Source organism: Rousettus aegyptiacus, unplaced genomic scaffold (genome assembly GCF_014176215.1).
Source record: "Rousettus aegyptiacus isolate mRouAeg1 unplaced genomic scaffold, mRouAeg1.p scaffold_m13_p_13, whole genome shotgun sequence".
Lineage (NCBI taxonomy): Eukaryota > Metazoa > Chordata > Mammalia > Chiroptera > Pteropodidae > Rousettus > Rousettus aegyptiacus.
Genome location: NW_023416288.1, coordinates 33,162,551 through 33,306,729, shown reverse-complemented (window position 1 = coordinate 33,306,729; position 144,179 = coordinate 33,162,551). Strand labels below are relative to the sequence as shown.

At 40.2% G+C, this 144,179-nt stretch overlaps 2 protein-coding genes, 1 long non-coding RNA gene and 1 pseudogene across 10 annotated transcripts in view; 2 read left to right on the top strand and 2 right to left on the bottom strand.

Annotated features, from left to right (window-relative positions):
- The window catches only part of GSDME (gasdermin E), a 46,066-nt gene extending 17,199 nt beyond the window's left edge, over positions 1-28,867 (top strand). For 3 of the 5 annotated variants that reach the window (XM_016159561.2, XM_036230413.1, XM_016159560.2), the window contains 7 exons: positions 12,639-12,855; positions 14,435-14,555; positions 18,238-18,402; positions 20,390-20,517; positions 22,344-22,539; positions 24,902-24,975; positions 27,908-28,867. In XM_016159561.2, coding sequence (XP_016015047.2) covers positions 12,639-12,855; positions 14,435-14,555; positions 18,238-18,402; positions 20,390-20,517; positions 22,344-22,539; positions 24,902-24,975; positions 27,908-28,141 — 1,135 coding nt within the window. In that variant the 3' untranslated portion in view covers positions 28,142-28,867. The remainder of the gene's footprint in view (positions 1-12,638; positions 12,856-14,434; positions 14,556-18,237; positions 18,403-20,389; positions 20,518-22,343; positions 22,540-24,901; positions 24,976-27,907) is intronic. The other 2 variants (XM_036230415.1, XM_036230414.1) reach the window with 2 other exon arrangements.
- LOC118610711 lies at positions 14,550-27,913 on the bottom strand. The gene is made up of 3 exons (XR_004953934.1): positions 27,189-27,913; positions 19,086-19,310; positions 14,550-18,248 (listed from the first exon to the last, which is right to left on the bottom strand). It is a non-coding gene; the product is annotated as an uncharacterized LOC118610711 (long non-coding RNA).
- An 8,088-nt stretch (positions 28,868-36,955) lies between the features above and the next one.
- MPP6 (membrane palmitoylated protein 6) lies at positions 36,956-126,551 on the bottom strand. Of its 4 annotated transcripts, none has more exons than XM_036230411.1 (13): positions 126,380-126,551; positions 79,267-79,388; positions 72,068-72,220; positions 68,192-68,341; positions 67,205-67,432; positions 62,434-62,475; positions 60,897-61,028; positions 58,892-58,991; positions 58,494-58,562; positions 56,754-56,915; positions 45,453-45,655; positions 44,360-44,488; positions 36,956-38,495 (listed from the first exon to the last, which is right to left on the bottom strand). In XM_036230411.1, exons 2-13 carry the CDS (start codon positions 79,381-79,383, stop codon positions 38,319-38,321), a joined length of 1,662 nt encoding a protein of 553 aa, XP_036086304.1. In that variant the 5' UTR covers positions 79,384-79,388; positions 126,380-126,551; the 3' UTR covers positions 36,956-38,318. The 4 variants fall into 4 exon arrangements, with proteins under 4 accessions (XP_036086304.1, XP_036086303.1, XP_016015043.1 ...); XM_036230410.1 differs by having other exon boundaries at positions 79,267-79,385; XM_016159557.2 differs by lacking the exon at positions 126,380-126,551 and adding an exon at positions 125,701-125,923 and having other exon boundaries at positions 79,267-79,385.
- On the top strand, positions 82,754-83,512 carry LOC118610710 (annotated as a pseudogene).
- Positions 126,552-144,179: the final 17,628 nt, after the last annotated feature.

The window sequence follows — 144,179 nt, the reverse complement described above, 5'->3', positions numbered from 1 at the left end:
ATTAGAGCAGAGAATGTAAAGGCAAAGGCATGAATCTCGGTCCCCAGGGGAGGGTACCTGCAGGTGCACAGTGGACTGGGCGCTATCCTGAGCAAACCCATGTGAATGGCTCAGACTGCCAACCTGGAGGTGCCCACACACAGGGATGAGATCACCTTGGGAGGGTCTTCATAAATCCTGTTCGTCGTAGAGGTGACAAGGAAGGGGTGGCCTGGGGGAGGGGTGGGGCAGGGACGTTGATACAAGGCACAGGCTAAAGAACAGATTTACAGTCTAGAACTGGAAACGGTGTCTTATCACAGAGTCACCTCCTTCTTGTTCTATTGCTAAGAGATATCAGTGAGCTCAGGGAAGCGCGGGGAGGTACAGGGAGGGACAACTCTCTTGACCATGAGATGGAGCTGTGTAAGGCTAACATTCTTGTCACTTGGCACTGGAGTAATAAATTCTTATCTACAGCGTCTGTTTGTCTTTGGACTCCCATAATATCATTGGATTGGTAAGATGCTCTTTGATACACATGTGACTTGGGCGTGGTAATTAGTAATGCTTAAGTACTGCACATTCTCCAGGGGTTACTCGCAGTCTGTTATTTTTATTTGTCAATTTAGATAAGTCGTCATCTGTAGATAAGTTACTTTTAGCCCTCAGAATCCAGAGTATTGGCTTTATTGTCTGCAAGATTTGCGTACATCTCAAAAACGAACTTCATCTATCCTTGAAAGAAAACAAAGGCATTTTTATCTAACATTTATCTGGCATTGTTGGGCACAAGAGCATTCCACAAGAATTAACCTTCCAAGTTCGCTGTGAATGAGAACTCTGTGTTTATTTTGAAACATTCTTGATGGAAACCATGGTAAGACGGCTCGCTTCTTTTTCTCCTTCTCCTTCTTTTCCTTAACGACGCATTTATGGAGACCTTTCTTTAATGGCTCAAATTCATGTTTCATTCTTAAGATCCAGTATCGTCCTGTAATAAACTCTCCTTTTTCCTGCCTCATCTTCCATCGTCTGCAGCCATGCGTCACACTGCCTCGGGTATAACTGCCACACCCATCCCATCTCTACCACGGATTTATTGCTGTCTACTCTCCTAGGATCTGGGGAAGTTTACTCTTGGTAAATAATTGCCATGGGCTTGGTATGTCACTTCTGCCCCTGGCCTCAGATTCCTCAGCTGTAGGTGAAATGTCAGAAGTGAGTGGACTCTGGAGAGCACATGTCAGCCCCTTTCCTGTGTGTCCAGGGCCTCGGTCCCAGCCGGGTCCCAGACGGGCACCGTTTTGTGCTGTCCTGTCTGTGTAGGGGTTGAGGTGGGTGTTACCATTTGGGCAGATCCCACCCTCATTCTTTGTCGTATTGTCAAGCAAATTTTGGTGAGACAGATTACATTTTTCTATGAATACGTGATCATTAGAAGTTTGGATCTTTGTGAAGTAACATCGTGCAAGCAACAGATGGCAATGATAAACCTTCATAATTTAAAATATTTAAAACTTATACTCAAAGTCATATCTAAATACTTCCAAATTCTGTAGGTTTTACATGCAAGAAAAAATGTTAAATGCTGCTGTTTATCATGTCCCACACTTGACCTTGCTCAAGCGATTGCAGTGGCTCTCATGACTACTGTTTCAATGAGCTATCAACTCTCTTAATTTATTTGGGAGTTTTTCTGCAGGAAGGGATTTGGGGGCACGCGTCTTTCTTGAAAAAAAATGTGCAGCAAGGTCAGAACTGGTCTTTTCTACTTGATAAATCGCCCTGTGCCCAGCAGAGGGTTTGGAAATCATTCCATTTGCCTTCGTGCTCGACTCAGTGCTGGCATCATTATTTTTAATAAATAGAATTTGTGTCTAACGACTTAAAGACCTCTGGCCACATGTACTTGGAGAACAAGCTTTTTGAATCTGGTCTTTTCGTTTATTCTCTTTCTCTCTTTTTCTCTTCCAGGGACAGCTTTTAAGGGGTCAAAACAAAGAGCTGAAGGCACCCCGGGTCTGGGGTGCGAGCAGCCAGCAGCACCTTTTCATGCTCTTCTCTTGGTGTTGGTGGGTGCAGGTATTCTTAGACCAATTGCAGAGTGGTAAACTTCAGCCTCACTGTTTTTTAAATGAAAAAAAAAATCGGTTGTGGAAACATAGAAGGATAAGGAATAACATAAACACTGATACACTCCCTCCCATTCCCCCGGCTTGAAGAAAGATCTTTTTCTTTAAACCAAGACATAGGAGCCAACTTTTTCTGCCTTCGCTGCCCAGGATTTCATTAATAAAATGGGATTTCGTGTTCCCAAGGTGTTAGTGTGAGAATTAAATGAGAGACTAGAAACAAAGGAGGTAAACCGCACCTGGCACATGGCAAGTTCTCATTAATTATAGCTGTTAGTGTGAACACGTTTACTATTTTCGCTATGATTACTAGCTCCAGGTAGAGCCAGGTTACAAACACAGAGACAGGTCAGAGCTAGGGGAAGGAAAGGTGTGACTTAGCGTTCGGTGATGGGGCAGGGAGATGAGAAATGGAGTAAGGTCCGCAGAGTGTCTGACACGCAGCATTTCGTGTCTCCAGAGAGCTGCGCTGTGGAAGACAGGACCCAGTACTTTCTGGTCCCTGCATATGGCAGCAACCCGGCTTCTCCCAAAGCGAGTGAGGATCCAGATGTGTAGCTGTGCCCTGGGAAAGTCGGGAAAGTTCTCTGTGCATGTTTCGTTTGTCAAAGGAAACGCTTGTTCAGTTCTTAAAGAAAAGTTTAGGAAGCCCTTGAACAATATCAGTAAGTTATTAATGGGGCTCATCTTTCCTCACATTCTTTGTGGGAAGAGCAGCTACGAAGCTCTCAAGGCCCCATCAAATCCACTCTTCCTAAAAGATGTCTTTCCGGAGACCCAGCCCTTCAAGACATACCCATCTCTGTGCTGTTGGAAAATCCATCAATTGACAGGCATTTTTTTTCTAAATCATTCTGTTTCCCGGTGTTGGTCTTAGTTCTTGGGACTAGGAGATGCTGAAAGTTAGTTTGACCTTCTGTTGGTTTTATCCACAGTGAAATCCCAGCCAGCTGATAACCCCCCTGCACGAGAGAAGGGCGTTCTCGGGCTTCTTTCCAAGGTTTGATCCTGGGAGTAGTTTCTGTCTTTTTACAGAAATTTTCCTGTCCTCTGAGCTTTACTTTGAAAGGCTACCTTTTGGAACGAGGTAGGATTTAAGTCCTAAGGTGAGACATTCGAATACTCTTTCCTTCTAAGATCGATAGACATTTTTGGATTTCATCACATCCAAGACGTCATCCATTGTGAGATGCACCACTGTTTCATGCACCACTAAGGGAAGAACGCTGTCAGTCAAACCATGCCGCCCGTCATTTCTAAAACATCCCGATTTCGGACGTGAAGATGCGAAAAACGTGTGTGTGTTTTAGAATTGATGAGATACGGTATATCATGAGTCAGGAGTTAGAATTCAGGTGAGCAGACATTTGTTCCACCTGGGCTTCTCACACAGTGACACAAGGACTGTGCCCATACTGAACATCTCGTCTTTTCTGTAAACCTGCGTCTCTGCCCACTGCCCTCTGAGGTGCTGGCTGGTGAGGCCTCAGTGTAGTTGTCTCAGCCAGAAATCTGAGCTTCAGACATAGCTCATTCCTCATCGTCGTTTCTACCCTTGGTCTCTCACCAGTTGAATCTACCGCTTAAATATCGGTCTTACCTGTGCTCGTTGTCTCAGCCTCGCAACCATTTTCCTGTCGCAGGTCTTCACTGTCTTTTACCTGGATGCGTACAGGGTCTCCCGGCTCATCTTTCTGCACCCAGTCTCACCCCTTCCAGTGGATTCTCTGCTCAGAAGCCAGTGAGATCGTGTTACTGCCCGGCTTATGCCTTCCGTGCTCTCCACTGTCTCAGGATGACACACCCGCCTCTGGCTGACGAGGCCCTGCTTTCGCTCGTCAGGGTCCTTTCTCACCATTCTCCCCTCACACCCTCCAGGCCAGTCCCTCGAACTTAATTCAGTTCCTGGGACTAACATCCCAGGCTCTTTCTTACCTCCAAGCCTGTGTCTGAAGGCTCCTTCGCCCCTGTCCACACAGACGGACACACACAGACTGCCTCCCTCCCCGGCACCCAGCCTCACCTGGGCCCTCACTTCCTGTAGGAGCCACGTCACCCCTCAAGTCTCCTCTTGGGACATGAATCACACTGTGTGACAATGCATGTAGTAACTGCCCGATTGCACGTCTCTCATCCCCCGGACCATCTTCTTATTCACTATCGGGCCCTGCGGCATACTAAACTCTGTTTAGTTGAAAGCATAATTGGTTATTCTTCATTTTAAATCTGAGGAGCCTGAGCAGAAGTTAATTAGTTTGCATGGACTCAGGCTTTAAGCTCAGGTCCTCAAAACACGTGATTTTCCCCCAGTGCGGCCGCTGAAGCACAGAGCTTGGAAAGACAAATGTCCCAAGGGCTCCTGCCTCAGCTTTGTTTGCTTTATCCTCTTGCAGACCTGCTGCATCTCACCAACTGGTAGCAGTTAATTAATTACTCCATCCTTAAAGGTTGAAGGTCTGGAATGGCTCATTTCCTCCCTCTCTCCTTCCGTGTTGTATGTGAGTGAGATAAGCTGTTATATAAGAGCACAATGCGGAGGCAGTGGGGCGGTCACGCTGTGGGGGTGGCCTGGCGACTTCGGTAATTGTGTGGTTAACTTTGAGAGAGAGAGAAAGAGAAAGCGTTGGCAAGGCTTTTCTCTGTGAAAGTGAAAGCCCCAGGGCTCAGGAGCTCAGGTTTCTAGAGATTTCCCGCCCCTGGCTCTGGCTCCTGGTTGAGCATCTCTGGTGTGTGGAAGTTTGTTTTATGGTTGAAATGGAGACTTTGGGTCTGTGGTCAGGAGCCAGCCCGCCATGGCTGCTCCAGTTTCCCGGAGGATCTGCTGCTGGTCTCTGGGGAGCTCTCACAGGAGGGTTGAGTAGAAAGCCTCTTTGTTCGTTAACAAGCGCTTATTAAGTACCGTCTGTATGCAGGCCCCAAAGGCGGTCCAGGAAGGAGAGGGAAAATGGAAGGATACTAGGCTTCAGGGTCGGACATGCTCAGCTGTGTTTTCATCTTGACTCTTAATAGCCATGAGCCTTGGGTCACTGGTTATGAGCTCTCTCTGCTTCATGCCCCTCTGCGAAATAAGGGTGACAACAACTTCATAAGCCAGTTAGGGGGCTTTAGATGCAAAGAACGTCTGTAATTACCTCACATAAGGTAGGGATGGGTCGCCCTTAACCTTGCTGAAGGTAGATAGTGACTCCAGGAGCTCAGTGGAGCCCCCCTGTGGCAGCTTCCACGTGTCCCTTGTCTCAGCAACCTGCTCCTCTTCTTGGTCCCCAAATGGCTGCACTGCAGACAGCAAGGTCCAGAGGCAGAAAAGTGGTCTCTTTGTTGTGCCTCTTTTTAAGAGAGAAGACTCCGCCCAGAAAACCTCAGGTCTCAGTGGCCAGAATCGCCATGGATGCCCCGTCCTATGCCAACCACTGCTAAGAACAATGGGGTCCCGGGATTGGCCAAGAGACTCATCTGCGGGGCGGAGTCCACCCCCTCCAGCCCCAGCCCCAGACTCCCAAACCCGAACAAAATGTGGTGGGCAGTTAGTAGCGCACTGCACTCGGGGGGTGGGGGGTGGGGGTCAGAGCCTTCCGGGCCCGGCTGCTCGGGGCAGCACCTGGAGAAACCGGTCCAGGTCCCTCTTCCCTCCCTTTCCCTCTCAAGGAGCCTACGGACTTTTTAAAGGGGGCAAGGAGTGTCCCCTGGAGGGGTACCCAGGCAGATGGTGTAGCCTGGCCTCTGCGTTTCAGGATTTTAGTAGGTGGCTACCGAAATTAAACTCTAGTCACGGCCTGGTGGGTGTTTCGCCACGTCTGTAGATGGAACAGGTTGGCTATCACAAGAGAAGCAGACTTTGCGGCTTAATGAAATGTCAGAAGAGCAAAGCCAAGTTTACAGGCAATGTGCAAGGGCCTAATCTAAATAGCTAAATAGCGTTTCTAATTTTTTCCACTCTACAGCTGGTCCGTGGACACACGCTTACTTCCTTCACCACTGTGTCAGCCAGTAAATCAAAACCCTTTCAGGGGAGTGCCTAAGTTACAAAAGCCTTAACCATCAGTGTGTGTTCACGTTTCTGTGGGTCAGTAATTCTTGCTTAACGCTCTCCCAGTAGCAGGCCGGCCACCGTCTCTGGGTCTATTCAATGCTCCTGCCGTCTAGCAGTTTCTTGAGAGTGCATTTGTGCCCTGCACCTCTTGCTGTCCGTGTTTAGTGTTGTGGAAAGCGCAAAAGTACAAGAGTCACAAGATTGTGTGTCCCGATTTTTGCCACTAACATGCCATGTGACTCGGGTGAGTCTGACCAGCGAGGGACACCATCTCCATTTCCGAGTGCAGACGCCAGATTAGATGTGGTGAGCGGGACCACCTCCCTCCCCGCCTGTGTAGACGCTGCAAGCCATTCACAGCTTCCTGCCCCTCCTGGCGGCATTCACGCAGTCTCGGGGTCCTGAGCCGTCATGGATGGATGGATCGGGGGTGGGGGAGGTATCAAAGTGAAACTGGTTTTCCACTCAGAACTGTAATCCCCTGGCCCTTGTAGTTTTATCATTTCTTCACAGCAGACTGGACAAAAGCCAATGGCTCCCACTCTGTCACGATGCACCCTACTTTTCGGAGATCCTGATCCAAACTCCATCAGAAACTTCATTCCTCTAGTATATGTTATCATCGAGGGCTGTTGCACGGGAGGGCCGTGCCACCAGGGACTGCCTCCACCTCGCTCACTGAGGGATCCCCAGCATCTGGCCCGTGACAGTTGTTTGTGGTGCTGAATGATGAGTTTTGAGGTGGAGTCTGCATGGGAGAGCATGCTCCCCCCTCGTCTCTAGGGGAACCCCAGAACCTACATTTATGCTTTGAAAAGGAGAGCTGCTTCCCTTCTTTTGGATATTGTTAGCGTTTTAACAGTCTTCTCTGGGTTTCTTCTCCGTGGGCTTGCATTTTGGCTTTCGAAGCCTGTGGAGGAGAGAGGATGGAAATTAAATCCTCAGGCTGGGCGAGGAGGCAGCGTCACTAGGGCTGGGACTGGGGTGCTGTTAGGTGCTTCGGGAGGGGAGTCGGTCCCACTGCTGGCCACCCTGGCCACGGCCTGCTCCCCAGCAGCCTCCGGGCTCTGAGCCCCTCTTTCTGGCCACCGTCCAGCCTGCCACTCCCCAGCGGCTCCGCCTGGTCGCCTCTTCCCGCCAACTCCTGTCCTTTAGCCATGGAGCCGTTTTCTTAATTGCTTTCAGCGTCTGCTCCCTGGCCAAGGGCTCACCTCATGAGGCACCCTGAAAACTGTGGCCATGTAGCTGACCAGCCTGGAAAGGGATCTCAGTTTGGTTTCCCTGCCAATAGAGGAAGGAAAGACTTGTTTACAGATGGGCCCGATGTGGGTCACTCTATGAAAGGCTACACTAAAATCAGCCTCATAGCCAATTCTCACTTTACGGATGTGCAAACTGAGGCTCACAGACAGGAGGTGGTAACCCAGCAAGTAGAAGGCAAAGCTGGGAGCCACCAGGCTCACAGCAGGTGTTGTGTTACACGGAGCTTCCAGGTACACAGAGGAAGGATGATCCCACAGGAAAATGGAGTAGGGGATTGGCTCACCTACTGGGTGTGGAATGGGTACCCTTCTCTCCATTAGTGTGACTCCCTTTCACTTAACTCCAGATATGTTGTTCCTTTGGGTCCAGCCCTTTAAAATTAATTATACCATACATCTGTCTCTGTGTTCTCTGCTCTCATAATGCCATCTCCCAGGAAGACAGAGGCACTTTGGGTTGTCATGAAAACTATGTCCTTATAAATATGTGAGAGGAGGATGAGGACCTTCTGGCTGCGCGGTTTCTGGTGGGAGAGCTGGCCCATTTCTCCTCTCTGTGGGCATCGACCCCAGGCCGGACTGGGGAAGAGAGTATTATTCCAATTCTGCCCATTAGCATTTTCTGTGATAACTTGTTCCTTTACCTGCCCTGTGGGTGGATAGCATAGGTCTTAGGCACCAATAAAGGAGCAGGGTATTCTTTCTTCCAGGGGCTTACAGTCTATACAGAGGTTTTTTAAATTAAAAACATTTGTTTTTTGAATAATTGATAAGTTCACATGGTTTTAATGTTAAAAGGTCAAGAGAGAAAAAGTAAAGTCTCCAGCCCCTGGCCTCCCAGCCATCCAGTTCACACTCCCAAGGCAACCGCTGTTTATAGTGTTTATGTTTCTTTCTAAAGACATTCTGTATGTTTGTTCACTAGTTTAGAGGACCTAGAAGACATGGAGAGAATCAGGAAAACTGAGGAAGAATTTTCTAAGGGCACATGGCTGCAAGCAGTTAGGAGACGGGATCAGGGAGAACAGGCAGATATAGATATTCTGAAAAAACTTCCAGGAGGACTTAGATAAAACACTTCCTTCCAGCCCTCTGCCGCGGTCTAGCTAGACAAGCCAAATACTGACATGTCCAAAGGGACACAGCAGTCCAAGAGCTAACTAGAGGTGAAGGTCAAATTCCCAGTATCGCCACAGGGTGCCCTCTCCCAGAGGAGGACCGCAGGTGTGGTGGGTTGCCTGGCTGGGCGGGGCTTTGCGAAGGAGCAACCTGGGTCTCTTAACTGTGTGACTTTAGTTACTATTGTCAATCTCTCTGGGATTCCTTGTTTCTCATCTATGAAACCCATAATCTAGGCTCTTAAAATTTTTTGTTACTTGAACCCGTTTAGTTTACTTGGACCGTGGACTTCTTTAAATGCACAGAATGTAAGTGTTAATTAATTACATTGAATTATGGCTTTTTTCCCCACCTGGTAAACCCCGGGGAGTCCCATCGCACCGTGATTCCTGCTCTGAGGAGGGAAAGAGCCAGGGTCTGGCTCCCATGAGCTGTTTCCCGTCCTGTCACTGTTTGGGGTCATGTGATGGTAACCAGGAGGAGGAGCCTGGGGAAGGATCCCCTCTAGAGATTGCTTTGCAGAGGGTCAAAGGAGCTTACGTTTCCACCGATGAATAGCTTACTCTCTGTCTACACCAGGTCTCCTCTCCAGCCCTCTCCTAAGATGAGCAGGTTTGACCAGCATTCATTTTCCAAAAGGTGGTCGCACTGTCCCAGGAAACAGCCCCGGCCGCCTGGGTGAGCGCGCTGGCCGTGGACGCCGCGGGCCGGACCTTGCAGCTCAAGAGAGCATTTCTTGTCAGCTTGATGAGTTGTAGCCTTGTTACTCTCTCCTCCCCAGGCACCCAGATCTTAGCCTCAGAGATGGGCCGTGTCCCTGCTCAAGCTTCTGTCCCCCACCCCATGGTGGGGCCGCCCCTCGGGGGCCATTCTTTGGGCAGCAAAGCCCGGCAGGTGCTGGGCCGGCCCTGGGAGCATGCCAACACTGTCCCGCCGTCAGATGCAGAAGAAAGTCACGTTCCTGCCGCTGACATTTCCCCCTCTTCTTCTGGTGTTTGGGGTGGGGTGGGGTGACGTGGGGATTCTGGAGGGAAGTGGGCATCTTAAGCAATGGAGTCTCGGGTGGTCGAGGCTGAGTTTTTTTCTTTCCAAACAATTTAACTTTGGCTAAGACAGCGTGGAGTGTTTTAGTGGGTCTGTTTAAGGCACGCCTTCCGCCCTTCCTCTGCAGTTAGTTCTGGGGTTGTAGGCAGAGAGGCGCTGCCTCTCGTGTGTGCACGTGGGGACGAGCCGTAACTGAGGGGGTCGATTTGCAAGACTGTGGAAGATGAGAACCGTTAGGGGCAGACGGAGGAGCACGTGGGAGGGGATCGCGTCGATGGAGGGGGCGGGGGAGGTGGATGGAGTCAGAGGCGATTCTCGCTGGTGGGCATGCGCGTGCTCGCCTCAGCCGAGCCTCGGGCACCAAAACAGTCTCTTAGGAGGAGACTTCCATCTCCGTGTCAGTCGTTTAACCACACTGCCAGCCTTGCATTTCTTCCCGCTTCCATATGCTCTCTCTCTCCCTCACCCAGATGCATGTAGACTCACACATTTACACATTCATTAAGACACATGGAAAAGAAGGAAAAAACCTGCAAGTTTCCTTTAACCATTTAGTCCAAATATATATATCAAGTCTTTCCTGTACAGGCACTAGACACTGTCCTGAGAGAAGCAGTAGTCGAGTCGGGCATAGCCTGACTTTCGTGGAGTTTATAGTCTAGGGCAGCGGTCCCCAGGCTTTTTGGCACCAAGGTCTGGTGCTCCTATGAGAACCTGATGCCTGGTGATCTGAGGCGGAGCTGAGGCGGTGATGGTGGTGCCGGGCAGCGGCTGCAAACGCGGATGAAGCCTCTCTGGCTTGCCTGCCGCTCACCTCCTACTATGTAGCTCTGTTCCTAACAGGCCACGGCTTGGTACCAGTTCACGCCTGGGGGTTGGGGACCCCTGGTGTAGAGGGAGGAAACAAATCTTGAACAACTAAATGAATGGGCTGGACAAGTATCATCCGGAGCTATGCCTTCCAGAGAAGTGGTCTGAGGGTGTGGCGGCATGCCACAGTGAGCAGGGAACCCCTGCTTCCCCAGGAGGCGACGAGCGTCCATGGGATGGGCTCCTGCGGACATGGTTTCACGGCTGTGGGGCCGGGCAGGCACCTGGTGTGTTTAAGGCACAGAGAGAAAGCAGAAGCTGGGATTGAGTGGGGGGCAGAGGGCCAGATCACACGACCTCATAGCTTGGGGGAGGGGTTGAGATGCGATGTAGCCGTTGCAGGTTTCTAAGCAAGTGACATGAAAAAGTACCTCTAGCCCAGTGGAAGAGCCCATAATTCCCACCGCGTGCGCATGCTGTGGCTCTGCTTCGGGGGCCTCAGTCGAGGAACACAGACAGGAAGGTGGCTGGAGTCAGCTCGTGTTTGCGTGGCACCTGACGTGGTGGTCACCACGTGTCACCTCCTCCCTGTGACAATTCCACAGGGAAAGTGTCCTTCCCATCAGCGTATCTGTGAGAGAACCAAGGTGCAGAAGGGGAGTAGGTCACTCAAGGTCACCCAACCTGAGGGCCAGAGCCGGGGCTGAACCCCCGCTGGAGCCCGGGAGGCATTTTTCATTGTTGTTGTTGTCATTTTATTTTTATTACGGATTTAATGTGTGTGAAACATTGTTGTAATTTGCATTTCTTTGACCACCACTGAGATGGAACAGTTTTTCATGTTTTTTACTTTTTTTTTTTATTGTGATAAAATATGTAGGACGTAAAATTTGTCATTTTAACCATTTTTAAGTGGCATCAAGTACACTCACATTGTCTTGCAGCCAACACCACTCTCCATTTCTAGGACTTTATTACCTCAAACAGAGCCTCTGTAGCCATCTAGCAAGGACTCCCATTCCTCCTCCCCCAATCCTGGCTCCTTCGAATCTACTTTGTGTCACCATGAATTTGCCTAGTCTAGATATTTCATATAAGTAGAATCATCCACTATCTGCCCTTTGGGGTCCGGCTTACTGCACTCGGCATAATGTCTTCACAGTTCATTCACGTTGTATAGCATGTGTCAGAATTTTATTCCTTTCATGGTTGAACAATATCCCCTTGAATGCATATAGCGCGTTTTGTCTATCCATTCATCTGTTGATGGGCACATGTGGTGTCCTCTTTAGGCAGTTTTTTTTCGCAGAGACAGGACCTTTCCAGCTCTGGGGCTACTTTCTGAAGCCTGGAGGGTCTGTCTGCCCCAGAAGTGGGGGCGGGCGGTGCACAGGTCATGGATGGTGCAGAGCTTTTCAAGGTATCTAACCCTGGACTGTTTCAAAGCCCAGGATGAATACTGTAATTGTTTTCCTGCAGGCACCAACTCTAATTTGGTTCTCTTCCTGACCACTTCGCAGAGTCAGAGTGTTGAATGAGCTCTCCAGAGAGGTTATTTCATCATTTGCTTCTAAGTGTGAAATCATCTCCTATAGATAGAAATTTAGCTTCTTGAGATTCCCCAGAGGAACTGTGTGGGAGCACCAAGTCTCCGCCAGGCGACCCAGGGGAGGCCACCTCTGACTGGCCTCGATGTCTCCATCTGTAAAATGATGTAACAACCCTTCCAGAAGGTCGTCCATCCATCCAGGTCAGACAGGTTAAGATATTCCTTTTGAATTCAAATCCAGTTTCTTCGTCGCCACTTGTACTTTAAGCCTGTTCCCCTCTCTTTTGTGAGAAGCAATTGGTCAGCATTCCCTGCACAGTAATACTATATTTCCCGGGGTAGGGCTGTGATATCTGTGGTCCCTCAGCCTCTGATTAAATGACAAAGCAGAGTCCCCAGGCATAAGGCAGACTGATTGCAGCTTGGGTTTCTTTTCTTTCTCCTTGACAAGCAGCCCTGCTGTTTGACAGGACCCCTCCTTCCCTCCACATCCAGCCTTTCTCTGGAGGCCTGGCAGCTCCCAGGTGGCCTCGGGAGAGTTTGGTTTATGTCTTTCCGGATGAGCTGCCCCCTTTCTCATCGTCAGGAAATAAACGATGCCGGTCGTCACCCGTTTGCTCCTCAGCCGCCAGCGGTGTGCGGATTAAATTCACGCCGCGTCAGCCTCCCCTGAGGCACGAGGCCACTCACAGACATTTTTCCTTTTTCAGAACGATAAATCTGAAGAACCCTGTGCTGCAGCAGGTGCTTGAGAGGAGGAACGAGGTCCTGTGTGTCCTGATACAGAAGATAGCGACGACGCAGAAGTGCGTGATCTCTGAGCACATCCAGGTTGAGGAGAAGTGCGGTGGCATCGTGGGGATCCAGACCAAGACGGTGCAGGTGCAGGCCCCCCGGGGCGGAGGTGCAGGCCTCTCGGGGCCCGAGGTGCGGGGCCGGAGGCCTGAGGCCACAGCTTCTCTCTGGTTCCAGCCGTGGGGGCCTGGGTCAGGGGCCTTTGTGGGGCGGTGTCTTCATTCATCGGGACTCTTTCTGTAGCAAATTAAGAGAAGTCCAACTTCAATGGGCTTAAATAAGAAGCGAATGTGTTGGCTCATGTGTTGAATGTGTTGAAATGTTTGGGGTCAGCTGGCTTCTATCACTGCTGGATCCACCCCGGGGGTGGGCTCCATCTGATGGGCTCTCTCCTTGAGAGCTCCAGGTTTCATCCCACCTGCTGCAACCCCAGGGGGAAGAGAGCTTCAGGCGGGCTCTGGGCGCCCATCCCTGAAGCAGCCCCAAGGCCAGGGCATTCGGATGCTCCGATTGACCATGCTGGCTTGGGTCAGGTGCAGTCCCAAAAGAAAATGGGTTAAATGGGCACGGGCCAGGCCCAGTGCACAGATGACCCCTACAGATCCTCGAGTCAAGGATCTCAGAGTGACTGTAGCATTAGCTGCCTCAAATCCTTTGTGGATTGAGTTAGAGAAGGTAAGGATCGTTAGTCTGCCTGTCTATGCATAAAAAGATGCTTCTGGATTAAATTCTAGACAGTCTGAACAAGCTGACCCTGAGCCAGTAGTGAACTTTAGTGGAGCAGGAAACAACCCAAGCTGTTTTCCCTCCAGTTGCCATGGCGCCTGATATCCGATTCTTAGAGATTCATTTCTTGGGTTGATGTTTGGCCTTTGCCAGAGGACCCAGGAATGTCGAGTTTGAATGGAGGTAGAGATGCAGTCGCCCTGGACGGGTAGGCTCAGTGGGCTGGACAGCAGTGATGAGGGACATGCCCGATGGGAGATGGCTTCGGCTGGCCCCAGCAATATTCCTGTCCATGGTGACCCCCCTGAGAGGCCCAGAGCCTGCCTGGGAATCAGCAGGCCGGCTGTTATCACATCCTGACCAGGATCAGGCTGCTTATAAAGGTCTCCCACCTGCAGTGTTTGAGCAACAGACGGATTCTCGTCTTCCTCTCCTCAGGCCAGTGTGCGCGAGGGTCATACGGCGTTCGAAGGACAGAGCCTCGGTGTCTTATTTCTTGGCATTTCCTGCTCTTCCTTTGCATCCTGGCTTCTCTTCCCTCCAGCCTCTTGCCTGTTTAACAGTACATTGTGCCATCTGTAGGGGTCTAGACAGGCATGCTTGAGGGGTTCGGCTGGGTTCTCCCACTCAGGCTTTGAGATTGGGTAGGATTCATGTTAAGATTTCAGAGTAGTTTCCATAGCCCTCCGTGAGGGAAGTGGGAGATTCTCTTGTCCTGTGATCACCTTTATTCAGCACCATAGACCTAGCTCCCCGGCACCCCAAACTCTGTCATCTCGCTTTTGTGCCACCAGGGGGGCCATTTACTTGAGAATATGTGTGCACGTCATGAGGCTGACAAGGGTGGGATCCTGGCCTCTGCTGGCTGGCTGGCTCTTCCTTGCTACGTGGTTTTATGGGCGTCTGTTGAGCACCTCCGTGGGGGTGGGGCAGAGGCCCAGGGGCGTCGGAGCGCACAGGTGGGAACGTGTGCTCTTGCCCACAGGTGTCTGCCTCGGAGGACGGGGCCATCGCCAAGGACACCGATGTGGTGCTGGAGATCCCTGCTTCCACCACCATCGCCTACAGCGTCATCGAGTTGTATGTGAAACTGAACGGCCAGTTCGGTGAGTGCCGCCTCCGGCTCGCTGCTCTCGCAAGGCGGTCGAGCCAGCGCCGAGGGATACCCTGTCTTCCCCTGGGGTACACATTTGTAGGGGCTCTCCTATGGCTTTGGGGATCATGAGGCAAGAGGTATCAGAAGAGCTGGCGACATCCCATTACAAGGGGACAAGTGGGCTGCATTGGGACGGCGTGGGGGAAGGCGTGGGTTAAAAATGTGTCTCTGCGATCAGACAGACTGGGGCCAGCCCTCGTGCCACGCTGTGCCGTGAGGCCTCGGGCCAGCTGGTGAATCTGGCCGAGCCTTATCCACCTCTGGGAGAGGAAAGATGGCCCCACAGGGCTGCAAAGAGGGTTCATCCACTGAGCCGGGGCACGTGGAGCACCTGGCACAGTGGGAAGTACTCCTCCTGGCTGTTAATAACAACATCACTGTCATTGTCTTCTCTGTCCCCCAATATGAAGCCCAAAACATTGCCCTCCCAGTGGATCGAAGCTGGGAGATCCGGCATCATTTGAAAACCGGAGGGGCTTCGCTTTAGCTTGAGTCTGCTGATCTCACATGCGCACGCCCCTCCCTCGCGCTTTTCCTGAGAAGACCTCGTGTTGGGTCCAAGAAAACCGACTGCTTCTTTTAATATAGTGAATTATAGTAAATTATTTACTATATGTAATATAGTAAATTATCGTTGGCCTCTGTAGGTATGGTAGTAATGCTATGGTTATGTTTGCAAAAGAGTCATGTGTTTTTTCAGAAATTTATACTGAAAGTCTTCACAGATGAGATGGTGACGTGTTTGTGGTTTGCTGCAAACATCGCCCGGGTGGAGAGGAAGGTGTGGGGTGGGTAGAGGTGGAGAGCGGCCGTCGGAGTTGGTGTCGGTTTTAAGAAGAAGTTCTAAACGAGGCAGCTCAGCGACACAGGGAAAACTGAGGATCGTGAACTATATCCTTTAGGCCCCTGGTTCCAAATGTGTGTCATCCTGGGCAGTCTTACTATTTTATTCTTTCCCTTTGAAAGACTTTTGTCTGCTGGACCAGTGGCAGTGAGATGATTAAGCTGTCCCTTCCGTTTTCGTCATCAGCACATGATAAGTTGTGTTGCCACAGGCACGTGTGTGATCCCAGCCCGGGAGGCGCCTGCCTCGATTATTCCTTCCAAACGGATTGATGTGGAGGTGTCACTTTGTAAGCCGTCTGCAAGCGTGGCCTGCGCCCGGGGGTGCCCCTGAGTGCTGTGAGGGCCCGTCGGTGGCTGGTGGCCAGGCTGGGGTGCCACTCCAGGCAGTGGGCGCAGAGGAGCCCCTTCCCGTTTCTCCGTGGGGATGGCAGTGCTCTGCCCAGCCTGCAGCTCTGTTGGGGCGTCTGGCCCTCCTATGGGGGCAGGAGGGGGGGGCCCACTTTTCTCAGACAGGGCTGGACAGGGGCAGCTTGGCCCGGTGTGCCTCTCCTGTTTGCATTTCAATGTCAAGCCTTTTATCTTGGCTTGCTTCCTCTGTCTTTGAAAATAAACTCCTCTTTGTGCTGCTGTGAGGAGGTGCCCAACACACCCCCCCACCCAGGGAATTCTCGAGGTTCCTTGGGCTCACTTCCCACACCCCAGGCCCAGGAAGCCTGGCTGCATTGCCGACTGCCAGGCCATTGCTCTGTGAGGCTCGGTGCCTGTTTTTTTTAAGACGGTTCTGCTTTTACTTCCCATCTGTGTTTTCTGTCACTCTCGCCACAGAATGTTCTGATCCGGCGTCATAAACACAGACCCGCGGGGCCGGAAAGGGCCCTTAAGAGGCCGCCCGATCTCTCCTCCCACCTCTGTGTGGGAGTTCATTGACAAGCATCCTGTGCACCCTTTGAAACTTCAAGAGGAGGCCGACCCCTTCCTTGTCCCTGGGGGCAGCATCTACACCGGCCTTGATGAGGGGATCTCTCAGCCACAACCCTCTGCTTCACCTCAAGCTGCCGTCTGCCCTCCGCCCCCACCCGTTTCCCACTACGGTCTCTTAATCGGCTTCTCTGCTTCCTTGAATCTTTTCTGTCTGTTCCATCCCAGCACTGTAGCTAACGTGATTACTTTAAAATAGAAATTTGGCCATTTCGCTCACCTGCTCAAACGCCCTTCCGAGGCTCTCTTTGTCCCAAGAGAGCGTCCGCACTTTCATGCCTCGTGGGCCTGTCCCAGGGCACGTCCAGCCTTCCTTCTCATCTCCAGCACCTCCCGAGGCAGCCTCTGGCCCAAGTTAACCCACTGCGTGGGACCACCCCGCTCTGCCTCCCAGCCCCATGACAGCCGTCACTCTGTTTGGAGCATGCTGTCTACCTCTCTTCCCGGCTAATTCCTACCGAACCTTCAGGAGGCTCCTTGGACACTGCTTCGTCCACGAAACCTTTGCTGGTTCTCTCTGCGCCTGGCACTGTGGCTTTCGCGACCCGTCCACCTCCTCCGCCACCATCCGCATGACCCCTGCCCCACTCCGTCCGTACTGATGATCAAGGCCCGGGTTGTTGTAGCCCGGTGCACAGCTTGGAGCGAGCGGGGGGTGCCCTGGACGCCCAGTGAGTATGGGCCAGTGAACCAGTGAGTCAATGGAGGCCGGTTTCATTTGTCCTAGGCAGCCGTTCTGTCTTTAGGAATCCCCACGAGCAAATGAAAATACGTGCTGACAGCCATGCCTTCCACATGTCATACGGGTACCCAGCTCAGCCACATTTTCATTCCATAGCCTGCGCTTAAGTATACAAATCATTAAGCAGAGCATGAAAGAACCCTGATTCATGACTTCACTTACTGTCTTTGCTTAGCAAGGACATAGAACGGCTATGTTTTAACCTACAGTTTAGATACCTTGGTTGGGTTATCAAATATGAAAGTATTTGAGGAAACTTTTTTTAAAAATTTTTCATTATGGAAAATTTCACACGTGTTCAAAAGTAGAGATGATAATATAATGAACCCCCTGTGTACGTCACACTTCAAGGGCAATTTATGTTCTACCTGTAATTTCACTCTCTCCCTCTACCTGTACTCAATTGCTTTGAAGCAAAAAGCCTAGGTATTATATTGTTTTGTCTATAAATAGTTCAGTATCTCTGAACGACAAGGCTTTAAAAAAATGACTAGTTTTGCCATCGTATGGATTCATGTAGAATATATTTTGTGTCTCGATTTTCCATTCAGCGTGTTTGAGATTTACTCATATAAATGCAGAAATAAGTTCCTTTTTTATTGCTATTATCGTTTGTTAATGAAGTAAAGTTGACTTTAAGAACAGAACCATAGAACTTAACCACCTGTGCACCTCAATATACTGTCAGTAATTCTGTAATAGTATCAGTTCAGTCAAATCCAATTTATCAGTCAAATTCACATTTTCTGTTTCATTCATATAGGGTGAGATCTGTTTGTTTAGAGTTAATTTGTTCAAATCAGACCAAAGAAATACTCCTGATGTTTGAAAGATTGCTTCCTGCCTGTTCAAAGAGGACACACAGGAGAGCCTTATGTTAAGAACAACCATTTCTCCTGTACTTTTAGGAGGTGAATGAGTTTTGGTCAAACGGCGTGCGTGTAGGAAATGGGTTTAATGGAAAGAGGGTAGCTGTGCTTTCCTGCTCGGCCCGAGTTGGAGAAAGCCGGTCTGCGATGTGGCCGGGCTGCCCCATGCTGACTTGTCCTTTTCCCTCGCTTTGCAGAATTCTGCCTCCTAAAAGGAAAGCACGGTGGCTTTGAGCGAGAGAGAAGAAGCGACTCTGTCTCCCCGAACTCCCTGCCCTTCCGAGAGTTTGCATTTGGGGACATGCCAGATGCTTGGCAGAGGCCGTCTGCCTCGGATAAGCCACTGAGTGTTTTAAAACAAGGTAATGCCAGCAGGGTGGGGCATGGTGAGCTGATGGTGAATGGAGTACTGTACCCAAAGAGGCAACATGGCCTTCAGGAGCAGTGACTCCTCGGTGACTTCACGGAAAACATTTGGGAACACAGGGGACGGTGCCTCTGAGCCAGGCCTCGTCCACTCAGCGGCAACTCACCGTGGTCGGCTCACAGGGAACCTCAGGTCTTGGCTGTCGTGTTTTGGGAAAGGGGCCAGAGACTGAGGGGTGTCTTTGTCGGGGGCCTGGCATTTTTTTGTTTGTTTGTTTTTCTGTTTAACCACAGAAGCCTCGCTGATCACTAACCGCAGCGAGTCAGCAGTAAGGGGAGAGAACCCAAGTTTGGCACCCATTCCGTCATATCCCTGGCTTTACTGCCCCGACTCGCAGTGCTTCGTCGGCATGGCGCAGTGGCTCTGGAAGGCTCTGCATCCACCTGGCGTGAGGCCGTATGATGCCGTAGCCTCCAGTGAGGAGGGGACTGCTCCCTCAGCATGCTGTTTGAAAAAGTTGGGGGTTTTGGGGGGAGTGGGGAGGGTGGGAGTGCAGTATATGGTAGAAGAGGAGATGGGCGAGGAAAAGGAGAAACACAATTACGTAAGAGCTTCGCAGAAAGATCTAGGAGCAGCTCAGAGTATGCTCTGGCTGGGAAGGTCAGAAGGGAGACTCACCGGTGGGGCGTCCGTGATCCCAAACCAGATGCTTTTGTTCCTGTAGCAAAGATGGTGTTGGAAGAAATGGCAGTGAGTGAGTGAGCCCAGTCTTAAAATAAGGCTTTCCCCGTCTTATGCAGGGCCGTCCTCCACTTCCTTGAGATTGATAAGTGGATGCGATTTTCTGCTGCCACTGTCTGCGTCGGGTTAGAGCCACAGCAGCGGTGGTCCTGCAGCCTTGGCCTGTGCGACAGGGAAGTGACAAGACAGTCTGTGGGCTGTAGCTTTCTTACAATTTCCTTTCCTAACAGTACATCCTGTAAGTGGGCCATTGTAGTCAGCCCGGGGTGACGTGGGGCGGCAGGGGTGGGGTGGGGGCTGGCCTGGCCTTCGCGCCCTTGGACACTAGACCAACCAGGGTAGCTCGTCTCTCCAGGCTGGAGCAGCAAAGGCCTCGTTGTGTTTCTAGGGAAGTTTTTGAATGGCAGTTACTGTGGGGCATGTTCCTCTCTATGAGAATCTCCACCGCCCTTTGCTGGAATCTGCCATCAGCAGAGGCAGTGCATTTGTGCATTAGTATGCATCGCTGCATACAAAAGCTTTTAAATCACTACTGATTTCCTAGGTGCTTTTAACTAATTTTTTTTTTAAAGGAAGATTCTAAGGGGAGAGGTTCCAGCATCCTTCAGAAGATGTAAGCAACCCAGCTGGTGGCCCTGCACACTCATTCTCTAGGATAGTTGAAGAAAAAAAAGTGGGAAAAGCGAAATAGCTGTGTGCGCCATGAAAATATGGTGCCAGCCCCTCTGAAATGCATGCATTAGATGTTAAAGGATACAAAATCCGCAATGAATTAGAAGAGAGGGTATGAAACAGAATATATTTTGAAATTTGCCTGACTCCAACGCATCATAAAAGTAGTGACTGATGTTTAGTAATTCAGCCTTGAGCATTTACTCCTGCAGATAGTTTACTTCCTCGTGCTCAAGAGGAGTCTAAGTGACCCTTTCAGAAAATAACTGATTAGACTTAACGTTTAGTGAGTCGTCAGAAACAAAGTGCGAAATTTGAAACAAAGCTGGGGGCCCTCTTTCTTTCCTTTCTATCTCGTTCTGCCCCCGGTGGCAACGACTGGTTACGGACAAACGGGCAGGCGGCATGTAACTCGATGTCCTTTATTTCCGAGTTTCGTGGCTGCCTGTGCCGCTGGAAGTGTCTGTGAGAGGACTGAGGACAATTAGCTGTAAAAAGCCAGAGCTGCTGTCCGTGTCCGGAGACGGGCACAGCCGTCCTGAGACCGGGTGTGCTCCCTGCTTTCACAGTGAGCCTGCCCTTGGAGAGGAGTTTCCGTCCCTTCGCGGAGCTGCCCCAGCAGCAGCAGACAGCCTTGAGCGGCATCCTGCAGGCGGTCCTGTTTGATGAAGAGTTACTCCTGGCCTTGGAGCAAGTGGTGAGAGCAGAGACGTGGTGCGTGGTGCGAGGCGGGGCGTCTCCGCCTGGGGGTCCTGGAGGTGTGGATGGGCTGGGCCGCTTGCGACAAATGCTCTGAGCTGGGATAGAATTGCATGTAAAATTTCTCCGCCTCATTGGAGCCCTGAAGCTTGTTTCTTACTCCTAGGTCCTTGGTTTTCTCACTGCAGAGAGGTAGCTGTGGGTGTCAAGAAGCTCAGGGGACATCGGTCCCTTAGGGCGGTTGTGACAAATTATCACAGATGGCTTGGCTTAAAACAGGAATTTACGCTCTCAGACCTCTGAGGCCTGAAGGCTGAAGTTAAGGTGTCAGCATGGCCATGGCTCCCCCCAAAATTTGAGGGGAGAATGCTCCCTTGCCTCTTTTAGCTCCCGGTGGCTCCTGGTGGCTCCTGGTGGCTGCTTGGCTTGTGCCCACATCCTCCAGTGTGTACTTCCTGCCCGTGGCCTGCTCTATGTCGTCTCCTTGTCTGCTTCTTAAGACACCCACCCTTGGATTTGAGACCCACCCCAATCTAGGAGGATCTCATTGCGAGATCTGTACCTTCATCACATCTGCAAACACTCATTCCAAATAAGGCCACATGCTCGAGGTCCAGGTAGACACGTAGTTGGGGGTGGGTGGGGCAGTGGTCAACCCACTTCCTCAGGGGACGGTGTTGTAGAGTCCAGTAAGTCGACCCATTCTGTTTAGAGCAGATTGAAAAGCAGGCCTCTGTGTTTTTCCGCTTCGCGGCAGGAGGATTTTCTGGGGGAGGCCGAGTTCCTTAACGGTTAATTGCAGAACTGGTGAGGGACACACCGGCTGCCAGCCTCCATCCACCCAGACTTTCTGCGCTGCTTCCCAGAAGGAGGCTGGGGCGCTATAAGGCTGATTTTTACTATAGTTGCTTGCTTCGTTGGTTTTTTGTTTTTCAGTTATGCAGAGAGTTTGAACTCCGATTTCCTGATTTAATGCTTTATGACCTCCAGAAGAGCATCCACATTACTTTTTCCCTTTGAAACTGGATTATGCCAAAAGACCTCTCTCTGTTGCCAGTGATAGAAACTGTAGTTGTTGAAACAGCCCAACGGCCCAGGGCGTGTATGTGCTCTGGAGGATGTAGAGATTGTGGGGGGCATGCTAGCCCCAGGGAGGGTGCAAAGCACCCATTGACTTTTACTTTCTAAAATATCTCCTTCTGAGAAGGAAATGTCAGGCCGGCACCCCATGGAAAAAGCATCAGCTTCCTGGATGGTGGGGGCCTGGCGGGCTCTCATATGCGTGGGTCTGGACGCGGAGGCTGTGCTGGAGCGGAACTGGCGGGGTGGTGCCAGGGTGGCCCGGGGAGTCCTTACCGGCAGGACCACCCACCTCCCAGCAGGTCCCGTGCAGCTGGACGAGGCTGCCCTGGGTGCAGCTGGGATTACGCCTGGGGCTGGAGTGCTGAGTTTAAAGCTTGAGCACCACAATGCGACGATGCTTTTATGGTCCCCTCCTCAGTTCTGTGTGTAGTCAGTCACTTGTTCCTGGTTTAACCCATTAGACTCTGCACTGCCCTGGAGGTTCTACCTGATGGTCTTGCACAGGTGCCCCCAACCCGCCTCGCTGTGAAAGACTAATACCTGGGCAAGGCTTAGTTTACTGTCTCCTTATGAGGAAATCCAACCTGGGGGATTAGTAATTTCAAAACGTACAAGAGTGCAGGGTCTTGTTTTACCCCTGGCAAAGGGCAGGAGGCCGCTCGTCGTGGGCAGAGGTGCTGGGCGGCACTCAGCGTGGCCTCTAGCTTCATCACGTCTGTCTCTTTTCTCCTCCCTCTGCAGTGTGACGATGTGTTCAGTGGTCTGTCACCCCCACGGGCAATGCCTGGAGAGCTGAAGCCCTCGCAGCAGCAGGACCTCGCGGCCTTCCTGCGACTGGTGGGGTACAGCGTGCAGAGCGGGTGTCCGGGCCCGGAGGATGCTGTCAGCAACCAGAAGCTCTTCTCTACGGCCTACTTCTTGGTCAGTGCACTAGCAGGTATGGATGGAGAAAGGAAGGCAGACTGGCGTTGCTCGGAAGCTGCTTTGCTGACTGCTGTGGGAGGTGGGTGCAGGCAGTCCCCTCCCTCCCAGCAGTGTGAGGAGGATAAAGAAGTGGGAGGCTGAGGAGGTGCACAGGGGAGCCGTGAAAAGTCGCAGACCTGAGCACGAAGGAGGCCTGTCTTTCCTCGGGCCTCCCCGCTCGCCAACATGAGAAAGCATCTCCCCAAACGCAGCCCGGGCCCTGGCCGTGCCTAGTGGCAGGGGCTCCCGTCTATCAGCTGTCCTCCAGGGTTTCGGTCCTTTAGATCCTCCTGTTCCTCTGTGCAAACTCACCGCCCCACCCTGACGAGGTGCTGTGGCCGTTGGTGCAGGGAGGCTGCAGAGAGCGTCTGAGGCGGCAGGATGCGGGGCCCAGCGGCTCCCCGACTCCTGCAGGGGTCCTGAAATGGCCCTCCCAGGGGCGGCCACCCGCTTACACCTGAGCGGCGGGCCCTGCCCTGTCACTTGTCTCCCACTCCCGCCCACAGCTGACCAGGCCAGGGGCTCTGTGGTATCAGAGGGTGTTCGTCCTGCATGAGGAACTGGGCTTTCAGTTCCTTCTCTGAAAGGCAAGAGCTGGCAAACCAGCCCCGTCTCTTAGGCCCCACAACTTCCCTTTGAGGTGATGTTAGTCAGGGTGCTGAGTTCCTCATATGTCCAGGGTTCCTCCCCGGCACCACACAGGAACAGAAGCCCAGGGTTCTTCAGATTTACGTACTTAGAAGAGAGAGTGCCTGTCCCGGGTCTGTATGCTGAGGAATATATGCTCTAGGTCTTATTCCAAGCCATGGATAGAAGTTTCGACTCAGACAGGACATATGACAGAGCCCTGTGGAACTCCAATAGAGACCTCACCCCACTGCTAACATCAGTGTACTACAGTCTTCAAATGCAGGCCTTCTGTCAGGCGCTGATTCCCAGGCCAGCGTTCTCCAGCTTGTGAGAAGCCGTTTCTTCACACACCTCGTTACTTACTGGAATCGATAGGCTGGATTAGTGATGTCAGACATGTAGTGCATGCCCAACATGGTGCATGCGCCACAGTCCCCTCGCCCTGAGCCCGGACACAGCCCCAAGTTCTCTGCAACCTTGTCCACGGGTAGCTACTTGGAGGTGACACATAACGTGAGACCTGAGCACATCTTAGCAGCTGGGAACAGGTTATGTTTCCTTGTACGCTGCTGGGTCACACAGCCTCAGTGACATGCCGCCGTTTATAAGTAAGGCTGCTTGCTAATGAATGCAGAAGATGGAGGGAGTTCATAAGTGGTCCCAGGACCAGATCACTCAACAGGTGACTCTCTTTCTCTCTTTGGCCTTTTCGGCTCAAAGGTCATATCATGAGGGAGTGGGTCCTTTTAGGAACTGCATCTCTTTTACCTTGGCAGGTATCTAAAATCCAGTTTGAGTTACGCCGACCTGGATCTCCTTTTCCTGGGGCCTGGCAGGGTCCTTCTGGTGCAGCACCCAGCGCTGCACAGCTCTGCACCCACTCCCTCTGCCGAGCTAGCAGTGGGCTAGTCCTGGGCTCAAGCCGTCCATCCCTCTATCAGGCCACATTGCATTTTTCTCCAAAAAATGGCTAGTGACCTGAGTTTAGAATCCTTTAGAATTCTCTGACATATGCAAAAAAAACCCCATTTTTTAAAAAATCCATAGTCTGTCACATGAGGAAACATGCTCAGAGAGGTAGATCCAAGGTCATACCCCAAACATGAAATGGGGTTCAAAGGTACCGCTTTTGTTACCAAATCCCAGGTTCTTCCTACTTTTTCATGCTGATTTGCTTTTCCCTGAGTCCATACAGTTCTTTCTGATTTGCAGATTGAGTGTCAAGGAATATCCTCTGCTGAACACAGATCTGGTTCCCTGGTTCCTACACCTATTTTCTAAAAGGCCTTTGCTGCCTGTTTAGCACTGTTCGTTCGTTCTTCGAGGTCTTTTTCGTAGGGGGGGTAGGGATGGAGGAGCGGAGGAGGAGGAGCGGAGGGCGGTGAGAGGATGGAGGGGGGGCGGTGATGGAGGAGGGCGGACGGAAGGGAGTGAGGAGGAAGGGAGGGACGAATGGAAGGGAAGGAGGCACTTCAAGGGAAAGGCCCACATGGAGACCTTCCTACATTCCTCCTTACCCCATGTGTTTTGATCCCTTCCTTCCTTCCTTTCTTCCTTTCTTTCTGCAATTATTGAGCATAAACTCTCCCCAGCTAGCTGGAGAGCACAAAAGAATAAATTAGGTACAATCCAGGGGCTGGCTTTGTCCCCATGGATGCTTTTTGTTTGTTTTTTTTTTGACAGTGACTGATTTTTGTCTCTTGCAGAAATGCCAGATAATGCAGCAGCTCTTCTGGGCACCTGCTGCAAACTCCAGATGATTCCTACGCTGTGCCACCTGGTAAGGAACCCAGATGGGGCCTGGGGAGGGGCAGGAGTGGGGAAATGATGAGGAGATGGGCACCTAACAGATGATAAAACACTTTGAGGGTTTCTCATCCACAACAGCCCTTTGAAATAGGTTAAACGGGTATTATTATGAACCCCGTTTTTAACCTCCCTCCACACCCCACCCCACAGGAAGACTGAGGTCCAGGGGAAAAGATTTGTTGGAATAACTCGCGATAGCAGGGCTAGGACTCCAAACCTCATGCTTTCCTCATCATCTGGAGAAAATTTTGGCCAAGGCCTGGTGCCCGGGTGCAGGCGAGGCGTCTGGCACTGGACCGTCTGCAACGGCAGATCTGTGGCTAGGCCTCCTGCACCAAACTCCCCCAGGGAGGTATTCAGGAGGACCCCTTTGTCTCAGGGAGACATTGCATTCTCTCTGAGGGATATTTTAGCTGTGTGCCCTCAGGAAGTGTCATGGCAGGAGCACAAGGTAATGGTCAGCTTAGCCCTGGAGAGTCAAGATAAAGCTTTTCCCCTTAAAATTACAAATTGGGTCTTTAGTAGAAGGAACTGTCAGACCGGAAACCACTCTAATGGGGCAGAGTAACACCTGGCGAGATTATTTTAAGGCCTGCTTGCTAAGGGCCAAGGCCAGCATGCTACATAGGCCCAAAGGACCGAAGCTCAGGGCTCCGCGCCCAGATCTGGGATGCGGGGAGAGGGGTGGACTGCCTAGCTAGGACCCTGAAATGAGTTAGGCATCCTCCCCGTGAATTCGAGCTCTGTGGTCAGTGCCTTAGGACAGCAAGGACCTGTGAAGGCTGCAGCCAGGCAGCTTCAGGGAGTAGTTTAGGTGTCGTTCACAACTGAAAGCAGGTTCTGCTGCCCAGAGAAACGCTGCATTCCTTTGACCACAGAACTACTTGAAAGTGTGCCAGTGCGTGTGTCCCGTGGCCCGCCGAGGGCAAGACTGGTGGCGTGTGGTTACGGAAACGGTACGTTTCATTGCCAAATTGTCTGTCATGATGAGCTTTCGCAGGCCAGCTCCATTTTATAGCCACTGCACGTGTGGTATGTACAAAGTCCTCGGCTGCATCCAGGAGGTGTGTAAAAAGGAACGTACCGCCAAGGCCGCAGCAGCTAATGCCTTCTCCTGGCAAATTCACGCTTAGTTGTCACCTTCCCAGCAGACCAGCCCTGGGACTGATCTTTGTCTTCCTCCCAAGTTCTGCTCTGTTGGTGGTCCAAAAGTAGACCTTAGGACACATGCGGAGGTCCAGAATGGATGCTACCTGTGTTGGCACTGACCTTCCCCTCCATAGAGTCCTTTGCTTGCTTGCCTTCGTGGGATGCTCATTGTAGAGAAAGAAATACTCTTTCTTTAAAGATGTCCCCGGGCATCTTCATACAATCTCCCCTAGATATTGAAACAACTCTTCTTAAGACAGTGAGGCTTCAGCTTCCTGCAGGAATTTGGGTACTGTGTGTTTCTTACAAGGGTTTACTTAGAACAGGGTATAAAAATCTACCCGCATGACACCTGTCTTGTCTTGTCTGGAGGCCAGGGTAACCTTGAGAGGCTTTCTGAGGGGCTTTTGGGAGGATGGTGTCAGACGCTACCGCATGAGGTGAGTTAGAATCATTAAGGGGGAGTGTTAATTTCACTCCCCATAGCCCTTTGGTTGACGGGAAGCTCTTTCATACCTACAAGTGCCTTTGGGCACTGGGGGTTGGCAGATGTCCAGAGAAGGAGGCTGGATCCGCCCAGCTCTTCCCTGCCAGATCCGGACTCTGAGCTGCGGGCAGCCTGCAGCCCCCACCAGTGGGGCTCTGCGTTAAGGAGCAGGCCTGCTCCACGCTCTGAGCGGTCTGGGGCCAAGTGGTTACTCTGAACCTGTGGTTACACTGTGTGAACTGTATTTGGCAAATCTGCAAGCTGTGTTCCTAAGGCCGATTTTGATAACAGACGGGCCTCATGAGTTGTTTGTATTTGAATGAGTGCTGCCCTTCGGCCTTGGGGCGAGCTGCATATCACAGTAAGGTTACCTGGATTTCTTTAGGAGTCCCTTCAGATTTAGTTAAATTTCATGCACACATTATAGGCTTCTTCCCCACCACCCCCCCTCCCCCGAAAATTGTCACAGGCACTGATCAAGACCCTAAAAGCCAAGTTTCAGATGTTTCGAGCAGCATGGGAAGTGCCCTTTCTTAGGAACTACCTACCATCCAGCCAGCCAGCACCCCAAGGGTCCACGGTCCAGGCAGGGTGAATGGTGGCCGTGACTGACCAGGTCCCTGCTTCGGTCTCAGGAAACAGACTAAACGAGTCGAGAAAGATAATTTCAGATACAGTAAACATCCGAAGGCAGGATGATAATGTAGTGGGGGTCGGAAGTGGATGGGTGGAGAGGGCATGAGGGAAGGCCCAGCATTTCAGCTGATCACTGAGAGAAGAAAAGGTCTCCATGGACCTCTGGAGGGAGAGCACTCAGGGAGGGGAGCAGAGCTTCTTGAGGCAGGATGCTTAGCTAAATAAACTATGGTACCTACCCCTCTGAGGGGTTTGTGCAAACATATAAGAAATTCTAAGACCTTCATTTAAATAAAAAAAAAAATAAGAATCCAATAAACCTTACATACTGTGTATGTGAGGATGTTACATTCTGACCTTTCTAATCTGGCACTGATGGATACAGCAGCAGGTAGCGTTCCGAGTAGGGGTTCAGACGGAGGACGCCAGGAAAAGTAGAAAGATCAGGCCTGAGATCCTGGCTTGGGTCAAATGTGCCACGACATTAAATTCTCTGTTCCATTTGGGGAATTTAAAATGACAACCACAACTTATTTTTTTCATAACTAGCTAGAAGTGCGCTACTACTATCCAGCTGTGTGGATTTTTCTATAGCGTTTTTGAGTAAGCGTGTTTAAATGTGCCGTTTCAGCTCCGCGCGCTGTCTGCTGACGGAGAATCTGATCTTGAAGACGCCGCCCTGGCTCCTCTCAGAGATACGGAGAGGTTCGAGATTGTGCAGCGTCTGCTTGCCGCAGCCGACATTCGCCTGGAGCGCCGGCAGTCGTCCGTGAAAGCTGTCACCTACCCAGTCCCTGACGTTTCCCAGCTCGTTCTTTACGTAAGCCTGAACGGGCTCTGGGCTTTAGCCAGAATGCACCAGTAACGTCACACGTGAATCACGAGCACATGTTCGCAGCCAAGGCTGGGTAACTAACTTTCGGGATTGTTGAGATACTACTTTGGGGCCTAGGTCAGATCTACCTTGAAAGTTACTCAAGGAAATGAATTTACCAGAGTTTATGGAGTGGTGACTTTTTACACTGGGAATCGTCTCGCGTTTAGCCGCCAGGTAGTCTGTAAATGGTTTCTGATTCATATGAGGCCCTCCTGTGCTGGTCACCCCATGTGCTAGTTCAACTCCAGCACCCCGAAGGGCTGGGGAAGGGGTGAGAATTTTAAGAGTACATTCCGACCTTTTTTCCTGCAGAAAAATGGGTCCATCTATCACTTATGTTTCCCACTTTCTTCCTGTTGTACCAAAACAAATGGGTCTGACACTTTGATCCAAAAATTCATTTTAAATTGTGAGTGCTGTGGAAAGGCAATTTCTCTTCATAGAAGGCTACGTTTCGGACGTGCTGTATGCCTCGTGGTGACTGAAAAATGAACTGTGTAAGTGCCACTAGAGTACATATATTCTTCTGCTAAACAAAATTATACTAGAAAAATCTAATAGCAGGGCACCTTTCCTTAAGGGTCTAGCTATATGCATTTTATCTGGCTTTGATGAACATGATAATTCTCTGTCGAGAACAATGTGCTAGTAACCCATGCAGTCTGGATGTTTAATTTGTAAAATACTACGTCCTGTATCAAAGGAAACTCTGAACTGTGTGTATGTCGCTTTTTATTGCTTCCGCATCCTTCTATAAATAGCCTGGACTGACCCCCTGCTGCCTCTGTTTCCATTGCTAGCATCCACTGGGGACCTGCGGCCACCTTGCTTTGCCTTAGCAGAAAGTAGCTAACCCTCCCGCTAGAACCTGTCTGTCTTCAGGAGCATGGGGGCGAGGAGCCGCCGTTGTTGGGGAGAAGAAACATTTCACTCGGCACTTTTTTTTTTTACCTCAATATCATCTACTTAATTCCCTTCCTGCCCTTAAGATTCGAATTAACATTAACGGGGAAGAAGTGGAGCAAATAACCATTTCATCACCTCTAGGAAACATGAGACTAAACCGTATGCAAATGCTGACGAGACGTGAGGGGGAAAAAAGGGGGCGTCGAGCTGGACGATGTGGCGGCCGCGACTTAAAGAACAAGCAGCTCGTGTGCCAGTCGGAGGGGAGCGTGCAGAAGCGGGAGCGGTGGTGTGAGCCCCGTGGCGCCGGCCGTGCGTTTTTGGCTGGTTTTCCGAAACGAGTTCAAAGAACTAACCAGAGACCGAGCATGTAGTACGAATCTACTTGTGTAAAAAAAAAAAATAGATATACATGTATCACAACGCATGGAAGAGTTTACTAGAAACCCGACAGCGGCTCCTTTGGGGAGGGGAATTAGAGGCTGGGGCAAAAGGTGGGGAAGCAAGGTGGGGTTCACCCTCTATTCCTGTTAGAATTTCATATGTATTATCCTCTAAATTAAAAAAAAAAAAACAAAACAAAACAAAAGAAAACTAAACTAAACCAAAATACCAGAAAATAGAGACAAACTTCAGACAGAAAGACAAGATGCCATCCTGGCAAGTGCCCAAAGTTTGGGTTACATCGAACAGGCAACTAAGGCGTTTTGATTGTTTCCACAAATGCCCTGACACTGGCCTGTTACCCTGTTAGACTGTGGTTTAAAAATTAGCTAGTGAAAAGGATGTGGCCTTCTGCTGTGCTACAAGTGTTCCCAGCCCCCCGGTGACCGCTGGGCTTCTGAGCAGACCTCCACTTGGCGGGGGGGGGGGGGGGGGTAGTGCTGGGCATGCTCGAGGGAGGGGGACCCTGAGCCTCCAAAAGTCTCCTCTAACTGCTATCCTCATCATTAAAGATTATTATTAATTTTAAGTGTGCCTTTATTTATTGCTTGAGATTAAGAACCGTACTTATATATATATATTTTTTAAATAATTAGATTTGGAAACACGTTCCAGCAGGCCCGGTCATCTAGAAAGCAGAGAGCGAATAGAGTAATTGCGCCTAGAACGGCACAGGCGCCCTTCACTCTGATGTTCCCACGGCCACTTCTCTTTCATAAGTGGATGGGAGAAGAAACACTGACCTTAGCTCGCGAGGTGTGGCCTGACCACGCCCCTCAGAGGTTGTCCACGCCCCCGTAATCCCTGGAACCTGAAAACGGGCCACCTTCCATGACAAAAAGGGACCTCACAGGTGTTTCTCAGGTTCGGGACTTTGAGGTGGACAGAGTCTCCTGGATCATCTGGGTGGGATCTTGAGAGACAGAAGAGTCACTGGGAGAGACTTGGCAGAAGAAAATGCAGAAGAGATGAGGCGTGACAGGGATGGAGAGCTGCGGCTGCTCCGGCAGCGGAGGGGCTGGTTCAAGGACGAGCGGCCAGTCCATCTGACAGCCAGGGAGAAGTGGGGACTTCGTTCTGCGACGGCAAGGAACTCAAGTCCCCCGACAACCTGCAAGAGCCTGGACGCGGACGCTTTTCCAGGCCCCCAGATGGGAGCCAGGGCAAGCCCCGCGAGGCACCCTGACCGCGGCCTGAGGCCCGTGTGGGGCTGCAGACCCACACGAACGATGAGAAGTTTGTGGGTCAAGCTAAGTTTGTGGTGATTTGTTACAGCAGTGATAGAAAACTGACGGGGAGTATAAGGTGAAGAAGGAACGACAGCGAGTCCCCACCGAATGTCCATGGTTTCTTGGAAACTGGCTAAGCAAAACAACATATAACAAAACCAGTCTTACCACTCGCCGATTGATATAAGCCAGGGTCAAATGCCTACGCCACATTTCCTACGGTCACAGAAACATCACCAAACTTCTAAATAAAGACCCAAAACACTTCGAATATTAAACACTGAAATACATGTGAGCTACATGGACATTTAAGAAAGATGAATGAAAACAAGATAATTCTTTTCCATCGTGCTCATTCCAGTCCAGGGGCAGTGGGGTGGCCAGAGCCTCTCCCAGCAGCGCAGGGTGCGAGGTGGGGCCCCACGCTGAGTAAGACCCCCTTCCGCCACAGGGCCTCTCACACCCCCACACTCGGGCAGAATGGGGCGGTTTAGACGCGCCAATTAACCCAACATGCGCATCTGTGGGAAGCAGAGTCCCCAGAGAAAACCCACACAACCACGGGGAGCACATGGCAGACGCCACGCAGACAGTGGCCCCGGCCAGGAATCAACTCCACACCCCCCACCCCGCCCCCATCAACATTAGAATGAAACGACACTGAACGAAATGACATTAACCCCAATTCTTTTGGAGCCATCAGAAACACACTGAACTAGCAATTTCTGAAGTATGAGGTACAGAATTTCGGAAAAGGTTGGGAAGGAGATGCAAAGTACCTTTTCTGGAAACGGGCTTCCTGCACTCACCCACAGTGACGCCTCCAGTTCATCACCAGCCTGCGGGGAGGCCTGTCCTCCTTGTCACCGCAGGCCTCAGGGCCCAGCTCTGTGTCACGGCAGGCACTGTCTTCCCTGCCAGGGCATCTCTTCCTTGGCTAACCGGAAAATGGTCTCAGGTCTTCTCGGGCCTTCTATGCATAGAGGCCTTTTCTTGATCCTATGTTTTAATCTTCCCTGTCTCTGACTTCTTTCCTTGAGCGTGTCGTCTTTGAGATCTTGGTTTGGGATAAAGGAAATAGGGTTTCCTTATTAAGGAAGAGAGGCATGTGAAAATTTTATTTTGGTGGGAAAAACTAAAGTCATTAGAGGCTTTTTATGAAGATTATTAGCTTTTAAAAGAAATTACCAAAGCTAATCTCCTATCCTCTTCATTTTATTATCTATCTCTAAGCCTCAGTTCTACTTATAAATGAAACACTATATTTTTCCAATATTAAATATTTATTTCTTTTTACATACAAAAATATTTTACCAGGCGTATGCAATCTCACAGATTGAACATTTCAGTAATTTTTGCTTTTGACAGCATATGGAAATATGTGAAAAGAAAAATTTATGGGGACAGTTTCTGAAAAATCAATACTTAATTGTACTGCAGAAAAGTTTTATTTATACAAGGACAGTAATGTTTCTTTTATACAGGAACGAGTAGTACAATTACTTGGAAAGCAGTAGCAATTAAATTTTATTTTTAAATTTTTTCATCAGAAACTTATGTTAGCAGCTTGTTCAGCTTTGATTTTTAAGTTGCTAACAAGCATTTTGTCCTCCATTGAAAAAGAAAAAAAGTTCTACAATCACTTCAAAGACCAGAGGTTAAAAAGAGCATGCATTTGTGTTCAAAATAAAGATATACCAAAATGAAATGGGAAAAAGAAAAATCCCCCAGAGCAAAGTTTTCACGACAAATACTCATCATGGGCTCTAACAGAGATCAGTGTAACACATAGAAAATTATACTTGCCACTGTCCCCAAGTGCTCATTCTTCTATAGCAAAATACAAGACACCACTGCCTTAAAAACCAGGGTTACTGAAGAAACAGGAGTCCGCAGTTGTCTTTTAAGGACAGCATTCAACCCAAAGAAGTATTTATCTTATATTCCAAATACAGAGGGAGCTGTCTGGTCCTACCTGAAAAGGCTGGGGCATTCCTCATTTGGACCACGTTTGCCAGAACGAGCTTTGTGTGTTCAAAGCAGAGTTACTTACGCTACTGCCCACCTTTCCTCTTTAAGGATACTATGAAAACCACATTTTCACTGCTCATGACTTTTTGGTTTAACACTGGTAACTCATGGCTGAGGAGTTTTTAATGCGATGTTTTCCCCTCTTCCTCCAAGCTCCTAGGCTGATATGAAGGAAGCCCAATTTCAGGAATGGCCTGTCATGTTTATGTTTCGACCTCCGGCTTGCTGTTTTTGAAGTACAATAAAGATCTCAATTTCCAAACGTTTAAAATGAGACATTTGGTTTCTGCTCTATGCTAACCCATTTGGTGGGACTCGAGACTGGTTTACAGGTACTGAGTCATTTAATCTCCCAAGTTGTAAATGGCATTTATGTTAACTGTAGATGTGTCCGTTCAGTTTGTGATGGAGATTAGAAAACAGTAAAAGCTCATAATGGAGAGAGAGAGGAGAGAGGAGAGAGAGAGGAGAGAGAGGAGAGAGAGAGGAGAGAGAGGGGAGGGAAAGAGAGGGAGGGAGGGAGAGAGAGAGAGAGAGACAGAGAGACAGAGAGACAGAGAGAGACAGAGAGAGAGACAGAGAGACAGAGAGAGAGAGACAGAGAGATCACTTCTGACTTTGGTGTGTGGAGGCCAGATTTATCATCATAGCACTGCATTATCAGCCAATGGCCATAAAGCGATTAGAGAACATAACTAAAATGCATTCTTGTTGGATTAGAGATCTACTAATGACCTGTTTCTGAATGTTTTTCCCTATAAAGAAACAGACACCCTGTAATCTAATACTATCAATCAAATAATATGGGCTGCAGTGATAAATTTCAGGAATAAGAAATAGGGTGGGGCAGCTTTAAGGGGCAGAGATTAGTGTGTCTTCTGATGTAGGAGTAATGGATTGCTTACTTAAATTTGATTTGTGAGTAGTCTGGCTGGCAGCAGGGATTTGCTAAGGGTTTGGACTTAGAATGAGATTCTAATCTAAAATGGACCTCCTGACTAAGGTGACTAAGAGCAGAACAGATCTGGAACGACAGCCTCAGAACTGGAGATACAATTCCTAAATGGTGTGCACCGTTCACTGTTACCTCTGAAAAAAGTACACATTAAAAGAACTAAAAGATAAATAACCTCAATATAAGTGCACATATATAAAAACAGACAAGTACCCTAATAAAGATTTTCCAGTTTAGCATTAACCACATCAGAGTTACAAATTACTTCCTGTAATTGAAGCTGAAGACAAACATTAGCCTTATTTAACAAATGGAATCTTAAAAGTATAGGGAGAGATACATTTTATCAAAGGTCGCATGGTTAGGAGTCAGAATTAGGATCTCAGCCAGTAGAAGTACACTATCTCTCTTTTTATCAAAAGAGCCTATTTTAAAGAAAGTAGTACAGTATATTGAAGTGGTGGTGCAAACCATGCTTTACAGTTTTTACCTTAGAAATGAGATTTCATCATTTCCTTCACTTTTTGGTGTCTTACGGACTTATTTTTGGTTCTATGCACTAAATCATTCCAGGGACGCAGAAAACAACATGACAAATTATGGGAACTATCGAAAAATGAATAAAACTTGAAGCTAACAAAAATGCATTTAAAAAATAATCTTACCTTAAAAAATTATAGAATTATCCTCCTCAGTTATACAATGTATATTTACATAAAAACTGATATGAGACTGAATATTAGTCATTGTATTCTTAAGTTTGAGAAAAATATTCACGTGTACTATATACAATAATCTTATCATTTAAAATATTGAATTTCTCCCAAGGACTCAAATATATTACAGATGAATTCTCGCACCAAATCCTTTGGAACAGAGAACAGGTACCATAGTCTCAAGCCTGAACTATACCATAAATTCATTAGCAGATTTAAATAAGTATTTCTCAAGAAATTTCAATTTAGGACTCTCTCTTTTTTCTTTAAGGAAATTAAGTTATAATGAAAATTTTTTGAGCTTAATATCGCATATATTTAAAAAAAATTAGCATCTGTCTCAAGGTAAAATGAAGCCCTTTAAAACAATGTGAAGAAAGGTTCATAACGTCTAAGGATTTGGGAGCAATTAAAAATTTAAGAGTACTAGTTATGATTACATGAGTGAACATATTTAGTTTTATTCATATATTTTGGGAGAATTTTACATATTATACACATAGCTGTATATATATTATATATATGGCGACTCAAACATTTAAAAAATGACCTATCTCTATACATAAAATTTCGGGATCGCTTTTTTCATATTTAGTATAAAGATCATTACTACAAAATTATTGGCTTTCTAGCCTGTGATTTCTGGAAAATGGAGTGTCGTTTTAGAAGTCGTAAAATTACAATGTTAGGTAGATCATTATTTTGACCAATTTTCAAACTTTTATGTTCAGTGTTTATCAATTCAAAACAATTGTGCCAAACTCCATGGCTATCCATCTTAAAATCAACCCCAATGACAATTGTGACACTTGTTATAAATAAAAATAAGTACCAATTTAATAAACTTTTAAAGCAAAGATCATCTTTTATTGTCATTGGAATATTATGGTCAAAGCAGCTAGTATCTGCCCATAATCTAAAATGCCACACTACTGTATTTTATTGCTAATTTGCATTATTTTCTAAATTGGTGTTAATAATTTGCTTTTAAGAAAAACTTGTCCTTATAAACTATTATAAATTTTACTAGATGCTATAATCTAGGGTTCGGACTACTATTGCTGTAGTCATGTTGGATTTATGATTTATGATCATGTTTTTTAGTAAGCTATGTTCAGCAACTGTATAGTTAGAGTTGGCACAAGTCCTGATGTGTTGGTTATTTAATATCACCCAAATATCAAACAGAAAATGAGACTGCGTAATCAAGGCATGGCTGTAATAAAGGTGAAATTCTACTTATAGTGCATCATTTATATTTGACTAGTTACAGTTGAATGACTTTTCCAGGGATAGCAATTCTATGGGCATTTGTACATTTGAAAATGAGAAAAAATATGCGTGTGTGTGTGTGTATCATTAGTTGTATATAAATAGTCATGCCCTGAATGCTAAATGCAGATACTCACCTGCCCGCAAGGGATCCTCAGGTGCATTAATGTATTGGCACATCATGTTTCCAAAAGCATAGGCAGGCGCGCGCACGGGTGCGTGTATTTTAACTATTATCAATGTTCATTACCATTTTGAACCATTTTCTCTGTGGTAGAGCTAATTATCTGAGCCCTTTCCCACAAGCCAATCCTGAGGCCACTGGGCCTTGTCCAGCAGAGCTCTGCTGGTTCCTACAGATTCAGATGGGAGTTGAGTTTCAAATTGACTCTTTATTGAAATACAATGAAATTTTCTAGATTTATTTTCTTCGACTCTGGTATCTAAGCTGAAATGACCTAAACTGAATCATTTTATTTCATATTAGGAGGGACTGGGTGTGTATTAACTAAGTAGTTAGTGATGAATATCATTTATAACAGAAATAATTCTCCTAAGTATAGGTTGTTTTCTAAATAATATGCATTTTTATACCATATGATAAAGCTAAAAATATATAGTATGTAAAAACTGTCTCTATTTTGCCGAGAAGGGTGAAACATTTTGTGGACACACGGTTTATGCTGCCGCAATGATCCTGAAGCTCTTCAAAGAGGCTCCGCGTGGCAGCACGAAGGCACACCTGAGGACGAGGACATGACATTCCCCTTGCAATCGAGTGTGGTGAGACGCGAAGTCATAGGACATCACTTTGACACTGTGCTTTGACTCGTGTCGCTTTAAGAAACCAAGAATGTGATGTAAATAGATGCAGTTCAAAAGTTATCAAAGTTATTAAAAGGGTGTGATCCATTTTGCCACCCATTTCCTATCCCAAGATAAAGTTAATTTGTACACTGGATAGGAACTTCTGGAATTAAAAAAAAATACCTACAGGTTTCCAATCTTAACAATGCAGCAACTGGAGTGTTTTAGTCCACTGTGAAAAAGACTGAAAACAGTGTGTGCGTGCTACCTCCCTCCAACCCTCCCGGCTGCCATTCCCCGTGACCCCTCTGGTGAGAGGAAAACAAATCCAGCAGCCAGGGGTCTGGGGCCTGCCACCGGACAAAGACAACCGCCACCATTTAAGCACCTAAGCCTCTACGTGTGAATACTGTTTATGTGAAAAGCTACAAACAATAGAAAATATAGCTAACTTTGTTTAATGATGAGTGTCGCATCTCTGAATACGTTTTAGGAACAATTTATAAGATCTAAGAACCCCAAAGGAAGGTATTAACTGAGGTGAATTTTGCAAATTTGTATACGTTAATGCATCTAGAGGAGGAGAACCGTTTCACTAATCATCAAACAAAAAAGTGCATTTCCTTATTGAAATGTAAAAAAACTCGGTATTTAATATATTATATAATATATACATTGTATATATTATATAATGTATATCATATATAGATAAAACAGCTGACAATTATTTCCAAATCTTAAAAATCATTCAGTAGGCTGGCTTCTCAACACAACGAATTGAACACACACCTTCATTATTACATCACACTTCAAAAAGCACACTGACTGTGCACACGCCTCCCCAGCTGCAAACTCAGAGGCATTTTTAAGCATCACAGGAATTTGACAGCAGAGTCATGATACATTTGCTGACCATATCCTAATAATAAAAAAAAAGAAGCTGTCTAAAGAAATAGGTTCATTTTTGTCAGTTAAATTTTTACACACAAAAACAAATCGACCGTAAGTGTCATTTTGCTATAAGGTTTTACAAGAGGAGGCACTCTCTCAGACTGCACGGCCTCGCGTGCTGTGTGTACGTTAATTCAGCATCAGCCCGTTAATGCGACAAATTAGAGTATAAGGTATTTCTCTTCATCTTTTTTTTTTTTTTCCACTAAAGGTAGAAATGAAGGAGAAAGAAACAATATATCTGTAAAAATCAGAATGGATAGCCGCACATCTCTGGAATAACAAAGCTATGTAGCACTGAGTAGACTTTTGATGTCAGATTTGGATGGTCGTTGGCTAGCTGCAGCAGTGACGTTAAATTTCTGCTTCCATCAGAAATTATTTAGGAAAGAAGGCCAATAACTACTATTTTCCTACTAATCAGAGTAACTGACCCGTCACTAGTTAAATACTGAACTAAATGACAGTTTTACAAAACTATTTCAAGTATTCATTATCACAGTGAAAATGTGAGACTAATGTTAGAACGAATGATTTGAAGATTCCTTTGACGAAAAAGGCAAGGGTGCTAAATCAAAACGTATACAAAATGCTTCAACGCATTTCTTTATGTGATATGAATAGAAAGATTATCCATAAAAAGTTAGAAAAATTAAGATAAATTATATATTAGTACACCTTCCCAACCACATTTTATATAAAAATTCGGAATAGTGTACTGGTATTTCAATCTACACAATAAAAATGCCTGGACTTGGCAGATAACTTCTATCTGTGTACTTTCTCAGTAGAAGGTTTATTTGTTGCAGCCACTTTTTAAAAGTTGTATTTTAATTGTGAACCTTATTGACTCCTCAGTAAACCCAGCTGATGGGGACCCACTGTGGTTCCAGTCTCAGTTTCTCTATGGCAGTTTGTAGTTTCTCAAAGGCTTTGTCCAGATTGTCATTTACGATGATCAAGTCGAAATAGTGGTTGTACGCTCTTTGAATTCGTGCACTTTCATCCACTGTTTTCTTTAAGTCAGAGTCCTGTTGAAGAGTTTTAGGAGAAAATGTCTGTATTATAATGTGTATTTATCTGCTCAAACACCAGCCCCAAGCAAACATGAGAAATAAGTAGGTTAGATCATTTTTTACTGTGATTCTGATAGTAACCCACTAAATCTGATCTCTATAGAGTGCCAAAAAAGACATTACCACCTGTTCAAATGCCAGTCTTTCCTGCTGTGTTCATATCTGCATTTGTGAGTTTGTGAATCTTCTGTTTTATTGATTTTAGGACAAGACTCCTAATTAAAAGACCGTTGACAACAATTCGAGGGTAAAATGTAAGGTAATAAAAGAATTACTGCAGATGACTAGTCTCTAGCCCAACAATATCATCCTTTTCAAAAGATTTTTATCTTATGGACTCTAGGTCAGGGAAGCTAGTTAGTAGTGGCTGTTAAGCTCAAAGCCAAATTTGCAGCCCGCCTCTAAGAAGAAGGATCTTAGAAATGTATTTTGAAGACAAATTTTACATTATTTCTTTAGCTAGCAGTGTTTATATTTCATAAAACATTTCTAGTTATTTTGGAATGATGTAGGAGAATAAATAATTAATGGATTCTGCATGAACAAGTAAAATTTTTCATTAAATTGTGTTTTGAAATTTTATAATACTTCTACATGTTCTTCGGATACTTATTCCATTCCTATTAAAGTATCTGTAATGTTTCAGTATCTGTGGATAGAATAATGAATAAGACAGAGTGGGTTCCTACCCTATAGTGGAGGAGACAGATAAAGGGCAGATAAACACAAAAACCTCCAAGTTGTAGTAAGTACTATAAAAGAAGCCAATCTGGAACAAAGCATTTTAAGAGACCTATTTTAGATAGAATGGTTGCAAAGACACTGAGTAAATGATGTTTAAACTGTGAACTATAGTGGGAGAAGAGCATTCCAGGCAGAGGAAACAGCAAAACTCAGGAGGGAAGTGACCCTGATGTATTTCGGATACAGAAAGAACAGCAAGACGGACAGAGGGTTTGGGGGAGGGGGGGGCGATAAGTTGAGATGAGCAAGGAACACGTCATGGAGGACCTAGATGCAATGGGACGACATCTCTGGATTATACTGGTGGCAGAGGAGATGGAAATGCCACTACACCGGAAGTATATTTTGGTGATAAAATCCTCGGGATTAGCTGATGGGGTGGATGCAAAATGTGAGGAAAATGAATGACTGAAGGATGGCTCCGGGTTTTTGCTCGAGTAAATGGGTGTTTGCAGAAGATGCAGAGCTGGGGAGTGGGGACGGGGAAAATGTGATTTGGAAGGAGGAAACGAAATGTTCCATTTTGTACATGTTAAGATGTCCGTGAGACATCTGAGGGGAGATGCAAAGTAAGCAGACGATTGGTTATGCAAGTCAGAGCTTGGAAGTCCCGTTTACCTATACACAAATCAGGGATCATCTGCATGACATGGTATATAAGTTAATATAAGGAAAGTGTACAGAGAAATGGGTTCCCAGCTAGGCCCGAGGGCCACTAACACATTTTAGTTACTATTTTCACTGAGATTTCAAAATACTTTTGAAACAACTAAAATATCTTTTATTGTGGATGTATAAACAGGCCACAATTTAACTTGAAAACAATTCTTACCTATTAGAGTCATTAGCAAGCTGGCTTGTTAAAAAAAAAAAAAAAATCAGTTTTTTGACAGTAACAATCCTGTAACAATAATGATGGGAAAATAAAAAGAGTAAAAGAGTCTCTCTATATATGGCTATAAAGTAATCCTCAGAATATATTGGTAAGCAAAAAAATACAGGCAGACTAATTAGCTACCTTTTATGTAGGAAATGGGGGAAGATAGTGGGAAGATAGTTATACATACATACTTGCTTTTATTATAAAAATAGTAAAATGTCTACCCTTGTGGGTGGAAGGAAAGAGAGTAAAGAGGAAGAGAAAAGCTGGATTTTTGTTGTTGTTTTTACGATTTACTTCGTAACTATGAAAAATGTATAACATTACATAACGAAATTAAATTCAAATGGCAAAAAGAACACTACCTAAAAGTCAAAAGCAAAATGAAACAAACCCGTGTTTCAAGTTGATGGCTTAACCACAGAGGAATCATTTCACTGACTTTAAAACAAAGTAATACCCTGAGGACAACTTAGAAAAAAGTCTGAAACTTAAATGTGCTTCATTTATTTGTATAAAGTAAGAAATTATGTTGCTGTCATCAGGAACCAACATTTTCAGCATAAGAGGAAAAGAGACACATATAAAGTCAAAGAAGTTAAGTAAAAATCATGTAAAATTTGAATTCGAACTACCAAATTAAACTAATGATGTATGTTTTCTAACAAAGAAAAATGTATTTCCTACCTCTGGCCACACAAAAGGCCTAGAAACAACGATCAGCTAAGTTGAACACACTCCTTTAGCATCTACATTATCTCTAAATATCATTTCCCACTTTAAAGAACGACGGCTTTTGAATGGCTGATTCCAGGTTTGGGCCAAGAAATGTATAAAGATAACTTGGGGCGGTTTTTTGTACCAGGAAGCAATGAATCATCAAAGACTATTGGGTTGTGTTAAGAAGACTCATAAGACGAGTTAAATAGGTTTCCACTGGCTGAAGATAGGACAATTTAAACATCAAAAAGAGTAAAAACTGGCCTACGCGCAGAGAGAAGAAGCATTCCAAGTGACTTTAAAACAGCGATTTGATTGTATATATTTAACGGCATAAACCAGAGGATTAAAAAAAAAAAAAAACACAGGAGAAAAAAAACAGTTCACAGTACTCATACTTGGTATCCGTACTGATATACTTATTCTGAGACTTGTGCGTATACTGTGGGACAAAGCAAATGAGCAATTATGTGACAGTCTAACATTGCTGGTGTTTTTGAGAACTGGGATATACCCAGCATAGGAGAATGGAGTTAAACATATAAAAGAGATAAAATAAAAACCCTGTAATCCTAAATTTGAGTAGGAAGTATCAGTATGAATTCATGATATAGTTTCCTTCAAACGTACAAGAAAAAAGCATATCTCCCAGCTCCCTCTACCTAAAAGGTGTAGCGAGAAACAATGATCACTAGTGTTACAGTCCTCAAATACATTTACCCTAAAAACATCCAGAGCTTCTTGGAGAAACAGCTGATTCCTGGACTGAAATGAGAAATGTTGCAAGATAAGCCTGGGACATTTGTTATATCAGAGAGCAAAGAAGCTGAGACCATTAGGCTTAAGGAATAAGGTCTCAAGGGCGAACACGAATAAGCTCCTATTGGTCAGAGATGGGACAATTTGAGCATCAATACGAATAACAACTGCAATAAAGTAAAACATAGCAAATGAGTTTAAATCCATGTGCTCATGATGAAACCAAAAAAACAAAGAAGACACACCTTACTTGGTCACCTGTCATCTATCTCTAGAGGCTCTTTCACAACAAACTCGGTATTCTGAAAACTAACCCATAAAAGGAAAATATCAAGCATGCACCTTAATTTTCCTATAAGAACTTCACTTCAGAGTAATCGCCTAGTTGATGAGGAAAAGTTATTTTTTTAGAAGAACTCTAGTTTACAAATACAGAATCACAAGCTTACAACATTACTATCCCTAAAAAAAAAAGAAAAAAAACCTAATCCAGGCAAAAATCAATAAAACTTGCTAAAATGATTAGGTGAAAAGTTACTTTACAGATCAGTCTAACAGCACCTGAATCCACTGATAATTCTTATTACAAAAAGAGAGACAGCTTATTTCATATGCCTCGTCATGCAACAAAATAAGAAGCATCACTTATCAATTATTCTTGAAAAAAAATTGAACCCATATCTGATCAAACCTCTATCAATTCAAGGAGTGGAAAATGACACAATGGGGACAGAACTGGCAAAATCCAGACTATGGAACACTCTCTAGGATAAATGACCCAATTCCTTGACCAACTAAATTAGAAGATTAAAAGAGAGGGGAGGAAGGAGGCCGTGAGAACTTGGGATTGAAACTGACCAAAGGGAAATCTGCTTCCAGCTAAGATGCAGTAACAGGATCAGACTAACCCTCCTGCTTGGCAACGAAAACAGCCAACAGGTATGGAATGACAGTTTTTAAGACTTCGTAACAACAGGTAGTGAAAGGCAGACATCCCAGAGAGACAGGAAACAAATGAAGTGAGCCCTGTGATTATCCCCCATTACTGGCTTGAAAGGGTTTCCAGGCTGCAGCACAGTGAAGTGTAGCCCAGTAGAAGTCTATCGAACTCTCTAAGTCAGGACAGAGCTGAGAGTCCAGGGAGACCCAGAGATCACAAGACAGAATACTGGAATGGAACACAGAGCACGAAGAGACAACTTTGAAGACTTGCAAAAGGTCCGACATTCAACTGAGTCCCAATCCATACATGTATACAACTACCCGAGACCACCGCAGAGCCACCAGAGAGGATGAGAGGTATTCATCCTGAGCCAGGAACAGGACTTATTCCCACAAGGCAGAAGAGAAAGCCTCACGCACAGCTCACTTGGGAGAGTGCTCACATGCCCGTACCGTGGTAGTGGAAAACAAAGCCCGAGAAAGAGAATGGCTCTGGTCTTCCCTAACACATATTAAAAGCGAGACCTGACAAGAACAAACTAGTTCTAAACAACCACATCCCAGAGCAAAGCTCACAAGGTCTGGCATCCCATGAAAGATGGCCAGATTGCAAAGGGGCAGGAAAACACGACCCACAATGAGGAGCAAAGTCACTCAATCGAAATCGACCCAGAACTGGCGCAAATGTTAGCATTAGTAGCTGATGACTTGAAAACACTTATAATAGCTATAATTGCAAATATTCAAAGAATTGAGTAGAGACACGGAGCAACCTGGAAAAGAATAAGGGGGACTAACACCACCTGGTCTCAAGGCTTAGAAGCTACAGGGTGGAGGGAGGCGGAAGAGGCAGGAGGGAGGGATTCTGAAGGGGCACAGGGAAGCCTCTGGAGGTGACGGGGTGCACACATGTGCCCGAACTTATCAAGTTATACATGTTCAATGTGCACTGTCTATTATATGTCAATTATATCCCAATTAAGCTGGAGAAAAGGGGATTTAGAAGACGTCGAGTAAACACAATGGGTTGATCTTATTTGGATCCTAATTTGAAAAAAAAAATCACCTGTGAAAATAAAGTATAAATCATGGGGAAATTCAAATAAAGACTGTATACTGACGGTATTAAGTTGCTCTTATGTTTTACATGTTGACAGTGTTATGGTTATGTTTAAAAAGTCTTTATCTTTTAGAAATAAATATAAAGTGTTTACAGTTGATATGATATCAAAGATTTGCTTCAAAATTATTCAAAGTAAGGGCGGAAGTGAGGAGAGGTAATAATTAAGTTGAAATGGCCACTGAAACTAGGTGATGGGCACATGGAAGTTCATTTTTTTCTCTTTTGTATACATTTAAAATTTTCCATTATAGAGAGAGGAAGAGCATGAGAAAACATAAAAGAAATTAAAATGGTCTTGGCTACGGTCATGCTACCCTGAACAAGCCCGATTCCATCTAAAATGGTCTTGGAGCCCAGTTTCTTCAGTAAAATGAGGGGGTTGAATTAATATGCCTATTTTAAGACTGGCCCATTTCATTTACATAGGGAGAGTAAACTTTTGTTTTAAAAGGAAGTAAATGATGATTTTTAAGTAAAGGTGATACTATTCCAAATCTCTATGTCCAGGAATGAATTTTTATCCTGTAATATCTTAAATAGGATGTTTATTCCATAAATAGGATTATGTAGAATTAAACATGCCCAAAAGCAAAGGAAAAAAGAAACCCTTCAGGAGGAAGTAGTACTGTCAGCCTGGAAAGAACCGCTCACCGTCAGCAGCTTGGTCGTGATGCCCGCATCCACCACAGCCTTGTGCATGGCACGCAACGTCTCTAGTTCTGGAGCAGCAATAAATACGACGTAGGGCATGAACTCGGACGTCCTCAGTACTTTCAGGGCCTGTGCAGAGAACAATGACACACCAATTTATACAGGGTTAGAATTTGTTTTATGTTACCCTTTAATTTATACGAAGTAATCAGAGTCTCTCTGTCTGCTTCCGACGGATTAAGGATGTAATTTAACACTAGTGCCACTTCTATCCCTTTTAATTCCATTCGGTACTTTCCTAACATCGTGATCCATTAATTGGGTTCTGACCTCAGTCTCACTACTCTTTGATCCTCTAGAACAAAAAAAAAGTATTAAACTTAAGGATCCAAAAGTCATAGAGAATGATGTAAATGTTTTCCATGTTAATGGCAGAACTGTTAATATTGAAAAAGCTAGAAAGAATCTCAGCATTTATTGACTGAAGAGTGGCTGGTTATATAAATTTGCGTACATCCATACTAGGAAATACTATGCAGCAATTACGAAGAATAAAAAAAGCTCACAGCAACTGACATGAAAAAAATTTTCAAGAAATACTGTTTAATGAAAAAAGCCAAAGAATTTGCATAGAATTTTTTCCCATTTATGTAAAAAAGAAACAGCAAAAATAGAAAACCCATTGCATTATATATATGTATATGTGTGTATATAATACATACATACAAAGATTTATTTAAAGCACACTAAAAGACAAAAAGATAGAGTGCAAACTATCAATAAGACTTATCTCTGAGTAGGGAAGTGGGGTTGAGTTGAGTGTAGAGGGGTGAGAAGGGGTCCGTGAGAGATGTAAAATAAGAATGAAATGAGTGTGTGTGTGTGTGTGTGTGTGTGTGTGTTAGGAAATGCACATAAATAAATATTAAACTTCTCTCAATATTCTATTGCTATCCAAGACTCTGTTGGCTAACTGATCAGACTTATTTAACCAGTAGATGCATAATAAAGTTCTCTATATAAAAATAAAACAAAACAGAAATGTCACAGGAAATAAAATTTTAATAACAGTTTTGGAATCCATGAAGCTTACTTGTGGGTTGACATCCAAAATGCAAGTTCGTCCAGTCTGGACAACTTCGAGGATAGACTCGATCTTGGTTCCATAGAGATTTCCTTCATATTCCCCATGTTCTAAATATTTCCCAGCTTTAATATCTGCTTCCATCTCTGACCGTGAAACGAATTTATATGCTTGGCCATCTTTTTCATCTTCCCTTGGTTTCCGTGAAGTAACTAAATAAAATAATGTTGAGAATTTGCACAAAGAATGCAAGGTATTAGAAAATAGACTAAAATACACAGGGTAGCTTTAAGATTTTTCCATTTAGTGCAGGCGTTGGCAAACTATGGCCTATGGCCACGTGTGGCCTGCTTCTTATTTTTGTAAATAAGTTTTACTGGACCACAGCTACACTCATTCCTTTTATGGTCTATGGTTTTATTCATTTTATACTGGTGGAGTTGTTGTTACAGAGATCAGATGGCCTACAAAGCCTAAAATATTTACTATGTGGCTGTTGAATAAAATAGTTTGCTGACCCCTGATCTATTGGAATGTTTTAAGAAGGACTCCCCAATATGCAATTTGCATCCCAAAATTGTGTTTTATAAGGTCAGTTTGAAACTCAAAATATTACCTAGAAGCAAACCCTTTCATTTAAATTCTTAATTATGGTGAATCAGAAGTGTGAGGTATGTTGCAAGTGAACACATTTTTCAGTTGACCGGCACCCCCCTTCTTAAAGAATATCAATTATATCCACTTTTTACACTTTAACATTTCCTAACTGAGTGACCAGCAAGTGAGACAAGTTCTCTTATTCTTAGTTGGTAGTATCGATTTTTTTGAAGCGTAGATTTACCCACAAGTTATCTATCCTTTTTCTCATCTCAACACCAAATCTTTCTTTTAGCTTCCTACTTAATGATATCCCCAAACATTCATTGTTCTGTTTTACACTTTGGTGGTGGAGCTAGCCACCTCAAAGTTATTATGGTCTACTAAGTTTCTCTACTCTGACCTGGCGTGCGTATTCCTTTGAGAGATAAATTCAAAATTTAGAAGATCCTTTTGTCTCATATATTTTAGAGCTCTAAACACTGCGAGAGACATTACGACTCCTTTGTAACTTGGGACATGCTAAGAATGGACCATTATCACCTTTCAAACTGTTGCAAAGGTACAGAGTTAGGTACTCTCTGCCAACTGGTTAATACTAGCTTGGAAGACGAGAAGTAGAGAGTGTGTGTGTGTGTTACTATCAAGTTTAGCTTTAATCTGAGTTTGGCTGGATCAGATATATAAAAGTATTCAACTTCTAACCAAGTACTTCACGCATGCAACATATCTGACAAAATCATTAAACACATACAATTAAATTTAGAAAGTAATCAGGTAAAAAGTTGACAGTATTTTGACTATTTGTAATAATCATAACACACCAGGAAAACTTTTATAAGAACAAAATGAACTTCAAACTCAAGCTCAATAATAAGGGCCTGATTCATAAATGGGATCATTGTGTGCAACAGGACTCCCTTCTTTCCCAGGCTATTTTCTGACTCGACCTTGAGGGTGATCATCCCAGACCACAGAACAGGGCATTTATAAAGTAACTTAAAGATCTTCAAGATGCTATGATGGCTTTACACAGTCAAAAATGTGTGATCTCTTAAGATTTCTAGAATTTTTTTTTTACCAAAGGTGGTATGATAAAAAATTCGAAGGCAATTTTAAACTCTCCAGATAAATACATACTAGGACTTGGCTCAATATCTGTGAACATAATCTAAGAAGAGTACTATTTTTTGTGCGTGAAGCTCTATGGTGAAACCATATATGGGATTGTGCTGCTTGAAATACATATGCATAGGCAAACCGCTGCCCCACCACCATCTCAACATGTTGAGGGAATCTTAATTCTCAGCAAAGTGTTTTCAGTTTACAAGTGAATGTTAACTACAATCCCATTCGCCAGTGAACGCTCAAAAAAGAAATCTGTGTTGTCACATATTTAAGCCCCTTTTCATTCCCAGAACCGAGAAATTTGACTAGTACGGCCTGACTATAGCTGATTCTTTAGGCTTATGTATTAAACAAGTTAAGTAATGTGATTTCTTAGAATTTAGTCTTTGTGATTGATCAGCAAAATGATCAATTTAGCTGCTCTTCAATTTTATTTGTTAACTATGCTCAAGATGTCAATGACGAAGAGGAGAAAGGAGTCATAGGTAGCTCCGCCCTCTGGGTTGACAGTTTTTTTCTCTTTTATTTTAGGATCATTTTATAAAATACAAAGAAAGTTAAATCAATTTACTACAATGCTAGAATTCACCTCCTTCCCCAATGAGACCTTCCCCATCTTACCACCTGACAATGTACAACACAATATCATATATCAGAAATTAGGCAAACTTGTCACACTTTATCAGTGTTTCTTTTTTTGTGTTGATTTTGAGGCTTAAAAAAAAAAAAGCTAGATACTATATAAATTAATGATTTAAAGAAAAGTCAGAGATGACTTGATGGATATACATAAATCTCTCTATAATAGATATTCAAATTTGAATCTTTACTAAAAGTAAAAGTCTGTTGAAAGATAAAATAGTACATCTTTCTGGATATTAATTTGGCACGAAGAAATCAAGAAATTGAAATATGTATACATATGTATGTATGTGTGTATATGTATATCTAATAATTTTATATCAGAGATTGTGTATACATATTGTCATCTCCTTGTAACAAAAGCAATCACCCAAATCATATAAATGGACAATAATAATAATGGTTAAATAAAGCATAGTACACTTTATTTAAAGCATTAGTGTACTGGAATATTAAAAAGCTTTTAAAGCTTTAGATTAATTTTGAAGTTTTTTTAAATCATGATAAAATATACATAACATAAAATTTATCATTTTAACGGCTTTTAAGCACACAATTCGGTGACATTAAGTACATTCACACTATTGTGCACCTATCGCCACCATCCATTTCCAGAACCTTTTCCTCACTTAAACTGAAACTCTGTGCCCATTAGACAGTACTCTCCATTATGCCCTACCCTGGGCCCTGGTAATCACTACTCCACTTCCTGTCTCTATGAATTTTACTGTCCTAGGTATTTCAAATAAATGGAACCATATAATATTTGTCCTTTTGTGTCTGGCTTATTTCACTCAGTCTACTGTTTTCAAGGTTCATTCATGTTATAGCATGGATCACAATTTCATTCTTAAGGCTGAATAATATTCCATTGTATGTACATACCACATTTAGTTTATATATCTATCCACTGATGGACATCTGAGCTTTTTCCACCTTTTGGCTATTGTAAATAATGTTGCTATGAGCATTCATGTATAGATATCTGAGTCCCTGCTTTCAATTCTTTTGGATACATACTTAGAAGGTAAATTGCTGGATCATACAGTAATTCTATGTTTAATTTTTTGAGGAACTACTGTACCATTTTCCACAATGGGTGTACCATTCCACATTCCCACCAATAATGCATAAGGGTTCCAATATCTCCGCATCTTTGCCAACACTTGTTATTTTCTGTTTTTGTTTTCATATGTATAAAACTATCCTACTGGTGTATCATTGAGATTTTGATTTGCATTTTACTGATGATTAGTACTGTTCAGCATCTTTTCATGTGCTTATTGACCATTTATATATCTTCTTGGCAGAAATGTATATTCAAGGTCTTTGCCCATTTTTAAATGGAGTTTTTTCTTTTATTGTTGAGTTACAAAATATTTACAAAAAAAGTAATGACTTGTGAGAAAAAGCTCATGATATAATAAGTCCATTCACTCACTCAATCATTCATTCATTCAAAAACTATGAGGTACATACTAGATGCCAGATCCTATTCTAGATGCTGGGCTTGTAGAAGTACAAATGACAGACAAGCTCTGTGTCCTCATGGGACATATTCTTGAATGCGAAGATAAGTGAGTAGTCAAATAACAATTACGAATTTAAGTGCTAAAGCACAACCACTAGGTACTGGGGAAGCTACTTTAGAACAAATAATCAATAAAGGCTTCTGAGAGAATGAGACCTTAATAAAACGTAAAATTCAAGCACATGAAGATCTGGGAAGCAACAAGAACAAAAAGGTGTGAATGATAAGTTCAAGGAGTGTGAAGAAAAGATCAATGTGTTAGGTAGGGAAAAAAGTATGCAAATTTTATATGAATAATGTGATTGTAATTCTGCAAGTTGAAGTTATTTCAATTGTTCTCTTTATGTTTATAGACAGAATGTTGAATGAGACTTTTCTTGCAGTCCTACAACTTCCTTCAAGTCACAGGTAGGTGCTAGAATAACAGACTGATAGCCTCCTCTTTCGGAGTTTACCAAAAAGCAGCCAACTTAATCCTGGGATCATCCATTTACCTACCTCTACCTCATATGTACTCAAAAGAGAGTCACTGAGGTAATGAGTCATAGGTTTGGGAGTAATGCTTTCTTTTCTTTTTCTTCTTACTGCATGGAAAAATGACTGAAAGTAAAAGGATGGAAAAGGTATACCACACAAACAATAACCCAAACGGAGCTGGAATGGCTACACTCATATCGGACAAAATAGACTTTAAGACAAAAACTGTTACTAGAGAGAAAGAAGAACAGTTTATAATGAAAAAGGATCAATTCATAAGAAGATAAAACAATTATACTACCATTTTCTTTTTTCACATCAAACTAAAAAGTTTTTATATAGCAAAGGAAACCATCAAAGACAACCTACTGAATGGGAGAAGATATTTGACAAAGGGTTAATATCTGAAATTTATAAAGAACTCACACAACAAAAGAACTCATACAACAAAAATACAAAGAATCCAATTAAAAACTGGGCAAAAGACCTGAATAGGTGTTTCTCCAGACAGGAAATACAGATGGCTAACAAACATACGAAAAGATGTTCAAGATCACTAATCATCAGAAAAAATAAAATTAAAACCAAATGAGTTATCACCTCACCCCTGTCAGATTAGCTATCATCAATAAATCAAAACACAACAAGTGTTGGCGAGGATGTGGAGAAAAGGGAACCCTGGAAAACTGGTAAAGCCACTATGAAAAATAGTTTGGAGGGTCCTCAAATAATTAGAAATAGAACCACCTTTTGACCTAGCAATTACACTTCTGGGTATTTATCCAAAGAAAACCAAAACATTAATTTGTAAAGATCTATGCACCCCAATGTTCACAGCAGCACTATTCACAATAGCCAAGATACAGAAGCAACCTAAGTGCCCATCAATACATGACTAGATAAAAAAGTTATAGTACATATATGCTATGGAATATTTCAAATCTTACCATTTGAAATGACATGGATGGACCTAGAGGGTATTATGCTGAGTAAAATAAGTCAGATAGAGAAAGATAATACCACACAATTTCATTTATATGTGAAATCTAAGTAACAAAAGAAATAAACAAACTAAACAAAAACAGACTCACAGATATAGAAAACAAACTGGTGATTGCAGAGGGAAGAAGGGTTGGGGGCCTGGGTAAAAAAGGTGAAGGGATGAAGACATACAAATTAGTAGTGATGAAACAGTTATAGGAATGTAGAATACAGTATTTAAAAATAAAATAAAATAAATTTTTTGTCTAGGAAGTCCAAAATCTATGCTTAAGTGGGGGAGGGGAGATAAACAATTTTAAGCACATATGCATCTAACGAAAGAGCCCAAAAACACATAAAGCAAAATCTGACAGAACTGAAGTGAGAAATAGATAAGTCAACAATATTTAGAGCCTCAATACCCCACTTTAAATAATAGATAGACAAATAGGAAGATCAACAAGGAAATAGAAGGCTTGAACAACACTTTAAACCAACTAGAACTAACAGACTTCTATAGAACACTCCATCCAACCACAACAGAACACACATTCTCTCCGAGGGTACCTGAAACATTCTCTCCAGGCCAAATCATATCTGAGGTCATAAAACAAGTCAGTGTTCTCAGCCCATAATGGAATTGGAAATCAGTAACAGAAGAAATTTGGGAAATTCAAAAAATATGTTGAAATTATACTCTTAATTAATGGCTCAAATAATAAATCACAGTGAAATTATAAAATACTTGGAGATGAATAAAAACAAAAAATACAATACCAAAAATTATGAGATGCAGCTAAAGCAGTACTTAAAGGGAACTTTTGGCTGTAAATGCCTACATTATAAAATATGATCTCAAATGTAATCTAACCTTCCACCTAAAGAAAATGGAAAAATGGCAAACAAACCCAAAGCAAACAGAAAGAAGGACATAATAAGGATTACAGCAGAAGTTAATAAAATAGAGAATAAAAAAATAATATAGAAAATTTTAAAAAGCGAAAGTTGGTTCTTTGAAAAAATCAACAAAATTGATAAACCTATAGGTAGAGTGACCAAGAGAGAGGACTGAATTTACCAAACTCGGCAATGAAATAGTGGATATTACTACAGATCCTGCAGAAATTCTGAAGCTGATAGAAAACCCTAGGCTCAGAATGCTTTGTGGGTAAATTCTATGAAACATTTAAAGAATAATTAACAGTAATCCTTTACGAACTCTTAAAAAAAAAAAAAAGAATAGGAAGGAACACTTCCCGACTTCTATGAGTCCAGTATTACCACGATATCAAAATTAGCCAACAACATAAGACATAAACACGAAAAACCAATTTCTTATGAGTACAGATGCACAAATTCTCAGCAAAATCCTAGCAAACTAAATCTAGAAGCATATAAAAAGTATTACACACCATGGCCAAATGGAATTTACCACAGGACTGTGATTAAAGAAAAAAAACAAAAGTCATATGATCATCCCGATAGACACATAAAAGGCATTTATAAAACCCAGTACCCTCTTTCATAATAAAAAGTCAATGAATTAGGAAGAAAATTTCTCCATGTGACAAAGGCTATCTGGCAAAAACCCTAGCTAACATTATACTTAGTGATGAAAGACTGAATGCTATCTCTCTAAGATCATGAACGTTGATAAAAATATCCACTTCTGCTGCTTCTATTCCACACTGCACTGAAGGGTCTATTGAGGACATTGGCAACAAAAAGATTAAAATACTTAGGAATAAATTTGACAAAAGAAGCATAAGACTTGTACACTGAAAACTATAAATATCACCAAAAGAAATTAAAGACCTAAATAAATGGAAAGACAAGCCATGTTCACGGATTGGAAGGCTTGAAGTTACTAAGATGGCAATACCCCCAAAATTGATCTACAGATTCAACACAATCCCTGACAAAATCGTAGCTGCCTTTCCTGCAGGAATGAAAGCTTATTCTATAATTTATATAGAAATGCCAGGGACCCAGAATAGCCAACAACATCGTCAACAAAAAATCTTGAAAAAGAACAAATTTGGAGGATTCACAATTTCTGATTTCAAAACCTATTACAAAAATACAGCAATCAAGGCAATGTGGGTCTGACTTGAGGACAGACACAGTGGTCAATGAGAGAGAACTGGGAGTCCATAAATAAATCTTCGTATCTATAGTCAACTGATTTTTGAAAAGGTGGCAAGGCAATTCAATGGAGGGAAGTATGGTCTTTCAACAAATTGTGTGGGGACAACTGGAAATCTGCCAGCAAAACAATGAGGTTGAACCCTCCTCTCACATTTTCTACAAAAATTAACTCGAAATTGACCAGAGATCTAAAGGTAAGACCTAGTGCTACAAAACTCTTAGAAGAAAAAATAAATAAATAAAGTTAGGTTTATTGGGGGGGTGTAATTTACATGTAACAAATCTCACCCTTTTACATGTAAAAAAAATAAAATAAAACTCTTAGAAGAAAGTATAAAAAAATACAATTTTGTGACCTTAGGTTAACCAAAGCCTTCTTAGGTATGCTATCAAAAGCATGAGTGACAGAATAAAAAGATATATTAGACTTCAGCAAAATGAAAAAGTTTTCTTCACAGTACACTGTCAAGAAAATAAAAAATCTCCACAGAATGTAAGAAAATATTTTCAATCACATATCTGATAACAGATTTATATACAGAATAGTAAAAAAAAAAAAAAAAAAAAAAAAAACCTAAACAAAAAAGATAACCCAACTGAAAAATGGGCAACTAAATCTGAATGGACATTCGTCCAAAGATCAACAAGTGGTCAGCGAAGTATATAAAAAGTTGACCAACGTTATTAGCCATAAGGCAAATGCAAATTAGGAGCAGAATGAGATACTATTTCACATCTGCCGGAACAACTATAATCAAAAAGCCAGATGACAAATGTCGAGGATATAGAGAAATCGGAACCTGCATACACTGCTGGGAGTGGAAAACGGCACAGCCACTGTGGAAAACGACGTGGCTGCTTCTCAAACGGTTAAGCAGAGTCGCTACCAATTTCATTCCCAGGTATGAGCCTGAGAAAAATAAAATATGTATGTCCACATAAATACCTGTACACAAACGTCAATAGCCGCATTATGCATAATGGCGAAAAAATAGAGCAATCCGGGTGTCCATCAGCTGATGAACAGATAAACAAAACGCGGTGTAGCCATAAAATGGAATATCATTTAGCAATAAAAAGAAACGAAGTACTGATAACATGGATAAACCCTGAAAATATTATGTTAAATAAAGAAGTCTATCAAAAAAGACCACATATTGTATAATTACATTTCTCTGAAATGTCCAGATAGGTAAATTTGTTGTGACAGAAAGCTCACTATCATCAGCATACGCAGTGAGTTAAAAAAGAAGATGCACGTGAAGGTACATCATTATTCAATTTCAAACTACTGAAAAACAACAAAATAAGAGACCCTGAATATCTGTGAAAGGAAAATCGGGTCATGTACGAAATAACAAGACTTAGAATGGCATTGGACTTCTTAACGGAACTGGATTCAGGAGTAACAGCTTTTGAGTTTCACAATGTAGAATTTCTTCTCTCAGCTAAATAATAGATCAAATACAGGACAGAAAAAATACATCTTCGAATATGAAAATGCAGAGATTATATCCCATATACCAGCAGTCCCCAACCTTTTTGGCACCAGGGACCGGTGCTCCTATAGGAATCTAATGCCTGATGATCTGAGGTGGAGCTGAGGCGGTGATGCCAGTGCTGGAGAGTGGATGCAAATACAGATGAAGCTTCACTCGCCAGCCCCTCACCTCCTGCTGAGTGGTCCAGCTCGTAATGGGCCAAGGGCTGGTACCAGTTCATGGTCTGGGGGTTGGGGACCCCTGCCATATATCATTTCTTGCAAAGTTATAAGAGGATGTGCCCTACAAAACAAGGCAAAAAACCAAGAAAGAAAAAGGACGAGACCAGAAACAACAGCTTCAACCCAGGATTGAGACAAGGGGAAACAGCCCCAGGCTAACGGAGGGGGCGGCCAGAACCAAGAGAGTGTAGTCCTCACTGAAGCAGGCAGGAAGACCGAGGTCGCCAAGAAAGAAACAGGACTTCCTGGAGGAGTGAGTCTTCGGATTAAAACAAAACTATATGCATATACACATAAAGTCAAGGTAAAGAGGGGGAGGGAAAGAGACGTCTAGTGATTGCTGGGTGAGGGGAGAGGGAGAGGCTGCTGAAAATAAAATTAAATTAACTGGAACTAGAGCTATATTTATATTGGGAGAATAGTCGGGAAGTCAACACATGAGGTCTACACTACGTAAAGCAAGAAAGAGCAGAATGAGGACATTATTAAGAAATATGGAAGACTACCAAAAGAAACAGCACAAAAGAATGAAAAATGACTTTCTGGTAAGCAGGCCAGAGGTGGGGGAGAGGAAGGCGGGGGGTTATTTATTTATTTATTTTTTCATTATATGTCTTTAAGAACTACTTGATTAAAATACTGGACATGAACTCATTTGATGAAAATAAAAAATAAAATGCTTCGATCACAGTGAGGTGTTTTTATAACTACTTAACCAGGTTTGTGTTAATTTAATGATCGACAGCACCTACGATGGAATCCCAAGCCTCACCCTGAAGAGGTTACAAATAGCACGGGGGGGACAATGATACGGTCACTCCCCCAACCAACGCCTCACAACTTTAGCAGTAAGATGAGTCCCTGAGAATTAAACCTCAAAACATGCTGGATGAAAGCCAAGAAAGCCTAAAATGCATCTAAAAGAGACAAGAGTGATGTCTGCCTGAGCTTTGGCTCAGAATATACCTAAGGAAATACTGAGTTAATCCAAAGGGGGCTTGGCTGGCAGTAGAACCACAGAAAGGAGAGCTGGAGAGGCAGCGCTGGCTCGTCTCCTGCACTGTTTAGGGGACGGGACACGCGAGTCCCCACAGGAAAGGTTCATGCATCTTCAAAATAAAGACAAATGCATTTCAGTCCTCATAATAAGTCCGTGATAGCGTCTAATTCCTGGATCTAATTCCATTCTCATCAAGCATACTTTTGACATCACTATTAAACTTTCCACATAAATATGCAAATAGGAAAAGAATGTAAAGATCATAAAATGAGTGTTTGGTTCACTTAACGGTTATACTTCCCATCGGTATCATTTTATTTTATATATCGATCTTTGTTGTCTTAATTAATGCCGCCTGCTATGGAAGACAAATTGCTTTTGGTGTGCTATCAAAAATCAGGTTTATGACTTTACAGACTTCTGAGAGCTACAAGCTGAATCACATAAATTTGCAAAGGGATTGGCATGATGGGAAGTGTCTGAGAATTCAGCAGGTTTGTACCTTTTCTTTACACCAGGGGTCCCCAACCCCCAAGCCAAGGGCCAGTACAGGTCCACGGCCTGTTAGGAACCAGGCTTCACAGCATGAGGTGAGCAGCAGACAAGTGAGCAAAGCTTCATGTATATTTGCAGCCGCTCCCCAGCGCTAGCATCACTGCCTCAGCTCCACCTCAGATAATCAGGCATTGGATTCTCAGAGGAGCACTGGTCCCTGGTGCCAAAAAGGTTGGGGACCGCTGCTTTACACTAAATTAGTGAAAATTAAAAATGTTCAGATAAATATCATGTGTAAAGAAATGCTGATTTTGCCACAACTCTTAATACGTGCATGTAACTAACAATTCTGAACTGAAGAGTCTGCAGAAGCAACAGCCATCAGGCAGCAAGCCAATAGCACTATTTCAAGACAGCCGCAGTCACTGATTTTTTTCAATATCTTCTACTTGCTCGTTTTCGCTGACATGACAAAAAATTATTTGGGAATAAAAACAATAATAATCTTCCCCCACTACGCTTTCTTGCCAATTAAATAGCAAAAACAAAAAACAAAACACACACACACACACACACACACACACTTACATGGCACTGTAGTTCCAAATCTGGTGGGATTTAACACTATAAACCTGTTCTTCAAGCTTCTTCGTCCAACGCCTTGAGCTCCTATCAATACCAACGTCTTTCGCTGGAAGGGAGGCATTTTGGCTACCTCCTCATATATCTGGATCTCATGACGATCAAATTCTAGATGTAAAAGGAAATGGACATCAGATTCAGTTATCTTCTATATAGATGAAAACCTCTGCTGTTCTGTTCAGTAATGGCTTAGTTGTCTTGATAGTCAAAGAACACTTGAATTATATTCAGTACACATTTATTTTTATACATTTGGTACGGTCCATAAATAAATTATTTTACATTTTGGTTTAAACATCTGCTTCCATCCATTTGCCCTTAAAAATGTTATCTAGCCAAGCTAAAAAAAAAAAAAAATGCCTGTGCTTTATCCTTATCACATATTCTATCCATTACAACCGCTTTCTTATCAATTCATCAGTAGAATAATTCCTTTAATACACATGACTAAATGACAAATAATTTATATAATTTATGTACATAAAGTGTGTACCTAATACGGAGGGTAGTGGTACACCTGGTGTGCGTGGCTGCTTAAATAAGTGCCGTAAAAGGAGGAGGCCCCTCCGGTGATGTGAATGAGTAAACAATGTCTGGTGACTCTGCAAATACCAGTTTGATTAATAAAATGCACATAAACAGCATACTGACATTTAAATACTAGGATCCTGAATTTATGTAATAAAATATAATATAGGATCCAAATTATTTTCAGTAGAAACACACTCCAAAATTATAATCTTAGTCAATGGGAAAATTACAAATTTTATATTTTGCAAGAAAACTTTAAGGACATATATATTTAATGAATAATAAGGCCAAAGTGAATTTGAAATATTATATTGCCTATTATTCTGGCTATTACTTCTCCATGTGTAGTAATAACACTTCTTCCTTAGGCTTTTATTTTAATGGCAACTCTTTCTTTGCACAATTTCTCCACAGCACATTAAGCTAATATTAAGGGAGAATCTATTTTCTCCTTATTATTATTATTATATTATTTCTCTTACCGTATGTTATTTAGTTTATTACCAGTGGAGAGACAGCTATGAAGTCAAGAAACTACTTTAAAACCATCGATTCCCCAGAGTAAACTTCCAGAGCTGCATTTCTGGTTCCGAGCTGCATTTCACTCCTATCTGCCTCTCTAACCGAAAAGAGTAACTATGATAGTTGTCATATTTATCTTTCCTTAAGTCTAAAAGATTTAAGAAAGAATCCTACTAGATCAGACTAAGATTTGGTCCAGTAATATTTTTCCAAAAGTATCATGGACAATGTTATGGCAGAATGCAGTTCCCCTCAAGCATAACTCTTTAAGCATCTTCATAAAGGCACTTTGCTCTTTAGAAATGACACACAGATTACTTTCAAAGTTCTCTGAACGAATCATTTCAATGATAACATTGCTCCTTCATTAATAAAGCATACATCCTAACCAATTCATTTTATTATAAACGATACTCATAAAATAAAGCATACTGGTGATAGTATATGTAATACTAGGATTTATATAATGTCTTCGTATTATACTGTACCATTCATTCACATGCCAGCCCCTTGCAACTGGATACTGATCTGAATCACATTCATCGAAAATTATACATTGAGAGTTTATGCCACCCTGATTAACAGTGTAAAGTTATTTCGCTTAGACTTCTCAAAAAAGTATTTCAAACATACCTGCATTTCTGGTTGTGAGATACATCATCTTTTTCTTTTTTTTGCTACTTATGGTTCCACAAAAAGGCCCTGAAGGATGACAAGACAAATATAACTTAAACAGTATGTATGAACATGATAAAACTACCCTGTAGTTTTCTATAGGGATGGGACAATTATCTCCCCAGTGTTGCATCCTACAATGAAGAATCGGGGGTTGAGCCACTGAATTCTGATACCATACCAGCAGGTGGCAGAAAGGGACCAAAAAGTTTACTTTTGAGAGATAACAATAAGGCCGGTGGGAGGGATTAATTCTAGATATATTTTAAACAAATTCATTTGCTAGGTCAGATGAAAGAGGCAAAGAAAGGTGGCCACAAAGGACTGCTTGTTACTCATTGTGTAGAGCTCATCACCTGAATTGTCCCAGTCTCTTCTAACAAATGCCTTTCTCTTCTCTTCCAGGAACTGGCTTGGAATGAGACCAGCGCTTCCTCCCTCTTTTACATGGCTAGCCTAGAATCAAATTAATGAATTGTATATCTCAGTGACCAAAATTTCAGACAATATTCTAAAAAGTAGGACAAGCAGTAGTCAGTAAAAAAAAAAAAAAAAATACATATGTATATCACATTTGCTCTTAAAAACTGACCTTGAGATTAAAACCCACGGCATTGTCAAGTTAAGATAGTTAAACACTTTAGCGCTGAGGAATTGACTGGCACCTAGTCAGTCCATCATCTGGTAGGAAAATTTGGGGACCGAAACACAAAGTAGATAAGCTCTTTAAATTATAAAAACTTTTTATTTATAATACTAAGCCAGTCGAAGAATGGAAAGGAATATAAAATTCTGTGTGCTCACAGGACATTTTGCCCAGTAGCCTCAAATAAGGTGTTGATTAACATCCCTAATCCTGCCATGTTGGTAATGCCTGAGGTCAAACCAAAGAGAAAGCCAGTACTGGGGAAATACGGTGGAGAGTTTAACTCGTGTTACCAGGAATCTGAATATCCTGAGAAGCAGTAAGTTTTAAAACAGGTCAAATTTCACCTACTGCCAAGAAACTTTTAAAATAAAATCCAAAGAAGTGCCATTTTAAAAGAGTGGCTGGAGAACTGGCTGCGAGTGGTGACTTTATTTTTATAACCAGCATAAAAAAAAAAAAAAATCTGGTATATCTTTAGCAATTAAAATCCTGAAAAAAATAGAATTAAAATAATAGACCACAAAATGTAGGAAGAAATTGAGAAAATGGTGATAAGATTAGAAGAGCAAACTAAGACATGGCATTCACAGAAAGAGGAAAAAGAAAAAAAATTGGAATAGTTCTATGAATGAAATAGCCACAGAAAGGAGATATTTTAGATGGGCATGCTAAGAAATGCCATAGAAACCTCTTAAAATTATGGAATCTATTTAATTTACCTATTTCTTAGCTCTCTCATTACATTGTACATTTGTACATAATAATGTCTTTATGTAAAGTCAAGAATACGTTAGTAAGATTGTTTCATTCTTGTAATTCATTCCCCCATAGAAGTCTATATAACTTATTAGAGCTAATGTGGGCTATTGATATCTCAGTTTAATTCAGAGTTTAGTGCTAGGTCCAGGGCCTGTCCCTCTCACAGCTTGTCCTTTAATGAGATTCTCATTAGCTCTGACAATTGAAGAGATTTTAGACTTTATGATTTGTCAGTTTCTCCAGTTGTGACAACTGGAGATTGTTAGCCAATGTAAACAATGACAAAAACAGACTTAGTACTGTTGCTAAAGATTTCTGAACACTGTATTAAGGGAAAGAAAAAAGAACATCATCACGCAGATACGCTGGAAAACGGAGGGGGAGAATTATGGTGATAACACACTTCCTTTTTAAATACACGGATTTCAATCTGTGATCAACAACAACACTGATGATAAAGCAAGCCTGCATTTCTCAATAACTGAAAAGAGGTGGGAGGAAAATATATTTAACCGCTTAAGTAAATTATGTTTTAGTTGCCATGAATGTATACAGAGGGAGAGGAGAGAAGAGAAAGATCACTCTACCCACAGTAGAAGACTCCTCGTTAAAACAAACAAAACAAACATTGAAAAGAGACGACCCCAATGGAGTTGTTCTTGCCCATGTATCTTACTGCGATACCTACGTGGAAGAACTAACTGGTCTAATCCCTAAACCAACAGGATGACACCACAGGCTAGTTCATTCTTCATTCATTAACAGCTACTCACAAATTCCCTCTCAATTTGGTCTTCTGTCCACAAAATTAGCAGCCATGAAGCAGGAGCTGTTCATGCAGGAAAAATCATTGGAACAAATGCTAAAACCTTCTTCCTGAATATTCAGATATTGGCCAGATCTAAGATTGAAAATAAAAAAGCAGTTGAGGAAATTTTGAGAAGCATACTAACCTGCCACCAGTTTGGATCTTCTCTGTTTACAATTTGAAGAATTTCTCCTTTTGAAAACTTCAATCCTGCTTCTTTGCAGGGTATCAGGTTATCATTGTATGGATTATAATCAAAATGACATTTCACAAATACCTAAAACACACAGCACAATTAAAAACACTACAGATGTATCATTTGTCACTGGATTTTTGAAATCTTTTTCAAACCACTATGATTTTTGATGTAATTGATAATGTATTTAGTACTAAGGAATTTGTCTCTCAAAAATAAAAATTATTAGTGTAGTAATAATTTGGTATCAAAAAACCAAAAAATATTAGTATCACATTAAAATTTTACTTCTATTTTAACTTGTAATCTTAAATCCACATTTTATTAAACCCACCATTCTTAACCTTTTCCCCATCTTTTCACAAATTTTCCTAACCAACACTGCATAATTTGTATGTAAATTCTACTTTCTAATTAACATCCTGAAACAATATTTGCAGTTGATTTAAGGCATGAATTTAAGATATATTAGGACTGACTTTTTTAAAAGGCCCTGAAACCAAAATTAAATAATATAAAAGTTCATGTTGAAGTCAGACCTGAAATATATTTAGCCACCTTAAAAAAATTAAAAGCTCAACTTTCATCCTTGGTAATAGTAGTTTTTTTAAATTGTATAGACTTACAGTGGTGGGGAAAATACTTTTCTGGAATCCTCTTGGTCTGATTTAAATGATTGACATTAAATTAATTATAAGACAAATACTGAAAAAGCCCTGAAACTATTTTCCAATTTAAATTTACTTAACTATAAATTTCTTTTAAATCTGTTTATCAATAAAAGTATGTCAGTCACTATTAGTTATGATCTCCAATATCTAAAGTATTTGGCTTATTTACTTTTTAATATAAATTCTAATTAAGTAATTTCAGTATTTGTATGGCAAGTTCAGACCAATTACTTTCTTAAAACAAACTCTTTTCATGCATATGGAAATTCAAATTTTATGTTCTAAAGAACTGACTTAGCATTTAACAAGCAGGCAAGCACATAATTAGTCAAAATGATATTATTTTTCTATTTGTTTATCATACTTCAAAAATACAACCGTACAAGATATTCAAATAACACAAGCAGATACATTACATTATTAATGTAGTAAAATGTAATGTGATGTCTGCCTATTAACATAATTTAAAAATAATCTGGGAACATGTGACAAAATTTTAGTTATTTGCAATTAGATGATTTTGATAGAAAGCATTCGGAATATTTTCAATTACTTTGGAAAGGCTAAATATTAATGCTTAAAAATCAGTAAGCCAATAATTATTTTATATCTAATTTTCGAAATATCTAAAAAGCAACCATACAAACAATATTAAGACTGCCTAAAATGTGAGAATTGACTAACTTGACAATGGCATGCAGCTCAAGGTTTTGGCAATGAAAAAACCCAAAATGATTGTTTAATCAAGATAAATTTAGTTTGCTGATAAGACAGAAAATCGGAGTACCAGAAAATGTCCTGGAATGACATCATACCTGATGGACGTGTGCTGGATGCCTCTCCATATTGATGCAACTCTAAAAACATATTTTTCATTGCATAAATAAAGCCACGCTTTAAATGAATAAGTTAACAAAATATAAACAAACTATTGGCCCATTTTATTACTTTACTCACTTGGTAAAGCAATTAATTCCTTAAATAAGTGTCCACAGGTTATAATATCTGAAAATTATAAATGATAGAAGCAAAAAGAGGTGTTCGAGATGAGGCAGAGAAAAAGGATGGATATGTAAAGTTGTAAAAATACTCGGGTACTCCTTATTTATCAAGAAAGGTGCACTAAATGAATAATAAAAGCATCCTGTCATTTAACCATGAATATGATGATCATTTTATCTGTGGGACAGAAAATGTTTTGTAACCATAAAGCTCAGACTTTCTGAGTTAGTCCAAATTTCAAATATTCATTCCCCTACTCCCATCAAATTGTTCTGGAAATGTCATTATTTGTGGAACGAAAACCCTATCTTTCATATGTAAAAGATTTCTAAAAACCAATTTTATTTCTTTATTATCAAATTAATTTTGGAACATTACTCTCATGCTCAAAAATTCAGATTAAACTGGTTTTACTTTATGAGATTCTCTGCCTACTATGTGTAGCAGTTTTGAGTATTTTTGTTATTAGATTTATTCCTAGACATAAATGTGATATTCTCTGAATTTATTTTAAATGATGTCTGTCTTAGTTATATTTCTAGATATTTGCTGATGACAAACAGAAATGCAACCAACTTTTGTAGATTATTTTCAAGTACCTTGCTAAACTCTATTATTTCTAATAACATATAGTTTTGGGGGATTGCTAAGTAAAAATTATATTATTTGAAAATAATAAGTTTTATTTTCTCCTTTCCAAACCCTTTGCTTCTATAATTTGTTTTTGTCTTTTTGTGCTTTTGGAACTTTCAATAAAATATTGGATAGAAGTGGTACTAGCGAACATCGTTCTTTAGCTCTTAAATTTTTTTTTTTTAACTAGGCAAAGACTATTAATCCTTGTTTTAAGCTTTATGTTCTGGCTTCTTTGGCTTAATTAACTGCAAGCAAATAATGGTGTATAAGCAATAAGTGTCCAAGGGCCTCAGAATTTCATTAAATCCTAAACAAATATTTTTAAGGCAGTCAAAATTCTTGGTTTTATTTTTTAAAGAAGTTGATTCGATTCCATTTGCCTCATGGTTGGAAGCCTCATCAAAATGCTGAAAAATATCACCCTTGTCCCCAACAGCAAGTGGTGCTTTTCCAGCCAGCTTCTGCCAGGGTCCGTAAACTCACTGATACCAAGGTGCCTAAGATGCTGGGTAGCATTTCTGTCAGCTGCTTTGTTTAAGCATGGCTGGAAACAGCGAAAGTATCTGCTGCCAGAGATGTCTGAACATCAGGATTGTTACAAAGTGGGTCACCATTCCCTGGTGTGCAAACATACTTACTTCCTTAATATCAGAGAGAATGTATACTCTTAGTCTCTTTAAGGAGAAGTAAAGATTTTTGTCATCTATTACAACAGATGTTTGTTATATCATCTGAGGGCATTTCCTTTTTACCCATTACAATCATGCCTTAATTTTGGCAGGTTTCTCTCGGCCTTTAAGTAGTCTCGGGCAGACCAGCTGAATTGAAAGTCCAGTTCCTGATTTTAAGGAGAATGCTTTCAATAGTAAACTATTCAGAATGTTTGTTCTAGTTTTTTTTTTTTTTTAAGTAAGATTAAAAAGGTTCTTTCCCATTCCTAACTTATTAACCTTTTTCTTAAGAATCATGAATAGGTATTGAATTTTATCAAATTCTCTATTCAAGTTTTTGTCTTTTAGTCTGGTAATGTGCTTATTTACATATATAGGTTTTCTAATATAAAACCATCCTAAAATACATGGGATAAATCCAACTTGGACATGTTGTATTATCATTTTTATACATTGTTACATATCATTGCTAATATTTCCTTGAGAAATTTTACATGTATATCTTTGAGTAAAATGGAAATGTCATTTCTTCTTTTCCAATATTTTTGGGACCTGGGTCATGCTGGCCTCGAATAAGTAAAAAAGAATTCCCATCATTTGGCCTTCATGAACAAGCAGAATTATGAACAGCCTTTGAGAACCCAACCTACATGTAAACTGAAGAACTTCAGAATTAGTTACAACTTCTAAGTCACCCTGATGTTCAAATTTAAATATGCAGATCTTTAGGTCTCATGAGAAAGATTTTGGATTTTTAGTAAGCACCTCAAATGATACTGACAGAGATGGTCTACTGACTGTGCTTTGAAAAACACCACTCTGGGGAGGGAGAGCTGGCTTCTAGCTGCAATTCACAGGAAGAGCGGAGACAGGCCCAACAGGGCTACATGGTGGAGCTTCTAGTGAAAGACCTGAAGAGGCCAGACGTACTTGCTTCTTCCCCTTAGTGTCTCTTAGCAAGACAGCCATAGTTTGCCTTGTTTATGCCTATGGTTCCAGCATAATTAGTCATTGGCTCCCTTTTTCCCTTTATGGATTACATTTTAGCTCTCCTGTTGTAAGCCTTCATGCTCTAGTCTCTTTTCTTTCTTTATAGTAAGAGAGGCTTGTGACTGCTTTAGGCTAGGATGACTTCTCCTTCCCCATTTCAATACCTTCTGCCAGTTTTAAAGCCTAAATAAAACCAGAGTTTGAAAAGATGCAGGATGGGGAAAAAATTATGCCTAAGATAGGGCTAAATATGCTTGCATTTCAGATTATTTCAATCAGTTCACTAGGTACAGAATCTACAAAAAAAATCTGGCCAAAAGCCTAGCTATTAATATTATAGAAATTTATTTTTCCTGTAAAAATCCATTATAGCTATGGCGAGTAGGTAAGAATTCTGGAGTTTGGACCGGGGCTGGGGGTGGGAGGGAGGAAATCTTCCAGTTACTACTGACACATAATTAAAAAAGAAAAAAAACTGAGAAAGACAAATGCCATGTGATTTTGCTAACATATGAAGTCTAAAAAACAAACTAAATAAAACAAAAACAAACTCGTAGATACAAAGAAAAAATTGATGGTTGCCAGATGGGAAGAGGGTTAGGGGGATGGGTGAAAAAGGTGAAGGGATTAAGTACAAATTGGCAGTTACAAAAAGTACTCATGGGGATGTAAAGTACGGCATAGGGAATATAGTCAATAATATTGTAATAACTATGTATGGTGTCAGATGGGTACTAGGCTTATCGGAATGATCACATCACAAGTTATATAAATGTCTAACTACTATGTGTACACCTGAAACTGATATTGTATGTCAACTATTATATATATATAAAATCTTAAATTCTACTTTTCCAACCTACTCAGGTCTAAATGGAAATGTGTCTGTTGAGAAATAGAGGTAGTCTGAGGTATACCAGTGATATGAAGTATCTAATTTCTAATACTATTTCTTTCATGATTCTTTTCCTTGAAGACAAGGTCTCTATCTTCATTTAAACCAAAGTTCATTACAAGCCTGTGTATATTCAGAAGTCCAATTTACATACTAAAATCGTGACTAAAACATTCTATACTTCCTCCAAAGAATATAAAATTGGTAGTCAACACATGTTATTTCACAGAATTGTATGGAAATATAAAAACTAGGCTTAAAAAATTTCATAATAACAATATGAAGATAAAATATACTCGCAGTATCGTGGGTGAAAAACTTACAATTTCACTCACACATGAAACAAGAAATTTCTAGAATAAACCTGAACAACTAAAGGCATCTCATACATTGGCGGATATTTCCTATTTCTACATTATCTAGTGTTGAAAACTCTCTCCTCAGTTCCAACGCTGCTACCATAATCGTCAATTGTTTCATTGCAATTAATTACTTACTGTATTGCTTCTTCCTTCTCCACAATTCTCTCACACCAGCACTACCTCATACCACCACCAACACAATGGCGGCAGCAGCTAGTTGTTGAGTGCTCATTAGGTGCCAGGTGCTTCTCTGAGAGCTTTACATGAACTAACTAATTTAATCCTCATAATGATCTTTGAGGAAATATTATCCCTAACTATATAAGTGAGAAAATGAAGTAAAGAGAAGATAAGCTCATCAATGGCAGTACTGGAATTTGAACCCAAGCAATAACCATAACTTTTCATTAGAGTCTTTCACAAATCACTTCGCACCTTCAAAAATCTGCTTCCTGGTTACACAATCTCATCTCTCTTCTTGAAATTCACTCAACATAATGAGGCTCAGTGATTACTGTCATTAAAACATTCCCCTGTTCAACAATCTATTTTGCCTAAAAATTAGTTTTAAAAAACACAGAATGAATGTGTACAAACCAGGTGTTCGAGATTCTTTTCAATCTGGACCCAGCTTCTTTCTGGCCTCATTCTCTAGCCCATCCCATGAACACTAAGCTACAGGTGATTGGGACCACATGCTTATTCTCCTCCAGGGCCTAGAACATAACAGGCACCAAAAATGTTTCGCTAGGTTAATGGCTTTATGGTTTTTCTGATACCTAGCTGTAGGTTACTGAAGTGGTAGGTTCATGATGAGCCTTCTTTACTAATTCCTTTAAAGTAGTAAGATGTTAATTGCGTAAAAATTCAAAATTTCATCCGTATCAATATAAGGTAATTCAGAACAATTAAATCAGAGAGATTTTTTCCCCTCTTTTCTTTAGCAAAAGGGTAGCAACTGGCAGTTATATCCAACAGTGTGATTCAAGAAATAAAAGGACTCAGTACTACCAAGAATTTTACTACTAACCTGTTGAGGAGTAATGGTATCTCTATAGCTTGGTAAAATTTTCAGGGTGACACTTCCACTGATATTTTTCAGTAATTCCTGTAATTCCTTTGGATTGTTTCCAACCTCGTGGCCATTGACCTCTTTAATGATATCTCCCACGTGAAGCAGGCCCTGTCGGTCGATCATGCCTCCATGGAGGATTCGGGCAATTACCAGATCATTATTTTCAACCCGAAATGTTACACCCTAAAGGAAATAAGAAAGGAAACTGTCATTGATTTCAAATTTTTAGGGGAAAGTCTTATGAATATGTATACATAAGAAAATAATTCTAAAAGTAGGTACATGAATCACTCCTATTTCTCCCATGTTCTCTCCTGTCTCAATATTCTAATCTCGCTAAATCGTGTGATACTGAATACCACCCATTACCTTAAAAATGAAATGTATTGGCCTGCATTTCACAGGGTAGAAGGAAGCTCAAAGGACTAAGAAGAGATAGCTGTGCATTCTGATGGCCTTGTTCCCGGCTTTCCTTTTTTTCCCATTGTACTGTTCTTACAGTTGGAACCCAGAAATAATAATTTTAGCAGGAAATTGTAAACTTCATTACCTATGGAGCCTTACCGCATCTTCAATTTTAATAACAACTTTCTCCTGTGTTTTGATACTGTCATTAGCCAGCAACCTGAGATCATCTCTTCTCAGGGTATAGGGAAAAAATGAAGTACTTCTCTTCCGAACTTTTGCTACCCATTGGCGAACTTCTTCTGGCCTCTATTTCAGTCTAACTTCTAATCTTGGTTTAATTTTGTATGATAAATCAAGTTGAGAGAGCATCAGCTGTGTATTTTATCCATAGGCCAAAAAAGATGGATAAAACTAACACAAATAAAGTTTTCATAATGATACAAATTACGAAAAAGAAAAAAAGAGACAGAGTAGTAACTGAACCACAAGTATGTCAGATTTCAGGTTTAAGAAGGTACTGATTTATCTACTCACCAGGGGTTCCCCAGCTCTTTTGTGAATACCAAGAATACGAATGGCATCTACTGGTAATAACTGATTATTGATAGAATTATTCATTTCCGGGCTTGATGGAGGTGAATCATAACACTTTGATGCCACAATATCATGGGCCTCCAAGAGTGACTGTAAGGGTTAAAACAGCTTGTGGTTATTGATTACTGAAGATAACTTAGTTCATTATCCCCACGGAATACTAAAAATATCCAAGGCACACATAATTAAATCCATGAATATGAGTTAAATTAAATGCATACAGAATCTTTTAAAGAAATATAAACATATCTTTAATTATCAAACAATATTGTAGTCCTCGTTTTAAAAGACTTGAAGAGACTGACAGAGTTTTGTGACTTTTTATTTAAAGTGGCACGTTCATTGGTAACTGAACCTCAATTTCCCAAGGTGGTACAATGGAGGCCTTGGATTTCATTCCCACCATCGTCATTACCATCATCATCATTCAGTATTCACCACCAATCCTTATTAATTAGTTATTACACAAACTCAGCTGGCAGGGACCCTAATTTTTACCCTATAGTTGTTATGTTAAAATCCCATATATGTTTACATGTACAAAATGTCTATTTAAAAAATGTCCAATAGAAAATGAAAAAACATTGGCATCTTATATCAGTAATAGAAAATTTTATATTACCAATAAAGGCTATATATAGTCTACAAAATATTTTTAGGGAAGGGGAAAACAAGCCAGTTACGATCATGAATACAATATACTTTCACCTTCTACATATACTTTATATGTGCTATCATCAGGAATGACTTTGGTCTCGCTTTCTAAGAATTTCTTATCTTTTGTATATTTATTTTTATTTTTCATTTATACTGTAATTGGGTATACTAAATATAAAGCTAAATTAAAAAAATGTTTAATGGAATGCAAGTTCAAAAACAAATCAAAATAGAAAAAAGGGAGCAAATGTCAACAGATTTAGAGTAGAAATAATCAGCATATGGGCTTAATTGGTAATTTCTGGTCTTTTTATGAAAATATGTGTAACAGACGAAAGAAAAATTTCAAAAATAAAAAATTTATAAATCCATATGTAAGGATTATTCCAATAAATGCTGGAAAAGTCACTTGAACCTCTGTCCTGGGATGCTTAGTTTTTACCCTACACACTCTTCTTAGAAAGTATTATCTACTCCTGTGACTCGAACCACTACTAACACACTAATAACTCCTGGTTTTATATCTTTGGTCCAGAACTCTCATAACCTTCAGATTCATATACTGAAAACTTGCCTACAACTGGACAAAATGATGATAATTGGAAAAATCAAAAAGAGTTAAGGATTACAGAAGGTTGAAACAATGAAATAATGAAAAATCCGTAAGTCCACAGTGCTATTTAAAAAGAACAAAAAACTAAAAAAACATATTTGTTACTATTTAAGAGTGCTATTTTAAACTATACTTTGAAATTTGGTAAAGGAGGGTTAAGCATTTCCTTGACTTTCCAGCAGCAAAAGCATTATAGTGTAGCTAAATAGCCCACTTGATAAGAAAAAGCTCTACTTTATTTAAGAACATCAGCTAATAAATGTAGAACGAGAGAATTTGAAAAATGTCCTTTTGCTACTTCCAAGGAAGATACTGATTCAGGCAATGAGTCTGACACTGTTAATGTGTCTTCATCGGTAGGTAAATGGTCAAAAGACAGTGGCATTTGTATAATGCTAGAATAGTAACACATTAGATTACTTCCTAGTGTAGAAGCTTTCAAAGGAAGAATTAGATTGTCATTGCCCTTAATCAAGGGACCAACCTCAGTATCCACAGTGGTGGCCAACCAGGTATTATACATCTTGCGACGTAATTTAATTCATGGTGCATCGCATCACTGAAGAGGCATTCTAGTTCCAAATAATTAACTTGAATCATCAGCCTTTTAGACAGAATTTCTGTTTACAGGATATAGAAGGGATAACTAACAGCATAGCGAGGAAGCAATTAACGTGGCAATTTAGCTACCCTCTAATGCAGTAAGGGAGGGGGGCAGGACAACGGCCTGGTCTCTTCTAAGGGTCAACATGACAACCCAGGAAGAGAGGGATGGTCCGACTAGATGCTACACGGGGACCTAGGCTGAAAACCTATATTTAAAAGCCAGCTTTAAAGAATATTTTGGCATGGAATGAAGATAGCTGAATATAGTCTGCGTACTACATGAGATGGAGGTCCACTGAAATAGAAAAGTGGAAATCAATGATTGGGCAAAAAGGTAAGTAACAAAATAGCTTGTGGAAAACTACCTCAATCAGTAAAAGAAAAAAATATATATATATACACATTATTATGCATAGAAAAAAATGAATATACACTAAGATAGTACAGTACTGACTTGAGTAGTAAGAATGTGATGTCATAATTTTTGTATTTTTGCTTTGCTTTTCTAATTTTACATGTTAAACTTTACATTAATGTATATATATATTTATATACTTATTAAAATTATATACATATAAAATGCCTGAAAGCTCTACCCAGATGCTTCTGAGCTATCACAAACTTAACATAGCCAGTTACCCTACTTAATTAGCATGTCTAAAATACTTTCTCCTAGAGTGTTCCTTATCTCAGTGGATGCCATCAATTGTTTGTCAGGAATCCCATCCTTAATCAACTTCCCACATCTCTTCCACAACTGTCACACGTAACCAATCACCAAGTCCTGTTGATTTTGCTGCTTAAAACTTGAAAATCCTCACATTTTTATTCTGCTATCACAATTTCCTTAACAATCTAGTTCCATAACCTGACCTCCCCATTCAATACTTCCTCTCGTCCCTGCACAAGGTTTCCCGCTGTCCTCAGGATAAAGTCTAAATGAATACCTTAATACGTGTTATAAGCTTCAATCAACTGCCCCTGCATAAAGGATGTCTCTGTTATGTGTCCATATTTTTGTGCGTAAGCTACTGATTGATGTAGGAACCTCCTCACTGTAAATCTCCCTAGTTTACAGTAACATACTTGGAGAGTAACAAAAAAATCTTTGAGAAAAAGCAAAAGGGCATTTCCATTTGATTTTTGACACTAAGATCTGCAGTAGAAAGTACATGACACTCTATTCTTCTATCCTAGGACCATTTATTGAATATTCATTCTCCACTAACATGTAATATCTCTATCATAAAGCGAGTTGCCGTGTGTGTGGGTGTATTTCTGGAGTTTCTACTCTCATTGATTAATCTATTTTTCTAATACTGACCCACTACCACGCTGCATAAATTACAGATTTATAAGAAATTTCCCCCACCCTTTTTCTCTCCTGAAACTGATTCCTCTTTGTTAAATGATTAACTCTTAACTGATATAGACCAATGCTTAAATTGCACTTATTTTTTTGTACCTACTGAAAGTATGTTATCTAATCTTTTCTATCCTTACAATGCTCTCTTTTGTTCCACGGTCATCAAATACACCCCAGTCTTAGAGGCACCACTGAAAATGTGTATAACTGGTCATAAGGAGGTAAAGGAAACAGGGGTAATGAGGAAGAAAAATCCACTATTACAGGCGGAAAAACATCTCTATTATGTGGTCTAATCTGATGGTGAATCAGGGTTGTTTTTTTTTAATTATACAAAAAAAAAATCCATTCTCATGTACTCTATGACGAACATCATACACTTATACAGTGTGTATTAGGTATGTGTCTCTTTATGCATTCTCAGCCTATCAGAATATTAAAATACCTAAGTTGGAATTTATATATTTACAAAATATGGCCCTAAATTATACTTAAAAACATCACCTTAACTGCTAAAGGAAAATACTTTGGAAACACAGGGCACTTGCAGGGAAGGGTGACAGGGGAAGTTTACCTGGAAGTGAGGCTCCTTGAGTATACCAACCAGCTCTGCCACATTTTCGTCCACATTTATTAGAGGAGTGATATCTTCAAGAATTTCATTGACTAATTCCAAGTTATTGTCACTGACAGCTTCTAGTTTTGAATCTTCTAGCCTCTCGTGAGCCTACAAGACAATAGTATATTAAAGTAATAATACATATTCTGTGTGTGAGTCAAGAACTATAGTCTAAGTACAGTGTGAGTGTATAAGAATGAGCATGCGTGCGTGCACGTGTGTGTGTGTGTGTGTGTGTGTGTGTGTGTGTATGTATTCAGCAAAGGTAGATATGCTATTATCATCCTCACCTTACAACATAGATCCGGATGTAAAATCAGATAAAGTGATTTGCTTGAATTCATAATACTGGTAAGTGGCAGAGAGTCAGGTCATCTAATATTAAAGCTTAAGTTCCTACCTACTAAAGCTTATTTGACTTTACCCTTATAAGACAGCAACGTTACCATCACCGTGCAGTTAATGATTCCATCTAACACATGATGCACTATTCTCACTTTTTTAAATGTGTGAGAGATGCTCTCACAAATTGCTAGTTCAGTAGTTGCTTTTTAGTATGGCTCTTCCAGTCCAGGTGTGTTCATTTGTTCTACCACATCTATTCGCATAGTTACTTTATAGTCCTATGGTTCAAGATACCACCCACTCCTTGAACCTTCACCCTTCTGCTCTGAGAGCTCTAAAGACCATCTCTTTCTCTAGGAAATAGATAATGACTGGCTTACAATTTTTAGGTACTATAGCAATATATCTTCTATAAAAGCCTGTGTTATGTGATCGGCATATAGTGACAATACTTAGATATTGGTAGACTTTGGTTCAAGACTTTGAGACAAAAAGGAACAGAAATGGTCACTGACTTGAAAACTCTAACATAGCTCCCGACCTGTGTATGTTCATCTACCTTATCGCTCCCAAGCTGGGTGGGGATGGAATGTGGAAAGACTAATGGCAAGAGAGAAAGAGGAAGTCAAGTAGGAGGCAGAATTATGTTATAAAAATGAACGAACATGCCTGAAGGATTGTTCACATCAACTGCACAGACTGGTTTTATAGTAGGAAAGAATGTCACTATACAATACAGAAATTCTCAGAGGAAGATAAAGCTTTTCAGTGAAACTGCAGCTATGATTATATTAACATGGAAAACCAATTTCTGAAATATAGTTGGGTTCAATCGAGATCCATTTTATTTTTTCCAAGAAAGCAGATGCAGATCCATGTTGTCAATCTGTAGTTTTTTAAGCCCTAAGAGATATTGTGAAAGAAATTTAAAGTCAGAATTTATTTAGTAGCTTTCAAGAGGCAAGTACCAATTCGGATTTAACGAATCAAACAAAAGACAAAGGAAACACTTGAAAACTAAATAGAGGGGCAGATGAATCATACACTATTTGAATACATGAGTCTTGTTTCCTTTAAGAAAAGCCTTACTAGAAAGCTAGCATAACTCAACAAAAACATATTTCACCTGCCACAAGTGGCTGGAAGAACACGCCATGACGGGCTTTGCAGAACACCTGCGGCTGATAAAATATGGCCTAGCCTTCCTGTATGTCCAGTTCTGAGAATCCTATTCACCACTGCGCCTTAGAAAAATGAACTGCCGAAGGAAAAGTTCTTTCAGAACTTCTGGGTATTTCACCCAAGCACAGTCCAACCCTGCTTGCAAAAAGAAAAATTTTTAACAAAAGTTATGGGCTACATCTAAAGGGACAAATACTATTACCTAGAAATGATAATACTAACTTGAACGACAATAAAAAAATAATCTGATTCAAAATGAGCAAGACTTAAATAGACAACTCTCCAAAGATACAGAAATGGCCAATAAACACATGAAAAAAAGTCAGCAAGCCAGAAGATATGTCAATAGAAACCTCCCATACTAAAAAATCGAAAACAGAACGAAGCATGGAACAGAATACCTAAGGAACATGGGACAACTACAAAAGATGTAACATATACATGATGGGAATGCCAGAAGGAAAAGAATGAGAAAAGGAAACAGAAAAAATATTTATGAAACACTTGTTATAATTAATGAACTAATATTAATACACTAATCAACTAAAGTCTGTGGTTTACATTAAGGACCGACCACTCTTCGTGTTGTACAGTCCCGCGCATTTCGCCAAATGCACAGTGTCATCTAGCCACCTTCAAGGCTTTATACGGAATAGTTTCACTGCCCTAAAAATGCCCCGTGCTCCCCCACTCACCCTCCTTTGCACCCTCCTAAATCCTGGCAACTACTTTATTTTGTACTGTCCATAGTTTTTGCTTTTTCTAGAACGTCATATAGTATGTAGCCTTTTCAGACTGGCTTCTTTTGGTCAGCAATAAGCATTTAAGGCTCCTCCACGTATTAATGGCTCATTTATCTTTTTTATCGCTGGGTAATAATATTCCACTGTACGGATGTACCACACTCTGTTTATCCATGTGTCTATTGATAGGCATTGTGGTTACTTCCAAGTTTTGACAATTATCAGTAAAGCTATTATAAACATTCATGTGTAGGATTCTGTGTGAACATAAATTATCAACTCGCTTGGGTAAACGCCAAGGAGTGAGATTGCTGGATTGTATGGTAGTAACACTATGCCTAGTTTTGTAAGAAAACTGCCACATTGTCTTCCAAAGTAGTTGTACGACGTTGCCTTGCTACCCACAATGAATGAGCAGCTTCCTTTTAGGATATGTGTCTTGCAAATATTTCCTCCCAGTCTACAGCTTGTTTTTTCATTTTCTTAACGATGTCTTTTGAAAAAATTTTAATTTTGATAAAACCTAGTTAATCAAGTTTTTCATTAAACGTCATGCTTTTTATATGACAGCTAAGAAGTTTTTCTCTAACCCAGAGTCACAGTTTTTCCTTATGTGTTTTTTTAGACGTATTATAGTTGTAGCTCTTACTTGTTAGATCCATGATCTATTTTGAGCTAATTTTTACATACAACATAAGGAAAAAGATGATGTGGTTTTTTTTTTTTTTTTTTTGCATATAAATATTCAATTGTTCCAGCAAAATGTATGGAAAAGACTATCATTTCTTCATTGGATTGATTACCATGGCAGTACTAACAAAAATTAGTTGGCCATGTAGGTGTTGGTCTCATTCAGGACTGTTCTGTGTCTTTGGTCTATATGCCAATACTACGTCATCATCATTACTGTAGGGTCACAGTAATCCTTAAAATCAGGTTCTGGAATACATCAAATTTCGTTCCCTTTCGAAATGTGTTGGCTAGTCTGAGTCCTTCAGAAGTTTCAACATCATCTTGTCAGCCTGAAATTCTGACTGGGATTATACTGCATCTATCTATAGCTCAGTTTGTGGAGAATAAATGTATTAAGAGTACTAAGCCTTCTGATCCCTTAATTTATGTAAGGATGTATATACAGGCATACCTCATTTTATTGTGTTTTGCTTTACTGCACTTCAAAGATACTGGACTTTTTACAAATTTAAGGTCTGTGGCAACCCTGTGTCAAGTAAGCCTACTGGTGCCATTTTTCTAACAACAATTGCTCACTTTGTGTCTCTGCCACATTTTGGTGCTTCTCCCAATATTTCAAACTTTATTATTATTATATTTGTTATGGTCACCTGTGAGCAGTGACCTCTGATGTGACTGCTGTAATTGTTTTGGGGTGCCATGAACCACATCCATAAAAGACGGCAGACTTAATAAATGCTATGTGTTCTGACTGCTCCGCCAACCAGCCAGCCGAGATAGGCTGAGAGCTAGGCCTGTTGTGTCAGTTAGCCAAGTCGTGAATGCAAATGGAAAGTTCTTAAAGGAAATTAACAGTGTTAAGTATGCCTGTACATACATACATCCAGTGAAGACTTGAATGATAAGAAAGTAAAACAGCCTTGTTGCTGGAATGGAGAAAGGTTTAGTGGTCTGGATATAGAAGATCGAACCAGCCACAACAATCCTTGGAGCCAAAGTCTATTCCAGAGCAAGGCCCTAACTCTCTTCAATTCTATGAAGGCTGCGAGAGGTGAGAAAGTTGCAGAAGAAAAGTCTGAAGCTAGCAGAGGTCGGTTCATTAGGTTTAGGAAAGAAGAAGCCATCTCTACCACACAAAAGTGCAAAGTGAGTCAGCAGGTACTGCCGTAAAGGCTACAACGAGTCATCCAGAAGATCTAGCGAAGGTAATTAGTGAAGGTGGCCCCACTAAACAACAGAATACACTAAACAATAGATTTTTAATGTAGACAAAACAGCCTTAAAGTGGGGGAAACTCTACCTAGGACTTTCACAGTTAGAGAGGAGAAGTAAATGCCTGGCTTCGAAGCTTTGAGGGGCAGCCGGACTCTCTTGTTAGGAGCCAATGCAGCTGGTGACTAGAAGCCAATGCTTACTTACCATTCTGAAAATCCTAGAGTCCTTAGGAATTACCTTAAGCCTACTGGGCCTGTGCTCTATAATTGGAACAACAAAGCCTGGATGACAGCACATCTGTTTACAAAATGACTTACTGAATATTTTAAGCCCACTGTTGAGATTTGCTCAGGAAAAAAAAGGAATTCCTTTCCAATTATTACTGTTCATTAACGATGCATGTGGCCACCTAAGAGCTCTGACGGAGATGCACGATGAGATTCATGTTGTTCTCAGGCCTGCTAACACACATCCATTCTGCAGCCCGTGGATCAAGGAATAATTTCGAATTTCTAAGCATTATGATTTAAGAAACACATTTTATAAGGCTATGCCTGCCATAAAGAGTGAGTCCTCTGATGAATCTGGGCAAAGTAAATTAAAAACCTGGAAGATTATCATTCTAGATGCCGTTAAGAACATTTGTGATTCATGGGAAGAGGTCAAAATGTCAACATTAACAGGAATTTGAAAGAAGTGGAGTCCAATTCTCAAGAATGACTTTGAGAGGGTCGAGACTTCAGTGAAGGAAGTAACTGCAGATATGGTAGAAACAAGAGAACTCGTGAAGCCTAAAGATGTACCTGAATTGCTGCAATCTCACAATAAACTCTAATGAATGAGGAGCTAGTTGTTAAGGACGCACAAAGAAAGTGGTTTCTTGAAATGGAAGCTACTCCTGGTGAAGAAGCTGTGAAGATCGTTGAAATGACAACAAAGAATTTAGAATGTGATATAAACTTAGCTGATAAAGCAGCAGCAGGGTTTGAGAGGACTGACTTCCACTTTGAAAGGAGTTTTACTGTGGGCGAAAGGCTGTCAAACAGCACTGCCTGTTACAGACAGATCATTCGTGAAAGGGAGAGTCAATTGATGCAGCAAACTGCACTGCTGTCTTATTTTAATAAATTGCCACCACCACCCCAACCTTCAGCAATGACCACTCTGATCAGTGAGTGGCCATCGAACTGAGGCAGACCTTCCACCAACAAAAAGATATAGACTCACTGAAGGCTCAATGATGATTAGCATTTTTTAGCAATACAGTACTTTTAAATGAAGGTATATTCATATGGTTTTTTAGACATAATGCTACTGCACACTTAACAGACTACAGTATAGTATAAACATAACTTTTATATGCACTAGAAATCCAAAAAATTTGGATGACTCATTTTATTGCAGTATTTGCTTTATTTGGTGGTCTGAACTATACCTGCGGTATCTCCGAGGTATGCTTGTATATTATTTAAAGACTTTTATAAACTATAAGCACATTTTAAGATGCCTTACATAATATTATCTAGTTTCTACAAGTACAAATCAAAAGTTATAATTTAAATGAACACAGGGACAGGCGTGTACTAGATACATTGACAATAAAAACTGACAACTAACAGAATGAATCGAGGGAAGAGTCAAAAACTATTTTTAAAGTACCAATAACAGCTTGGGGTAAGCTATTTAATATGCGCTTAAACGGCCCCTACAGATTTTGACAGACCCTGAAACTATTACTTTTTCCTGACACAATACAGTGAATGAATGATATTTACAACTAAAAGCTTGAATCTGAAAGTAAATAATATCCCATATATAATTATTAAAGTACAGGACTAGGTAATAAACTTTGAATAAACTGCAATCAAAACTTATGAAAATATCAGGGGGTGCTTATTGGGGGGGGATCACTTCGTAAATTATATAAATATCTAACTACTACGCTGTACACCAGAAATTAGTATAATATTAAATGTTGACTATAATTGAAAAACATTTTTTTTAATAACAAAGATAAAAATTCTAGTTGGGTAATCTGCAAGTGGATTAGTTTCTACCTAGGAGACAAAGCCTGTAAATCATGTGATCTTTGAATAATTAGGTTTGTGAATAAAATGAAGACTCTGCATCATTAATTCACTCTTACCAATGATAAACTTTGTAAAAGGTATGGTTTTTCAGAACTATTAGAAGAAAACGAGTAATAGACTGCAGCGAATAAAACAGTCCCAGGAGAGGATGAAATTGGCCTTCTGGGAACGAGGAGATGGCTACGTGAAGGCACCAGAGAGGGCGTGCAGCACGGCTTCTCGAAAGCTAGAATCATCTGGGGGAAGGTTCAAGAATGGTACAGCAGGGCTGTGAAGTGGTTAATACATTGAGCTTTAGTGATGTTTAGAAAAATAACTCCAGGGAACTAATATAAGTGAAATAAAACTGGACCAAAAATGGTTGTATTCATGGATAAGCTAAGGAGATTGCTAAAGAGCCGATTACAGAAACAGACTTAAAATATCAGGGTTCTCCAACAGAATGCAAGATCTCAGAAAGTATTAGACAGAGGAAGTCAGGAACTGAAATGAAAAACAGGTGCAGTCTAATAAAATCGGTATCATGCTCTTGTTGAAAACGGAAATAGGATCGGGATCTTTTTCACACGCCCGGTTTTAACATGACTGACATGTTAACATGACTGACATGACTAACATGACTGACTGTTCAGTTATAATTTCCCTAAAACTTTACATGTGTTAGGCTAAAACTCATAGTCATTTCATTCTGAATTTAAAGTCAGCATAGAAAAGGCAGATGTGGTCTAATTTTGGTGTGCAGTATTTTCATTACGTGATAAATGTTATTATTTGCTAATTAAGCCTAAGGCATATCAATTTGTTCTGAAACAGTAATATCTGAAAAGACCTCTGAAAAAATGATTTAAAAAAATAATGTAGGAATCTTGTGAATAAACCAATATACCTTGGCAAGTGATTTTACAATAGGATTCTCCATAATCCCCTTGAGGAAAATGAGGTCTATTTCTTCGGCTCCCGTAGATGAGGGCAGCTCCGTGAGGTTATCCAACACTTGCTGCATTGCTGCTGAGATAAAAGTAATATACAAAAAAACACCTTAAATTCCAAGCCATTATGAAAAACAATTACAAAATAATTCAAATAAAAAGGCATTAACAATTAACGTTCTTGAAAAACTGCATTTTAAAAAACTGAATTGTTAAATAGTATAAGTTTCTAATTGACTTGCCATGAATTAGTAGAATAGGTTTTTTTATACACAATTTGGGCTTTATCAGACTACCTTATACATATACTCACAACCTTACACTTGTTTTATATTTTTCAAATTAAAAAAACTTACTCAAGAAGATATATAAAATTTTAATAGATCTATTTAAAAAAAGATTGAGTTATTAATCAAGAAACTTCTCACAAGCCTGGAACCAGATGAGTTTCATTGGTGAATTCCATCAAACACTTCAGAATTGAAACCAATACTTAACAAACTCTTCCAAAAAAAAAAAAAAAAAAAAAAAGGAGAGGAGGGAACATGTCTCCACTATTTTATGAGTTCCTGATACCAAATCCAGACAAAGACATCACAAGAAAATTAAATGAAGATGCAAAAGTCTTTAGTAAAAGACTAGCAAAAGGAATGCAGCAACATACGAAAAGAACTGTAAATAATGACCAAGTACAATTTATCCCAGGAATCCAAGAGAGTACCATCAACACATGAAAATCTATCAATGCAATAGGCTGTATTAATAGTACAAAAACAAACAAACGAACAACAATGACAACAAAAACATGATGTCATTAGGCACAGAGAAAGCATTTGACAAAATCTAATATCTTTTTGTGATAAAAACATTCCACAAACTAGGTATAGAAGGGAAATTTCCTCAACTCGCTGAAGGGCTTCTACGAAAAATTCCATAGCTAACATCATACTTAATGGTGAAAGACTGAATATTTTCCCATAAGATCAGGACAAGGTAAGGATGTCTACTCTTGCTACTTCTACTCAACATTGTACTGGAGGTTCTAGCCAGGACAGTTAGGCAAGAAATAAAAGTCATCAAGATTGGAAAAAAAGAAATAAAACTATTTCTTTCTGCAGATGACATGATCTTGTATATAGAAAACATTAAAAAATATAAAAATAAATTTATTAGAATATATGAGTTCAGCAAGGTCACAGAATACAAGATCATAATACAAAATCAATTACATTTCTACACACTACCAACGAACAACCTGCAAATGAAATTAAGAAAATCATTCCTTTTACAACAATATCAAAAACAATTAGAAATTAGAAAAAAAATGTAATGAAAGAAGTGTAAGATTTGTACACTGAAACTATATAACGTCATTGAAAGAACTAAAAATGCCTTAAATAAACAGAAAGATATCTCATATTCATGGACTGCTAACATGGCAATATTTGCCAAATTGATCCAGATTTAACGCAATCCCTATTAAAATCTCAGCTGCTCCCCACTCCACCTTTTTTTTTTCCAGAAATTGTTAAGTTGATCCTAAAATTCATATAACAAATGCAGATGAGCCAGAATAGCCAATTGCCAAAACAACAAAGCTGGAAGACCCACGCTTAATTCCAAAATTGACTAAAAAGCTACAGTCATCAAGACTGTGTGGTACTAGCTAGCATAAAGACACACATGTAACTAAAGTTATATGAGAGTCCAACAATAAATCAATAAATTTATGGTCAATTGATTTTCAACAACAGTGACAAGGTAATTCAATGGAGGAAAAGACAGTCTTTTCCATAAATGGTACTTGGACAACCAGATATACGTGTATGCAGGAGAGTGAAGCTAGACCCCACTTCATTCCATATGATAGTTTTAATTTTATTGAGATTATTTTTATTAGTTTTATCTTCTCTTAATGATTCTTTAGAATAAGTCTACTAATATTGCAGCTGTTTAATATTCATTCTCCATTTTTATTAAAATATAAACATTGTTAAAAGTCAGACTGTACTACTAAGTGGCTTATAATGAAATTTAGCAGTTCTCTGTTCCATACTGTCCACCCCTCCCAACTTATCCGATACTCCAGTAACTACTTTGAATTTACCTTTCTCTTAATCATGGCTATATTTCTGGATACATGCTAACATTGCTACTTTTTTATTTACCCAGTTTAGACATTATGTATTTCTTTTCTGTTAGAATACTACAAGGTTAAGCTTTTACCTTCTTTCTACACACTGGCAATTTTTTACAAAATCAACAGTTGGTGCTTTTCATGTAAAACTCCTACAAGGTTTTTTCCCCAGACTTTGCAAGAAACTTTGTACGGTTCCATCAGCAATTTTTTCAAATGCTCAAACAATTGTCTAATACTCTACCAGACCTACTCCCTGCCTTCTAGCCCTGAACTCCCTCCCAAACTACTCTTATACATTAAATCTAGACAAGTTTATCTCTATCTAGGTCTCTACTCAGTACATGTAAACAGGAGAAAAATGTGGCCTTAAAACAAGGAGAAGAAAAACCGGTATTAGGCTAAGATGAGGAAAGAAGACACAAGGAAATAACGAATATAAATGAAGGCTACTTTAATAATTTCGCTTGTGGTCCAATGTGTACCTTTAAGTGGGCAAGAAACAATAGAATCAACCACCTTTGGAAGTGTTTTTTACCCTGTGGCTATAAATGTAGTTAGCTCTGCTTCTCATAATTACTTTTTTCCTTTCCTTTGAAATTCTGTATTTGCCTGTATTTTCATTATAAAAAGTTTCAAATATACAGGAGACAATAATATAACGAACCCAGTAACTGTCAGCTCCAACAATTAGCACCTCATGGCAATCTTGTTTCATACCTCTATCTACTTATCTTAGTCACCTCTGAAGGAAACCCCAGACATATTTTAGTGTATATGCCTGAAGGATCAGTACTCTTTTAAAACAACAGAACCAAAATACTGTTAACACATCTAACAAAGTAACAGTAATTCCTTAATATCACCAAATATGTGGCTGGTGTTCAAATTTCCAGTTGTTAAATGTTTTTTAAAAATGTATCTTCCATATTGGTTCTTACATTTTTATATTTGTGCTAATTAACAAGTGGGAAGAAAAGTAGTAGAGGTTGTGCAATACACCTTTGGTTATTTTGAAGATTTTCATAAGTTATTTAATTCTTGGTTATATGCAATTCAATTAAAAACTGCTAAGACTATCAGTATCTCAGGTCCTGGAAAGGGAACCTTGAATATTACAAAGTTGCCAAACATCCCCAAACTAATTTGTACATTTAATAGAAGTCTAATTGAAGTCCCCGGCCACGTTTTCAGGCCAGGTCTGGCCTGGCCTTCCCCCACAAGGGAATGGCTGGGAGCTCCAGGGAGCCGGCCTCAGGCAGAGTGACGGCACACACCGACGATGCTGGGCACAGGCTGAGGAGGCCATGGCGTCCGGTAGTACCTGGCTGTCCAGGAGAAATGGCGGGCTGGAGAAGGTTGACAGGAACCTGGTATTTGTACTGCTTTTTATTTTTGCAAAGAAGCAAATCATGTGCTTTTCAATAAAATCCTGAAGACCTCATCTCATGTCCCCGTGGGACACATGCTCCAAAGACTTGAAGGAGGAACTGATACTCCACTAGTCAGGCTTCAGTCTATCAAGTATGAATCCTAGAGCTCCTTGCAGAGGATGATGCAAGACTGCTACAGCTGGAAGCCCAGAGAAATCAGCATCCCTACAACTCTCTGCATGGGATGAAAGATCTGGATGCCATCCGTGCCCCTAAGATCCCGTTTCAAGCTGAAGGCTGGTGTCCCCATTCCTGAATGGCCGAGAATTTCTGCTCCTACCTGCTGGAATTGCGAAACGCTAAGACCCCTTGCAAGGGTGTGCTCAGGGCCCTCACTGACATGCTGCTGGGTGGCCGAGATGGCCGCCATGGAACTCTGGCCTGCGGCCAGGTGTACCTGTGCTACCAGGAGGCGCCAACTGAGCTGGCCGCCGTGGTCAAAGCGCACGGTGGGAGCTCTCTGCGACTACACCATCAGCAGCCAACCACCTGGCCCGGTCTCCTGAAGCCCCCCACCCCCCAACAACCCTCAGGCAGCACGCCTCCTCTCCAGTCAGAAGAGCATATTTGCTGAGCACTTTCTCAACCTGAAGAGCTTCGAGGACAGCTGTTAACACACTGGGGAGTACTCTGGGATGGCGCTGAAGGGCTCTCCAAGGCTGAGTTGGGCAGGCTGCAGTGTGCTTGCCCGGCAGCACTCAGGTCGCCCGGCTCAGCAGGTCTGGACTGGACCAGCCGAAGGCCCTGCTGAGTCCAGAGCTCTGAGAGGGCTCGTCTTACAGGTTCGCCCCTGGCCCTTTCTTACGGGCAGTTTCAGAGCAGCTGCGGAGACTCTCCTCCCCCGGGGACAGCATGGCACTGTTCGGAAGTTGACATTAAGATGCTATTCTTAATGTCCCTGTCCATGCTTCTTTAAAAATCCTCACCTGGTCTCGGGCATAGGTCACCTGCACTGCTCCCAGCCATTTAATCCCAACGGTGAGAGCCGTCTTTCGATCTTCCCCTTGGTACGTAGCTACGTGGGGACGGTTTGGGTGTGGGGCATCTCAGAGTTGACTGGTGGGAAAGGCAGACAGGGACCGGTGGGGGAGGTTGGGGGAGGTGGTGGGTGTGTGTGGAACAACTTACCCAGTGTTCCAGTGAAATAAACCGGGACGTCGAAACATTCACACAACTTCCCTGCCACGCAAGCACCGGCCCTAACGCTTGCGGTCCAAGCTCTGCGGTGAGCGAACTGAATGACGTTCCGATGCCTGCCGTCCTCCCACGCCCCCCATTGACTGGGATGCGACGGGACGGCAGGAAGGAATGGTTCCCCCTCATGGGCCAGTGCACGGGGCTGACTCCATAAAGTAGTTATCTAATAACATGAACTATGGAAAGAACACAATGGCTCTTTTTGACAAAATTATTCTAAGCATGTATGAGAAAATATGTAAGAAATGAGAGAAATAACCTTATAAAATATTAAAATATGAACTAAATCTATCATTACTCAGACGTGGATGACCGCAAGGCAGCTCCAGTGTAAAGGCTTCACATATGAAGCAGCCAGCTCTCTGTGGTGGGAACCCTGCAAAGCTGGGTGGGAGCCAGAAAGGCAGGGAAGTGTCCCAATTTACTCAGAGATTCTGGGAAGGAAGGAAAGTCCCGAAACTCAGAAGGTAACTTTTCTACAAGTTCCACTCCTCCTCCAAAATCACTGGAGGATAGACCCTTTAATTAGAAGTTAGATTAAATGACATATAAATGGAATTTTTATTTGAGCTAGAGAAAAATTAATACATCTACTCTAGACCCGTCAGCTACAAATATGAGCAAATCAATCACAAAGCTCTTATGCAAACTAGCGACTCACCAGATTCAACAACCAGAAGCATTACCCACCAAAGGAACAATTACTTGGGGTGGGGGAGGGGGAGAGAAAGAGCAAAAGAGATAAAGAAAATAGATTAAACTACAATGTGCAGCAGACTGAAGAATCCTCCCACCAGAAAAGGGAAATGAGAGGGAAAGTATGAGAAAGCTCATGAAAGACCAAAATTTACAGGGTAATGGGAAATTCAGAAATAGACAAAACCAGAATTATAAAAGGGGAAGCAGAAATCAATCAAAAAAAAAAAAAACCCCATAGATTCGATCAATAAGCTGGCTTTTTCAAAAGACCGATAAAAACAGACAAATACTTGGCTCGTCTGATTAAGAGCAGACACAACAAGTAACATTAGGAACACAATGAGAAAATAACAGTAGGAAGAAAGAGGATTAAACAGAGAATAGAATGAACAACTTTATTTTAAAATCTAGTCAAGTAGATATTTTCTAGAAAAATGTCAATTATTAAAGTTTAGGAGAAAGAGGTAAAAATGGAAATAGTTTATAACAGAATAAATTGAAAAGGTTTTCAGAGATCTATCCTTTTACAAAGACATTAGCCCTGGATAGATATAGGTATATATTCTATAAAACCTTTAAGAAAGAGACAATTCATGTGTTTAAAATAACAATTAACAGCCAAGTACAGTTTATCCTAGTAATGTAAAGATGGTTTAACATTAAAAAAATATGTAATGTAATTTATTTTCACAGTATAAGAAAAAACCCCACAATCATCTCAATGCTTCAAATATATCAAATAAAATTCAAACACAGTCCTAAAGGAAAATCTTAACCATAGTGAGAATAGAAGGAAATTTTATACTGGAATCTATATAAAGTATCATAATTAATGGGGAAATGTCAGAAGCTTTACTGTAAAGTCAGGAACAAGATAAAAATGTCCACTAGACCACTACTTTTCAAATTTAAATCAAAAATTTTAATCAATGTTGTGACATGACATTTTTAAGAAATACAGATAACTATCTACTGAGAAAAGTCTCCAGGAATCAGTTGAAAAATTATTAAAGGTATAGAATTTGGCTAAGTGACTAAACATAAGAGCAATATAGAAAAATCAAGTTTTCCTAAATAAGAATTATAACCAACTAGAAAACATCATTGGAGAGAAAAGAGGTACTAGTCACAATAGCAACAAATCTACAAAAAGGGATAAGGCTAAAATAAAAATGTTCACATATGAGGAAAACTATCGAATACACTAAAGGACATTTAAAATAAGTGAATGAAGAGACCGTGTTCTGAGGTAGGAAGACTCAACACTATATAAATGTCAATTCTCTCTAAACCATTCTTTAAAACAAAACAAAACAAAAAACTGAATAATTCCTAATAGAAACCCCAACAGGATTTTTTGGTAAACTTATTCTAAAATTTATGTGTAAGAGTAATATGTAAAACTAGCCAATGCATTTGGAAAAAAGCATAAATGTAAAGGAAGTACCTGTGCTATCAAGAATAAAAACACTATAAATTAAAATGGTGCAACATTAACAGAGCAACAGACAAATCTTGACAGAGTAGCTAAACAGGATTTACTACATGCTTAAAGGTTACATTTAAAATCAGTGGCAGTAGGGTTCAACTAACTATAGTAGATTTAAGTTTATATTCTTTCCCTTCAGAATTTATTAAAACAGCAGCAAAGTATTAATAGTCTGTTTAAAAAAAAAAAAAGCCACAAGAAGAAGGGTTAATGAGAAAACAAATGGACAAAAAAATAGCAAAAACATTTGGAAGTCTGAAAGTGGTAGTAATAGAAACGAACCCAGAGTAAAGGAAGCAGTAGATTCTCTCTTCTAAAATATCCGTGTAATCCAACAATTCATTTCCATCGGCCTTCATGAGTCCTAGCCAAAACCATTTCTCACCCAGACTACTACAAAAACCTCCCACATATATATATATATATATATATAATTATTAAAATATTCATTTATGGCATATAAGCCTTTTAATACATTGCTAGATTAATCTGTACCACCCTTGTATAGTTTAGTCATATCCATCTCTCCTCTATCCTGATGCAGAGTCTGCCCCTCGCCTTGCCTGTAACCACCACTGTGTACCTAATTCACACACATCCTTCAGGAGCAGAAAAACCATGTCCTTGGCTGTCACTACTAAGATAATGTCCCCTAATATATATTTTCATAGCATTCTATACTTTACAGCTCTGACCAACTTAAAATCAAATACTTTGTTTAGTGTATAACTTCCTTTCTACATTCTAACTCTGATGAGCACAGAAATCACACCTGTCTTGTTCAAATCTATGTTCTCAGCTACCAGCCCACAGTCTGGTACATCATAAGTTCTCAATAATATAGTTTCAGTCTCAAAAGTGGAACAGTGTTGTTACCAAAACCAAGAGTAGTTTTTTTAAATTAGATATTATTTATAAATAAAATGTCTGTATGATACTTGGAATCAGCAATATGGGTAGTTTACAAAGTAGTAATACCAAAGCTATCAACTTCCTATAAACTGTACAACAAACTATAAAGAAGGAAGTGGTACCTTTCAATGCTTAGTCTACCAAAATGGCAAGCTTTTACAGTAACACTTCTTACATGTAAATATATTTCTAACATTCTATAATATAGTTCAATATACCTAGCAAATTTAATAAAATGAATGGTATTTACCCACAATACTCTGCTCCAAAGGCCTCGTAGAATTGCTTTTACGAAAGCATTTCTACCCAGTTTTAGAACTATAATTAAATAAACTATTCTTAATTAATTAGGACTAGAGCCTATTTTAAATATTAAAAATTCTTTTGTGACCACATTTGATGGTATATTCACTCCCTTTCAGTTCAATAATCTGAATTTGACCACATTTGGTGGTATATTCACTTCCTTTCAGTTCAATAATCTGAATTCCCCACTGAAAATATGACAGGTAAATTAAATTTTCAGAAGATGTTAAAAATTACCTCTGCTTTTATAGTTTACAGAAGCCAGGAAATGAAAAACAAAATCTTATTCTATGTGCATTCGGAAAGATTTAAGCATAATTTTAAAGGAGGTAACGTAAATTGGGCTATTTCTAATGCATTTGCAACAGAAAAGCAAAATTCTTTTAAAAAATACATTTCTGACAAATGATATAGAAAAAAAGGACCCACTAAAATGTGGATCAAGTCAAGTTTCTCTAAGGTTAAATTTTGACACAATTATTTTTACACAACTAGTTTGACAGCAGAGTTCATGTAAACCATTAGTTAACTCAATAAGACAACTGTTTCCTATAAAATGACTGTATACTGTCGATACCTTAGCTTTCAAACTGGTATCTTGAAATTCTAATTTGGATATATGGGATCGAAGAAGAAAAGTAAAATTGTGAATGCACTGAGCTAATTTAATCACCATTAACTGAGTTCTTATAGGCCTGACACAATGTTAGATGTTGAAGAGAATCAAGATGCACTATCGCTCCTCTAAAAACTCCATCTTGTAGAGTAGACCAAAACATGTAAACAAGTGTATAAAGCACAATAATAAGATCATTATGAAGGAATCACAGAGTTAGGTGACGTAGCAGTTAAAAGCCTGGACTCTGCCATTCAACTAGTCCTAGAAACCCAAGTAAATGCCTTAACCAGCCTCCCCAAATCGGTTTCTTCCATCCATTAAGTGGGGAATGACAATGGTTTGTAGCTCACAGGGTTGTTGCTCCTAAATAATACACGGGGAACTGCTCAAACAATAGTTCCCGGTGCATTATTTACGCTGAGGGAGTACAGGAAAGGAGTAAAATGTTAACCCTTTCTTTGACAGGGGTGGCAGCATGGAAAAGTAGGGAGACACCAGAGGCAAGGCATCCAACTGAAAATAACCAAACCGAGTTCACTCTGAGAATCCGGAATGCATGGTCAATAGTTAAAGCCTTGACACAAAATGTGGGGATGGAGTTTCCGCAGCATTTCTAGCACACCTCCAGGCGCGGAGTCTACAGAAGAAAAGGGTGAAGGGCGGGCACAGCGGATGGGCCGCGGAGCTCAGGGCTGCTATGCGGCCCCGCCCACGAGAGCACCGTTTCTGGCCAAAGCACCACCAGCTTCCTTCCAGAGACAGCGGGTGTTGGTGCTGCGCAGGAACGGTCCCTAGCGGGGATGCTGGGGCCGAAAGGCGAAACGCCACGCGCAGAGGCTGAGGCAGATCTGGTTCTTCGTACCAGACACTCCAGGGCGGTGGGGAACGACGATACCTGGGAGTGAACACACTAAAGCAGTATTTCTCAAACAAAAAAACTTGGGCAGCAAAAATTCCTTCTTGCACCGTACTGTGTGCCAACAAATGCCTGCAGTGATTCACACTTACTGTGACAACCAGAAACTCCCCTGACCACATTCTCTAACACTTCCAGGGGTGGCACCCCCTTTCTTCCCGTCTGTGCTTCCTACTTAAAGCATCTTACCAATATTAATATGTTCTACCGCCAGGGTGAAATCTGCTTTCTTAATTTAGCTATTTTGGGGGTTCAACCGCTTGTTGACCTGCTCTTAGCCTACAAACCTGAAAGAGAAGCCTGCCTGAGGACTTACTCGGTGCCCACGCATGCCCCTCCCCGCATTCCAGGGACAGCGCTGGGCGTGGGAGTGCGGCCTGTACCACTACAGAGGAAACGTTCATCAGATACATACTCCGGATTAATCACCCTAGCCCCTGGCGTATACATATAAACCAACCACTATGGATCGGTAGAAGAAAATATCAGTGACAGTGGACAGAGACGACCGAACCAGGGCAAAGACAGATGGTGTTGTGAACAGAACTTAAAATTTTTCTTTTTCTTAGCATTCTCAGAGATAGGCTACTGCCACAAAGAGGGAGGAAATGCAGCCACCCAAGGATGAGAAAAAGTCCCCGGCAATGAAAAATATCGTTGTCACATTTTTAAAAACTCAAACGGCACACTAAGTGATGGAATAAGGTTGAAACTGCTAATTAGGAAAATCAAGTTAAAGTAAATGCCCAAATGCAGAACAGAGAGAAAAAAAAAAAGATGGAAAATATGAGAAAACTGAAAACATAGGCCAAGTCTAACAGTGCTTCCAGGATTTTCATAAGACAAGGTCAGAGACAAGATGGAAGGAAATAGTTGAAGAAATAATAGAAGAAAATGTCTCCTTTTTTTAAATGTCAAACAAAACAAAACTTCAGAATAAAAGACTTTCCATGGGCAGAGCAGATTGAATGAAAAAGATTCAGATCTGGACACGTTTAAATGAAACTTCAGAATGCCAAGGACTAAAAGGGGAGAAAATGAAGATTTCTAGAAAGAAAAGAGTTATGCAAAAGGAACAATAATCAGACTTCCACTCCATTTATTACTGGTAATATTGAATACCAGAAGATAATGAAGTAAAAATGTCAAACGAGTTAAAAAGCCTTACATTTTATTTTTAAAAAACTGTTATATATTCAGACACGTACATACAAATATGTATATATGTGTGTATATATAGACACACATGGTACAAGAAAGTCTATACTGAAATATTCAAAAATAAACACAAAAATTGATATCTTCCAAAGAGATTTCCTTTCTAGCCTTTCAGACAAAATTTATACCTATATTTGAATATATCCTTTCTAATTACATACATGTGATTGTTTTGTTTATTAATAAATTAATCTATGATCTTTCCATATTGGAACTCATTCTTTTCGCTATATCTAATACTTTGCTATATGGGTGCAAATTTTATTTAGTTTGTTCTCTATTAAAAGATATATAAGTTGCTTTCATTTTTTTGCAGTTAGAATCAGGGTCACAATCAGAATATGTCTATATCCATACATGCATATATATCTATATTTAGGTATACATCATTAGTAAGTAAATACTAAGTAAAAACAGAATTGCTATGCCAAAGGTATATGATTTTTCAACTGTCGGCATCAAACTGTCCTTTAGGCAGGTTTTAGCAATTACATTCCATCAAGAGGTCCTCATTTCATTATTTGTGATAATAATGAATTGCCTCATAAAGACATATTGTAAATGCTGAAAACTCATGCAGCAAAAGAAGTGATTGAGATAAAGTAAGAACTAAATTCTAATCTCATTTTTTTTCCAATATAGCATTAAAAAAAAAAATCCAAGCACACATTTCCTTATCTGTAAATTATAAATGACACTGATACAACTCACAAGGTTATACAATTAAATGACTAATCTACTAAAAATGTGTAAAGGCTAAATATTCTGTTTTATCTAATATCCTGCAATTCATAATCTCTTAAGCCATCTCTCATTGTGACATGCTAATTCAGTACCAATGAAAAATGAATCTCAACAGCAATATAATTATAATTTTTTCTTACTTTAAAAACAATGTTTTTAAAAACAAATTAAAATAGTTGAGTTCTTCTAATTTAATCTTCTTAATTGACCACTTCGTACCTTGTCATCTTCTGATGACGAGGTTAATTCAGAAAGGAAAGTAAAATAACGCGTTTTTAATGAACTTACCAATATTCCTATTATAAACCAAATGCCTCACAGAAGCAGTTAGTGTAACTGTCTGGCAATGTTACTTCTCAGAAACAATTTTCTATTATATGCAATGCTTTCAGAAAGTAGTCCTCTCAAGAAAAAAAAAAAGGCAGGTTCTGGATTCTGGATCCACCCCCTCCCCCACTCCCACCCCGCAAGCATGTTTAAAACATAGTTTCACTTCCTTCTGGGATCTATGGTCTCCAATGAGAAATCCACATTCATTTAAATAGTTATTCGTGGGTTTTGGATTTTTGTTTTCAGTATTTGTGTGTGTGTGTCTTATTATCAGCAGTTTGACTACGATGTGTCTGGGCATGAATTTCATTGGGCTTATCCCATTTTAGGTTCATTGAATGTCTTGGATCTATGGTTTATGTCTTTCATTAAATTTGGGAAGTTTCAGCCAGTATTTCTTCAAAAATTTTTCTGCACCGAAGTCTTTCTTCTTTACTCCTGGGTACCTAATGAAACAAAACGTTATACCTTCTGGAGTTGTCTCACAGGTCCCCAAAGTTCTATTCACCACTGCTTCAACTTTTTTTCTCTGTTGCTCAATTTGGGTAAACTTCTAATGATCTGTCTTCAAGTTCATAGACTCTTTATCATCTGCATTCTGCTACTGTGCTTCTCCACTGAGTTTTTATTTGTTATACTTTCAGTTCCAAATTTTCCATCTTATAGAACCTTTTGTAAGTTACATTTCCCACCAAATTTGCGATGGTTTGTTGCAATTACTTATTATTTCTTTTATAGCTGTATTTCAGAGTGTACAAAATACAGAATATGCCTGCATCTGTCCAGTTTTTACAGCTGTATACAGTTCAAGAGACAAGGTTATAGTGTGCTTACTCCATCTCACTGGAACCTTTTGTAAGTTATATGTGCCACCAAATGTGGGTTGGTTCAGTGCCGTTATGTCTTCAAATATTTTCTCTGTCTCTTTCTTTCCTTCCTTTCTGTCTGGAACTCTCATTACATGTGTGTGCAAATGCTTGACATTGCCCCACAGGTCTCTGAGACTCTATTTACTTTTCTTAACATCTTTTTTTTTTTTTTTCCTCACTCTTTTTTGGACTGAATACTTTCTGTTGATCTTCACATTTTCACAGCTACCTCCAATCTGCTGTTGAGCCTCCCCGGTCAATTTTTCATTTCAATTACTGTACTTTTCAAATCTAAAATTTCTATTTGGTTCTTCTTTTCTAATTTGTTTCTCTAGTGCGATTCTCTATTTGTTGTGTGTCGTTAGCTTGCTGTCCTTTAACTATCTAAACAAACATATCTGAAACAGCCAGTTTGAAGTCTTTGTTAAATCCAATGTCGAACCCACTTGGAGTCAGTTTCCATTGACTGTTTTTCCTGATTATGGGTCACACTTTCCCAATTCTGCTTTTCTTTCTTTTTTGTTTTCATATTCGGCAGTTTTTGGTTGAAAACTGAACCTTTGATATGCTATAGTAACTGCAGATTCATTTTATTTTTCAGAATTGTTGAGTCCTTTTTAGTAATTCATCTGAACTTAAAATGCGGAAGCTGTTTCCCTCCATGACAGGCAGGCGGGACATCTCTGTTCAGTTTTTTATTCTTTTTATGTTTTGCCTGGCTTTCTAGGGGTTGTACCTATGTCTGCTCAGCTTAGTCATCGTCCAACGACTTGGGCAAAGGTTGTGCTCAAAAATGTCAAGTTTCTACGACTTCCACCCTCTGTCAGCTGATTTGGGTATAGGCTGGGGAATGCATGCAGAGTTGCAGCCAGCTCTCCAACGTTTCCCTTGTTTTGAACTTTTGTGCCAGGCTCCCTCGGGTCTCCCCCTCCATGTATATAGTTCCCAGTCAACCAGCGGTGTGTGGAGAGCTCATCACAGCCCTTCAATGGCTCGCTCATGTCTAGGATTTCCCTATTAAATTTTACTGATCCACCACTCACCCCAAACCAGGTCCACAACCTTGAGCTGGCAAAACAGCAGGGTTTTTTTTCCCCATCTGTTTCCAACCAAATCCACCACTTTGCACCAGCAAAGCCGCAGGTTTCTGTGTCTTCTCTTACTTCTTTTCCTGAATCAAGTCACCACCCCCCACCCCACCCCCAACTCATTGGCAGCAAAGCTGCTGGTTTTCTCAGCCAGCCCCAAGCTGGTAAAGCATCAGTTGCCACCAACTGAGCAAGGGGAGCAGGGTGGGAGGCAGCTGGGCAGGTGTCTGGAAGGAGCCCGGGCGGGAAGGCCACAGACTCACACTGCTCTCACCGCCCACAGCGCTAGCAGCTCTGCAAGATCAATTTTTTTAACTGCCTTTGGTCAATTTCCAATACCCCTAAATGGATGTTTTCAACCATTTTGTTCAGTTTTATATTTGCTTTAGAAATAGGAAAATTGCCAGACTCTGCATGTCACCATTACCGGAATTCAAGCAATGTTTTTAATGAAAGATTTTCAAAGTTTTAACTGTACTGAGTCTTCTTTGTCACAACTTATTATCAAGTGAAAGAGATCATCGTGATAATTGCTAATCTTGCTTCTAATGAGACAATTTTTAGATACTCATTGTGACATTACTGGAAACACCAGAAAAAACAAACCACCTCGATATTCCTCAGCAGGGTAATGGCTCAATAGCCATCCTACGAGTATCTGCGACAGTTAAAAGAACAACATGGCTTTATATGTTCTAAAACGAAAAGCTCTTCCAAACACATTTTTCTGTGAAAAAAAAAAAAAAAGTGCCATAAAGATCAAGTGATACTTATAGAAATGAGGCACACAAAACGATGCTATATTTTCCACAGGTACAAATATACAAATATAAAGGAAACGGCCTAGAAAAATAGAACAAAGTGTGATAGGTATAACCCTGGCTGAAGGGGCAGAGTTGAAAAAGGGGCTAGTTAAAAAGGCTCTTGGCTGTATCTGGTAATATCTTAAAATTGTTACAAAATTAATATATTTATGTATCCTGTGTAACAAAACAATAACTTAACAAATGAGTTGCTCAAGGGATGAACTGTATATTTGGAGAGTCAATATCTTAAGGGTTTCTAGAGGTTTCTGTAGAGACTCATAAGGATGAAGGAAAATCACTTTACCTAATAAAATGAAGTACCCTTATATACAAGATTTTATTAGGCAAAAATGCTTAGCCTCATTTCTCTAGCCATGAACTTGTCTCTATAAAGATAATCTCCTTATATAGAATACTTCATTCCTTAAATACCGATTCCTTATGTATTATTTTGTACTTTTTATCATGGATTTCTTTCCCATTAAGCCACTTCAGTCTACCACATGAAATAATACCCTTTAATAGCTTTAACTGGCACAGTTTAAGTTATAAGACTTCTTTAATGCCTACAGTTAAGAATTATAATGATGAAACTAACAATTACTCTTAATTCTTTAAATTTCATCCTACGAGTCAGATTTTCTTTTCTATTTTTACCTTAATCACAATCTTTATAGATTTCAAAAACTAAACAAAGCCTTCAAGACACTTTGGGCTTGAAAACAACCAACCTTTCACTTTAAGCCAACATCACACAAAATGAAAACTGTAGTTCCTACATATAGCCTCGGGGTATTTGGTTTGAGATTACTGAGAATTAAGCTCTATACTGATTCTTGAAAAATACTTATCAGGCCAGAAGACTTTTCTTACTCTCCTATGATACAATATTACTCTCTCACAATTGTAAAATGATAAAATAGACAATCTTTTCTATTTGCAGTAAAGGACTGAGGAAGAATGTCTTATTATTGTTGTTATATAAGGAGCCTTTTTATAAGCATTCTTTTAGACTCCTCGGCTGATATAAACACATCTACATATGCCAATTTAAGCAGAGCCATCAAGTGGACTCAGTGGTACAAGTCTTAAGGACCCCTTATTCTTTACAACTTGTCCATCACTGGATCATGCCTGCTTACCACTGCAAACATACAAACCATCTTACTTTAATTCTATTTTTAAGTCAGTTGTCCATTATCTTCTACCTAGATTATAACTTCAATATTCATTTTCATTCAATTTTGCATTTTCTCTAACTTAGTGAATCCTAAGTGTTGCTCTAAGTCACTATTTGAGTTCAAATAATAACCACCTTATGTGTAGGTTGTTACCTTTTTCTATATTTTCCATCCCATTTTAGTCTCAAAACAATTGCCATAAGCTGATGGGGTAGGTATTATCTCCATTTTATAGATAAGAAAAATGAGGCCCCAGAAGTTTAAGAGACATGCCAGAGGTGGGCCAATAAAAGGGGGGGAAAAAATCAAGAATTCAGTTCAACTCACTGACTCCAAACCATGTTCGTCTTTCTCAACTGTCACCATAGATTAATAAGCATCATTCTCCACAGATGATCCCTCCTCAAAGCAATTTCAATATTTTCCCCAAACAGCAGGAAGGAAAAGGTCCAAGAGGCTGGAAGGATAATAAATGAGGACATTTTGCAAGTGACTGGCCAAGAGTATGGGGATGTGATGAGCTCCGTTCTGTCTCTGAGGGCTTGCATTTCCACAAGTCGCAGACATGAAGGGAGATCAAGCAACAATCTAGTTTGGTCAGGGGAGGGAGAACCGGGTATGAGAAAATGCAATTTCTAGTTTTACTGTTGCCACTACGCAGCATGACTTTACTGATTTTAGCCCTGAAGGGGTAGGCACGCAGATTTCTACGGATCAGTACCAGCCACCTCTCCTCACGCCTCCTGCCATGCCAAATAGTTGGATGCGGTACTGGAATCGGAACTATCTCGAGAAACTTGGAAGTAGTTGCAAAATTTAATAAGATGAAGGAAAAAATGAGTTGCAGTAGTAACACTCACAGGAGCAGCGAACGACTGAAATAAATGCTTGCAAGAACAATGGATGATTGAAACAAAAGCAAGGTTAGTTAGTAGTCAGAAAGGGCCTTTAGGAACTACTTGCGGTCAGAAGGGTCCAGAGATGCGGGACACTAGGGGTCGGCAGTGGGTTAAGATACTTCTCACCACTCTATTTTATGATCTCTGTCTCCTTGCAACTGTAAAAGGCAAACAGCCATTGAATCAAATGTATTTACTGAAATCTGAAAAGGAAGTATTAAATATAAAACTTTTCCTTTTTTTTTGAAATTACCAATTTTCTTTTTCCTTTCATATTCTTTGCTTAAAGAAATTTTTTTTTTAGGGTTGAAAGCAATTAACAAGAATGAGAGAAATGCTGAGGCGTGAAAACAGATTTTAACTATGTCACTGTACATTATGTAATTCCAAAAACAAAAACAACAAAAAACAAACAAACAAAAACTAGTATAATAGTTAATAAAGGAAGCCATGATCCAAAGGGAATACCTATGTTCATAATTTCTTTTCCCATTCCCTCGACTGTTTTTAAATAAAAATATCTGGTAAAAACAAGGGCAAAGAATGGTTCTCCAGCATTTGCCAGGCATTTCATGCATCTTCCCTGTTTCCCTTGATTAAATTATAACCTCTCAAAGAACAAGAGCTTTCCTTTCTATTATGGCTCCCAGTATAGTGCCTTGTATACAACAGGCACTCGACGAATGTTTAGTAAATGATCAACTAATTCTCTGAATCATTTTTCCTTTTTATTACCTAGCCTTCAGATCAAACTGAAGATGAAATTTTGTATAATCAACAACCAACACATTCCAAAAGTAAAACACAAAGTCACTTTGGATTTAGTTGGTGTTTGTAACAGTACCAGGATGCCAATTCATTTCTTGTGATAACTTTCAAGAGGTCTAAAGAAAAACTCTGAAGCAAGGCATGGATGGTTGTAGTGGCTCTTGGAGCAAATAATCTTCTTTTGGAAGAAAAAGATGAAGTGTGCTCTTCATCACAGATCCTTTTACTCTTTACAAAATTAAAAATTGAAATTAAGAATGGTTTTCTAGCAGAAACTCTTCACTCTGACAAGCTCCAAAATTGTGGTGTGCTTGTATTTGATAAAACCAAATGTCAATTTTGAAAAAAAGTCAATTGAAATACAAAAGTAAAATGAACAAATACTTTTATTTAAGAGGACATATATCGATTTTTCTAGGTAAAGATAAATTGTGCTCATCTAATTTTGCTCTCACCTAAAACCCTTTCTAAATGTAATAAAGATGAGTGTAATATTGTTTTTAAAGAGAAACATTTACAAAGATGGGGAGAATGCAAGAAAAGTTGACTTTGGAAGCTTTAAAACACATGAACAAATGAATAATGGATTTAGCAGACCCAAAAAAGCCAAATGCTCTACTAGCTGCTAGGAAAGTGGTAAATTTCATTTACACAACAAAGTCTTGCAAAGGCTCAAGAATTAGCAGCACAAGTTACTTGAGGTGAGGGGAACTAAAAAAAAGGAGACTCAGATAATATTAGGTCAGTCAGTATTCATTAGCTGATCCATTAGTAAACCGTAGTTACCTTTCTCCATCCTACATTTTTATTTTCTTGGAGTTATTTCCTTAGTTTTCCACTATACTACTCATCAGTAATTCAGCCCCATCCTCCTTGCAGGGTAATAATTGCCAGCCTCTCACCTACTACCACGGAGGACCAAAAAAAGAGAGAGGTTTATGTTCTGGACAGAGTAAGATAAAAAGTATACCTAAACAAAGGACAATAAAATCACAATGAAATCACATGGAAAATGGGATCATTGGATACCAAGAAAACCCCTTCACTTGCTTCTACCTCTTGATTTTCAGGAGGCTTTTAGTCCAGTCTTTACCTTCCAGGCAGATGTGGAGTATTCTCTAGGGAATATGACCAGCCTAAGAGGAAAAACATGGATATCAAGATCAGGTATTACCCCCAAACGATCCAGTCACAGAATGGCTACAGAGAAGCTCAACATGCAAACAGAGTTTCATGTTTTCAGTTTTCCACTCTTAACAATGAGCTAAAAACCCTAGGATATTAGATGCTGAAGAAAGCCTGTCACATGAAAGACAGAAAACAGAATACACACTCAGGTAAAATCTACTTGAAATGATGAAACTACTCAGGGTGAAGAAAACAGTCATTAAAATTCTCAGAGAAATGAGATAATATTGTATTCATGAAACTAGAATAAGATTGCTATAGAAGAGGAACATTGAAAGGAAACGAAAGAGCTCTTACAAAATTAAAAAGTAAAAGCAGAAACAAAATTCAACAGAAATCATGAAAGATAAATTTGGGGAAATACCAAACAAAGTAGGAAATCACAGAGACAGAAACATAGAAGAAAATTAAAGCATCTAAAAAAAGAAGAGTTACAGAGAGGAGAATAGACAAAATGGACGGGAGGAAAATATTAATAAAATACTATTTTCCAGAACCAACTGGGCATGGAGCGCCCAGTGAAACAGACGAAAATAAAGTCATACCAGAACACATCACTGTAAAATTTCAGAACACTACAGACAAAAGGGAAAAAAAAATAATCCGTGTCAAGAATCAGGAATCAAAGTACTTTTGAACGTTTCAATGATGGCATTCAAAGATAGATGACAAAATGATGCATTTAAAGACATTTCCATCCTAAAATTCTTTACCCTGCCAAACTGTCAATCAAGTGTGAGGATAGTTACAAATAATTTTCGGCCTTGCTTATGACATTTCATAAAATTAATCCACCACAAACAATGTTTCTCAGAAAGATTAAAAAAAAAAAAAAGACGATACTGCCCTCTGAGCATGAAACAAAGGGGCAAAATAGAAAAAGGTAAGATATGAGATACAGGAATAGAAGGCCCCACCCAGGAGACAGGCAAAGGTGATTCTCAGGAAGATAATGACAAGCGTGTATTGGACGTGGACAGAGCAAGTCCACAGTGGACAGGTCGGAAGGCTCCAGGAGTGACATCTTCAAAAAAATGAAGTTGATAATTCGCATAAACGTACTGAAAGGTGATTTAAAAAACCAGCAGAGATTTTAGAGATGGATTGTTAATAAGCGGTATATATGAAAATAAATGATACATGTTAACTTCAAGATCATAAAAATACAGGAATGAGGAAAGGTAACTACAGTTTACTAATGAGCCAAGTAACAAATATCGATCTAATCAAAATTACTGCTATAATCATATTGAGAGAATTGAGGGATAAACAGCATATATGGTATAATATATACAGAGTGTGGGGGGCAGGAGAGGTAGAGTGGGAAAAGAGCCTCACTTACCATAATGGTTAAAAATGAAAAATCAGCAACGTACACATGCCATTTACTGACACGGAGATAAAGGCCAAAAGAATCAGCCAAGAAGTTCAAAGTAATAGCCCCTGGGGAGCAAGAAATGGATAGAAAGAGAATTGAGAGCATTGTTGGTCTTCCAATTATACATGCATTAACAACTGTAACAGGAAATTAGAACCTAAAAAAAAAAAAATACAGCTCTCATGCGTAAAGAGTAACCAGTCTGAATGTCAAAAAATCACAATTATAACCATTCTTCTAGAGTTAGAAACAAACAGGACTTTATATATATATAAATATAAATATAAATATATATATATACACGCATATATATATATAAAGCCAAAGCCTGGGGAACAAGCTGTCCTTGGATGATATGCTTTATTATATTCCTTTTTGTATACATTATGGCATGAAATATACTGTGGTAAAACATTCCACTAAAATATAACATGTAAAATGACTATTTAAAACCCTATATTTTCAATTTTTAAAAGGTGTGTATATTTCTACATTCATAGGTATAAAGATTTAACTTAAACGAAAGGAAATTTTCTAGTCGATCTCATTGAATTCATTATAAAACTGCTTCTACTTACTGCCACGTTTATTTAGTGTCAACTCAAACCATTTTCCTTAATGCACACACTACCAACTCAACTCTAACAAGAAACCGGGGCTCAAAATCACTGACCTACAATCAAATGCAATTCAGATTACAGTATTGTGCTACAGTAACATGAGACAGATCTACATAAAAATATTTTATAAACTCCTAGAATAGGCTATCCATTGGTAATATTTTATTCTTATCTCACTCAACGCTCAGGCTTATTCTTCACAGTCTACTTATACCGGACCTTAAAACACTGAGCAAAGCATCGCATAAAAGTGAACACAAGGCATTGCATTAAAAATAAGCACGAAGATATGTCTCTGATGAGGGGAGACATTCTCTTCTCAAAGGTATAATGCCACTCCGCCATGCCCTCCAGGCACGAACGCTCAGGCGAGAAGATAAAGGGAGCACAGGTTCCCCACACAAGTGTCTTTGCATGAAATGTCAAACATTGTCCAAATATCAGAAAACTGATTCCGCGCATCCAGATGACAACCCTACATACAAAAGCCTAATTATTTAACAGTTTTAGAAATTTAGAAAATCCAAAGAGGTACTATCCCAGTGAGAGCAGCAAATTATATCCTATCCAAAATGAGAGATTATTTTAGGCTTAAATCTCACATTTCTTATCTGTAAGACTTCCCAGTTTTAAGAAACTTAAGGAATATGCAATATGTTCAGAGTGGTGAAAGAGCACTCTAAATAGAGGAAATGACAATTAAACACTGGTACTATTTTATCTCTTTCTCACTGCAAATTCCCCTATGGCAAGCATAAACACTAGACACAGCTGGATGTCCTTGCTAGCCCTTCATTTCTAGCAGGTAAAGATTGAGCTGGATACTGTCTTTTGAGAATGCTGGCAGCAAAATGAGCAAACAACATGGTAATTTGTGTCTTTCATAATTTTTCAAAGGTTACATGAAGATATTGCTTGAAATACTGCAGAATGTTTTACAAGTCATTTTCTATAATGATAGTTTCCTGCTTTAACAGAACTTCCTTTATATGCTTTGGCTTGATAGAACGGCATTAATGGTGTAGTTTACGTGTAGACTTAGTGAAGAGTCATCCAGTGGCCTGCCTGTCACTCGCCTGCACTCATTTCCATATAGGTGGCCCCAGCCAACATCGTCAGGAGATCGAGCCTGTCTTCATCTCCCCTCACCTCTGATTTCCACAGCAATCTTCTCCACTTCAGGGCCCTCATTCCTATTCTTGTCTCCATATTCTTCAATATGCTCAAACTTCCCTGGTTCCCCACAATACAACGAGGTCCCAAATATTGCTGCACAATTGTATTACTGCCCTTTCTTGGGTTTCTCTCACGTTCCCTATTTCAAACATTTAGTACATTGAACTGTCAGCAGGTGATTTTGTCAGAAGGGAAAGGAAAAGAGAGGCTATCACTTATTATTTATTGAGATTCCCCGCCATCTGTAGAATCAAATATATCAGCACCAGTCCCTACCTCTTCTCAAACCTCAGAAGAAACTGTGCCCCTCCTCCTCTACAATGACATAAGCTCTGCCTCCCCCCCCCCCCCCCCCCCGTGCACCCCCTCAGCACCCCGCTGTGAGGCAGCAACTCAGGAGTTATCCCTCTCCTGCCTGTGACTTCAATTGGCTTTTTCTTCACTTGATGCTTCCACATTCATAAATATGCTAACGACTTCCTCATCCTTTTGTAACACATTTTTGAAAGCCTTGTTTTGAACCCTGCTTCCCTTTTAAGTCATAACCTTATTGATCTCCTCCCCGCCTCCCCCACCCTGCCCCCCTCCCAAAAACAGAAAGCTTCTCTAAGGAACGGTGAGAACCCAGCCATCAGTTCCCCAGGTCTCCGCCCTTCCCACGGCAGCCACTGCCTTCTGGCTTCCCTAGCCACTGCTCTCCTCAAACCTCTTGAATAAATTTAGGCATGACCTAACTGAAAAGTCAACCACAAGTTCTGTCCTCACCCGGACTGAAGACAGACCATCACCGCTGATGGTGGTCCTGGGGGTTTTCCTTCTTTTCTCGAGTGATCTCGTCCACATCTAGGACTTCAACTAGTTTCTAAATGAGTATCATTCCAGGTCTTAGTTACAGCTCTCACCTTTCTCTGACTACTTTCTTTACATACTTCTCCTGGGAGTCCCCAGGGTGGTGTCTTTAATTAATCATTCTCAAAACTACTCACCCTAACCAAGCCTACTCCTCCTACTATAGATTCTGGTTCCTGTTATTATGACATCATCATTCACCTGTTCTCCCAAGCTTAACATCTCAGAATCATCTGGTTTTTCTCTTCTCCCTAACCTCCTAACCTCCAGAAGTCTCGTTTTTCTTCAAATTTTTTCATTCTTCTTTCCTGCTTCATAAAACTCTCAAATTCATCCTCACCATAATTTCTACTCTCCAACTATTGTTTTTTATCTTCTTTTGCTCAACTTATTTTAAAAGCTGCTCAATTGATATATTAATCCCGAATCTTTCGCCACCCGAGTCCCTAACTCCATACTACGTCCAGAAGTGTTCTGGCAAATGTGCAGAACTCAGCCAGAGAAAAGTGAGATTTACAGAGATTCTTTTATAATCTGCTCGAATGGGTAATGTTCTTAATTTGCTCTCACAGTGTAGTAGCCCCGCTTTGAATAAATTTTTATTACCTAAACTCTAACAAAGGAGGTCAAAGCCCCATTACTTCATTATAAGAAAATACATATTAGTATAACCGAACCAGCAGAACTGTCTGAAAGTGTTTTTGCACAACTAATAAACACTAATAAGCATAAAGTATGACTACAAGATCAATGCCAGATTTTATTACATATGCACATTTGAACTTTTTTAGTATCTCAAAACCAGATTATTATAGAATAAATTTTATCGACAGTTTCTTTTTCCAAGGTAACACTTAATATGTGCACTTACGAAATTACCTAGACTTCATAACAGATCCATCCAGTGAGAAACTGGTTCTTGAATTCAGCCATAATGAAGGTGACTGAAGAAAAGTCATCTAAAGTAACTGACTCAAATCTGATTCTCAATTGTCTCCAATAAAGCCTTTTCCGGACGCATCGCAGACAGTTTAGAGTATACGGCATGACTACATGGTACAGTTGCTCGTTACTCGTGGAGTCCGTATGTGTGAATGCGACTGTGCGCTAAAGTTTACTTTGAACCCCAACATCAAAACCCGCAGTGCTTCTGTGGTCTTTTGCGGACAGGCACAGGGCAGCTTTAACGAGGTGCCCTAAGTGTGTGCCCCCCGTTTAAGTGCAACAAGGCAACGCTCTGCCTGCTTGTTTCAGCGCTCGCTCTCTCTCTCTCTCTCTCTCTTCTCTCTCTCTCTCTCTCTCTCTCGCTCTCTCTCTCTCTCTCTCTCACACACACACACACACACACACACGAAGCACCCTTTTATGGCCTATTTCGTGCCATGTTTTCCACATTTTTTGCATTTTGTTGATTTTGCTGTCTAAAATGGCCCCCAAGCATAGTGTGTAAGTTCTGTCTCATGTTTCTGAGCACAAGAAGGCTGGTCATGTACCTTATGGAGAAAATACGTGTATCTGATGAGCTTCCGGCAGGCATGAGTTACAGTGCCGTTGGCCACTCAGTATTAATGAATCAACGACATATAATAAGGTGTCTTTAAACAGAAACATATGTAAAACAAAGGTATGTATTGACCAGTTAATGAAAACATGATCGGAGGCTCACAGAAACCCAACCTTGTATGCCCCCTAGAAACAATGGCGTAGTATCGCTAATTCAGTGTTCACAGAGAACTTAGAGAACGGAACTATCACGAATCACAAACAAGAACTGACTGTATTTTCATTTACATGTCTGTTTCCATGACAAAATTAGTGGTCTCTGTGAGGACAGAAACTGTATCTTATTTAACTTTGAATTCTAATTCTTTCCATTATACCATAAATAATGCCACCGACATTTAATGCATGTAAAATTTAAAACTGTGGTCTCGTCGCCGTGCTGAAATGTGTTCTGTGCGTTTAGACTTGGTGGTAAGACCCCGCACTGGTCCGCACCCCAGAGAGGCCCTGCTCGACCGCACAGTTAATGGTCTGAACTTCACCTTCCGCCCCTGCCCTTTCACCTCTCTTATAGCCCAAGATCATGCTCTTAAGGTTGAAACTTCAATAAAAAACAAACAAACAAACAAACAAAACACACAGTTAAATGAAAGGGCATTTACAGAAATTTACTTTTCATCAGGTCAGTTAAATGGGCTTAGATCTAAAAACTATTAGACAAGCTTCTAGACGAACTGGAAGACTGAGTGCACATGCCTACATTCCCTCTCTCTTGAAATGACAGAAAATATACTTTTTAAAGAGAATAAAACACTACCAGAAGTGAGGTGGGAGAGAAATGAAAAGGCAGAGATCAGCAAAGCAGAATTTTAGGAAACTCCTAGAAGTCAGGAAGCACAGAGGCTTGTATGTCCAGCAAAAAGACAGGCTTGATAATCTGAAAGTAATTCTCTCACTTACTAAATAGCTAACAATGTTAAGTGAAATACCAGAAACAGCCTCTCAAATTAAAAAAACAAGTCCCCAAGAAAATCCCCGTGGGGCAACATGAAGAGATAGAAACCAATGGGTAAAAGCAGGCGCTGAAGTCATGGCTGCTCTAGGTACAGACTTCAGTGCCTAGAAGTTCAAGATGAAGAACTGCCACTTAGACCCCTCCATGTAAAGCTAGGGCCTTACAGGACTAACCCCACCTTGTAAGAGTGGCCTGGCGGAGACAGGCCTGTGGGCTGAGGAAGACAACAAGGAACTCAGCCTCCGTGGTTTGGACTCTGTAATAGGGGGAAACATCGCCTGGGAATTTGTAACCATAGCCTGCTCGCAAGTATTCGGGGTTCCAACACACCTGCCTAGTGCAGAAAACTTCAAGCAGAAAACTTCGAGTTTTAGTGCAGAAAACTTCGAGCAGAGACATTACAAAGATGCTGAAGAAAAGCCTTAGCGAATCTTCCCTGGAGAGATGGGCTCCCTAACCAGGCTGCGCAGAACCCCTTGAATAAAACTCAGCCAAGCATGAGCTCGCTATTCAAAAAATCACAAAGAATACTCAAGGGAAAAAAAAAGACAGGTCATTGAGAACAAAAGAAAGCAATGTTATCATAAAGGAAAGCTGGTAAGATTGGATAAACGTTATAATCTAAGACATTATTGAGGTAAGCACAGTTCTTATAATAAGTATATTTTCTCTGGGCCTCCCTTAAGAAGTGCCTGTGTGCTCAAATCTTTTTTTTTTAATAGCAGAATCAATAGTTACTGTGAAAAGTTAGGGAAAAATATGTTTTCAAAAACGTAAGTATAATTTAAAAATTTACAATACTCTTAGCCAGGCAGAGGAAATACCACCCCATCCTCGAGAAGCACTTGGAAATGTGTGAAGGCATTTTTGATGCCCCAGTGGCTGCAGCAGAGAACAGGAGCACTAAATTTTAAGTAGTGGTCAGGACAATCCCAAATGATGAAATACAATACTCCCAAATATTGCAATTACGAATTGAGAAATACTTTACTTAAATCTGAAACTGTTATCAATGATCAACTCTATAAAGAAAGACTGGGAACAGAAATTTTCAATGATCATTATACATTCATTCTTCTGTACTATTTTAACTCTGTGTAACGTGTGACATTGATGTTTTTAAAAGTTTATTTAGAAATGAATTTACATCAATCAGTAATAAGAGAGAGGGCTGTTCTGCTCATTAGCCAATATAAATTCTTCCCCTCAGAGAAACTGGTTTGTTTGGAGCACCAAGGACTGAAGCAGTGCACTTGACTACCCTGTAATTCCCAGACTCAGAAGAGTAGTCTCTTCAAATGTAAGTATTTCTTAGCTAAAACATCTCCAGAATTAAAGCGGCCTTACTGATGCTGGTTGTGTGCTCATAGAGTGAGCACCTGTCACCTCTTTTGGGCTGCAGCAGCTGCAATGCCAACGATCTCCGTGGCTGGCAGAAGCCCAAGGGAGGTGTCGAGACTCACAGCAATAGCCATATATACCTCTGAAGTAGTGAGGTAGGAGTTTGCGTGGTGTGGCTCGAGAATGTATCGCTTAGTAAAGTAATGAAAACCCATTGTTCACAATTGATCTATCAACGAGGCAGATCCGTTTTAGACTGATGGAAGACCCAAACATTGGCACGGATGAACATCAAAGATTAAGATACAACTGACATGTACTAGAAGCAGACAGAAAATATCTACTACAAAGAAAACCTGCACTTACCCCAGAATTGTGCCTTTCAAAGACGAGAAATTCTCAAAACACATGCGCGCACACTCACGCGCGTGCACACATGTGTGCACACATGCAATTTGGATCCGCCATCCTGACGGCTACATGATAGTTTCCTCTCTACTGTTGTTTTCCCTCGCTATTCCTTTATGGCACATAGAATTGCTAGTATCCACAGGCATAACACACTTATATGTTTAGAGCAACGCCAAACTGAGTTAAGGAAAAAATAAACCAGTTCTTTGGAACCTCTTCCCCTTTCTCCATTATTCAATTTTTATCTTTATATTCCAATGAGTTATTTTGCTCATTTAACATGGCAATAAAACCAAACAAAAATCCTTGCATTTCTTGTTTCGTTCTAGAATTTCAATGTTTTTCACTTATTACAAAACCATTAAAAATCTTTTTGTATATAGCTTGTTATACGTAAGGCAATCTTTATTAATAAGCAGGGATAAAAATTCTTCACAAAATATGACTACTAGATGGTCTTTCCTTTAAGCATGTTATGTAAATAAACTTTTTGCATGTAGAAAGATTGAAACAGGTTCATATATTGTCAAAAACTTTTGCTAAAAAAAAAAACTAGAAAAAAACACTATCAGAAAAAAAAACCTGATATCAAGAACTAGCTCAACCCAGACCTGGGACTTGAAGCACATAAAAAGCTCTCTTGCGAAAGAAAGTATTTAAATTACATCAAGAGGTCCTCAGAATTTGGAAATAGAGTGATTCCTCAAGAATTAAATTAGTAAAAGGACATCCAAGATACATAAACTTAGCAGAAAAAAAAGCCACCCTAAGAGAAGATAGGTAGAAGTATTTGGAAATATTTGTGTAATAAAAGTGTCAAAGATATACCCTTAGGATAATAACACAATAAAGGAAACAGTGTCCCCAAGTGTACTGTAAGCTGTTGCAAGAAGGCGTGTTAACAAAAGGACAATATCCCGTTAAGCCTAGAAAAAAAGGAAGTAACAAATTGACCTAGGTCTCTAAAATTGCCCAGGGAGAACTTGCCTACTCTGTATCTCTGGGTTTCTGTCTTGGCACTACACTGACATTTGGGGCAGATAATTCCTTGTGATGGGGGGCTCTCCTATGAATTGTTTTCATAGCATCACTGATCTCTACCCACTAGAGACTAGTAAACATCCTCATCCCCACCCCAATCATGACAATGAAAACTGTCTTCGCATATTATCAAATGTCCCCTGGGAGGCAAAACTGCCCCCATAAAGAATCAACGGTATATTCTAAATAATGCAAATAGATGCACCAAGGTGATATAGCTTGATATTTCTAGCATTAAAATCACTCTACTCTTCTGCTCACCTAGTAAATGCCTCATAATAATCTGGCTTTCTAGAGAAAGCGTGGTCAGGATTGCAAGAGGCATTTGTTATATAGTTCTTTGGTGAAATTAAAAATCAAAAATTGTCAAAGAGGAAGGCACATGACCATACTTTATGCATACTTTCTGATATAAATCAAATCACATACTTCTCATATTTCCCTACAACTTCTAACATTGTTTTACATATACGTTAGGCATTTGTAAGCTTTTAAAAATTGTTTTAATATTCCTTGTTTAATGTTCTTATCATCTTCCTTACCACTATCAGTATCTTGATTTTCTAAGTTTCCCTTTTCCCTAGTCTTTACAGTTTCTCTGCCTCTCCCCTCCTTGACAATACTCACAAAGCTCATCCATCACCACGAATGTAAATATCCTTGCTTCGAACGTTAACAGCACACCATGCAGGCGTAAGTGAAATCTGATTTACTAACGAATACCCAGGCAAGTGAGAACTTTCCTATTCTTTAGTAATAATAAAAGGAGTCAAGTACAGTCGAGAACAACCTGCTAAAATCTAGGGAATATAACTTATTAAAAAATAAGAACCTAAATGAACCTTTAAAACAAGATCAGGCTTATCTTAAAGGTGACCACACTCTGAAAACCCACAGACCTAGGAATCCCTTGAAAACATCAAACTACCTCTCTCTGCCATTTGATGGGCCACGGTGATTCGCAATGTCTCCATCTTCATCTTTTACTCCTCATTCTCCCTGCCACCACCGTCTTTCGAGTTCTCATTGCTTCACCTCTAAATTATCACCGCAAGTCATTCCCCACTATTCTTTTCTTCACTGTAATCTACTCGGCACAAGACTATTGCACAGATCATGTTAAAATATCATTTGAACCACAAATACTGGGTTAGAAAAACGTATGGGTTTGTGTCAACTGGGAATGCTTAAATTTCTCTTAAAATCTAGCTTTCTACATATTTAACTTAATTCCTCTACCCTCTAATTAAACTCTCTGTTTTAACCACATCGATCTTCTTTACTTCTTAGATGCACAACCAAAATACATGCTTCATTCCCGCCTAAACACCTTCTCTCACTTAACCCCACCAAACAGCATTTTTTTTCCCCCGTGGCCATTCAATACCTAGTCAACTTATCGCCCACTTCCTGCTTTTTTAGAGTCAACGTTTTAGAGCTAAAAGGGATCTTAAGACTTATTCCGAAATTAATTGTAAGGTGTACAACGTGACTGACGATTTATATATTGGGAAATGGCTGTCACAGTAGGGTTAGCTAACACCTCCATTGCCTCACATAATTACCACTTCTCTTTTGCAATAGGAACATTTAAAATCTACTCTGTTGGTAGCCTTTAAATACATAATACATTATTATTAACGGCAGTTACCATGCTCACATTAGATCCCTGGAACTTACTCATCTTATAACTGGACGTTTGTCCCCTTTGGTTGACCTCTCCACATATTCCCCATCCCCGGCCCCGGGCAACTATGCTTTCATTCTATGTTTCTATGAGTTTGGTTTCTTTGGATCCCACAAGTAATATCATACAGTATTTGTCTTTGACTTATTTCACTCAGCATAATGCCCTCAAGTTTCATCCATGTTCATAAACAGCAGGATTTTCCTTTTCCTCATGGCCGTTGAATATTTGGAAGTTGGGTGGAAAAAAACTTGGGCTACGTAGAGTCATGGAACCTCGGAGAGGGCAGGCGGCGGCCAACTGTGGTTGTGCTGGGGTGAGAGGCTGAACACGGTTCAGAAGCTCCACGGCTGCCCTCTGACGAAACGCAGGCCTCTGGCTTCCACCAGCGGCTTCTCCTCCTCCGCTTTCCCTGTTTCTTAAATTTGTTTTTGTTTCCCTGAACCTGATTTCTCGTGTTTTTCCCACCTGCAGTTCCAGTGTAGTGCTTTTCGTGTATTTTTTAAAAAAATATGTATTGGGATGACAGTCATTTCTCAATATATAAATATGATCAAACGATCATGTTGTACACCTTACAATTATAGAATGTTATATGTCGATTATATCCAATAAAGCTGGAAAAAAAAATTAATTCTCCAAAAAAAAAAAAAAATTAAATCCAACACCAATCCCTCCCTACAGATGAGAATTTCTTTTCCTAAACTCTTTCGGCACTTATGGTCTGCTGCACAAGATAAAACACCATTTATATGCTAATCTGTGCTGCTTCCTAATTTGTTCAATCAGTATTAAGCACAGCCTAGGATCATGGGACAATGCCTGGCTAAGGGGCTACAAAGGCACTTTCTTTTTCAAGTAAACTATATAAAGTAACTCTTCCACTTTGTAAAATTCTGCTATATACATGCATACGGAGATTTACTTTTGGTGAAAATTTCTATTCAAGGGTGACAATTTCTTAGCTGGTCTTTCCGGAGATTATTTGTGAAAGAGGAAACTGCAGATTTGGAAGATAAAAGAGAAGGGAAATAAAGAGATGGCCGAGTAGAAGCAGAAGACGTCTGCGATGCGCTCTTAGAAGCAGAGACAAAACAAACTTCCAGCCCTAGATCTCGAATGAGAAGAGGCGGCAGAGCCCAGTCAGCGTCCCATCGTGTCACGTTCTGATGAGTACTGGCATGAAATCATCATGGGTGGGAAAGAACTGTAAATGACCGCTTGGCTACATACAGCAAACTAAGTTAAATAAAGGTTACGAGAAGCTTACATTTTATCTCAAACGTCCAAGTTACTACATCTCTAGAACAACTGTTGGAACCAGCACCCAGAGTTAGTAATCTTTACATGGAAATAAGAAAGGCTCTGAATAAGACACCTTAATAAATGCTTCTTAGGACTTATGAGCACACACACCCCCACCCCCATACCACCCTCAGTCGGGAAATCCTAAAGTTTCTTTCAAGAAAGTAGGGGTCAATGGGAAACTAACTGTATAGTACCTGGAATTTCCAAATTAAATTGCATAAAATATTGTTGATAATCTTTTTGACATATTTTATTTAATGTTTTAATTAGGTGAACATTAAAAGTTTATATGAATTTTTATGGGTTCATTCATAATCTCAGGCTACTTAACCTTATATTCTGCGTAACATCTTAAATCCCTTCAAGGAAAATTCTCTACCCTGGGGCTTTTAAGAACCTAAAGGTGAGGGCACACTGTGACAACTTTGCCTATTTGCCTCACCAGGTATTCTGACCTTCTTAAAAACGTGGTTTAATTGTTTTTTTTCTTAACGCTCTATTCTAAAAGATTACTAGTTTTAAAAAGAAAATGAAAAACATCCAAATCAACTTATATAAAAATATGCATGACCATCTTTAATTTCTAAAATAAGCAGCTTCACTGAATTAAATTTCTTTAACTTAGTTACCCAAGTTTCTTATACCAAAGTTCCAGAGAGAAGGATATTTAAAATATAAAAAGGCAAATGATTTTATTTATGTAAAGTTAAGTTTTCCATTTTATTAAGTGTATACAACAGACATACACATTCTAGGTAAAATAAAAAGACAATCTACCTGAAAATAACCACATTAATTCAAAACACCAAAGAATTCCTATTATGTGATAAGGAACCATTATGAACATACTGCAAGTATGATCATTTTCTTCATTCAAAATAAAATGCTACGATATCAAACATTATTTACTTTTGTAGATTTTTAGGGGGGAAGCAGGAGAAAAACTCAGAATCATATGAATTTTAGTTAATCTTTAGATTATGTTGGAAGGAATTTTTGAGGTAACACAGTCATCTTTCCATCCAATATTTAATTTGCTTTTGTAAACACACTGAAATGTCGTGTAAAAATAAGACTTATTAATGTTAGTCAACAGCACATAATTTATTGGACTATTTTTAAAAAATTCTTTTAAAAATATTTACTACATGAGACAGCTCTTATACTGAAGAGAGAAAAAAATGAAAGTTATGAATCAAGTGAAGGCAGCCGAAAACATGTTTACTCAACAAATATTATCCACTGCACCAGACAGTAAGAGAAGGAAATAATACTGACATTTACTGAACACTTAAAATGTACCAGACTCTCTGCTAGACACTTTACTTATCCAATTAAAGTCTTAAACCAACCCTATAAAGTAAATATTACAATCCTTGTTTTAGAGACGAGGTAAATTGAGTTCAACAGTAACAGGAGACACACCTACACTGCCGTGAGCTTTCTGTTTGCACCACACACACCTGTGTGTCCTGGACAAGGTAAAGAGCTGGAAGCCAGAAAAACCGGGATTATAACCCATGTCTCTAACTCTCCTGCCATGCTGAGTAAGAAAATAAGAAATAAAATTAAAGTACCTAATTTCAAGAAATTGTATGATTTAACTAAGAAGCCGTGAAAATATTTTGCTGGTAAACAGAACTGCCAGTAATCTCCATTATAGTTAATGAAAAGCCATGCTTCCATTTGCAAAAAAAAGAAGTTCTAGCACTGAGGTGGTCATGGCAACACATTATTTACAGTGTCATCCTACAGATAACTTACAAACTCTTGTCATTGTTGTATTAAAACAAAAATTGCTAAAACTTCCCCAAATTTAGAAGTAACTGTGGCATTAGTTCTCATTATATCGCCAGATTAAATGCTATTAAATCAGCTGCAATTGGAAGTATTTTATTCATTATCTTAGAGAGACATTTTTTATGTGTACGCAAAATGGGTATATACAAACACATAATACTGTATTTCATATCAGACCATGGAAGTTATATTGTTCTTATGTGAAAACCAAGTTGTATGCTTTGAAAAGACTCCAAAAAAACAAGTGGGAAAAAAACAAGAAAATAAAAAGCTAAATTGCTGCATAATTGTGAGCAAGATAACTATAAACAGTGAAGAGTTATAAAACACTACAAGGACCCTACACTCAAATTCCTCCACAAACTTCTAAGTTCTTGCTCCAAAGCTAAGAACAGGTAAAATGCACTAGTTTATGTGAGAATGTTGACCCAGAGCTCCAGGCAACACACACATACTCAAAGAAAAGACTGGCACATGAATGTATATTTATAATTTTCAAGTAAAAATATGTTATTTAAGATACGTATGAATCATTTTTATGACTTCCTCATTTGAATCAACTTTCAACCAAAAACTACCACTAGTCATAATCAAACCAAAGGGGTTTACTCATGATGTGTGCTGATATAAAATTTCTGTCAGGAATGACACACAGGAAACTATTAGCAATAAAGTTACCTTGAGAACAGTGTTTCCCAGGCTCAGCACCGTGACAGCTTGGGCAGGATAATTCTTTGTCGTGGGGGCCTGTCCCATGCAATGTCTGCAGTGTCTCTGACCTCTGACAGATACCAATAGCAACCTCTCCCAGTTATGACAGCCAAATGTCCCCGGGAGAGTGAGGTGAGGACAGAAGAACTATCCCTGGATAAGAAATAAGAAACACTTGACTTAGAGGGGGATGAGGATGGGGCAAAAAGACTTTATCAGCCCTTTTCTGAACCATCTGAATTATCATTGTGGTATGCTGAATAATGGTCCTCCCACAGATATCCGAAACCTGTGAATGTTAATCTGATTTGGGAAAAAGGACTTTGCAAATGTGATTAAAAGATCCTGTGATGGGGAGATTGTCCCAGATCATCAGGTGGGACCTAATGCCATCATATGTGATATGTGTCTTTGTAAGAGAGAGCAAAGGGACATCTCCCCACCAACACACACACACACACACACACACACACACACACACACACACACACACGCGTGATCAGAAGACCAGAGCTGAGTGATTTGCAATCCTGCCCTTGAAGACTGGAGTGATGCAACCCCAAGGCAAGGAATGCTGGCTGCCACGGGAAACCTAGGCAGCGACTAGGAGCAGATTCCCCTCTCTGGCCTTCAGAGGGCACATCCGGATTCTGGCCCAATGATACAGATGTCAGACATTTCGCCTCTTGTGAGAATTTCTTTTTTTTCAAACCACCAAGTTTGTGGCAATTTGTCGCGGCAGCCACAGGAAACCAATACAATCAGATAAGGATTTTATTTTGATTTTTAACAAAAAAATCTGTTGATGAGCAAGTGAAATAATATGTGGAGAACATTTCTCATAGTTCCTAAAACATAATCAGCATTCAATAATACCGGAGATGCCATTATCAACCCTAAGCCAACTATGACTAAGCTCCAAGTCCTTGGTATCAAGAGGGAAAAAATAAGGACTTTTAAATCAGTAAAGCTGGGCATAATATGCAACGCTCATATGAGTGAAAACGCACAAATGATGTGTACTTGCCAGTTTGGTAAGTGTTGTGTTATAATTTGTCTTTTACTAAAAAGATCAAATGCGACAGCTTCTTGGGAGAGGCAGGCTTCAACACTTACTAGCAGACAAGAACCAAGGGGCAAAGAAGAGTGTGAAAGTGGGCAGAGCAACGGAAAGGGATTAGATGCTTGCACAGGTAGCAATCTGGCTACAGTAGAGACCATGGCGAGACAGACCAAGTTCTAGAGTCAGAGATGGCTAACTGGTATAGGACCCTAAAAGCTATGTTGACTGATTTGGTTACTAAAAAGAACATTTTATAGGATGTATTATTTTATAAATATTGGCTCTTAGGGACTTTAAAAAACAGAAACATGCTCCCGCCCCAAGCCAGACCTACTAAATAAGAATCCTTTGGCACAGAATAACTCTAAAGGATTCTGACACTTCCTTAGGTGAAGAACCCCTATACCAGAGTCAGTTCATGCTAAAAACGACCTACAAATGTTAAAAGGTACATATTCTCTCTCCAAAGTATGCATTCAACTAAATCAGGTTGGCCTTTTCCTAGGTTAAAACTCCCAAGATGCAGCCCCTCCGGTCCCTCCACAGACTTCCCCAGACGAATCCCCAGCCTGCACTTTCCCCTTCCCAAGCACATGGCCCTTGATCTGCTCTGTGTCATTTTCCTCACACTTTTTTTCTAGAAAAGTTCTATGCATCTTCAGCTGCCCTTCTGCACCTTTTCACATTTATCCAACTCAACTAAGAACTAACAGTATTTTGTAGAACAAAGGAAACTTGTAAAAGTAAAGTTCCATTAATATATGATGTAATAATTTATAAAATTGCTCTATTGACCACTTATTGTAATAAAATCCTAAGTACATTTATCAAGTAAAATTCTAAATCACTTTTTATAAAAGATTTCCAAAAGCATAAAATTATGAAGTGGCTCTATAAAAAACTAAAAAGCTAATAAGCTCCTTCATTTCAATCTTTACCTCAACAGCTACTAAGTAGCTAACGAAGTGCTAGGCTTTAAAAGATACAAAGTATATGGAAATCTCAGTGATTTAGAAACAAACATCCCTAGTACCAGAGTAGAATAAAAGGTGATCTGGGAAGAGAAACTGAATATGATCCTTTAAAAAATATTGTGTGTGTGTTGGGCCAAGGGTTGGAGGTGAGTGATGGGGGTGGAGGGTAGGGGGATGAATTACTGTTTTTACTGTAGTCTGAGTTTGTTTCATGACTAAAGTTAAAACCAAAGCAACACAAGTTAATGTTCTGCAAAATAAGTTGTACATTAGCTCTTGCATCTCCCAAAAACACCTAGATCAATTTATATATATTCCTGGGTGTTGCTATTTACCTTTGTCCTCTTCAGGAATTTTAATCACATCAAATTCCATTGATATATATTTCCAACAGCCAGTGTGGAGAGAACTTGTTAGTCTCTACCCTCTTCTAAAGCATTATGAAACTTTTTTTACTCTATCAATCTAAAAGGTGAAAATGGTATCTCATAATTTTCATTCATATTTATGTGTGAAGTTAAATAGCTCTATACATGCTTACGAATTCTGTTCATGATGTTTGCCTACTTTATAGTTGATCTCATTTACAAGTAGTCTTTACAAGTTAATTAGCCTGTCGTCTGTAACACATGTTGTAAATACTTTTCTCAGTTCCTGCATTATCACCATGCTATTTTTATTGACTCTTTCCTTCATGTATGTTTTATTGTCTTCAAACTGTACATTCCTTCCGCAAAAGAAAGGACATTTCTTTTGAGTGTCACCAGGAGAATGCTTTTCAGATCTTCTGACTTCATATATACTGGCAAAATTTAAAAGAAGGGAAGCCAGCCTTTTGCGAAGTGGTCATGAATGAGCATTAATTATCACTGGGGCCCCTACTTGGGTTGCTGTCTCTCCAATTCCATTTCAGATGGTTACAGCAAGTACAGCCAAGTCCTAATAATACAGTATAGTTTGTTGAACAGGGCAGGGCTAGGTGCTTGATGAATCTATTTTCTGTTGTCTGGCCCAGTATGGGGAAAACTCAGGAGCTGTTGGTAGCATATTTTCCGTTAAGAGAACTAAGAAGAAAAAAGAAGAAAGGAAGCAAGTGCACAGTGAGATGATCTGTATCACGCTGGCACTGGAGTCGCCGAGTCCCAACCTCTGGATTCCATTAGACACTCCCTGCATCCTTACAATAAATTCCTCCTCTTATACCAGTTAGATAAACGTCTATTACTTATAGCCAAAATGAGCCTATTTACTATGACAACCATCTACTCTACTAATAATATAACTATCATTTTATAAAGGGACATTTTATTCCTTTTTGGGGGGGGGTTAGTTGAGTTTTTATTTTTATATTTTCAATTAGTTGACACTCAATATTGTATTAGTTTCAAGTGTGTAGTACAGCGGCTAGACATTTACATAATATACAAAGTAATCCCCCACGAAAAGTCCAGTACCCATCTGGCTCCATACACAGTTATTACAACATTACTGATTGTGTTACCTATGCTGTACTTTACGCCCCTTTGTAGCAATCAATTTGCACTTAACCCCTTCACCTTCTTCACCTACCCCCCTCCCCAACCTTCTCCCATCTGGCAATCATCAGTTTGTTCTCTTTATCTATGAGTCTGTTCCTGTTTTGTTTGCTCATTTTTTAAGATTTCACATATAAATGAAATCATATGGCATATGTCTTTAACTTATTTCACTTAGCATAATACCCGCTAGGTCCATCCACATTGTTGCAAATGGTTATTTCATTCTCTGTGGCCGAGGAACATTCCATTGTATAGATGTACCACCACTTCTTTATCCAGTCATCTACTGATGGGCACTCCCTTGGCTATTATAAATAATGCTCCAATGAACAGAGAGGTGCATATATTATTTTTAATTACTGTTTTGGGTTTCTTCAGATGAGCACCCAGAAGTGGAATTGCTGAATCATAAAGTGGTTCTATTTTTAACGTTTTGAGGAATCTCCGTATTGTTTTCCACAACGGCTGTACGATCTGCAGTCCCACCAATTCACAAGGGCTCCCTTCTCTAAACATCCTCGCCAGCACTTATTGGCTGATTTACTGATGAGACAGCCAGCCATTCTGACAGTTGTAAGATGGCATCTCGTTATGGTTTTAATTTGTGTTTCTCTGATTAGTAACATTGTGCATCTTTTCACATATCTATTGGCCATCTGTATGTCTTCTTTGGTGAAATGTCTATTCAGGTCCTCTTCCCGTTTATTTTTGTTTGTTTCTTTGTTTGTTTGGTGTTAAGCTGTGTGAGTTCTTTATAAATTTTGGATATCAATCTCTTACAAGAGGTATCATTGGCAAACGTCTCCCAATCAGTACATTGTTTTTTATTTTGTTGGTTCCCTTTGCTATGCAAAAAATTTTTAGTTTAACATAGTCCGATTTACTTTTTGTTTCCCTTGCCAAGGAGATATATCAGAAAACTATCACTAAGAGCAATGTCGGAGTGTTTACTCCATATGTTTTCTTTCAGGAGTTTTATTGTTTTAAAGTCTTTAATCCCCTTTGAGTTTATTCTTGTACGTGGTATAAGAAAGTGATCTAGTTTCATTCCTTTGCATGCATCTGTCCAGGTTTCCCAATACCATATAGTTAATAGACTGTCTTTAGCCCATCATAAATTCTTGCCTCCTTTGTTATAGATTAAATCATCACATAGGTATCGGTTTGTTTCTCAGCTCTCTACTCTATTCCATTGGTCTGTGTGTCTGTTTTTATGCCAGTACCATGTTGTTTTGAATACTATAACTTTGTAATATAGTTTGACATCAGGTCGCATCATATCTCCAACTTTGTTCTTCTTTCTCAATATTGCTGTGGCTATTCAGGGTCTTTTGTGGATCCATATAAATTTGAGAATTATTCATTCCAGTTCTGTGAAAAATATCATTGATAATTTGATGGGGAATTCCAATACTATGTTAAATAAGAGCAGTAAAATTAGATATATCCTTCTCTGGTCCCTGATCTTAATGAAAATACTCCTTTAGCTTTTCACATTTGAACATGATGTTAGCTGTGGGTTTGTCATGAATGGTCTTTATTATGTTGAGATATGTTCCTGCTTACTTTTGTCAGGAGCTGGATTACTGATTTGATGTTGTTATAGTAATAAGTCTGTTCAGATTTTGCTTCTTCTTGATTCAATCTTGGAATGTTTCTAGGAATGTATCCGTTTCCATGTTGTCCAATTTGTTGGCATATAATTGTTCATAGTATTTTCTTACAACTCTTTGTATTTCTGTGGTATCAGTTGTTATTTGTCTTTCATTTCTGATTTTATTTACACCCTTTTTCTTGATGATTCTGTTTAAGGGTCTATCTATATTATCATTTCAAAAAACCAGCTCTTGGTTTCATTGATCTTTTGGGATTTTTGGGGGGTTTTTTGTTTGTTTTTTTTTTAGACTCTTTCACTTATATCCACTCTGATATTTGTTCCTTCCTTCTACTCACTTTGGGCTTTGTTTGTTGTCCTTTTTCTAGTTCCTTTGGGTGTAAAGTTAGATGACTTATTTGAGGTTTTTCTTGTTTCTTGAGGTAGGCCTGTATCGCTATGAATTTCCCTTAGAACTGCTTTCGTTATGTCTCATAGATTTGGGATAGTTGTGTTTTCATTTTCATTTGTCCGAAGATATATTCTGACCTCTTCCTTGATCTCATTGTTAATCCATTCACTGTTTAGTGGCATGCTATTCAGCCTCTACATATTTTTGTTTTTTCCTTGTAATTGATTTCTAGTTTAATACTATTGTGGTCAGAGGAGATACTTGATATGATTTTAATCTTCTTAAATTTATTGAGACTTGTTTTGTAGCCTGACATGTGGTCTATCTTGGAAAACGTTACATGTACACTTAAAAAAAATGTATATTTTGCTGCTCTGCGGTAAAATGCTCTAAAAATACCAATTAAATCCATCTGGTCTAATGTGTCATTTAAGGTCACTGTTCCCTTGATGATTTTTCTGTCTGGACAATCTATCTATTGCTGTCAATGAGGCGTTAAATCCCCTACTATGACTTTATTACTAGCTCTCCCTTTATGTCCATCAATATTTTATATATTTAGGTGCTATGTTGGGTGTATATATGTTTACAAAGGTTTTATCTTCTTTTTAGGGTTGATCTTTTTAATATTATGAAATGTCCTTGTCTCTTATTATATCCTTTGTTTTAAAGTTTATTTTTTCTGATATAAGTATGGCTACCCCAGCTTTTTTCTTCACTTTCATTTGCATAAAATATCTTTTTCATCCCTTTACTTTCAGACTGTGTCTTTCAACCTGAAGTGGGTCTTGTCTTATCCATTCAGCTACCTTGTGTCCTTTGATTGGGACATTCGATCTATTTACATTTAAAGTAATTACTGATAAGTATGCAGTTACTGCCATGTTATTATTCATATTTATGTTTTTCCCCTTCCTCCTCCTAAATAAGTCTCTTTAGCATTTCTCATAATACTGGTTTGATGGTGAACTCCTTTAGCTTCTTCTTACCTGGGAAGCTCTTTCCCTTGCCTTCAATTTTAAATGATGACCTTGATGAGTAATCTTGGTTGTAGGTCCTTGTTTTTCATCACTGACTATTTCATGCCAATCTCTTCTGGACTGCAAAATTTCTGTTGAGAAATTAGCTTATGGGAGTTCCCTTTTAGGTAACTACCTACCTTTCTCTTGCTGCTTTTAAGATTCTCTCTTTATCTTTAACCTTTGCCACTTTAATTATGAGGTGTCTTGATATAAGCCTCTTTGGGTTCATCTTGTTTGGGACTCTCTGTGCTCTCTGGACTTCTATGTCTATTGGCTTTGCCAGGTTAGGGAAGGTTTCCATCATTATTTCTTCAGACAGGTTCTCATTCCCTTGCTCTCTCCCTTCTCCCTCTGGTACTCCTATGATGCAAATGTTATGTTTGATGATATCCCATAGGTCCCTTAAAGTATCCTCATTTTTAAAATTCTTTTTTTCTTTATACTGCTTTGATTGGGTGTTTTCTGCTACCTTGTCTTCCAAATAACTGATTTGATTTTCTGCTTCATTGAATCTTATTCTTTCTAGTGATTGTATTCTTTATTTCTGATTTTTTTCTATGATTTGTGTCCTATTTTATTCTTACTATCTCTATTGAAGTTCTAAGTTCCTTGGGTATCCATATAGCTAGTGTTTTGAACTCTGTATCTGGTAGATTGCTTGACTCCATTTAGGTTTTTTTTCTGGAGTTTTCTCCTGTCTTTTCATTTGGGACACGTTAGTCTCCTCATTTTGGCTATCCTTGTGTTTGTTTTTATGTATTAGGTAGGGCTGCTACATCTCCCAGTCTTAGCAAGGTGGCCTTATGTGGTAGGTGTCCTGTGGGGCCCAATGGTAGTCTCCATGATCACCTGAACCAGGTGCTCCAGGAGCATCCCTTGTGTGGGTCCTGTGTGCCCTCCTATTGTAGCCTTGATTGCTGTTGGCGTATCAGGGGGTGGGACTAACCAGGCTGACTGGCAGTGAGGATGGGCCATGACCACAGTATATGAATTGATGTGCAGGGGCTGCCCCCAAGGAGTGAGACTTGCCTCAGCGGGCTTTGGTGCCTACTGAGGCTGACCTTTAGACATGCTGCTTGTGGAGCTAATCGGGTGGTGCTCTATTGAGGTCTGAAGCTGGCCATCAGGTGTGCTGATTCTGGGGCCTCTTAGGAGGGGTTTCTGTGTAGCCAAAATCAGCCACTGCTTGTGACTGGCCCAGGGATACCTGGTAGAAGTATAAAGCGATCTGCAGTTGATAGCTGCCTGTGCTGGGCCTGGAGGCACGTGAGGAGACCACGGTGTGAACTGAGACCAGCTGCCACCAGCAGCAAGCCTGGGGCCACTCAGCCAAAGGCACAGGGGACCCAGAGGCCTGCCACTACCTGCCAGCTGACTTTAAGGCTCGGGCACTAAAAGAGCCTAAAGCAGTACGTGAGTCCTGTGAGGTGGGGTCTCAGGGAGCCACCAGAGTGAGACTTGTAGTGTTCACTCAGTTAATGCAGATTCAGATTTGGCACCAGTGCTGAGCTTGGGGATACTCGGTAAGAGGCACACAGCACACTGAGGCCATCCACCACCTGCCTGGGGCCTGCAGACCTTTGAGAGTTTTTAAGAAACTCTCAGGTTATGCACTGTGGACATAGGCCACCTGCCAATCACTGGAAGAGTGTCTGGAGGTACTCAGGCCAAGGCTGGCCACCTGCCGTCAAGAGCCTCTGGCAATGCACGAGTTGTTTGAGGCAGGGTCTCAGGGAGTCATCAGGGTGGAATGAGTAATATTTATGAGGCTAATGCAGATTCCGATTTGGCTGTGTGGAAGGCCACCTGCCGTCAAGAGCCTCTGGCAATGCACGAGTTGTTTGAGGCAGGGTCTCAGGGAGTCATCAGGGTGGAATGAGTAATATTTACGAGGCTCATGCAGATTCCGATTTGGCCGTGTGGAAGGCTCAACACATGGACAACGGTGGCTGTCTCTCCAGCCCTCACCCTAAAGCCACACAACTCAGCCTCTCCCTGTATGTCTCTGATGTCCCTCACCCCTGCCCCCAGCTGCTGCCCCTCAGCCAGAGCCCAGGGTGAGTGCCTGCGAAGGAGTGAGTCTGTGCAAGAGCCCTTTAAGAGGAAGCCGGGGTTTCCAGCAGCCTCCTGTGGGGCTGGAACCCTTTGCTCCTCAGGGGGCACCTCTGCAGCTGAGATTTTCCTCCCTATTCTCAGCTGCCACACGTGGGGGTGGAGCCGGCCTGTTTCATGTCTCCAGCCCTCCTACCAGTCTCAGTGTGGCTTCTTTATATCCTTTAATATAAGACTTCTGTTCAGCTAGTCTTCAGATAGTTCTCCAGGTTGACTGTTCTATAATTTAGTTGTAATGTGGTCAGGTGAAGAGGCAAGCACAGTGTTTACCTACTCTGACATCTTGACCGGAACCCTCACAAAGGGACATTTTAACACTAAAGCCTCAGGAAAGACAAAAAACCTCAGACTTTTTAAAAAAGGAATATTTAGTTGATGATAGCTGTGTGTCAGGAACAGAGTCTAAGTTCTTGGAATATCAGGTTAAACAAGAGATAAAATCACACTACTATGGGGCTTACATTTTAGTGAGAGTATAGAGATATTAAAATAACAAAAAAATCCAATTTCAGTTAGTGATAAATGGTTTGCAGAAAAAAAAAATTAAGGGATAAAAATTTAGAGGGAAATGAGAATAGTGTCATTCTGAAAGGGTGGTTAGATAACACTGCTTGTCTGAAAAGGTAGCATTTAAACTTAAACCTAGAATGATGAAAAGCCAGTCATGTAATATTTCAGGGAGAGGATTCTAGGCAGAGAACAGTACTAGGCCAGGAAAAAGCCATACATTTCTGAGGGATGAAAAGGGCAGTGCAGATGGAACACAGTGAACGAGAGAACTGTTAAAGAAGTGGTAAAGGAGTAACTACCTGAGAGGAGAAGGTGTGAGCGGGTGAAGGAAGCAGGGATTGCATCCATATAGGAACTGGTAGGCCATGAAAAGGATGTGAAAATACCTTGAGCTTTATGAAAAATTTTCATTATGTTACCTTTAATTCTCATTTTTCCTTGCATCAGTGAGAACTCCCAACACACGGGCCTTTAGAAATTACCATTCTCAAGTATCTGACACAATCCTAAGGTTAGCCATGAATGAACATTTAAGCAGAAAGTGTCTCTTCTGAGCACTAAGTTTTCAAAAAGAATTTTAACACATAAGCAAAGCCATCTTAAAGGAAAAAAGGAGAATCTAGAATGATATAAACTACTCCAAATTCTATCCCGTGAATAAATCTACTATGATCAAAACTGTACAAAGGGCTTAGTTAAAGACATAAAAACTCAAGTTCTAAGCTGCTGTAAATATAATATTCTTTGCTAACTGAGTTCACTATTATTGAATTGGACACAAACATGGTTAAATACTGTCAGAAGAGAAAACGTGGAAACTAGAATTCTGACCTTATTGTACCACCTAAGAAGAGCCGCAGCTTAATGGTCAACGAAGTTGTGAGTTTTAATCTTATCTCTTTACTATGATAAAGGAAGGACTCCCCCTATGCGGTGAAATTAACTATAAGGGATGCTTCAATAGCTCCTCCTCTGACAGCTTTTTAAAACAGGAAACGAATCAGATTAAAGAGGTTTGGATATAGGACACCTCACAGAAAAGTGATGTTCTCTCCAGATCTTTCCAGACGAGTAATACCTGTGTAAACAAAGCAAGTAATTAAACCTACACTGCTTCTAGGATTAATGTCAGTAAAGTCAAATCTTTAAAAGCTCTAATGTATTCACAAATCTCATCTTTCACTGTTAGATATTTAGTTAGACCACTTAACAGTAGACCAAGAAGTAAACTGTTAATAACATGATCTATAAAGGACGGTATTTTGTGCAGTGTGACCTGAAGAAATACAAGTCATTACACACCTTGATCAAGAGTTGATTCTGAGTACAACCTCCTCAACACATTTCCAACAGTTTGGCAAAGCACCCAGGGATGATCGGAAACCAGTGTATGTGAGGGAGGGATGTGATCTACCTAAATTGTAAAGTCTCCCCCCAGTGGTCACATACAAGTAACAGGAAGAGTGGAGAAATCATTGCAGCTTTGTTGAGACTGACCAAAAATACTCTAAGCAGAACCTGTTCCCTACAATGAAGAAAACTAATTCAATACTAGCACCATATCAGTAAAGAGATCTCTTAGGCTTTATCTGCTCATGATATTCATAAACGTGAAGACTATTTTTAGAAAGAAAGAAGCTACAGGCAAAACGAAACTAGCGTATGTTTTCTCAGTATAATTTTTAAGGAATAACTTGGTGATATTCTCAAACAGCCCAGTATTTGTTAATGGGTAGGTGCTCATCCTTCCTGAAATAAATACCAGCACATCCCTTGCAAGTTAACTGAAGTAGAGTTCTCATACAAATTTTGTCACTTACTAAATGATTCGCCTTGGAAAATAAAATTATTATAAGTGTTACATACCTAATGCCTAATTTGCAAAATACTGTTTTTTAAAAATCACCTAGAACTAAGTAATTTATAAGAAAGTGATGTCAAAAGTACACATACACTTCTTGCCTCTTTTAACATTGATTTTCTTGGTGTTTTTATAATTAGATAGCCTTTGACTAGCACTAACCCTGTATTTGCAACTCTCAGCAATAATTTGCTGGAATTACTTTTAACAAAGATTGTATGTCAAAAATGTGAAAGGCATTTCATTAAAATATCACTTGTCTTTTGCTAACCATCCATTATTAAACGATAAAGTATATAAAAGAACGATGAATAAACAACTTTAATTTAAAAACAGCTTTGAAATAAGGTAACATATACAGAGTCTCACATTTATTATGTTCTTGGTTATCCCAAGCTAAAATGAGGGGAGAAACAGAGGGTGAGAAGCAGGCTGTGGAGTCTCCTGGAACAATTTCAGCCTGAAATGAGACTGAGAAAAAAAAGCAAACTGCTCCCTCGAATGTTTAAGAAAAATATGATTCATTTTTAAAAATCCAACAGTTGGCCTAGAGAACAGCAAAAAAAAAAAAAAAAAAAAAAAAGATTCTGAAGATTCTGTTTTATACAGAGCTACCAGACTTGCTTATTCACCTTAAATTTTCCAGTGTTTATTTAATCTAGAATGCAGAAACAAAAATTTCATTTTGAAATTCCAAGTGTAAAAGGTATTGAGTGGCATCAGTCAGAACAGGACACGTACCCTTGAATGTTTTTTTCATAGGCATTTAGAGTGCAAGCTCTATAGGACAAAACAGAGCAATTAAAAAGTGTTACCATTTGTATATTATGTAACCGTAACCTAAAACAAACATGAACCTCAAAAAAGTAACACACTGTGCAAACATGTTTAAACATGCACTTAAATATATGATAGATTTCAGATACAAATGACCTCAAAATGACACAAACCACACAAGTTCTTTGTTTACTGTAATAAGGCCTCAGAAGACATGACTATAATCAGGCCTGATGCCTTATCCTAATTGCACAGTAGATGCCTAAAATAAGCAATAATTCCTGAGGTCCGTTGTTCACCTATGCACTGCAACTATCCCCGCATTGATAACAGTGTTATCTCGCCTAATACATTTGATATACACAAGTTGCCAAACGACCATGGTAAAGATTTCACGGGAAGAAATGGCTGCTAAATCATACTCCAATTGAAGCGCATTCTAACGCACCTCAAACGTTTGGAACCAGATTACAAGAAGACTGATTCAGGAAGCAGAAAGTAAAATTCCAAAAATCCCCAAAGGCGAAGGAAAGACTAAAACGTGGCTAGCTTGACCTCAACAGGCTGTTTATAAGTAATGCGGAGAATTTTCTGAGCTTCCCTATTAGCCTTCAATTCTTTTCCTCGCCTGCTCCCAACCCCGACATAAATGACGCCCTGGCTGATTGATAGAAGTTTAATGGATGTAATCTCAGGGGCTGGCGAGATTGAGACTAAACTCTCAATAAAGTGTTTTTTTTTAAAAAAAAAAAAAAAAGTCCTTCTGCAAAAAAAAAAAAATCCACCAACCAATCTACAGCCTGTCATCACACCTGGACTGTATCATTCCTCAATTGACTCCCTCAGGCCCTTCACCTAGCTGCCAAAAAAAAAGGGGGGGGGCCGGCACCTTTCTGGTTCCAGAGAAATGCACTCAGGATCGGAAAGCACCGCCTCGGCAGCGACCGCCTCCGGAGCGCCGTGTGCTCGGCCCACAACCACTTCGGCCAGACGACTGGAGTCTCGTGCCTCGGAAGTCGCAGCAGTAGTTGCACAGAGCCTCCTCCCCCAAGAACTCGGAGCTCGGAGCAAGCCAGAAGCGGGCGGAATCGCCCCCTCTCGGGACCGACGCCGAGGTGTCAGTCACGGCCACTACCGCCCCGGCGCGGCTCCCCATTCATGCTTTCACGCTGCGGGGCGCGCCGGCCCCCGCGCCCCCGGCCCCCGGCCCGCGCCCCCGGCCTGCCCGAGCGCCTGCGGAGAGCGGCGCGCGTGGCGGCCGGCGGCATGGCCCGGGGAGACACGCCGCCGCGCTCCGGCCGCGCCGGCCTCCAGCCCGCAGCCCAGGAGCGCGGAGCCCGGCGAAGGAGCCCGCTCCACGCCGGCCGGGCCAGGCGCGCGGAGCAGCCCCCGCCGCCCCCGCCGCCCCGAGCCCCCGCCCGGGCCCCCGCCCGAGCCCAGGTGCGGAGGGGGCGGGGCGGGCCGGGGTCCCCGCGTGGCGCGCAGCCACCAGCAACAGGGCGCCCCCGCCCGACCCCGGCGCGCGGCGAGACCGTTACCCGAGTGACGTGGGGCCCCCGGCAACTCACCGGCTCGCACCTCGGCCGCCTCCGCGCCGCCGCCGCCGCCGCTGCTCTCCTTCAGCCGCAGGAGCCGCCGAGCAGCCCCATCTACAAACTCGGGGCTCGGAGTTGGGAATGGGAAATGCGGCTCTCGCGCCCCTCCGCCTCCCTCTGCCTCCGCCCCTCTCCCGCTCCCCACTCCGCCTCGGCTCCGGTCGCCCGCGCCGCCACCGCGCGCGCGGCCAGCCGCCCCTCCGCCGCCCTCCTCCCTCTGCCGCCGGGGCGCGCGCCCTCCCGGCCTCGCGCGTGCGCCGGACGCCGGGGAGCGCGCGCCCGGGCGCGAGGAGGCGCCACCGCCGCCGGGAAGCCGGGCCCCGCCCCTCCGGCCGCGGCGCGGCGGCCAGGTGGAGCCCCCCTCCGCGCGCCCGCAGACGGCGCCCGGGCGCGCCCGCGCCTCCTGCGCCCGGCGGCCTCCGCCCGGCCCTCCCCGGCCCCGGCCCCGAGCCGCGCGCACGTGGGGGTTTGCCAGACCCCGTCCGCGCCGGGTCCTCCAGGCCGAAATCGCCGCTGTCATTCACCGTTTACGGATGGGCAAGATACTCCAGGGGGCGTAAAAGGGGCTCCTCCCTGCCCGCTCCAAGAGTTTACGTTCAAAAAAACCCAGTCTTGGGGCACAAAGGATAAATAGACCTCGAAGAAAACCCTCTGGAAAATCTTCTTTTACCCCCTTCGCACACGGCCCTGGCTCTGATGTGTGTTTGGCAGGTTCTACAGCGCTGACAGTGTCCTTCACATGGATTTTTTTCCCAAAGGCCCAACCAGGGAGTATGATTCACACCCGAAGAAGTGGACAGACACTGGCTCTTTTCATAGCAGCGAGGCTCCCGTGGAACTCCCGGAGCCGGCTTTGCTGGACCCTCCCAGGACACCAGAGTTGTTCGGCTCCTCCCAAACATCTGGCCATCCCAGACCTCAGAAGGGGGGACCGCGCCACCCTCTCACCTTGATTCTGCCTAGAGTATGGAGAACTGCGTGCGATGAGCGTCCGGTGTGCAGATGACACATTTTGACAGGAGCGCAGATGTAATTTTTCAGTTGAAAGGAACTGAGGGTTGCAGTGCAACAGAGGCTCTGGCTAGAAAAACACAGCAAGGCCATCAGAGAACTTCTGATTCCCTTAACATCTACCTAATTTCAAAAGATCTCTGTGAACCCTCAGGCCAGTGATGGGGGCTTTAGGAGAAGCTGTTTCTTCCTAAAATTGAAGAAACTATGAGGATGTTATTTAAATTTTACGAAATGTTTACTGAAATCTTTTCAAACAGTTAATGTATGAAGTGCAAGTAAAACTTGACCTGTGAAGAATATCACAGGCGACTTCCAGTAGCCTTTCTTGACTTCACTTGGGCATCTCTCACAGTCCTGCACAAACCAGGCATTTGATAAATGCCTGCAGAATGAGTATATGTATTATGGCCCTATGAATTCAGTGATGGAGTTTCAAGCTGTATTGTCCATTCTCTGTGAGCATAGTTAGTATGAAAAGGAGGAAGCAAATACTATGGATGAGGTGTATTAAGAAGGTCCAGACCCCCAAACAGATTAATTTAGATTTACATTAGGATCATTTTGCAAACCAGCATTCAGGGGGAGTTTGTAGAATGTTAATTTAGTGTCTTTCCTGGAACAGTAAACCTGAGGAAGGGAATTTGAATGCATTTAAGAAGACCTGAATGTACTAAACGGTACAGAATAATTTGGGGCACATGTTGTACCCCCTTGCTGTAGTCATGCCAGCTGAATAAAACAACGTAGAGTGGGTTGTGTGCCCAAGAGCAAGGCGAGGCAGAGGCAGAGAGGAAGAACGAGGTTTCTCAGAGAACCAGCAAATCTTTCAGGTCTTCCTTTTCCTCTTGCTTGTTTTCCAGACCACTTGCTCCCCACAGGATACCCAGTGGCTCATTCCTGCTGTGCCCTGCCCCCTGGGCAAGAGGGTGTGATTTCTCTTCTGGGTGTGTTCCTGATCCTTTATAGTGCACATTTATTTCCTCGAGGATCTTCCGGAAATAATGTCCTAACCTCCTATTCCACCCCTGTGCCTTACAAGTAGGAAGAAGTTAACTGAGGAAGTTTGGGAGGGAGGTAGATGAGGGAGGGGGGTCTCTGACCTCAAATCACAACACGTAGACTCCTTGACTTACAGCCAGGACCAACCCTGCCAGCTCTCTTATCCCTGTGTGTGCCAGGGATGCAGCATTTGGGAGCAGGAATATAGGAGCAATTATCTCTCATTTACAGTTCCAAGTTTGTTCTCTAAAAAAATGACAGCAGCTATTAGATGGAAGCTTGTCATGGTTCTAAGTAAGACTTAGCCTCGTCCTCAGAGCCAGAAAAATGATTTTGCTCCACAACTGTCTTCAATTTCTTCTCTTCACAGAGCTCTTGCCAGTGAAGTTTCTCTTCCACTGTCTATATTTTATCAAATACCCATATACGGGGTATATTATAAAACTTTCTTATTATTTTTTATTATTTCTTTTTAAATTTTATTTATTTATTTATAAATAATGGTATTACTTAACGACATTCCACCCTTCCTCTGAACTCTAAAGATGGGACATGCCAGAATAAACTTAAAGTGATCTAACTGGAATGTTGGGACTCTCATCATTGCTCGCTGGCCCGTTTTTCTGAGAGGTCATCGTTTCTAGGACACCACCCATCCATTTCTCATACCTGTTACAAATTCTTCATTCTAGGAGAGGGGAATGTTATGATTGAAAATGATGGGGAATCCTTCTCTTCGGTGTCCTTAATGATCTGACTTTCCATTTCCTTCAAGGTTACTCTAAAGGGATCATAATTTTACCACAGCCCAGTGTCTCCTAACCATAACTCAATTTAAAGTTTGAATTTCGAGTTTTAATTCTAGAGCATCTATCATTGGCTTTATTTCCTCCTTCAGACATAAAGTAAAGCTTACATACTTTTGATATGATTATGTTTTCTTTTCTGATCTACCTTGCTACTTCAGAAATGGAGCATTTTGCAAATGGTAAAAGCCCCAAATTTTAGCAAAGCAAGTTCTGCTCATTTTCCAACTAATCCATCATAATAATAGCAGTGATGGTCCTGTAATATAGCTTTATGAAAAATTGCAACTGACATGCTTCACAAAGTCCAACCAAGCTTTTCTGCAGGATACTTTATTTAGCTTCACCCTTTTTTTTTTTTATCTCTGTTCATAAAGCTAGGTCAGACTCCAATTTCCAGCCTCCTTGTAACCTTTCTAATTCAAGTCTTCCTCTTGCTTGCTTGCAATTTCCTCTAAACTTAGATCATTGCTTCTCACTTTTGGCTGTTTATTGGAATCATCCAGAGAACTTTAAAAGACAAAAACAAAAAACCCACTAATGGCTGGGTCCACCACTAGATTTAATTGTTTGGGGTGCAGCCCGGGCACTAGGAAATTTTAATCCAGAGTTAAGAACTACTGAAATGAGTCATTTTCCAAACAACATTTTTACCAAGTCTTCTCAGAACATTGAGGTGGCTCCAAATTACCTCAAGTAATCAAATTAAAATGCCTAATCCTGTGCCTTAAGACTCTTTGCCAATTGACTAGAATAGTCCCCTTTCAAAACAGCTTAAATTTATCTTCTTCCTAAAGCTTCTCCAGATTAGTCTTACCTGGCTGCCTAAAGATTGCTGTTCTCAATTCTCTGAGCATTTCAACTGGCAGTGGTTTACAAGCCCTTCGACCACAGTTGATCGTGTATATTATTGTTTTAATCTAGCTTTCATAGATATTCATCAGAGGCTTTTCTTGTAATCTAAATCTCTCTGAAGTCCCAGTAGGTCAAAAGACAATCTCAGAATAAACAGAAATGTCATTCTCAGCAGGACTTTCTCCTATTTCTCTGAAAGAACATTCCTTAACACAATGGCAGTTCATTTTTTTAGTCACTACAATTGAAGCCAACAGTTGTAAAAATTTGTATGTTTGGGGCTTTTTTTTTTCTTACAAGAGAAAAACTGCCTCTCTACATCTTCCTGACTCTTCTCACCACCATTCATTTACTTTAGGCACAGAATCTGGCTTCTACACCCACCTCTCTGCTGAAACTACTCTTTATGTCACAACTGGCATTTTCATTCATTCATTCATTCATTCTGATAAATGCCAGGAATAAAATAATCAACGATATCAAATTACTCCTACCTAATGGTGGAGAATAATAAACAATTGAAATATCATGCGATAAGTGTTATGTCAAGAGTCGTAACCAGACACGATGGAATCGTGGAGGAGAGTCTTTGCTTAGTGTTCAAGCAGTCCAACTTCCCTGCAGGGTTTGAGATTAACCCCACACTCCTGCCCTTTAAATCTCTCCTTCCCTTCAACTTCCACGATATTATACAACTCAGAACTCCTTCTACTTTGATGATTCCTTCACTTCTTGTTGCATCATCTCCTCCCACTTCTGAAACAAAAAAAATGTTCCACTACGAATAGAGATTTTTGAGGGAGAAAGTGTAGAAAGAGAAGAGACCACTGTTCCTCTCAAGAATCTCCTTGACCCTTAAGGCTCTATTTCCAATGCTTCCACATCTGTATCTATAGTTCCAATCCCCTCAGAGGCATGTTTTCAACTTCCTATTGAATATCTCCATCTGGGTAAGTCATTCGCAACACCAGTTAATATGTGCAGAATAAAATCCACTGCCTCAGCCACCCTACTCCACACCCTCTTGCAGATTTCTCTTGTCGCTCCCTCTCTTCACCTCTTTACCGGCTCCCCAACAGATACGGCCCAGCCCACACCCAGGTCCCTTGAAGTCCGCCTTCTCAACATCCCGGGAGTGGATCTTCTTGTCCCTTTCCTCTGGTCCTACAGAAGTCTCCTCGCCCAATCCCACGTGCACCTAAATGCCAAATGTCAGTCCTGCCTCCTGGTTGCCTATGGACTCCATTCACAAGGTCATCCATGACGACCTCCAAGACTCCCCAGTATGTGTGGCCATTACGCATTAATCATACCTTGCACCTTTATGTTCCCACGCCTCTGTTTTTGTAAAAATGCCTTCCCCCATCTGTGCTCGTCAAAATCTAAGCATCGACACCCATCTCACAGCCTCCTTTTCCAGAAACTTTTTCTGCCTCACCCCAAACAGAGGCAACTGCCTTCTTTGAATTCCTGTAACATCTTGATTATCTCTTCTAACCCCGTTCCTATTACACTGCATAATAACATCATATATGTTTTTGAATATTTATCTTAACACTCTTTTCACCCCACACCCCCAGCCCCAACGTCTTCTCGCTTGCAGATCAGAGTCCAGGGTGCTCTGTACGGGAATGCCTGCAGAATTTGGCACAATAACGAGCTTATTTATTGAAACAGATAAGTTGTTAGGTGATAGACTTCTAAAATTAAAGAAAACTAAGTGGAAAAAAGTTGCTAATTAAAATTGAACCATTGTTCTTGAATATGCAAGTTATAGCTGAGAAGCTTTTACAAGGACAATCAGATTTCAGACAGAGACCCTAATTGAGCTAGTTGAGTTTATCTCATTAACAGCCAGCCTCTATATCCAAATAACCCTTTGGGATTCTCATTTAAAATTGGCTTCTAAATTGGCAGCTCTCTCATTTATATATGAACTGAAAAAACAATAGCTCTTCTACATACTCAGGTATCAAAAAAAAGATTTAAAAAGACATGAAAAAAGGGAAAAAAAATTTTAAATCTATGAATGTATATGGTGTCAGTATGGTGTCCAGGGCTCATGGGAGAAGCAGAGGGGCATGAAGTCCTGGAGGGCAAAGGAAGTCATTGTGAGGGACTTTATGGCATTATAGTAAAAAAAAAAAAAAAAAAAAAGTGTGTCTTAGTAGTGATTAAACACAAAGGCAAAGGGAAAAACTCTGAGCCTGAGCTTCTAGAAGACTGGAGAGCAGTCAGAAGTGTAAAACCAAGTCATGAGGGTACATAGTAGGCACCTAAGACATTTTCGTTATGTAGATGAGTGAAAGATGCTCAGGATCAGAGAACAGGGAACAAAGATGGAAGCGGGTGTGGGTGGTCAGGACAAGCTGTTTTGGCTGTTAAAAAATCCAAGAATCTAATAGCCCTAAAGCGATGCTATCCTCACTCTAAAGTGATGCTATCTTCCCGTTAGGAAGTACAGCGCACTTCAATCCTTCTTAACATATCAGCTGTTTGTAAACGCCAATAGCAAGGTCTTTAAAAAAAAAAAATCCTGCTCCAGTTATAACAGTTAGTGAATAATAACAATCTACTGAGTTCACACCTATGTGACAGAGTGTTTTATGTCCTCTATATCCCATTAGTCACTATTATCAAGAAAACAAGTTAAGAGGGGTTAAGTTAACCTACCCAATGCCCCAGAACTATAAAGCGCTGAAGTCAGCTCAAGTGCAAAGCTCCTACTCATTCCCATACTTTATACACAGAGTGCTTTGTAACTCTCAAGTCCACTAAATCAAGATGAATTATAGTACAAGTCACCACAATTAAGGGTTCTCTGTAACATGTTATTTATCTCGGATTCATCACAATTTTCAGGCTTACTGTGTGTATATATTTTAACAATGCAGAATTTGTGGAAAGGCTGTTTTGTTGTTGTTATGTAGAACTATATTATGAAAAAGTGCAAATTTCTCAACTGTTTTTAAAGAAAAGAGTAATAAAGAATATAGTAAGTAACTGAAACATTAAAAAGAGGAAGAAAAGTTTCCTTTACTGATTTAGTAGTTCATGGCCATTGTTTAGCTGTCAACACATTGCAGGGAAGATGGGTTTGCAGTACAGGTACTAATCGGGAATGGAGAGCATCAATTCAGCTTCACTGTGTGTGAATCCGCTTCTTTCCCAGGAAAGAATAACACTAGGATTAAATAAAATAGTTTTTATATACAACTTATATATTATCTACAACAGAGCATTTCCAAAACTATTACCCTGGTTATTTTTTTTTTCTCCTTGCCTGTTAACTTCAATTTCTTTAGAGAATGTAGAGGACACGGAGACATAACTCCTTAGATCTTCTTTCAAGGAAAGACTTGTTGCCCAGCTGTGAGAAAGCTGGCAGAAGAAAGCCTCCAGCTGTCAGCCCTTCAGTGATCACCTCAGCTTCAGAAAACCACATGCTCAAACTCAAGCCCAAAGCCCTTCCCAGGGTGGTCCACCTTAAATGACTGATGAAAGGAGGAAATATAAAGGTCCTACTGTACCAGTGCCATGTAGCAGGTCTGAGAGGCCATTTTAGGTCGAGTCCCCTGTGGGGTTGGCTGAGACTATTATTCAGGCCTGCATCCCACATTGATTTCTCCCTCTGCCCAATCATGCTAGCGCCCCCTTTCTTCCACGAGTGTCCATCCAAGCGTACCTACGGAACTGCGTACTAAATCATCTCAGAGTCCACCTCTCAGAGGACCGACCAGGCGACACAGGAAAGGGACACATTTTGATTCATATATCGCATATTTCTTTACCTTAGGGAGGAAACATAATCAAGTCATATATGCTGATTCAATTGTTTCAACAGAGGTTCATGGTTGACTCTGAATCTATTTAATTATTTGTATGTATATATTTTTGTATTCATGCATTGTTTGAATGTCTTCTACCCACATGGATAATCACTTTGATAGTTGCTATGAGTGATACAACTAAGTGAAAGAAACTTTGTTGACTTAGAAGAGTTTACACTTTATGATAAATGTCTCTTATTTTTATCTTACCAATTTTCCTTCTATTCTCTTCTGATAGTTACAGCCCCTCTCTTCTTTTTTGGAAATGTTGCACTACTTATTCCATTAGATTCTGGTGGAGCTGCTAGTCATGGTACCCTTCCCATACTCTCAAGTCATAGGAGTGGCCATATAACACAGGCCTGGCCAATCAGATGACCCCAACCCCTCAGTCACAGCAATTGGTCCAAGAAGTAGACATGTAAATCAAGAATATTTTGGCTTTAAAAAATACATACTACAGCAGGGAGAAAGATAATTTTTTTCTTTCCTCAAATCAACACTTGGAGAAACTCAGGAAAAAAAAGATGTAGTCATATCTGAGGCCATGTCTGGACTTTTCTGGTTAGACATCAGTTCACAAGATGCTTTTTAAGTAAAGCTAAATTGAATCGAGTTTCTATCACTTGTCACCAACAGAGTTCTGACTTATAGACATTCTGTTTGGGAGAGAGGTTATGCATTTATTAAAGGTTAAGTCATAATTCAATCAATATATAATTATATGGTACAGCTAGGTAAATAATTATGGTAATACTGACATATTGTGAGAATTTAACATTTATTTGATTAATTCATTCCTATTTTTTTAAAATTAAAAAGTGATCACTATAATTCACTTTACTCTAAGTCAATATATAATTCTCATAAGCTGAATACTCACTTAAAATGTCTTAAAGTATGTCATCATAACCCATACCAATTGCCCAATCAGAATATCCATTCACATATCAGAATTAAGTCATGGTATTTACACAATGCAGGTAATGTGGTACGAAAGAAGAGTTTAGAATTAGAAAATTCTAGGTCCTCTTTCTGAATTCGCCACTTATGAGCTCAGTAACCTTGGGTAAGTTATTCTAATATGAAAACTTTTCTAATCTGCAAAAGGGGTATAATAGGCCCATGTTGCAGAATGTTTTAAGGATTATAAATTAAACCGATGAAATGCCTGATACGGTTGCTTTCTCAGAGAAGAAAGTAATTATTGATTGTTATTATTTTCACAATAGTTGTATAAGAGCAAATGGTCATTTGCTAACTAGTGCACAATTATGAGCTAAGAATGCTCTTAATTAGGTTACTTTTTCTCTCAAAGAAGAGAGTTTCCATTATATCTACTATTGTCAAACATCAGTCTAGAAGTTCTAGCCAGTACAATAGACAAGAAAGAAAAGAGATATTGGTATTAATACTGGAAACAGACAAAGTTACCATGATTTACAGGTGATGAAATTGTCTCTATAGGGGACCAAAGATAAACAACTAAAAGAGCTAACAGAACTTGAAAAATTTGAAAGATAGTCAGATCTCATCAAAAGTTATAAAATGCAAATACTTTTCTATAGACATAATGAGATAGAAAATTAAACAAGAAAATATACTATTCATAATAGCAACAAAAAAGTGCCATATCAGAAAATAAAATATAAAGCCAAAATAATTTAAATATATGGTATTAGAGAAGAAAAGATGGGTACATTACAGTATTTGAAGAAAAACATACCATGAACAAAGTTGAAAATCAAATGATAAATTTAGAAATAAAATTGACAGTCTTGAGTCATCATATATAAAAACTATTTAAAAATCAGTAAAATATAAATAACCAAATCTAGTTTAAATTAATAAGTGACACATGTAAGTTTTATTGAATCAATATTCTTCAGGATTTACCTCGTATACTTGATAATTTCTGAAAGTTAATGAAAGTGTCAGTAGAATAGGATTCAGCTGCCCAAATTATTCTTTAAATTTAAAAATGTAACACGTAAGGGAACCTCTTTTAAAACAGACGATTATTTGAGTGAACTTGACTCTCAAAGTGTAGGAATTATACATGTTTTAAGTAAATTGTTTTGCACGGTACTTAGCTAAATGCCTCACACAGATGGGTATCTAATGATAATAATATAGTCTATAATAATGGTCACACCATATGTGAAATATTTTGTAATCATGTGGACTTCTTTATGACAGCAAACATGACTGATTAGATAAATATCATTTGCATATCATATGGGCTTGATATTTTTAAATTCTCTTCTTACATCTTAATGATATATTCGTATGCTCAAAGAACATTAGCAGAATTATGGCAATTTTTTTTCATATTATAACCTTTGTGCAAGTCTATGAATAGAAAAAGTGGGAAGGTCTTATGAGATGTTATTATATGATTAATTTGAGTACATATTACTTTAGAAATACTGTCCTATAATTTTTTATCCCAACTCGAATGCAGGCTACTTGTTGGCAAAACAAAACAAAAATAAAACAAACAAAAAACACCTTGATTTTTATTCCTTTCCTGGTACAGTTATTTCACCAGGTAGGTACTACAATAGGGAATATCCAGTTGCTATGGGAGCACATAGACCAAGTACTAAGCTCACCTGTTGTTATTCAGCACAAGAAAATTGTTTTCAATCCCTAGCAAATTATGTAAATTATTTATTGAATATTAACTAAATTCCAAGTACTATGCTAGGTACTTTTCATTTCATGCTCTCTCTCTCTCTCTCTCTCTCTCTCTCTCTCTCTCTCTCTCTATATATATATATATATATATATATATATATTTGGGGGCGGGGGTTGGAGAATATGTAATTATCTTTAGTTTATGGGCAAGAAAGCTGTAAGTCAATGAGTTCCTAGAGGATTGCAGTCACCTACCAGAAAGCCTGACACAGTCAATACCTAATGAATAGAGTCATTTTAACTTTAACTCCTCTAGACCTTACCTATCACACTTTGTACTAAATATATTAAAATAAACTCACATCCCATAATTAATATAACTTTTTGCTATGATATTTTAAAACAATTTTATAATTTTGTCTTTAAAATTATTTAGCTACATATAACTGGTTTAATTCTCAAAGGGCTATGATTTCTGGGTGATAATTAATCAGACTCACAATTCTCACAGAAAGTAGGGAACCTGACTTAGAAATTATTTCTTTAATATAATGAAATACAAAATTAACAATAATATTTTGCAAATATTTAATAAAGTACTCATTTTAAATTTAATTATGTTTCATCTTTTCATTTTGGGGGGAAACAATAATGCAATTTTTCAGATCTCAGATATTTTTATACTCTTGAAAAACTTAGGGGCTGTAATGACCATTTTTATGGTATATAATCAATACAATACTTCTGCTGCTATATAATAGATATTAAATAAATAATAAGCATTTTGGTGGATTAATAAATAACTGCATGGCCTTTTAAAATTTTCTAGTTTTTGCCACCATTTATTCAGCCTTTGCCAGGTGTCTGTCACTGTGCCATCAGCGGTTTGCAAATAGACAGGGGGTGATGGGGATAAGGGGACTAGGGGTATTAACTGGTTTTGAGATCGGACTTGCCATAATTTCTTAATTGTAAAAGAAATACCAATCTCAGATGTGCACATTTGGTTTGCTACTTGAAAAGAAAAAAAAAAAGCACACTTTGGAGCTCAGAGGAGAGTGTGACATCCCATTCATCACAGAGGTTATCTACAAAGTGGTTACTGAACTGGGCAAGAATGGACCCTCTCCCAATACTCAATCAGAACTACACCTGGGCCAGTGACCTCGGAACAACTCAGGTGTTCAGGGAGTCATGGAGACCATCTGGAAACTTAGGATCTGGACGCTGTCTTCCTCATTTGCCAGGTTTTGAGGAGTCACTGCTGAACGGGGACATCTACAACAGAGAAAATTTGCTCAGATTCTTAAGTTTATCTTAATATGCCAGATTTGTGAACGTTATTAGATTAGAAAAAAAATGAAATAAAATCATTTAAATTATTGTTTCATTAAGGAATTCCAGTGTCCCTACCTATTAGTATAGACTAGAGCAGCCTCAAGCCTCCCCTTGGAACTTGTTAGAAATGTAAATTCTTGGGCCCTACCCAAGACTGGTAGACCAAGGCTGCTTTCTGAGAAGAAAAGGCAGTGATATGCATGCCTCAAAGCACTACCTATCTCTCCCGTCTCTCTTCAAACCCCACCTCCTCCCAGTTCTTTCTGAAAATCAAAGGATCATAGTGCTTCTCTCAAATCTGGGAGATATTCAGAATGTGTCCAACACATTTTGTGATATTATTCTTTAGAGTTAGAAAGAATCATAAGGTAATAAATATTGAGGTGGAAGAGCCCTTTCTAAGCTACAAACCAGATCAGAAGTTATAAAATGAAATTACTGGTAAATATGGCTATATCAAGGTCAAAACTCGGTAAATAAAATGCAAATTGTAAACTGTGAAACACAGCTGTACCATATTGGCAGACAAAACATCATTATATACTTTATTTAAAAAACAAAACTCTTAAAAATAGGAGAGAAACAAATAACCAGCCCAACAGAAAAATGGCCAAAGAGTAGACGTGAAAAGGCAATTCACAAAAGATGAACTACAGAGGCCAATGAATGTTTGATCTCATGAGAAATCAAAAACACATATTAAAAGAAGAAACCAATTTTCACCCACAAATTGATTTTAAAATTTTAATAATAAATACTTAATGTTGTTATGGATATGGAAAAATACACAGTATCATAAGCTACTTTGAAAATATAAACTAATATAAATCTTTCTGGGAAACAATTTAGCAATGCATCAAAAGTCTTAAAAATATGCATGTATTTGACCCAGAAAGAGAATCATGTTGATTCAAAAAAGAATTCTTCCAAAGGAAATAATTATGGATATGCACAAAATTTGTCTATAAAAATATTCATCTTAGTATCTTTGTAAGAATGAAAAATTGAAAACAACCTATATTCTAACAATAAGTTGAAGGTTTATTAGATAATATGTATTATGTCTCTAAAAACATTACTGTGTAGCTTTAAACAACTGTGGTATAGATGAAAATGTAGTAAAATAAAATCATGTTTATAACATGTTATTAAATCAAAAGTCACCTAATAAAAGGACATGTGTATAATATCCCAGTCTTATGAAATTATACCTATGTTTTTGTGTCTCTATCTCTGTCTCTGTCTCTGTCTTTCTCTCTCTCTCTCTCTCTCTCTCTCTCTCTATCTCTATCTCTATCTCTATCTCTATCTCTGTCTCTGTCTCTGTCTCTATCATCTATTATCTATAGCTACAAGAAGTAGAATGTCTTTGAGGGCAAGGATTTTGACTACCTAATTTATAGTAAAACCTCAAAAGTTTGATTAGTTGCTGGGCACATAGCAGATACCAAATATTTGACTGTCAAAATGTTAACAGTTTTATTTCTAGGTGATGGGCTTAATTTAAGACACTTAAGATTTTTTCTTTATGTTTATATTTTCAAAACTTTCTACAATAAATTTATATTACTTTTATTTAATCAGAGAAAGAAAATACATTCTAGTTTAGAAACAATGTTAATGGATAAAATTAGCTATTTTTAGACCGGTCCTAAGAGCTAATTGTCAATATGGGGCTCATAAAATTTAAAACATCCAATTCAGTCAAGGTGAACAGAGCAGTGTTATAGGAAGGTTGAAAAATACATAATTATAATTCAGGAAACTTAAGTCTATTCAGCTGTTTTGTGTTGCCTTTGGACTATGATTTTAAAACTTTTCTACCACGTATCCTAAAAGAGAGAGCTCTAAGATTTTTTTACTTTATAGGTGAAATTTCATCAAGGTTAAACCCTTGACATTCAAATTTTGCATTGTGTTTCATACACTATTCAGTTTATTGTATACGAAAATATTTGAAATTGTTTACTAACGAGTAAGGTTGGTTCTCCAGGAAATTCTCCATGTTATTCTGTGTCCCTTGTGTGTCTGTTGGCACTGCTTGCGTGGCCTTCGCATTGCCTACGTGAGAATGGGAACCACAGTGTTACTGAGTGGGATTAACGGAATCTGGTAACGTGGAGTCAAAGAGAGAATTTGTTAGTCTGTGTGCAGAAGTGGGTTGACCATTGATCAAGTGACATCAATAAGCTATCTGCCTGGCCATAATTCTCTGCAGTTTAAAATCTCATAGGGTGAGGATTAAATGAGATATAAAAAGTGTTGAGTATAACATCTGACCTGTCTTAAGTTCTCAATAAATGCTAGCTGTTGTTATTATTATTACCATAGAGAGTTTTCACACTCAGATGTCACCGCCACTTATATTATCAAACTAATTAGCTTTATTCTGATTCTATGTGTGCCAAGCCACATTCTCATTCAACTATCCAGGCAGATTTTTTCCCATAGGGAGAGAATGATCAAAATAGGTTTGTGCATCTATATTTATCTCTGGAAATGAATAAAGGAGTCAGTTCTACAATACTATCTCTTCATGGGAAACACAATCAACTTTCTCTACCTGTGGACAGTGAAATAGACCATGGAACATGGTGGTTTTGTCAAGGAAAGGCCACTCTTTGAGGCATATCAGGACCATAAGTCTTTCCTATTGAACAACCGTAGCTTATGGCCCTAACATTGACAAGAGTAAAATTTTCCAATAAGTTCTCTATACCTTAAAGCAAAAAATTTCAAAATATTTTGACCACAGCCCACAGTAAAAAATACATTTTATAAGGTGATCCAGAACGCACATTGAAAGTTTCATAAAACAATACCCACTTTTATTAAATTAATTACCTAAAACCAGAATTGTAGGCGAACAGCCACTGTCCTGGGATCCACAGATGAAAGCCAATTGTGCCTCCCTTGTTAGTCTATATTTTCTTCACTCCCCATTTATTCGGTTGCCCAGTCTGAACTGCATTGATCCTCACTGTATATACAACGTCCTCCTCCACTATAACCTTGGCCAGCTTTGAGCTCTCAGCATCAATACGAGCCCACCTACTGCTTATATTTACAGCAACTGTTAGTCTTGCCTGGATTTTTCAGGGTAATTTTAATATTTTGTTTTATGATCCTGCCTTTGGTGTAGCATATATGTCCTTTGGCATAAGCCCTCTTATTTGCCCTGACCCCATAAATTCTGACGTCAGCTTCACCCAGAGGACTTATGGTGACCGAGAACCCTTTCCTCTATATTAAATGCCCCTATTCACTAGCTTATTGTACCAGACATTGTTCTCCAGGCCACCAAGTCCAGCTTGCCCACACTTTGTCCATTCCAGCCTGCCTCCATCTTCCAGACAGAGCTGTCTCTGTCCATTCTAAGAGGGAGTAATCTCTTTTGCTTAGTGCTTAGTGTGTGTGCGAACAACTTTATGAATGACTGATGAATGCTTTCCTGGCAAGCGCAGACTATTCCCTGATACGGTTCTTTTTCCATCATGATGATTACTTTCTTATAGACACAGAAAAATCATTTCTGGAGTTAGAGAACTATGGGATCTGCCACTTATTACCTGTGTGACATTGAAAATCATTCCCTCATTTGTAACCTCCTAAGAGCTTTGTAAAGACTAAATAAAATAAATCACATACTATTTAACTGCTTAGTGAGGCATCTAGCACATTATAGGTGATGAATAAATGTTAATCTATTCCACTCTCTTTTTTTGTAGTTAGTAATGTGTAAAGATAAGATATAGTTGTCCCTCCATATCCATGGGGAGGTTGGTTCCAGGACCCCCAAATATACCAAAATCCACAAAAGCTCAAGTCCCTTACATAGAATGGCATAGTATTTTCACATAACCTACACACATTCTCCTGTATACTTTATCTCTAAATTACGATAATGCTTAATACGATGTAAATGCTATATAAATGATTATACTGTATTGTTTAGGGAATAATGACAAGAAAAAGTCTGTGCGTATTCAGCACAGACACAACCATCATTGGCCTGATTACATAGTACACGTCAGCAACAACATAACATTTTTTTCTCCGAGTATGGCTGATCTGCATTTGATTGAAGCAGTGGTTGAATCTGCAGATGCAGACCCATGGGTGCACAGGGCCGTCTGCATAGTGTGGTAGCCTGGTAATGTTGGCATGTCTTAAAAACACTGCATTAATACTTCATGTGCCTTATCTGATCTAATCTTAGAACAACTAAACATTGTTCCTTATCATTTTGCAGATGAGGAAAGTTGAGGTCCAAGGAGATTAAGGAACATGTCCAAAGTCACAATATTAGTAAGGTAAAGAGCTGAATTAGAACCCCAAACTAGAAAGGTGTCAAACTCTTGACCCTACTTCTGGTATAGGATCCATTGGGGCTTGGAATCCTCTACAGACTGGATTCAGATTGCTTATTATATACATCGGTGTAATTACACTTCTTGTCTCTCCTCAAGGTGAGGATTCTAGGCTCCTACCCATAAACCTTAACCTTTCATCAAGTTAGGACCATTTGAGAAAATCTTCAACATGAAGTAGTTGGAAGAAGCAGCTGAAGTTCTTGATAAAAAACATATGAACCACTTGACCATCTTTTTCACTCACCGGTTTGCACACTTCTGCAGTGGTCAGTATCAAACGTTATAAATAACCGACTGGGCTGAGCAAGTGGTGGAGGGTTCTCTGGGCGTTTAGTTTACTGCGTAGTTCACAGAGCCGCCTGCCTTGATGTTACAGCTTCTCAAACACATTTTTGTTAATACCAAAGGCCATTAGGTTGGTACGTGCCTAACCACAGTCCATCTGTTTGTTTTTTTGGATATTAACGAGTGCTTTTCCAGCTGTTCATTTTTCTGTCTTTCTCTTTTGTTTCCATATGGCTTGAGCCTTTGAGCTTTTAGCATTAATCATTTTAGTCAAGCTCTTAGACCAAAACTAGAATTATTATTCTAGCATTTCAGAGGACTTGGCTTTGTCCATTTTCAGATTTATATAAAATCTTGAAAGAATATTTTTGCTATTTTTGTACCCTAAATATATATCAGAAATTATTTAACACCTGGTAAAACATAGTTTTCATTACCCCAATACAACTATACATTTTCTTTCTTTCATTGAATTTATTTTTAAATATGTACATGATTCCAAAGCCAAAGCTATATAATAAGCTAGATTCAGAAAAGCCTTGCTTTTCATTCCAGCTTCTCCACCCTACTCACTCCCTCCCTCAAGATATAATTATTTGTATGTTTTTAAACAATTTTAAAAGTATAATATACGTATAGTGATGTAGTCACATCATGAGTGTACAGCTTGATGAATTCTTTTAAACTGAATATACCCGTGTACCCACCACTTTACCCAGAAACAGAGTATTTCTAGCATCCAGAAATTGCCTTTTCCCCTCCTATGCCACTCTCCTCCCAAGAGATCATCACTCTCCTGACTTCAGACACTATAGATTAGTTTTGCCAGATGTAGAATTACAGATAAGTGGACTGATAGATACAGTATGTATTCTTTTGTGTTATGCTTCCTTCACTCAACAATATGTTGATGAGATCTATCCACATTGAGAATAGCAGAAGTGTTCACTCTTTCATTGCTGGTAACATATTCTATTGTGTTGTATATATAGTACACCATAATTTATTTATCTATTTTGCTGTCGATGAAGAGTTTCTAGCTTTTGGCTTTAAACAATAGAGCTTCTTAGAACATTCTTATATGTATTTTTTAATGTACATATATGTTTCTGGTGAGTATATTCCCAAGAGTAGAATTGCTGAGTTACATGCCATGTGTGTGCTTAGGCTTTAGTAGATAATGCCAAAGAGTTTCTAAAAGTGGATGTTCCAATTTACACTTCTTCCAGCAGTGTATATGAGTTACGTTTTGTTCTATATCTTTGCCAACACTTGATAATTTCTGTCTTAGTAATATTATCTGTTCTAGTAGGTATCTTGTGCTTTTCCCTGATGATTAATTATTTTTTACTAGTTTTTGATTTATTCAACTATTTATTTTTGCAAACACACACATACAACCTTTATCATACAAAGGGTAGCACTTGCTATATATATTGTTTCTGTTTTGCACATTACTTTTTTCACTTACATTATATATCCTGGAGATTCTTATGCAATATTGTGTATCGAGATCGCCTTCATTTCTCTTTGCACCTGCATAGTATTCAATTGTGTGCATGTACTTTAGTTTATTTGATCAGTCCCTATTGAGGCTAGTTAGGTTGTTTCCAAACATTTTTTATTATAAATA

Bases quoted from the DNA above. Each gene is read 5' to 3' on its own strand.
- MPP6 (XM_036230411.1), bottom strand. From the start codon at position 79,383: ATGCAGCAAGTGTTGGATAACCTCACGGAGCTGCCCTCATCTACGGGA. The intron at 61,029-62,433 runs GTATGATGTCAT...TGTGTGTTTTAG, and splicing joins ATCCAGCACACGTCCATCAG to GTATTTGTGAAATGTCATTT. The intron at 45,656-56,753 runs GTAAGTGTGTGT...TATTTTATTTAG, and splicing joins ATTTGGAACTACAGTGCCAT to TTACTTCACGGAAACCAAGG.